Source organism: Primulina tabacum, chromosome 17 (assembly GCF_025594145.1).
Source record: "Primulina tabacum isolate GXHZ01 chromosome 17, ASM2559414v2, whole genome shotgun sequence".
Classification (NCBI taxonomy): Eukaryota; Viridiplantae; Streptophyta; class Magnoliopsida; order Lamiales; family Gesneriaceae; genus Primulina; species Primulina tabacum.
The window spans coordinates 5924428-6068606 of NC_134566.1; the positions used below are offsets into that span (position 1 = coordinate 5924428).

Consider the following 144179-nt stretch of genomic DNA (forward strand, 5'->3'; position numbering starts at 1 on the left):
ACAAAATCAGAAGTGAACTCGTTTCTAGGAGCGAGTTACAGCCCTTGATTGATAAGGTAAAGGCTGGAGAAGCTCTGGGGCCCTGGGACTTCTAGGATGATCTCCTTTAGTATAATCAGAGGGTGTTCTTACCTCCGGATTCGGCCTTGACAGGTACCATCATCTCTTATATTCATAGCTCGTGCCATGAAGGATATTTGAAGACTTTGCATCGCGTTCAGCGGGACTTCTACTGGCCACGCATGCGCAGCCAAATAAAATCAATTGTGGCGGAATGTGAAGTTTGCCAACGCAATAAGACTGAAAATTTGAAGCCGGCAGGGTTGTTACAGCCCCTCCCAGTTCCTCACCACGTATGGAAGGATATCTCTATGGATTTTATCGAGGGACTTCCCCTATCGCAAGGGAAGAATGTTCTCTTGGTCTTGGTTGACCGATTTTCAAAATATGCGCATTTTGTTGCCCTTTCACACCCTTATACAGCAGTATTGGTCGCTCGGATTTTTTTTGAGAATATTTTCAAGCTTCACGGGTTGCCCGAGTCTATTGTTTGCGATCGAGATGTCACATTTACTAGTGGATTTTGGAAGGAATTGTTCCGCTTGAGTGGCACCCAACTTTGTTTTACATCGGCCTACCATCCTCAATCGGATGGCCAAACAGAGGTGGTTAACCGTATTGTGGAGATGTATCTCCGTTGCTTCTCCGGTGACTTGCCTAAGAAATGGACCACATGGCTTGCGTGGGCTGAATTTTGCTATAACACCAGCTTCCATTCGTCCTTACGTTCTTCCCCATTTGAAGTTGTCTACGGCCGACCACCGCCGCGTCTTCTATCATTTTGCCCAGGGGTAGCGAAATTAGAGGCCGTCGACAAAGAATTACAGACCAGAGACGAAGTCCTGAAACACCTTCGTCAACGCCTACTGCACGCCCAGGACCTCATGAAGACTCAATATGACTCATCTCACCGAGATGTCCAATATGCAATAGGGGATATGGTTCTGGTACGCTTACAACAGTACCGCCAATCTAGTGTGGAAAAACGGATGAACAAGAAACTCTCCCCACGTTACTTTGGCCCATTCGAAGTTATTGAACGCATTGGTCAAGTGGCATACAAACTCAAGCTTCCTGACTCCTCCTTGATCCACCCAGTCTTCCATGTCTCTTCTCTGAAGCCATTTAAGGGCAACATTCCCCACGACACAGACCTGCCAGTACTCAACCAAGACGAACCACCGCAGCCACTGGCCATTCTGGATTCGAGATTCCGCCAGGGACGTCGGGAGCTGCTGATTCACTGGGCTGGCCTCTCACCCACCGAGGCTTCTTGGCAGGATGCTTCCACCTTGGCCGTGGAGTTTCCCTCATTTGTGATCGTGGACGATCACGTGTCTCCAGAGGGGTGTAATGTCACGACCAGCCCAGCCCCAGCAATTACCGAGCCCAAGCCCAACCCAACGCCTTCAAAAGATATTGTTTATCAAAGACACACTCATGGGAAGTACAAGGTGGTAGATTAGATAAGAGGATTCTAGAGTTATCTTGTTTTTTAATTCTTTAAATAAGAGATTATCTCATTTAGTTGGTTTGGATTAGATATGGTTGTTTATTAGTTACGAAGATATCCTCTAGGAAGATATCAAGTGGATTTGATTGGGATTCTTATCCTTTAGTTTGGCTTGTATATATATTCAGCAGAAGTGAGGAAATAAAATCATCAAAATTGAGTTTCTTCTACCAAAGTCAGAGATCGTGAGGTTCTCTCTTCAACGAGCCTCAATTCCCAACTATCAAAAATAGCGAGACGTGGGCGGAAATCTCAGAAACACGCTCACAATCTTGCGAGTGGTGAATTCTCTCTAAATCGCCCCATAACTAGATCCATTACCCGAGCACATAACAGTAAGCTTCCTCAAACCAAGCAAACAAATAGGGTGTGAGAACATTCTGACCTCTCTAAGACTAAGAGGGGCTGCCTTCCACTGGGAGAAGACTGGATTCCAACTTGAAAGAAAATCCAGTTACGAGTAAGTGGAGAAGAAAGATCTCCAGAGATTCTTATCACAAATCCATTTGTCCAAGACAATGACTTTGTTATTGACACTTACAAAGCACACATCGCCAAATTAAGTGTTATAATATACATAGCACTCAAACAACAGTCAAATGTTGGTTCACGTCAATTCTACACTAGCAATGATCAAGAAAACCATATGCATTGAAACAACCTACGTTACAAAGAACAAAGATGTACTCACCAGGAACAACTTTGGGGGAATAATCTTTGGCATCAGGGGCACAAGCATAGCGCTGCCCCTTGTACCAAACCATTCGCTGAGGATAGGGCGCGTAAGACCCTCCATCTGGTAAATTAATGTAAAACCCAATAACATCACCTTCTTTATATCCTTCGTCCCCATACTTCTCCCTTAAAGCCTTGTGCACTTTACTGCCATCAACATCTCTGTACCCGAAACTATTCCCATCGTATCCTACTGGTGCCTGCAAGTCGCCTTTATCTGTCGACCACCCCAACCTCGTATGCCCTGTCTCTCCCAAATGAACCACTTTGATTTCAAAATACCATGCACCTTCACTCACCCCCCGAGTAGCTCTCACCATTCTATACCCCTTAGTGCTTCCCGCATTTAGTCTATCTTCACTGAGTTCAACCTTTTCCGCCTTGTACAACTTTGAAAGACATATTTTCAAGTCTGGGCTGTCGTCGTTTTTGTCGGGAAATCTTGGGATTGGGGTGATTAAAACTTTACCCTCGGCCGAAAGCTCACCGCTTGCTGCCTTCTTGGAGTTATGACCATTGTTGGAAACGTGCTTGGTCTTTTTCTTCCCCTTCCTGGAAGTGGTGGTCCACACATCCTTGCTCTTCTTCTTCGGCTTCTTCACGGCATGTGCTGGCTTCCCGTTCGAAAAAAGCAACGGCGTATTCGTATCAGCGCTTGAGGGCATTACAGAAATTCCGGCATCCGAAGAATCGCCTTTCGGCAATTCGGAAAGCTGCTTTTGCTTCTTCGTAGTGTGGTCCTCTTCTTCTCCCTCCTCTTCTTCTTCTTCATCTTCCTCTTCGGCATCCGTTTCTGGGTGCAAAGTCGGAGTTCCATAATTGGAGGTCTCGTCAGAGGAGATCTCCTCGGAGGCTGCGTGTTCCAGCTCTTCCTTAGCACCATTCACGTTATCGACATCGGTTTCCCGCTCGGCCTTAGCGACTGAGACAGCGACGACGGTAGTATAGGTGTCGCCGCCGTTCACGGTGGGCGTCGGTGTTTGAACGGACTCCATGGTAGATATTAGAGGCATTGAAGGAAAATCAGATGAAATAAAATTTCTTTGGACCAAAATATGATATGGGCTTTAGATATGCAACAAGGCCCGAAAGAAACCATGAACTATTTACATTTTATTTCTAGTATTTTTTTTAATTTATAAACTTTTATTACTAGTTTATCTATACTATATATAAAAATTGAATCCTTAGTAGTTCTACTTTGTGACATCAATTAGTTTTCATAAAATTATTATTTTTATTTAGATAAGTAATATTTTTCATATAATTTACTCATAACTACAATATCTAATCTCCTTTAAAAATTCAAAAATTCACATATTATCTTTATAAATAACATTTAATATAATTATATCATTCTCATTCAAATAATAATTAAAAGCTATAACAAATTTTATGAATTGACTCGATCTATTAATGATCATGATCCATATACGTAATATTAATTGTTTTACACACTCATCGTGTGTGAGTCATTCGCTAGTCACTATCACTCTTCACACACATATACACACACACACTAAGGATCGGACACAGACATTGTGTGTAATATAATATGTGAATATAATTTTTGTATCCAAAATTAAATAACAAGCCTAAATTATTCTAGCCCAAATAAAAACTAAAACACGTCAGTTTAAGGCCCATTAGGTTGGAATATTCATTTGTTTTGAGAAGATGAGGTTTATGTTTGAGCACACTGATTGCGCATATTGAGGAAGTTGACCTATGATCCATGATCAATGATCGTGGAAGATGGGCCAAAGCAGTTGAAGGAATACAGACAAAAGCAGAAAGAATCATTAGAAGATGCCTCAACAATTTCATCAACAAAAATACAATAAAAAGCTCTCTTAAATTTAGCTTAATGATATCAAATAATTTCATTAGAATTTTCTTTGTTTCCTTCAAGTTTTAGCATATTCCTTCAGTTTTTCCAATTTTATTTGTAAAATCTTTATCCTAATTGAACCAACAACTCCACAACGCTTGATTGAAGAAGTCAGATTAATCACAAATTTAGCATGATCACGTGTCTGGCACGCCCTAGAAATTTTTCGTGTAAACATATTATTTTGGCACGCCCAGTAAGACCAAATGCCTTCAAAGCGTATTGAGAAATACGAAGGAATTCCTCAATCACAGGGGAAGGATCAGCGTTCATATGGAGAAGAGACTGATGCTGGTGGAAGATCAGTTCAACAACTCGTACACAAGTTTTAAGAAAAGGTTGTGAAAGAAGGAGTTGCATATTTCATTAGTCAGGAGGTTCCTATGAGCTTCATGATGCCTATGGAGAAAAATATACATGGTGACCTCAACGAAATGACTAATGCCTTTACTACTGTCATGATGGGCTTTATGGAAAAAATGAGGGAGTGGAGTAGATCTTCAAAAGAGGAAAATAAGTCATCAGAGGATGCCGAGTTTAAAGAAACTGAAGTCAATCAGTTCAAGAATCAAGGCCAAGGATCAGAAAGTTCACAAGTATGTGAAGCTTCTCGCTCGGAAGAATCATCGATTCTTGTGCCTCTAGGGGAAGATAAATATATTCTCACATACAAGAGAGATGATGAGTTGTGGACAAGGCACCAGAACCACAATAACGACAAGCAAACTATCAGTCAAGTTTTTGTTGTGATTTTTCCTAATATGCAACCTGGGATGTATGAAGATGGATGAATATGGGGAATGTCAGTGCTGGATTCATGGATTAACGCCCGAGGGGCAGCGTATACCCCATACATGTTAAGAAAGACTCAATTTTTAGATTATGAGACTCTGCGTGATGTCATTCGGGAGTTTTATGACAAGGGGTGAGGCCAATCAACCGACCTGAGTTCCACAAACCATACCCTGATGTGGTTGACCGGATAACTTTTATCCATGAGGATATAGCATTCCACACTTCACTTTGTACTTGGGGGATGACGACAGTCTAGTGTAGAACATGTGACAAGATTTACCATCCAATGCAGTGAATTAGCAAACTCGGATAATTTTGCCAACTATAAACTGTTGTTGTTCCCTAATTCCTTGACTAGCACCACCTTCACATGGTATGTAATATTACCCCGGAATTCCATTATGACGTGGCATGATATGGAACGTCAATTCCATACTCAATTTTTCAGAACAATGCTTGAAATTAGTATAGCAGAATTTTTCAAGGGTGATCCTAAAGTCGGGAGATTCTGCGAATGATTTCATATGTAAATTCAAGAAAATGAGGAGTAGGTGCAAAGTATTCATCCCTGAATAGGAATATGTAAAGATGGCACAACAAGGACTTTATTTCGAACTTAGAAATAAATTCCATGATTTTTATGAGCTTGCTGCCAAAGTGTCAGATCATGAGGAGTTGTTAAGTGAAGAGAATCATAAGAGGAAAACTATTGCAGGTTCTTACTTCCAACAGGTTGGAGGAGTAACTTTGAAACGTCTGCTCATTTTAAAATTCTACTGAACATTTTTTTTATAGAATGGTCGAAACCATGCCTACATAAATACATAAAATTCGAAACCTGTATTTTTTAAAATCAACCCACTGCTGAAAAGAGCAACCAACCTAAACAATTATCGTTTAAAAATATAAAATATCAAGCGTATTAAAATCTGTCAAAACCCTCAACAAAATAAAATCATCAACCATTTAAAAAAAGCTGTTTAAACGTATTCCCATAAAATCATATTCTTGCGGAAGAATACAAGGTCATCGGGTTCGCGTGCGTACATCTAGCTCTTCCTACTGAGTCTTCGGCACCTCCAACCTCCTGATCAAAATGCTCATCTGCATCATTCACACATAGTGAGTCTAAAGACTCAACACACCTGTAACGTTAATAGCGAGTACATATACATAACATGCAACAGTGAAAAATATTGTAATAAAAATACATTTCATGATCTTATAAAGTCGTATGCATAATCATGGTCTGTTAAAGTATAAACATTTCATAACATATCTCAACATATCGACATATACGTGTTCATTTTCTTAATTTGAATTCCGTTAATTAGTTGTGACTTTCGTATCATCGTGTCAGTCGATGGATCCATCTACGTGTAACCGTGGTACTCGGCGGCGGGGACAGTAGCGACATCATTACCTGTCCACTGAGCCCTGGCCTTACATGTCATCGTATTAGTCACAACCAACTCCCATCCTTCAAAACATGTCATCATATTCATCACTTATAAAAATTATGCATATACGTAAATTTTCCTTAAAATCAAGCATGCACGTATTTTCATAATTACGTAAAAAGGCTTGTGCTAGATAACATAAACGTTTAAAAACATGTCAAATTGTGCTCAGGACGCTGCCAAGGCTAAAAACTCGACCTGGGTGCAAAATGACAATTTTTGCCCCTAGACAAAATGACCATTTTACCCTTGTACATGAAAAATTCGACCCGAAGCTTACCAAACTCCTTAAAACACCCTGAAACATATTTAAGAATATTTCTTAGACGTAAACTCGAGCCCGTTTCAAAACATAAACAATTCGTTTTAAAACTTGGACCGGAGTCCTGGTTTTAATCCAAATCAACCCAAAACTTAACCAAAATTTCCCAAACATTAACCGTGACTTAAAACTACATGATCAGCCTCTAAACCACTCGTTTCAGACCACTTATGACCCACGAAACAAGCCCAAAGACGGTTGGAATTTTCTGCGCACTCTAGCCACAAACTAGCCGCGACTTTCGAACCAAACCATCGACCCTACACCTAACCGGCTTGGACCAGACTTGAAACAGCCCCTCCTAGCACGCCTTAGGACCCTCTTGGACCGAAATATCTCAAGCACACAGCCCCATGTATGCCACAACACACGCACACCCGAGGTATACCCAAAACGACCAACACGCGGCCATCTCCTTTCTTCGATCGATCGGATCCATGGCTGGTTCCAGCAGTGGTCGAGCCTCCCTAGGCCATGTCTCAGACCCACGATGGTCTGGTCCATGGCTTGGATCAGACCTTGCACTGCTGGCTCAGCCCCATCAACCGATCTACACGAAACTAACCCGAAGACTCAAGATATCAATCGACCCTCTCCTAAAACCCACAAAACTTCGACTCCAGCCTTATGTACCCCTCTTACTCGACGTGTACAGCCCCTTAGAAACATAAAATTGGCAGCCCCTTGCACAAATACATGAAACCATGAGTTGCACACAAGATATACGCATATACGCGTCAAAACCGTTGCAAAAATGATGCTATAAGAGGGACCATCAAAATTTCATGCAAAAACATAAATAATAGCATATAAAAATGGTGTAAATGATGAGAAAGGAGATACATGGTGTGCCTTAACGTTTTTGTGCTCAAAACTCGAAGATACGCGCATAGGACTAGCACCAGAGAAGCGGGGAAGAAGCTTTCTTGAAAGATATGGAGTATTCGAGACTTGCTGCTGAAAAATGAGAGGAGGCTGCTGTTGGGAGGGGGAGGGGATGGCTGCTAGGTTAGTTTAGGTTTGGGGTTTGCTTAATGGTGTTTTTAAATCAAGATTATATGCACTAATGGGCTTTTAATTAAATTTAAAATGGTTAAAAAGGATTTTGAGCCCATTAAACATTAAAACAAACCCATCAAGCTCAATAATACTCTCAAAAAATATTTTGTTTAGGTACATTTTTTATAATATTGTCCGAACCCTCAAAAAGTCATCCGAATCGTTAAAATTAGCGTATCGGCTAAAACTATAACCCGACGGGTAAAAATACCCAACCAAGGTCCATTTAAAAAAAAAACTTAAATACACCATATATTATATAATTAAAACTAATTATTTAATAAAAACAATTTTCATTAATTATCTCCGATCTCCGTTCCTCGTTCGAACGCGAAAACTATTAAAATCTCTTATGCTTGAAACTTTAATAACCCATGAATTAAAACACATATTTATTAAATAAACATGCATTTAATACATTAAAACAATTTAATAAAATACAAAAGAAAGTTAATAACTTGCATACATGTGGTTTACGTGGACCTTCAAATTTTCGGGACGTTACAAGCTTTGGCGGAGATAACAAACTCTAGATCTCATGGGGTTCCGTTGCTGAGGCACAAGAGTGAGGAATCCTCAAATAAAAATAATCATCCGTTCCAGATGTTGTATACATTTGATGCATCAAAGACAGATAATATTTTTGACTACTTAGTGATGATGAAATTTATAACTTTTCCTCTAGATCATAAGCTGCCAACTAAAAAAGAAGCGAAGAGAAGAGACTGTTGTAAGTATCACAACTCCTTCAATCACAATATTAGTGCTTGTTGGGCTTTTAAAAATATCTTAAAGGAAATGATCAATAAGAGAGTTATAAAATTCTTCGAGAAAATGATATAATGACTGTGGATGAAGATTCTTTTCTCCAAGTGGCCAATGTGCATGCAAATTACATCGATTTGAGTGTTTTGCTCATCTAAACAAGGAAGAATGTTGTGGGAGATAAATCTGTCAGACCAAGAGGTGTTATAAGGAAGTGTTGGGTGCCTAGTAAAATGATATTTGAAGTCAAAGACAGAGAATCAGAAAGTTTTCAGAGAAAGAAGCATGATTATAGTAGGAGGAATGCACTTGAATAATGAGGGAATGCAAGATATGATGGAAGATACATGGCCAAAAAGTAAGTGAACCAATACCTTGGTTAAACTTCTTCTAACAAACCTATGAATCATGGAATAAAGGTTGACCAACAAAAATTCAAAAGGGTTCATTGAAAAAACCCAACTCCAGTTAATCATCAAAAGAATGAGAGGAAGACTCATTTTGTTGTTCCTTCCATGACAGTCCCTCGTGATTAGTGGTGGTGTGTGGGACATCCAAAATTTCCGAAACCCCTTCCCTGGACACAAAAACGATGGTTGCTAATGTAGAGGGTTGCCGAACGCCAGATGGAAATGGAAGAGTGTTTAAAAGATATGAAGAATTTTGAGAGGAAAGCTTATGAGGATAATGAAGATGAGGAAGATGACTTGTTATCTGAGGAAGACAGTGGTATGGTCAAAAAAGCTATTTTCAAAGTGGGGCATATTTTTGTTTCATTTGATTGTGCCACTGGTTTTCTAATGCTACACGATTAATTTAAATGTAAAAATATGTGTGAATATGATGTTTCTATAGAGGATGGAACTTGAACATAAACCATTCAAAGTGAAATAGTGAAAGATCGTGCAATGGTTTTTGTCGATGAGGAGAAAATGGTGGTTATCAAGAGACCTACAACTGAGTTGACTAAATATATCAAACCACTTTGCATCACCACACATATTAATAGCAAGCCGATGTTTAGAGTATTTATGGATAAAGGGTCCACTTGGAATATTATACCTTACATGATGCTTCAAAACTTGGGGAAGAGCTTGGAAGACTTGATTCCTACATAAGTCTTCGTTAAACTTTTACTAGGAGAGTCTATGAAGATATTGGGAGTCTTGTCAGCGAATATCACTATGAGATCCAATCATCCTTTTCAGCTTTCTTTGTAATTAATTCTAATGATAGCTTCCACGCTTTGTTAAGAAGAGATTGAATTTATACCAATCAATGTGTGCCATTTTCCATGTACGAATTACTGTTGATGTGGATAAGAGATGATGTAGAAGAGGTGCAGGCTGATTCTCAGTCGTATCAATATAAATATAATGCCGTGAATGAGAAATATTATGATGGCGTCTTTGGTCATATTAAGTTTCATAACTTCAAGGTGAATGGACAAACAAAAATCGTGTACATGGACACCAAGAAGATTAAGGAAGCAATTGAGAAGGTTCTTGTAATGCCCGTGTAGAACCCGTAAATCAGTAGACGTATAAGCCATGCATAATTCTAGATTTTTAAATTTAATTGACTTCATTGCATGATTATTTTAAATGCATTTGTTTGAAGTTAATTATTTCATTATTTCAGTTCAGTAGATTGATTTTTAGCATTTCAGTATTTTCAGTGAGGCCGGACCGGAGTTGGAGTTTTGAGATAGAATTTAAGATTTGAGAAATATTTCCAGAAGTTAATTTAGCTAGCAAGTAAGTTCATTTAAGTTAAAAAAAAAAAAAAAGAAGTTTAAGGAATTATTTAAGTTAGTTGAGGATTTTAATTTAATTATTGGAGGTGATTAAGAAATGAACTCATTTAAGTTACTTAATTAAGGGGTTAGCTCACTAAATTATTTAAAGGATTAGTAAGGCTTTCAAGGATTATTAGTTGACTAGATAATCAACATTTCCCTTTATTTGATCATGCATTTTTCGGCCACCCTTAGTGCTAGAAGAATTCATTTTCCAACTCACCAACTTTGACCAATTCTTTGCATGTAATTAGTAGGATAATTCTAGGATTTTTGGGAGCACAATTTAATTAAATAAATGGACATATCCTAGACTAGAATCAAGCCAATATTCGGCCACCTTATCCCCAAGAAGACTTGATATCAAACAACAATTCAAATTCAAAAGGAGGGTGGACTTAGTCTTGATTCATTCCTTATATCTTGCACCCTTTCTCCTCACCTTCCTAACCATTTTTCCCCCTCTCTTTTCTTTCGAAATCTGAGTGAAATTTTAAGCTGAGAACCGTGGGAATCCAGTAGGAAAATAAGGGAGAGAAATCGAGTTCAAGAAAGGTAGACAAGAAGCGCTCCACCTCCTCCGTGCCGAGTCGTCGTTGTTTCGTTCGTTTTCTTTCAAAACGAAACCAGGCATGTCTAGATTTCTTTTAAACCTCAATCAAGTCATATTATCATTTATTTTTCAGTACATGATCATGTTTTAGCAAGCAAAAACCGAGATACATGTCAAAATATTTTGGGAAAACACATGCAGAATTTTCGGCTCTTCATGGCAAGCTTCACGTTTTTCTGAGTTTTGATGGTTTCAGGTATTGGATCGACTCCAGGCTCCCAAGGCGGCTTGTATACATGTAGTAGGATGCATTAGGACCATGTTGGTCCATTCAAACCAGCCCCATACTTGCTGGAAAACCGAAATGACAGCAAGTTCCCCATAGGTGCAGAAATGTGATTCGAAATTTCAGTTTTGTGTCAAGGGTTGTGGATCTGATCTTGGCTGCCCCAAGGGCCTTTAGCCATGGTTGGATCACTCCCCTAGCATGTCTAAGACGTGACTAAGTTGCCCTTTTGGTGGCTTGGTCCATGGTTCATCGGTTTTTAATAAAAACGTCGAAACAGCCCCTTTCCCCATTCGGCCCTTCCATTTTCAGCATATGGTTCGTTTCTTTTGTTGCTTGGTATGGATCTTGGTTGGCCTATGGCCCTTAGCCACGGTTCATATCATGCTCCTAGATGTCTAGATCGTGCCATGGTCAATCAAATGGCCACTGGAACGACGCAAGACATCGATCATAGCATAAACACCACACACGCATGCATGTTGCTCTCGGTTGGACCCTTCGGTTAAGATTTGGTGTGATGCGGATTGTGGCTGGCCTAGGGCCCTTAGCCATGGTTCAAATCATTCCTTGGGATGTTGGTAAGAGTCTCTGGTCGGTGGTTCACGCCCCAATGGCCGATAGCCTCGAAAACGACACAAGGAAAAACAAGTGCGCAGCTGCTGTATCTTTTGACAGCAAGTATGCTGCTGTTCAGAAGCGTCGTTTGAGTTCTTGGTTGGCTTTTAGCCCATGGCCTTGGACTGGACAGTGCCTCATTGAGTTAGGAAGGTCATGTTTTTGACCGTTCGTCATTTGGATCATTTTTGAGGTCGTACGAGAATTTACGGTGCAATGTGCCAAATTGACTCTCGAAAGAGCGTTTCGTGTTTTGGCCTCCATTTCACCTAGATTTCGACCCTATCATTTTAGGAACATTATTTTATGATTTTTCAGCGTATTTTAATCATGACTATACGTCTGTTCAGTGTCGGTTCAGGTTGGCTCGGAGTCATGATTAAATGCGAAGTCATTAGGCGTCATAGTCGCATCTTTTGAACGTAAATTGCATAGTTGGTCATGTTTAAGCTATTGCATATTTTTCATGGCACAGTTAGGTTGCAGCGAGCCTGGGAACGATCCAATCCAATCCAGTTGGTAAAATTACAGGAATTTTCATTACGCCAGTTAATTATTTTACGTGCATTAAATAGAAAATGATTATTTTTGAGATTTATGCGATATGGCTTGTGGTTCATTCACTATGTGGGAGTGTTATTTTATACGGTCGCCAGTGACCGATCAGTTCAGTATGGTACCACCCGGTCGCCAGTGACCGGCCAGCTCAGATCAGTTTCAGCCTCCCCGGTAGCCAGTTACCGATCAGTTCAGCTTAGTGCAGTGGCCACAGGCGTAAAACATAATCTCAACATAAAATTTTATCAGTTATTTCAGTACAGGCTCCAAGGAGCAAATATTTTTACAGTGACTTCCAGTTCAGTTATGCACGTATTATAATTGCTCAGTACAGATTATTTTCAGTATGCCTCAGGACAGGATATTTCATCTCATGCATATTTTAAATTCAGATTTTTACTCGTTACTTGCGATTTATGCATGCTGAGTCTTTAGGCTCACTAGACTTGATTGTTGTAGGTACTGATGAGGCCAGGGCCGAGGGCGGGGACCAGTGAGCCAGCTTGGGTCGGCAGTAGTGGCACCCGAGGACCTCAGTGCAGCAGTTGTTATGTTTTTCCGCAAACAATTTTTATCAGTTGTTGGATATTTTTAAATCGTTGTTGTTGGCAAAACTTTGATTTTCTTCCGCTGCAATATTTTGAAATATTGAACTTGATTCACCAGTGATTTTATGAATGAGGCCATTTAAGTTCTTTTAAAAAGAAAATTTTTAATTTTCCGCAAATTTCCAAGCAAGTAGTTCGAGGGCCTTCACAGTTGGTATCAGAGCGGTGGTTCTGTATAGGGTTTCACTACTACTGACCGCGAGAAGCTCACGAAGCCACGCCTTTGGTCTGTAAGTTTTTTTTCAGTTCAGCATTTTGTTCAGCATTTCAGTTATAGCATGAATTATTTTGTCAGCATGCTTCCAGATTTTCAGTATTTCAGAGTTCATTTAAAATAAATTATGGAATTATGCATGTTAGTTACGTATGGGTTATGTTGGAACAGTATGCCCCCTAGACGCATTTTAGAGCGCAACAGAGAGGTGGAGCCTCGCCGAGAGGACAGAGAGGAGCATAGACCGGAGGGAGACCTACCACCTCCTCCACCGCCCCCACCGGACATGAGTGCCCAGATGTTAGCTGGGATGGCACAGTTCTTCGCACAGTTTGCGGGGGGCAATGCCGCAGTCGTAGCCGCAGCCGCAGCCAGGCCGACAGGGCCCGAGGCAGTGTATGAGCGATTCATGAAGATGCGCCCGAAGGAATTCTCTGGGGCATCTGACCCCATGGTTGCCGGGGGATGGATCAAATCCCTCGAGGTTATCTTTGATTTTATGGAGCTGGGAGACGCGGACCGAGTCCGATGTGCCACCTACCTGTTCAATGGAGACGCCCGCTTATGGTGGGAAGGAGCTTCGGTAGCCCTTACATTGGCTACACTTTCTTGGACCCGTTTTACGGAGGTTTTCTACTCCAAGTATTTTGCTGAGGAGGTTCGCACCAGGCTGACCACCGAGTTCATGAGCCTGAGACAGGGGGATATGTCGGTTACGGAGTTTATCCGTAAGTTCGAGAGGGGCTGTCACTTTGTGCCCCTGATAGCGAATGATGCCAAAGCCAAGCTGATGCACTTCCTGGTGGGTTTACGGCCGATATTGCGCCGGGATGTTAGGGTATCTGACCCTGCTACTTATGAGGTTGCCGTCTCCAAGGCCCTAGCCGCAGAGCAGGATCTGCGGGATATCGAGAGGGATCGCCAGGGCAAGCGCCCAGTCCAGGCACCGCACCGCCCTCCTCCTCATCAGCATCAGCAGCAGAATAAGAGGCCTTTTCATGGACCGCCCAGGAACAGAGGCCAGCAGCAGCAGCAGCAGCAGCAGCGGGGACGCCTAGCCCCGAGGACTCAGGAGCACCCAGTCTGTCCCAGGTGCTCACGTCGCCATCCTGGAGCATGTATGGCTGGCTCAGGAAAGTGTTTTAAGTGTGGCAGTCCAGACCACATGTTGCTGCAATGCCCTCAGAGGAATCTGCCTACCCAAGGCAGAGTTTTTGCTCTCCATGCCGCGGAAGCCAACCCGGAGACTATGTTGTTGACAGGTACCTTTAAACTTTAAGTTATTCTTCGAATTTCAACATTTTGGGAATCGGGATTTAGATTTTGAACTTAGAACTGTTATAGGATTGCATGCTCTACTCAGATTTATTTTGGGGAAATTAAGCTAGAGGAACCTAGACCTTTGCGTGTCTATAAGTTTAGATCTTGTAGTGGGATTCAACTTAGAGCTCCGCTCTTTCAGGGAGAATTTTTATATCTGGTTCCGCTACCAAGGCCTTGATAGATTCAGGGGCCACTCACTCATTTATTTCGGAGATCTTTGCAAACTTTCTCAAGATCCAGACCATTGGGCTAGATACAGCCTTTTCAGTAGTGTTGCCGTCAGGCGAGGAGATGGCAGCGACCAATGTTATCCGAGATATAGACCTTGAGCTGCACGGTAATCTTGTTTATGCTGATCTGATTGTGTTACCGATGCCGGAATTTGACATCATCCTAGGGATGGACTGGCTATTGAGGAACAGAGTGTTGATAGACTTCCAGCGGAGATCCGTTCTTGTCCGACCGCCTGGAATGGAGCAGTTCTTATTTGAGCCGGACATGTACTTTTCCTTACCGCGCATTATTCCTTATGTTCAGGCTAGGAAGCTCATGCATAGAGGGTGTCGGGCATTTCTAGCAACCTTTTTATCTGTCCCCGAGGAACCCAGCCAGTCAGCCTCAGATGTTCCGATTGTTAGAGATTTCTTAGACGTTTTTCCCGAAGACGTCTCTGGTATGCCACCAGAGAGAGAGGTGGAGTTTTCCATTGAGCTTATGCCAGGTACGACTCCGATATCCAAAGCGCCATACCGACTAGCACCGACAGAGATGGCAGAGCTTAAGAAGCAGATCCAAGAACTTCTCGACAAGGAGTTCATTCGCCCGAGCTTTTCTCCTTGGGGCGCGCCAGTCTTATTCGTGAAAAAGAAGGATGGCTCGATGAGGCTTTGCATTGACTACCGGGAGTTGAACAGGGTTACAGTGAAGAATAAATACCCACTGCCGAGGATTGAGGATCTGTTTGACCAGTTGCAGGGAGCTTCGATTTTCTCCAAGATAGATCTGCGTTCCGGTTATCACCAGTTGAGGGTGAGAGATGCTGATGTCTCGAAGACAGCTTTCAGGACTCGTTATGGCCACTACGAGTTCCTAGTGATGCCGTTCGGTCTGACGAATGCGCCAGCGATCTTCATGGATCTAATGAATCGCGTATTTCAGCCGTACCTTGATCAGTTTGTGATAGTGTTCATAGATGACATTCTCGTTTACTCCAAGAGTCGGGAGGAGCACAGCAGGCATCTGACCACAGTGTTGCAGACATTGCAGAAACATAAACTATTCGCAAAGTTCAGTAAGTGCGAATTCTGGTTAGAGAAGGTGGCGTTCTTGGGCCACATTGTTTCTAGCAGTGGCATTGAGGTAGACCCGGCGAAAGTTGTAGCAGTCAGAGATTGGGTTGTGCCTCAGAATGCATCAGAGATCCGCAGTTTTCTTGGGCTAGCAGGATATTACAGAAAATTCATCCAAGGATTTTCCTCTATAGCCGTTCCACTCACAGCACTGACCAAGAAAAATGTAAAGTTTGTGTGGAGCGAGGAGTGTCAGAAGAGCTTCGATACTTTGAAGCAAGCTCTTATCTCAGCACCCGTTTTGGCTGTACCGTCAGGATCTGGCGAGTTTGTTCTTTATACCGATGCTTCGAAGCTTGGTTTAGGTGCAGTTTTGATGCAGCATGGTAGAGTGATAGCGTATGCTTCTCGACAGCTGAAAATCCACGAGAAGAATTACCCTACCCATGATCTGGAGTTAGCGGCCGTAGTTTTTGCTTTGAAGATTTGGAGGCACTATCTGTATGGAGAGAAGTGCCAGATCTTTACCGACCATAAGAGCCTCAAGTATTTCTTTACGCAGAAGGAGCTGAACATGCGTCAGAGACGTTGGTTGGAGCTTGTGAAAGACTACGATTGTGACATTAGCTACCACCCGGGTAAAGCTAATGTAGTTGCGGATGCTTTGAGCAGGAAAGTCGCAGTGATGGCTCATTTGACGATGCATAAACCTCTTCAGATCGAGATGCAGAGGTTTGATCTTGAGACTTACCCTCGAGGTAGAGTTCCTCATTTGTCTACCTTGACTATCCAGTCCTCTCTTTTTGACCGTATTCGCAGCGGTCAGGCAGCAGATGAGCAGTTGGCACAGTGGAAGAAGAGAGATGAAGCTAAGGGCAGTGTTTTGTATTCAGTCAGCGACGGTATTGTGAGATACCGAGATAGGATATGGGTTCCTAGCAGTGATTCCATCCGAGCAGACATCTTATCAGAGGCCCATACGTCCCCGTACTCCATTCACCCTGGGAGTACGAAGATGTACAAAGATCTGCAGCTATTGTATTGGTGGCCAGGAATGAAGAAGGACATCAGGCGTTTTGTATCCGAGTGCCTGACTTGCCAGTTAGTGAAGGCCGAGCATCAGAGACCAGCAGGTTTGCTCAAGCCTCTTCCTATTCCCGAGTGGAAGTGGGAGAACATTACCATGGACTTTGTGACCGGATTGCCGAGGTCAGCCAGAGGATCGAATGCTATCTGGGTGATTGTAGATCGTCTTACCAAATCAGCGCACTTCTTGCCTATTAAGATGACTTTCACCATGGTTCAGTATGCAGAGCTGTATATCCGAGAGATAGTCCGACTCCACGGTATTCCAGTTTCTATCGTATCCGACAGAGATCCCAGATTCACTTCCTTGTTTTGGAAGAGTTTGCATTCGACTTTGGGTACGAAGTTGCTGTTTAGCACAGCTTTCCATCCGCAGACAGATGGACAGTCGGAGCGAGTTATTCAGATCTTAGAGGATCTTCTCCGTGCTTGCGTCATTGATTTCTCTGGGAGTTGGGAGTCGAACTTACCATTGGTAGAGTTCACCTATAACAACAGTTTCCAGTCGTCCATAGGTATGGCTCCGTATGAAGCGCTGTATGGTCGCAAGTGTAGATCTCCTGTTCATTGGGATGAAGTAGGAGAGAGAGCAGAGTTGGGTCCAGAGATTGTTCAGCAGGCAGCTGATGTAGTAGTCAAGATCCGTGATAGGATGAGGACTGCCCAGAGCCGACAGAAGAGCTATGCCGATCAGCGGAGGAGAGAGTTAGAGTTTGCAGTGGGCGATCATGTCTTCGTGAAAGTGGCACCTATGAAGGGTGTCATGAGATTTGGCAAGAAAGGGAAGCTCAGTCCGAGATTCATTGGACCGTTTGAGATCCTCGATAGAGTTGGGACGCTAGCGTATCGTGTGGCTCTTCCGCCGAATCTGGCCGGAGTACACAATGTCTTTCACGTCTCCATGCTGAGGAAGTATATGGCAAATCCTTCGCATGTGCTGAATTTAGAGCCGTTGCAGCTTACTCCGAACTTATCTTATGAGGAGAGACCCGTGCAGATCCTAGACAGACAGGAGAAGAAACTTCGGAACAAGTTGGTTAAGCGAGTCAAAGTCAAATGGCTCAACCATTCAGAGGAGGAAGCTACGTGGGAGTCTGAGCCGGAGATGAGAAGTAGATACCCCGAGTTATTCGGTGAGTTCTAATTTCGAGGACGAAATTTATTTAAGGGGGGAAGGATTGTAGAACCCGTAAATCAGTAGACGTATAAGCCATGCATAATTCTAGATTTTTAAATTTAATTGACTTCATTGCATGATTATTTTAAATGCATTTGTTTGAAGTTAATTATTTCATTATTTCAGTTCAGTAGATTGATTTTTAGCATTTCAGTATTTTCAGTGAGGCCGGACCGGAGTTGGAGTTTTGAGATAGAATTTAAGATTTGAGAAATATTTCCAGAAGTTAATTTAGCTAGCAAGTAAGTTCATTTAAGTTTAAAAAAAAAAAAAAAAAAGAAGTTTAAGGAATTATTTAAGTTAGTTGAGGATTTTAATTTAATTATTGGAGGTGATTAAGAAATGAACTCATTTAAGTTACTTAATTAAGGGGTTAGCTCACTAAATTATTTAAAGGATTAGTAAGGCTTTCAAGGATTATTAGTTGACTAGATAATCAACATTTCCCTTTATTTGATCATGCATTTTTCGGCCACCCTTAGTGCTAGAAGAATTCATTTTCCAACTCACCAACTTTGACCAATTCTTTGCATGTAATTAGTAGGATAATTCTAGGATTTTTGGGAGCACAATTTAATTAAATAAATGGACATATCCTAGACTAGAATCAAGCCAATATTCGGCCACCTTATCCCCAAGAAGACTTGATATCAAACAACAATTCAAATTCAAAAGGAGGGTGGACTTAGTCTTGATTCATTCCTTATATCTTGCACCCTTTCTCCTCACCTTCCTAACCATTTTTCCCCCTCTCTTTTCTTTCGAAATCTGAGTGAAATTTTAAGCTGAGAACCGTGGGAATCCAGTAGGAAAATAAGGGAGAGAAATCGAGTTCAAGAAAGGTAGACAAGAAGCGCTCCACCTCCTCCGTGCCGAGTCGTCGTTGTTTCGTTCGTTTTCTTTCAAAACGAAACCAGGCATGTCTAGATTTCTTTTAAACCTCAATCAAGTCATATTATCATTTATTTTTCAGTACATGATCATGTTTTAGCAAGCAAAAACCGAGATACATGTCAAAATATTTTGGGAAAACACATGCAGAATTTTCGGCTCTTCATGGCAAGCTTCACGTTTTTCTGAGTTTTGATGGTTTCAGGTATTGGATCGACTCCAGGCTCCCAAGGCGGCTTGTATACATGTAGTAGGATGCATTAGGACCATGTTGGTCCATTCAAACCAGCCCCATACTTGCTGGAAAACCGAAATGACAGCAAGTTCCCCATAGGTGCAGAAATGTGATTCGAAATTTCAGTTTTGTGTCAAGGGTTGTGGATCTGATCTTGGCTGCCCCAAGGGCCTTTAGCCATGGTTGGATCACTCCCCTAGCATGTCTAAGACGTGACTAAGTTTGCCCTTTTGGTGGCTTGGTCCATGGTTCATCGGTTTTTAATAAAAACGTCGAAACAGCCCCTTTCCCCATTCGGCCCTTCCATTTTCAGCATATGGTTCGTTTCTTTTGTTGCTTGGTATGGATCTTGGTTGGCCTATGGCCCTTAGCCACGGTTCATATCATGCTCCTAGATGTCTAGATCGTGCCATGGTCAATCAAATGGCCACTGGAACGACGCAAGACATCGATCATAGCATAAACACCACACACGCATGCATGTTGCTCTCGGTTGGACCCTTCGGTTAAGATTTGGTGTGATGCGGATTGTGGCTGGCCTAGGGCCCTTAGCCATGGTTCAAATCATTCCTTGGGATGTTGGTAAGAGTCTCTGGTCGGTGGTTCACGCCCCAATGGCCGATAGCCTCGAAAACGACACAAGGAAAAACAAGTGCGCAGCTGCTGTATCTTTTGACAGCAAGTATGCTGCTGTTCAGAAGCGTCGTTTGAGTTCTTGGTTGGCTTTTAGCCCATGGCCTTGGACTGGACAGTGCCTCATTGAGTTAGGAAGGTCATGTTTTTGACCGTTCGTCATTTGGATCATTTTTGAGGTCGTACGAGAATTTACGGTGCAATGTGCCAAATTGACTCTCGAAAGAGCGTTTCGTGTTTTGGCCTCCATTTCACCTAGATTTCGACCCTATCATTTTAGGAACATTATTTTATGATTTTTCAGCGTATTTTAATCATGACTATACGTCTGTTCAGTGTCGGTTCAGGTTGGCTCGGAGTCATGATTAAATGCGAAGTCATTAGGCGTCATAGTCGCATCTTTTGAACGTAAATTGCATAGTTGGTCATGTTTAAGCTATTGCATATTTTTCATGGCACAGTTAGGTTGCAGCGAGCCTGGGAACGATCCAATCCAATCCAGTTGGTAAAATTACAGGAATTTTCATTACGCCAGTTAATTATTTTACGTGCATTAAATAGAAAATGATTATTTTTGAGATTTATGCGATATGGCTTGTGGTTCATTCACTATGTGGGAGTGTTATTTTATACGGTCGCCAGTGACCGATCAGTTCAGTATGGTACCACCCGGTCGCCAGTGACCGGCCAGCTCAGATCAGTTTCAGCCTCCCCGGTAGCCAGTTACCGATCAGTTCAGCTTAGTGCAGTGGCCACAGGCGTAAAACATAATCTCAACATAAAATTTTATCAGTTATTTCAGTACAGGCTCCAAGGAGCAAATATTTTTACAGTGACTTCCAGTTCAGTTATGCACGTATTATAATTGCTCAGTACAGATTATTTTCAGTATGCCTCAGGACAGGATATTTCATCTCATGCATATTTTAAATTCAGATTTTTACTCGTTACTTGCGATTTATGCATGCTGAGTCTTTAGGCTCACTAGACTTGATTGTTGTAGGTACTGATGAGGCCAGGGCCGAGGGCGGGGACCAGTGAGCCAGCTTGGGTCGGCAGTAGTGGCACCCGAGGACCTCAGTGCAGCAGTTGTTATGTTTTTCCGCAAACAATTTTTATCAGTTGTTGGATATTTTTAAATCGTTGTTGTTGGCAAAACTTTGATTTTCTTCCGCTGCAATATTTTGAAATATTGAACTTGATTCACCAGTGATTTTATGAATGAGGCCATTTAAGTTCTTTTAAAAAGAAAATTTTTAATTTTCCGCAAATTTCCAAGCAAGTAGTTCGAGGGCCTTCACAGCCCGAGATTTTGATTATGGTAATCTGAAATGATTTGTTGATAAATTGAGGTGATTATAGATGGAACAGATCAGACCGGGATAGACGAAAAGAAGACTGGATTATGTGCGAGGACTGAGCACCTCGCGCATATGCGCGACCCAGCCGAGCGCATATGCGCGAGGTAGGCCGAGAACCTCGCGCATATGCGCGACATGGACCGGCGCATATGCGTGAGGATGGCAGAGAATTGTTAAGAGCCTCGCGCATATGCGCCGAGCGAGGGCGCGCATATGCGCGAGCTACCGTGATGACACGCGCCGAGACATAGTGTCTCGCGCATATGCACCGAGGAGGGACGCGCATATGCGCGAGACGTGCTGAACAAAGGAAGAGCCACCTAGCCTTTCCATGCATGAGATATATATATCTTAAGCAACATTAGTCCTCAGCATTCAGAAAAGAGAAAAGAGGAAACGAGAAGCTTCAGAAAATCCTTACGCCTTTTATTTTAGAAATTTGAAGTTTGTGCAAAATCAGTCCGTTTGATTTTCGATCCGAGCTCAGTACCGTATTCCTTGCGTTAAAGACTTTACACGGACGTAAGTTTTATTGATTTCTATTATGGTTTGAAATTATGATATTTTCATAATCAGATATGATTAATATATGGTGTTCTTGACATAGTAGACATCGTATAATCGAAACCGAATTGAAGAACGGATACCGTACAGAATTGTTATGAATTATCACAATTTATTTGATTGAGATTTGATATCAGATTTGTATTGCTATCGATTATGAGATGTTGGGATTGATATCTGATTGATATTGTATCGCTGGATATACTGAGATTATGCAGTTATGCCGTTGAAACAGAATTTGATTGAGTTCTGATTATATTCAGTATTGAGTTGAGTGGTATACTGATATTGTACTCCTCGATATTGTTATTACCAGATTGAGTATGGACAGATCTGAATTCGAGACTTCGACTTCGTCAGACGGAGAAGAGAAATGTATAAATTAATGTTGATTCGGGATTGCACAACTCGAGTTTGATTTAACTTGAGTTTCCCAAAATCACATACTGAATTTTCATTGCCTCGATATGTTGCAATATTTGATATTGATATGCTTATTCTATTGATTTATAGGTAAGCCTATGTTATGTGAGGAGTCATGGGCAGATATGAGTAGTCCTTGGGCTGATGTGCCTGATATTTGGCGGAGATGCCAATTTGGCAGGATATGCCAAGTCTGTGGCGGATATGCCTAGACACCGGACGTTTGGCCATATCGATGTTGCCTAGGAGTGGAGCAACTTCTATTGTCGAGATTCGATATGGACAGGACCAAAGTCCGTAAATAAGAACGTACCGCCACCATGATCGGGAGAGTAGATGGGAGATTGTTGCGTCTTGTTCAGATCGGGATCCCTAGATTAGGAACGAGTTGAGTCAAAGAGTATGAGTCAGAGTTTTATTTACAGTTTTATATCGATTCATGTCTTTCAGATTTGATACATGTTATTGATATTTGTTCATGCCTTTATATCTGTTATATGATTGCATGTATACATGATTTATACTGAGAATGTATTTCTCACCGGAGTTATCCAGCTGTTGTTGTATCTGTATGTGTGCATGACAACAGGTGGGACAGGATCAGGATCAAGAAGAGGATGAGAGATTACGGTTAGCGTAGAGATCCGGGCTCAGAGGTAGAATAGGATTCATCACTTGATGTATAGTTGTTGAACCCTAGTTTGAGATAAAGAGATGTTGTACAAGACTTGTACTTTTATGTTGACATATATATCAGATTAAATACATTACGTTTCCGCACTTGCATTTTAGAAAAAAAAAAATTTTATGTCCCACACTACTTAATTGTTATATTGAATCTTAATAATGATTAAGAAAATGAATTAGCGTCCGGGTCCCCATAGCAGGTGGTATCAGAGCAGTAGGTTACCTTAGCCTGAAATAGGAGCTAGTGAGCGGGGTAGATGGAGTTTTCTTCCTTGCTTTTGATTGTTAGCATGTGTTACTGTCTTGAAATACATGTTTACCTGATTATCTAATTTGATTTGGTAATGTGTATTATGGAGAATGAATCAGAACCGATTTTTGATCAGCAGTAAGATGATCAGAGGAGGTCTGAAACATGTTTGTTATATTTGGTTGCTAACCTTTTTGGTAATCAGATATACCTCCTCGAAGAATCCCAGAACAGTTGGAAGATTTACTGGCCAAGGGTTACATCAGATCGAGTGTTTCTCCTTAAGGTGCTCCAGTATTGTTTGTTAGAAAGAAGAACGGGTCAATGAGACTTTGTATTGACTACGGGCAACTGAACAAGGCTACAGTAAAGAATAAATATCCTTTGCCTCGTATTGATGATTTATTTGATCAGTTGCAGGGTTCTTCTGTTTATTCCACGATCGATTTGAGATTTAAATATCATCAGCCGAGAGTCAGAGATTCTGATATTTCGAAGACAACGTTCAGAACCAGGTATGGACATTATGAGTTTATTATCATGCCGTTTGGGTTGATTAATGCTCCAGCTGTGTTTATGAGTCTGATGAACCGTATATTTCAGAGATATCTCGATGATTTCGTGATTATTTTTATTGATGATATTCTGATATATTCGAAGAAAATGAATTGATCATGCCGAACATCTGAGAATTGTGTTGAGAATTCTGAGGGCTGAGAAATTATATGCCAAACTGTCGAAATGTGAATTCTGGTTGAGACAGGTTGTATTTCTGGGGCATATTATATCTGGAGACGGTATTTCTTTTGATCCCAATAAGGTTGAAGCCGTGATCAGTTGGCCGAGACCGACATCTATAACAAAGATACGCAGTTTTATGGGTTTAACAGAATATTATCATCGATTTATTACAGATTTCTCGAGTATTGCTAAGCCTATTACGCAACTGACTTAGAAAAATGCTCCATTTGTTTGGTCAGAAGACTGTGAGTCCAGTTTTTTTGAGTTGAAGAAGAGACTGATCAGTGCTCCGATATTGACTATCCTGTCAGGTACGGGTAATTCTATTGTTTATTGCAATGCTTCTCACAGAGGGTTGGGTTGTGTTTTGATGCAGCAAGAATATGTTATTGCTTATGCCTCAAGACAACTGAAGCCACATGAGTCTCGCTACCCAATTCATAATCTTGAATTGGCAGCCATCGTATTTGAACTGAAGATATGGCGACACTATCTATACAGTGAGAATTTTGAAATCTATTCTGATCACAAGAGTCTAAAATATCTATTTTCACCATCAGAATTGAATATGAGACAACGAAGATGGTTTGACTTACTGAAAGATTTTGATTATGAAATCAAATACAATCCGGGAAAATCTAATACAGCAGCGGATGCACATAGTCGAAAGGTATATTCTTTATCTTTATCGACGTTTGGTGTTTCAAATATGATAGAAGATTGCTGTCTTTCTGGATTGATATTTGAGACAGATTGTCAACCGTTGAGACTATATACTATTCGAGTTAAACCAGAGCTGATTTTGAGAATTAAAGCGGCTCACAAAATTGATCAGAACGTTCAGAACTCGATATAGATGGTCAGAGTAGGACATTGATCCGAGTATCAGATTTGTGACAGTGTGTTTTATGTGAATAATCGTCTTGTTATGCCAGATATTTACGAATTGAAACGACATATATTGTCAAAAGCGCATAGCAGTCGATTTTGTATTCGTCCTGGTAGCAGGAAAATGCATAATGATTTGAAAAGACAATTTTGGTGGAAACATGTAAAAGCTGATATTGCTGAATTTATATCCAAATGTCTGAATTACCAACAGGTGATAGCCAAAAGAAAGAAACCTGGAGGTCTGTTACAGAGTTTATCCACTCCTGAATGAAAATGGGATCACATTTCCATGGACTTCGTGATGAAACTACCGAGATCCTTCCGAGATTGTAATGCGATTTGGGTTGTGATTGACAGATTGACCAAATCAACATGTTTTATTCTGGACAATATGATGTACAGACATGACCAGATGACAAAGATTTACGTCAGAGAGGTGGTCAGATTGCATAGAGTGCTGAAGTTGATTGTTTCAGACCGTGATCTTCGGTTTACTTCGTACTTTTAGCAGCGTTTACAGCAGGCTCTAGGTACGAAGTTACATCTGAGTACCGCATATCATCCTCAGATCGATGGACAGTCGGAGCAGACTATCCAGATATTGGAGGATAGGCTTAGGGTTGTAGTGCTTGATTTTAGCACTAGTTGGCAAGAATCTTTGCCACTTTGTGAGTTTTCATACAACAGCAGCTATCAGACGAGTATAGAGATGACACTGTTTGAAGCGTTGTATGGCAGTAAGTGTAGATCCCTTCTGTTTTGGGATGATATATCCGAGGTACCTGAGATTGGACCTGATATGATACGAGAGATATGATAGAGAGAGTGAAACTAATCCGTCTGGAGATGAGAACAGCTCAGAACGAAGACTATCCCGCTTGTGAAAGTTCAGTGGAGTCGACATGGCATCGAAGAAGCTACTTGGGAGACTGAATCAGATATGAGACAGATGTTTCCAGAGTTATTTTATTGATGTGAGTTTTCTGTCTAGCTTATATTCTTCATTCCTTATTGTATCTGATTTGTTATCTGAGTTGATTGCCTATGATTTCAGGGACGAAATCAGATCTTAGGGGAGGAGAAATGTAATGCCCGAGATTTTTGATTATGGTAATCTGAAATATATGTTGATAAATTGAGGTGATAATAGACGGAACGGATCAGACCGGGATAGGCGAAAAGAAGATTGGATTATGTGCGAGGACTGAGCACCTCGTGCATATGCGCGACCCAGCCGGGCGCATATGCGCGAGGTAGGCAGATAACCTCGCGCATATGCGCGACATGGACCGACGCATATGCGCGAGGATGGCAGAGAACTGTGAAGAGCCTCGCGCATATGCGCCGAGCGAGGGCGCGCATATGCGCGAGCTACCGTGATGGCACGCGCCGAGACATAGTGTCTCACGCATATGCACCGAGGAGGGACGCGCATATGCGCGAGACGTGCTGAACAAAGGAAGAGCCACCTAGCCTTTCCATGCATGAGATATATATATCTTAAGCAACATTAGTCCTCAGCATTCAGAAAAGAGAAAAGAGGAAACGAGAAGCTTCAGAAAATCCTTACGCCTTTTATTTTAGAAATTTGAAGTTTGTGCAAAATCAGTCCGTCTGATTTTCGATCCGAGCTCAGTACCGTATTCCTTGCGTTAGAGGCTTTACACGGACGTAAGTTTTATTGATTTCTATTATGGTTTGAAATTATGATATTTTCATAATCAGATATGATTAATATATGGTGTTCTTGACATAGTAGACATCGTATAATCGAAACCGAATTGAAGAACGGATACCGTACAGAATTGTTATGAATTATTACAATTTATTTGATTGAGATTTGATATCAGATTTGTATTGCTATCGATTATGAGATGTTGGGATTGATATCTGATTGATATTGTATCGCTGGATATACTGAGATTATGCAGTTATGCCGTTGAAACAGAATTTGATTGAGTTCTGATTATATTCAGTATTGAGTTGAGTGGTATACTGATATTGTATTCCTCGATATTGTTATTACCAGATTGAGTATGGACAGATCTGAATTCGAGACTTCGACTTCGTCAGACGGAGAAGAGAAATGTATAAATGTTGATTCGGGATTGCACAACTCGAGTTTGATTTAACTTGAGTTTCCCAAAATCACATACTGAATTTTCATTACCTCGATATGTTGCAATGTTTGATATTGATATGCTTATTCTATTGATTTATAGGTAAGCCTATGTTATGTGAGGAGTCATGGGCAGATATGAGTAGTCCTTGGGCTGATGTGCCTGATATTTGGCGGAGATGCCAATTTGGCAGGATATGCCAAGTCTGTGGCGGAGATGCCTAGACACCGGACGTTTGGCCATATCGATGTTGCCTAGGAGTGGAGCAACTTCTATTGTCGAGATTCGATATGGACAGGACCAAAGTCCGTAAATAAGAACGTACTGCCACCATGATCGGGAGAGTAGATGGGAGATTGTTGCGTCTTGTTCAGATCGGGATCCCTAGATTATGAACGAGTCGAGTCAGAGAGTATGAGTCAGAGTTTGATTTACAGTTTTATATCGATTCATGTCTTTCAGATTTGATACATGTTATTGATATTTGTTCATGCCTTCATATCTGTTATATGATTGCATGTATACATGATTTATACTGAGAATGTATTTCTCACCGGAGTTATCCGGCTGTTGTTGTGTCTGTATGTGTGCATGACAACAGGTGGGACAGGATCAGGATCAAGAAGAGGATGAGAGATTACGGTTAGCGTGGAGATCCAGGCTCAGAGGTAGAATAGGATTCATCACTTGATGTATAGTTGTTGAACCCTAGTTTGAGATAAAGAGATGTCGTACAAGACTTGTACTTTTATGTTGAAATGTATATCAGATTAAATACATTACGTTTCCGCACTTGCATTTTAGAAAAAAAAAAAAATTTATGTCCCACACTATTTAATTGTTATATTGAATCTTAATAATGATTAAGAAAATGAATTAGCGTCCGGGTTCTCACAGTTCTCAAACTCAGAGCCATGGTCTCTTCTAGACTGGTGGTTCGAATCATTATTGAGGGGGTCGATGATTAAATACAACAAGGAGGATATGAAGTTGCTACAACTTTCACATGGAAAACCAGATTGGAGCATCTGGTAAGTGAAGTACAATCTCAGAAGTTATGTGACATTGACGGGATAGAAATAATATGAGGAAGAATGTAAAGATAAGGAGGAAGTATAATTACACTTGGATGATTTAATTTTGTCTCCGGTTAAAACGAAATATTCACAGCCGAAGACCCATGATCGCTGGGAAGAAGTGAATTTGGGACTACAGAGTGTTCTAAAACTATTTACATTAGTATATCGTTAAATGAGGATGTGAAGAAAGAAATAGTAGAGTTATTGAAATAATTCAAAGATTGTTTTGCATTAGATTATGATGATGTGGCAGGCTTGGGGCGTAAATTGGTAGAACATCGATTGTCAATTAAACTGAATTCTCCAAATAGTAATATATGATGGTTTCAATGATGTGTGAAGATTGATGATTCAAAAATATGCCATAATTAGTGCAAAAATAATGTGAAATGTTGAATGAAGTAGGTTGTGCAACCACTTTGATCATTTTTATTCTTTTTTGTTTATAAACAATTGAAGATGTATGAAGAAAGTTTGTAAGAGTGTGGAGAATAGGCATGATGGGCCATTCCATCAAAGCTTACATGTAAATAATGTTGAAGCACTTGTGTTTGAATAAAAATTTCCACTCATAGAATTTGTTGTTGTTACTAAATCTTGGGGTGTATTTGAAGATTTGTTGGTTTTATTGGCTAAGTTAGTGGTAAAAGGAGCATTGGTTGATGCAAGCCGTGAAACATGAGTAAGTATTGTTAATAGTGTCGTGTGACCAATGGTTTGTTAAAACAATCACGTGGTTTTTTTATTGCAAATTGTGCTTTTGTCAATAGTCATGTATAACATTGGAAAATAGATATTTGACCGTTTTTTAAGGAAATTTTGGTAGAGTTTTACTATAAATATCACCTTGCCATATCTTCTAGCACATAGAAACTCATAAAAAAGCACAAGAATTGTATAACAAGTCATAAGTTGAAAAATCAACAAGAAGACAGGCCTAGTGGCTGAATTTATTCATTCATTACTCATCATGTGTTTTTTTTAAAAAATATCAAATAGGAACCCAACATAGTTATCTAAAACTAACCAACTAGCTTACTAGCCGGCAAGGACGCATTATCCAAAAATAGAACAAAGTTTGAGCCCAAAGAAATTCCTTCCAGTGCACATATCAGTTCAACATCTTGCAAGGTTGTATTCCAAGTTTCATAGTTTTCTTTTTGATTGGTCAACCATATTTCAAGGATTGAGCTTCTTCAATATCTTGTGGCTTTGAAGTTTGCGAGTCTTCAGTTTTTCCAAAAAGAATGAAATTTTGGCCTTAATCGAGGGATGATGACCAGAGGTCGATTCTCGAGCTTTGGAAGTTGTAGAGTTTGTCATTTATGCAAAAACTAAATGAAAAGAAGTAACCAAGAAAAAAAAATCGATACTCGAGTAATATGCAACATAACCATACTGAAGATGGATAACATATCAATGTATGATGTATGTGAATCACAAAATATGAATAACAGATCAATGTATGATGTATGTTGTAAGGTCCAAAAATGTTATAACGTAATCCAACTGCATGCAAATCTAGGAAAAATATAAAAATGCTTAATTAAATTATTTTAATTGCATTAAATGTATGACTAAAAGCATGCTTTTATGTTTAAGTAGAAAGTTTTATCTGATTGCTGTATATATGACTTTTAACATTTTTCTATGCTTGAACTAGAAACGAAGACCCGGGACTGGTTAAGGAAAATGTTTTTATTAAATAATTATTTTTAATTATTTAATATATGATGTAATTAATATGTGATTTTTGAAAATAAGGTGTTTGATGTTATTTTTACACGCTGGTTCATATTTTAAACCAGTAATCAATTTTTGGCAAAATTAAGAACTTTTTGAGGGATCATGTAATGTTTTTGAAAACTTATCAAAACAAAATATTTTACGTACACGTTATTGGGCTTGATGGGTCTGTTATAGTAGGATTTTGGACCAAGGTCACTACTTTCTAATATTTTAAAGTTTAGGCCCATTATCCCATCATTCCTTTCATTATTTTCACTCAAAACCCTAGGCTTTCTCCCCACCCCTCTCACGACAGTGCGCGCGCACACACACACACAAAACAGGTTTTTTGCCACGTTTTTTCAAGGAAATTATAAAGGAACGTTGTCCCGTCCCTCCAATGTTCGTCTCTCGTATCGTTTGTGCGAGTTTTCGAGCGTTTAGATGCAAAGACATGCCCAATACCCTCGTTTTCTCATCATTCACATCAATATATTTTTATTTATGTGTTTTTGCATGAAAAATGGCGGATCTACTGATATATGCATTTATGGATTGAATTTACATGGAAAACATCTCACTTTTCTTCTATGTATCTCAAATTTTTGGCATGTATTGAAGAGGCTGCCAGGTCTCGTTGGTTAAGGGTCGTTTTACAGCATGTTGAAATTGTTTTAGATGCAGGGATCAAATCTGGAACAGGTAGTGTAGAGGGTCGACCGCGATCTCATGGTTTGAAGGGGTTATGGGCTCGATCGAGTTTGGTGAGGGGGGCGGCTGTGATCATGTCTGTTCTAGGCCGTTGTTCAGGCTCTGTTGGGTCTAGGTTGGGGTCCTAGATGGTCAATGTAAGGATAGCTCAAAGGATTAGGGGCAGGTGCATGGCTAAGGCACGAGCAAGCCCTTATCGCGCAAGGGTTAGTTGAACCATGCACGTTTTCGTGCAATGGGCTGGAGCCAGAGGCTAGGTTGGTCTATGAGGATTTGGTCTTGGTCCTAAGTTGGTTGGTTTGGGTCTGGTATTGATGGTTTTTGGCTAGATATGAAATTTGAGGCTAATGCAACGCTAGGATTTTCGGCCCATAAGTGCAGAATTTTTGTAACGTCCCAGATTCGATGACTGTCTTTATTGTATCAAGACGAGTCCTTTTAGCGTGCTTATATCCTCACTTACATGCACCCTAGAAAACTTCTCAGGAGGTAACTTATCCAAAAATTGCCCCAAGTCAAGCACGCTTAACTTTGGAGTTCTTATGTGATGAGCTCCCGAAAAGAAGATGCACCTTCTTGATATGAGTAATACATATCAAATCTTTTAAGTCCTACTCAACTGTAAAGTCCCATACTTTAACAGCTTTGGAATCCCTCTCATTATAGTGTAAGATTGGTTCATTCACGTTCCCTTCGCCTAGGAGCCTGCCAAGAGCCGCTCATTGTCCGTGCAACCTCATGGCACTAGCGATCACCCCCCACCCTCTTCGGCCCTGGAACTCACATGCCCACCAGCTTTCGCTTGATTTGTTCCCGAACCACACCGTACTACGAGAGGTCGGCTCTGATACCAACTGTAACGCCCCAGATTCGACGACTGTCTCCACTGTATCAAAACGAGTCTTTTTGGCGTATTTATGTCCACACTCACACGCCCCCTAGTAAACTTCCCAGGGGGTCAACCATCCCAAAATTGCCCCAAGTCATGCATGCTTAACTTTGGAGTTCTTATGTGATGAGCTCCCAAAAAGAAGAAGCTCTTTCTTGATTTGAGTAGAACATATCAAATCTTTTAAGCCCTCCTGAACTGCACAGTCCCATACCTTAATAGCTTTGTAATCCCTCTCATTCCGGTGTAAGATGGGTTCATTCACGTTCTTTTCGCCTAGAAGCCTGCCAAGAGCCGCTCATTGTCCGTGCAACCTCATGGTACCGACGATCACACCCTGCCCTCTTCGGCCCCGGGCCTCACAATTTTCCAGCAGAGTTTCAGAGGTTTTAAAGGGTCTTCAGTGGTCTAGTTTAGGTTGTTTAAGGTCTGGTTAGGTACTATTAAGCCATGGTTAAAGTTTGGGAAGATTGGGTGAGTTTCTGGTTGATTGAGGTTAAAATCGGGATTTCGGTCCGAGTTTTTATAAGTAATAGATAAGATAAAATGTTTTGAAGGAGGTGATTTGATTGTGAATAATATGAATACGAATATAAAATGATACGATGACATGTAAGGCCAAGGCTCAGTTAACGTGTGAGAGAGTTGCTGATGTCCGTGCTGCCTGGTACTATGGTAATACGTAAGATTGATCAATCGACAAAAAACTGATACAAAAGTCATAATTAATGATCTGAATTCGTCTAAGGGGAAAACATATATGTTTATGATGTCAGCAAATGACTATGTTTATGTTTATGAAAGATCATGAAAGTTATGATAATTACAATACATTTCACTGTTGCATATTATGTATATGTATATTTTGTTATCGTGATTATGGTGTGTTGAGTCTTTAGACTCACTAGGTGTGTTTGATGCAGGTGAGCATGAGTTTGAGGAGACAGGAGGTGATGATGACTGATCCGATTGAGTTGGTAGAGCACGAGAATCCGAGGACCTTGCGTTATTTTTGGTAATATGATATTTGAGGATATGTTTAAACTGCATTTTAAACAGTTTATGATTTCATTGTGTTTATGGTTTGGAAGATTGTAGCGTCTTACTTGATACTTTTGTTTTTACAGAGTAGACACGTAGGGTGGTTCATTTCTATGATTTTAACTGCAGTGATTTATTCGGTTGTCGAATTTATTTTTAATAGCATGTTTTGAATTTTTATACATATGGGCGTATGTATATGCTTCGGCCGTGGCTAGATTTAAAAAAAAAATTAGTAGACTTTTAGGGTCGTTTCAGTTGGTATCGGAGCAAGGTTTCCTGTAAAGGGTTGTGCCACTGCCAGCTTCAGAAGTTTATTCATCAAGCCTTAAATCTGTAAGTTTAACTGTTTTAAATGTTTTAATTTTATCACCTGCACGTTTATATGATTTATACGTTTGAATACATATTTATATGTTTATATGATTTGTTGTTAAATGTTTAAAGGATAGATTGGATTGCATGTGGGTTACATTTAAAATCGGACTGTGTTCAGGTATTATGCCTCCCAGACGAGCACCCTGTGATGGTACAAAGGATGGTGATCTTGAAGGTAACAGGGTTTTTCCACCGCCACCACTAGGAGGTCCTGCTACCAGGGTTCTTGAGGGCATAGCTTAGCTGATGGAGCGGGCTCAACAGGCCCCGAGGCTACAGAAGGACGCCTATGATTAGTTTAGGAGGCTGAATCCTAAGGAGTTTTCTGGCACCACCGACCCGTTTGTTCCTGAGGGTTGGATCAGGTCAATTGAGCTACACTTTCGATATCTGAACATGAGGGATGTTGATAGAGTCCGATGTGCCCCTTATATGTTGCGAGACGATGCGTCTCTTTTGTGGGAAGGAGCAGAGCATGGGGTTAATCTAGCTACCCTCACTTGGAATCATTTCAAGGATATGTTCTATGACAAGTATTTCACTATATACGTCAGGGGACGTCGGAATAGAGATTTTATGAGTCTCCGACAGGGGGACACGTCTGTTGCTGATTTCATCAGAAAGTTTGATAGGGGTTGACACTTCGTGCCCCTCATTGCTTCATATGCTGCTGAGAAACTGAGGCATTTTATGGATGGTCTCAAACCCACTATTCGTAGGGACATGATGTTGATGAGGCCAACAGATTACGAGGCTTGCTTGTGCCTATCAGGCTGAGCAATATTTGAGAGACATTGACTTCGAGTTGCAGCGCAAGAGACAATAGACTCAGCAGAGTTCTCAATCCAATAAGAAGCACTTTTCAGGACCTTCCAGGGCTCCGGGGCAACAGAGGCCCCAAGGTCAGTTCAAGAAGCCGGGACAGCAGAATCCAACTCAGAATTCAGGTGCCTCAAAGCCTGAGGAGAGGCAACCGTAAAAGCAATGCAACAGTCTCCACTATGGTAAATGCATGTGGAGAATGTTCAAGTGCTTCATCTGCAAGGAGGAGGGCCAAAAAGATGCGGATTGCCTGAGGAATAAAGAGCCTACTACCGGTAGAGCATATGTGATGCACGCTGAGGAGGTTGAGGCAGATCCAGACATGCTTTGATTACTGGTAACCTATTTACTTAACATTATTATATTGTTCTGATTGCGAGAAATGTTAAATTGGTTAGTAGAACTACTTTGAGAATAAAGAACTTAGAAGAAACTAGGTTGCTTGACCTAAATTAGATGGATTTAAGGGACACCATTGTACTTTGAGAACATTCGGGCATGGAATGTAAACCTTATAATGTATAGGATGGAATTGGACCAACTTAAAAATTATGAAGTGGCTATTACACAAAAACCAAAAATATTATGGACCTATTTGCTAATTTTCGAAATTTTGAGGGCCCAATGATAAATTCGAGAAAAAGCAAGGACTGAATTACGATTTTCAAAAATTCATGTTGGGAAAATTGGGTAATTTTGAGACTATTCAAGGATCATTCGAGGTAATTTTTGAGAATTTTGGGTTATTAATGATATAAGTTTATGAATTTATTAGGCGTAAATGGTTTTAATGTTATATTTGTCATAGGAAGGATATTTATCTCAGGTGTAGCTACCTATGCACTGCTAGATTCAGGGTCTACACACTCATTCATATCCGAGACATTTGTTAAGCGGCTAAAAATTATAGCAGAGGACTTGGATTTGGGCTTTAGAGTTCCTATCCCTTCTGGTGATCAGATGGTTACTACAAAAATAGTGAAGAATCAGGAGCTTCGTTTACAGAAAAATTCCGAACAAGCATATCTGATTGTACTTCCGATGCCTAAGATTGACATCATTCTTAGCATGGACTGGCTGTCTCTGAATGGAGCTTCGATAGATTTCCGGCAGAGGTCAGTGTCTGTTCGACCACCCAACGAGAAATCATTTGTTTTTTGAGGCAGCGAGGAACAAGTAGATGACACATGTTATTTCCTGTATCTGTGCCAGGAAACTTATGAAGAGACGCTGCCAAGCTTTTCTAGCGAGCCTTGTGTCAGTATCTGAGCCAGTCAGTCAAAGGCTAGAGGATGTCGAGGTTGTAAGAGAATTTCCTAGGGTTTTTCCTAAGGACGTTTCTGGCATCCCACCAGATAGAGAGGTGGAGTTTTCCATCGAGATGATACCGGGGACAATGCCAATTTTCAAGGCACCCTATCGTCTAACTCCTGCGAAGATGAAAGAACTGAAGGAGCAGATTCAGGAGTTGTCGGACAAGGGTTTTATTTGCCCAAGTTTTTCTCCATGGGGAGCACCGCTATTATTTGTGAAGAAGAAAGATCTCAGTATACGAATTTGCATTGATTATAGGGAGATGAACAGAGTCACCACCAAGAATAAGTATCTGAAGGACCGACTGTGCTAGTGCCTTCAAAGACACTTCGAACACTATAGTCTCCAATGAGCTGCAATAGCTCGTGTTCTAAGAATATTAACACCGATAAATTAAATCGAGTTTGGTTTAAAACCAAGCGGATGAAACTTGAAGTAATCCTTTGTGAAGAAGACTTTTAAATTAGAAAACATTTTAACTCGTGTAAATCGAATAACTGAAATAGACTATATTAGTTTTTGCATTCTTCGGTTCAGTTATGGTGACAACTGAACTGACGAATACTCTAACTGATCCAAACACTTTGAAAACAGCAGTTAATCAGTTAAATACACAAGATATGTTTATTGATGTTCGAAGACTTCAATTGTTCCTACGTCACCCTTTCTACCTCCACAGGTAGGATCCACTAGAAGACTTTGATTTATACAACACCTTGTAAAAACCAACTCAGCTAGGACTTAAACTACTGCCTAAACTGAACTCCTATCTACGACTGAAGGCAGCACATTCCAGCTAACACTTCTTTAACGTCTATATGTCAAAGACTACATACACAAGTTTAACATCTTTGTGCAATACTGTATTTTGAGTGATTGTGGGGGCTCGTGCTCCTGATTAATCTTTAATGACAAAACAACCAGGATTTATTAATGTAAACAGCGAAAGCGATTAAAAATTTTCCTTTTTGGGCCAATAGAAATTTCGACATGACCTTCCCGTAAGTAGGACATCCCAAAAATTTCCAAACCACACAAACAACATTTATATACTCGAAATAAAGTCATAACATCAATTCACAACCCTATAGCCGCACTGGCCAGGACTAAACATATATAGAGCCGGCAAGGCTCGATCACACAACTATCATTACAAAACATCGTAAAAATAACAGTACAGCTACACGGAGCATCTCCCCGAGAAAAGTATAACTCCATAATATAGTATATATATATCTGGGAACTCTCAACCATTACTCGACGATTGGGCACCACTACCTGACGCTCCACCAGACGCGTCAAATCCTCCTGGATAACCTGCTATGGCATCAAAAACAACCACAGCATAAAAAGAAACGAGGGGTCGGGCCCCAGTACGACGAACCAGTAATATTACGACAAATATAACTGACATGAAATAAAATCAAGTAAAATGCAATGAACTGCAATGCAATGCGTGTCGGTAACAACAAAATAATGGATACCAAAGCGGAGTCCAAATGAAACGCATCAGCAACAAGAACAGTGGCCACCCGTGCCAAGACTGCAGCAACGTAATATCATACCGCCACTCATCCATGCACGTAGCATCGAGGGTACGGGAGCGACCCGCTCAGCCCTCATGCAAGTCACCAGGAGTGCTAATCCTACCCACCCACTCCATCGATGACGCAACAACTCGATAGATCAATATCAATAGCAATCAAAGGAGTCAAGGCTCGAAATGCTATGCCACAATAGTATCAACTCAAATAAATGCGTGAATGCAATCACGTATTCACAGAAACACATAAGGCACGCTACAACTCATTACAAAGTACTTAACGTCATTTCACATCATATAGACGTCATAATAAAACAGTTCATGCGTACCTCAACTGACTTTAATTTACCACAAAATATCTTAAATCCTCAAGAAAGTCCGGTAAATGCCAACACAGACAAATCACCTGAATATTAATTTAAATTGTCTTATCATCATATAAAAATTCCAGAACCATTGATTCACTAAAAATCCAATTTCAACAATTTAGGCATTTTAAATTTCTAAATTCTCAATATTCGACTAAAATACCTAAAATCAATTATTTCTATTTTATCGTCGCAAAATATTCTTTTTAGCTTTAAATTACGCTAAACTAATATTTAAGCGACTGCGATAAATTCTAGGTTCACCACACTAGACCTCCAACTTGCACAATTCTGGAACCAACAATAATAACCCAATAATTAATCAATAATGATACATTATTTGAGTCGAAATTGAATTAAATTCACGTGGGCAACAATTCGCACCGAGGTAGCTTGTAATCCGAACAACAGTGGCTAAAATCAAGCCTACACCGAAGCTCACCGGCAACAGGCGGCAAACTCGCCGGAGAAGATGACCTGGATTACGCAGAAAAACGGAGCCGGCGGGTTGTTCTCGAAAATTTGCAAAAGTGGTATTAAAAAGAAGCTTACGACATAAGGAACAAAACCCCTCAATCAATTTTTAGTTTTGAGCGACGAAATACGACGATTTCAACGGTGAAGCCGGCGGCGTTTTTAGACGGGTTTTCGGAAATCACGATTTCACCTAGCAAGAGTGGTATCAATGGATAGCTCTCGTCGAGAGGATTCCGAATATATATTTACTATAATTTTTCGGCGACCGGAGCGGCTAAAATCGAAGGTCAAAGCTTCGAAATTGAAGAAGAATGAAAAACGAAGCTGGCGGAAGTTACGGGAGAGAGAAATGAAGATGATTAACATTTCATCTTTTTTTTATTTATTTAACTTAATACTAAATGGGCTGGGCTTTGGAACATGGGTTGGGCTCTCACATTCTCCCCTACTAATAAAAGATTTCGTCCTTGAAATCTAGTATACACAATATTTATACAAAAGTGGTTTATAAACATTTACCACTGATAGTACATAGGGAAATCAGAATACATGAAATAATTTATTACATTTTCAAACAAATGAGGTCAATCCTGACGCATTTTAGCCTCTAATTCTCATGTAGCTTCTTCTCTCCCATGTCTACTCCACTGCACCATAACCAGTGGAATCGTCTTATTCCTAAGTTGCTTTTCTTTACGATCAAGAATTTGCACTGGATGCTCAACATAGCTAAGGGAACTATCCAACTCCACCTCATCAGTCCTCAAGACATGAGAAGGATCCGGCTCGTACTTTCGTAACATAGATACATGAAACACATCATGTATCGCAGACAAACTCTGTGGTAAGTCCAAACGATAAGCCAAAGTGCCAATCCTCTCAACAATCGCATATGGACCAATATAACGCGGAGCTAGCTTCCCTTTGCGCCCAAATCTCATAGTACCACGAAACGGTGATACTTTCAAGAAAACCTGATCGCCAACCTGAAATTCTAAAGGCCTACGCCTTTTATTAGCATAGCTAGCTTGACGATCCTGTGCTGCTTTCATTCTTTTTCTAATCATTTCAACCTTCTCTTTCATTTCTTGTATAAATTCTGGCATTGACATCTGTTTTTCTCCTACATCTTCCCAGCATATCGGAGATCTACATTTTCTACCGTACAAGGCTTCAAATGGTGCCATTCTGATGGTTGCTTGGAAGCTGTTATTGTAAGAGAACTCAACAAGTGACAATGATTCCTGCCAACCACCCCTGAAATCCATCACGACTACTCGCAACATGTCCTCGAGTGTCTGAATGGTCCTCTCAGACTGACCATCTGTCTGTGGGTGATATGCAGTACTCATCGCCAACTTTGAACCCAATGCTGATTGCAAACTACCCCAAAACTTCGAAGAAAACCTGGGATCACGATCTGATACTATGGTTACAGGCACACCATGCAATCTCACCACATGATCGATGTTCATTTTTGCCATTTTCTTATAAGTACAAGTACGATCATAAGGAATAAAATGGGCTGATTTAGACAATCTATCAACAATCACCCAAATCGCATCACAACCACGATTAGAACGAGGTAGGTGTGTCACAAAATCCATAGCAATGTGCTCCCAATTCCACTGTGGCACTTCAAGACTATGTAACATACCACCAGGTCTCATTCTCTCAGCTTTAACCTGTTGGCACGTCAAACATCTAGCCACAAAGTCAGAAATCTCTTTCTTCATACCTTCCCACCAGTAATGGGATTTCAAGATATGATACATCTTTCTGATTCCAGGATGAACACTGTGTCGACTACAATGAGCTTCTCGAAGTATAGCTTCTTTTAAGTCTATCAAATTTGGAACCACAAGTCTACCATTATAGCGTAGACATCCATCAGAAGCAACACTGAACTTGTCTGATTGACCTGTCTGAGTCAATTCTTTCAATCTATGAACATGTGGATCAGTTCTCTGTGCTGCTTTGATTTTAGAAACAATCTGTGGTTCAACTTGTATAGATGAAACTATAAAGTAGTCGCCCTTAGACTGATAAGTCCATCCTGAAGTTCCCAAATGCTCATGAACCTTTGAAATGGTCAAAGATGCCAACATTTTAGGCTGAACCTTTCTGCTCAAAGCATCTTCAACTTGATTCATTCGCCCTGGTTGGTACTGAATCTCACAATCAAAGTCCTTAAGTAATTCCAACCATCGACGCTGTCTCATATTCAAGTCGGACTGTGTGAAAAGATACTTCAGACTCTTGTGATCAGAATAAATCACAAACTGTTCTCCGTACAGATAATGACGCCATATCTTCAATGCAAACACAATGGCAGCTAACTCCAAATCATGAACTGGATATCGAGTCTCATGTGGCTTCAACTGACGAGATGCATACGCAATCAATCGTCCATTTTGCATCAAAACACAACCCAGTCCATTTAGGGAAGCATCTGTACAGACAACAAATCTACCTGAGCCTGAAGGCAAAGCTAGCACCGGAGATGTGGTCAATTTTTCTTTCAGAGTCCGAAAACTAGACTCACATTCTGCAGTCCATAAAAAACGTCGATCTTTCTGTGTCAACTGGGTCATAGGCCTAGCTATTCTAGAAAATCCCTCAATGAAACGCCTGTAGTACCCAGCTAATCCCAAAAAGCTTCGAATCTCAGACACATTGGTTGGTTTAGGCCAACTGATAACAACTTCAACTTTATTAGGATCAACAGATACTCCTTGTGCAGATATAACATGGCCTAAAAATAAAACTCTGTCCAACCAAAACTCACACTTAGAAAATTTGGCATACAATTGCGCTTCTCTGAGTGTTTGGAGAACTAATTTCAAATATTCTTCGTGTTGTTTCTTTGATCTGGAATAAATCAAGATGTCATCAATAAAGACGATAAAAAATTTATCTATGAATTCCCGGAACACACGATTCATTAAATCCATAAAAACCGCTGGAGCATTAGTCAAACCAAACGGCACGACTAGGAATTCATAGTGTCCATAACGTGTCCGAAATGCTGTCTTAGGAACATCTTCCTCTCGGACTCTAAGCTGATGGTATCCGGAACGAAGATCAATCTTGGAATACACAGAACTACCCTGCAACTGATCAAACAAGTCGTCAATACGCGGCAAAGGATACTTATTCTTCACAGTAGCCCGGTTTAACTGCCGATAATCGACGCACATTCTCATTGTTCCGTCTTTCTTCTTTACAAACAATATTGGAGCTCCCCAGGGCGACATACTGGGTCTGATATAGCCTTTCTCCAGTAAATCCTGTAGCTGTTCCTTGAGTTCTTTCAACTCTGTTGGAGCTAAACGATATAGTGCTCTAGAAATAGGATTTGTCCTTGGCATTAATTCAATGCTAAGATCTATTTTCCTTTGAGGCGGAAAGCCTGGAATCTCATCAGGAAATACATCTGGAAAATCCTTGACAACGGGAATGTCTGAAACTTTCAATCGTTCTTCCCGTGTTGCATCAAGAGCATAGATCAAAAATCCTTCATTGCCGATTGACAACAACCCGAACATTTCCATTGCAGATACTAATGGAATTCGAGACTGTGAATCATAACCATAAAAATTCCATTTGCTGCCATAATATGGTCTAAATCTGACAACTCCATGGAAACAATCCACAGTGGCTCGATAATTCGTCAACACATCCATACCCAGAATACAGTCAAAATCAGTCATGGCTAATTTGATTAGATTTGTTATCATAATATTACTCTCAAATCTAATCACACAGTTCAAAACTATCTCACGGGACATCAAATATACACCAGAAGGAGTAGCAACTGACACAGTATCCAACAAAAGAATAGTAGCAATCTCATGCTCATCAACAAATGCAGCAGATAAAAAATGAATGAGATGCTCCTGTCTATCAATATGCGTGCAGGATAATCAAAAACATAACAAATACCTGCAATCACTCCTCCTGGTGCATCCTGAGCCTGTTCCTCAGTCAAAGCATGGACTTGGGCTTGTTGTGGCCCTAGAAATGGCTGCTGAATAGGACCTCTGGGAGGTGGGTAACTGGATTGCTGAAATGATGGAGTAGGAGCATATGGTCTAAAGACTGGTCCACGGGGAACTTGACCAAGCTGCTGTGGCTGGAACTGCTGTCTCCCTGCATTAGGACATACCCTGGCGTAATGTCCAACCTGACCACAATTATGACAAGTCCCCTGAACTCCTACACATTGGGAACTAAAATGTCGACCACCACATCGATCACAATGCATAGTGCTAGACGACCCAACAGAACCTCCCCCTCGTGCACTGCCTGAACTGGAAGAGTTGGATTGAGACTTCTTCTTGAATTGCTTTCCTTTTACTTTGTACCTCTGCTGTTTGGGTTGTTGGTATGACTATACAGGCTGATATGGAGGTAAATCCACTGGCATTGACATACTACTTCCAGATCCCTGAGAAACAGATGATGGACCTGGTTGTGGGTCTCCTCTGAGCAAACTTGCTTCAATTTTCTTCGCCTTTTCCACTGCTTGAATATACGTATTAGGCGATCCAGTCATTACCAAAGTATGAACAGTCCGCTGCAACCCGTGCAGAAAACATGATAGTTTAGCCTGATAATTCCTGGCAACATGTGGAACATAGGGCAAAAGAGCAGAAAACTGTGAAGCATATTCCACCACTGATTTGTTTCCCTGCACCAACTGATTGAACTCTTCTTCTTTAGCAGCATAATATGATGGTGGTGCATATTCTTGGGTAAAGTGAGCACGAAAAGCATCCCAAGTAATAATTTCACCAGAGTCCTTCATTGCTTCCTCTGTGGCTTCCCACCAGAGTTGTGCTCGGTCTTTAAGTTGGTAGATGGCAAGCTTCAATTTAATATCTTGGGAATACTCCAACAAATTAAATAGATGATTTATAATTTTCAGCCAGCCTGCTGCTTTTTCTCCGCTCTCGTTGCCAAAGAATTTTGGAGGACGTAATTCTTGAAACTGAGAAATTATTAACTGCATTCCTCCAACTTTCTGTGTCAGCTATTCCACTTCTTGCTCAATCGCTACATGTCTAGCTCCAGGTCTTTCAGGTCGAGGAGGTTCTTGGTTCACTTCTTCTTCAACATTTTGAGCGACTTGTCCTCGAGGTCGACCACGTCTACCTCTAATGATATCTGCAAGTCCTCGAACATTTTGCGCCTCAGATTCTTTCGCTATTTTTTTTCCTTTTCTACCTCTTCCTCCAGGTGCCATTCTGCAAGACACGAGGATTAAATCCACAGGCAGATAATAGGTAAAAGAAAGTTATAGGCAATTTCGAAACTACATACCATGCCTAATCAGCTAGTCATTCTAACGCATGTAAATTCAAGCAAATCACACCAAATAATTCAAATAAGAGCAAATAGTCAAACACATGCACAATCATGTTATTTGTGTCTAGACTCAAGTGCCCTAGACTCTAATTCGAGCATATCCCAGTTACGCTCTGATACCAACTGTGGGGGCCCGTGCTCCTGATTAATCTTTAATGACAAAACAACCAGGATTTATTAATGTAAACAGCGAAAGCGATTAAAAATTTTCCTTTTTGGGCCAATAGAAATTTCGACATGACCTTCCCGTAAGTAGGACATCCCAAAAATTTCCAAACCACACAAATAACATTTATATACTCGAAATAAAGTCATAACATCAATTCACAACCCTATAGCCGCACTGGCCAGGACTAAACATATATAGAGCCGGCAAGGCTCGATCACACAACTATCAATACAAAACATCGTAAAAATAACAGTACAGCTACACGGGGCATCTCCCCGGTAAATGTATATTTCCATAATATAGTATATATATATCTGGGAACTCTCAACCATGACTCGACGATTGGGCACCACTACCTGACGCTCCACCAGACGCGTCAAATCCTCCTGGATAACCTGCTATGGCATCAAAAACAACCACAGCATAAAAAGAAACGAGGGGTCGGGCCCCAGTACGACGAACCAGTAATATTACGACAAATATAACTGACATGAAATAAAATCAAGTAAAATGCAATGAAATGCAATGCAATGCGTGTCGGTAACAAAAAAATAATGGATACCAAAGCGGAGTCCAAATGAAACGCATCAGCAACAAGAACAGTGGCCACCCGTGCCAGGACTGCAGCAACGTAATATCATGCCGCCGCTCATCCATGCACGTAGCATCGAGGGTACGGGAGCGACCCGCTCAGCCCTCATGCAAGTCACCAGGAGTGCTAATCCTACCCACCCACTCCATCGATGACGCAACAACTCGATAGATCAATATCAATAGCAATCAAAGGAGTCAAGGCTCGAAATGCTATGCCACAATAGTATCAACTCAAATAAATGCGTGAATGCAATCACGTATTCACAGAAACACATAAGGCACGCTACAACTCATTACAAAGTACTTAACGTCATTTCACATCATATAGACGTCATAATAAAACAGTTCATGCGTACCTCAACTGACTTTAATTTACCACAAAATATCTTAAATCCTCAAGAAAGTCCGGTAAATGCCAACTCAGACAAATCACCTGAATATTAATTTAAATTGTCTTATCATCATATAAAAATTCCAGAACCATTGATTCACTAAAAATCCAATTTCAACAATTTAGGCATTTTAAATTTCTAAATTTTCAATATTCGACTAAAATACCTAAAATCAATTATTTCTATTTTATCGTCGCAAAATATTCTTTTTAGCTTTAAATGACGCTAAACTAATATTTAAGCGACTGCGATAAATTCTAGGTTCACCACACTAGACCTCCAACTTGCACAATTCTGGAACCAACAACAATAACCCAATAATTAATCAATAATGATACATTATTTGAGTCGAAATTGAATTAAATTCACGTGGGCAACAATTCGCACCGAGGTAGCTTGTAATCCGAACAACAGTGGCTAAAATCAAGCCTACACCGAAGCTCACCGGCAACAGGCGGCAAACTCGCCGGAGAAGATGACCTGGATTACGCAGAAAAACGGAGCCGACGGGTTGTTCTCGAAAATTTGCAAAAGTGGTATTAAAAGGAAGCTTACGACATAAGGAACAAAACCCCTCAATCAATTTTTAGTTTTGAGCGACGGAATACGACGATTTCAACGGTGAAGCCGGCGGCGTTTTTAGACGGGTTTTCGGAAATCACGATTTCACCTAGCAAGAGTGGTATCAATGGATAGCTCTCGTCGAGAGGATTCCGAATATATATTTACTGTAATTTTTCGGCAACCGGAGCGGCTAAAATCGAAGGTCAAAGCTTCGAAATTGAAGAATAATGAAAAACGAAGCTGGCGGAAGTTACGGGAGAGAGAAATGAAGATGATTAACATTTCATCTTTTTTTTTTTATTTAACTTAATACTAAATGGGCTTGGCTTTGGAACATGGGTTGGGCTCTCACAGTGATTGTGAGTGTGTGCATGTGTGAGAACTGAACAAAGGATGTTCTCATACACTAAGGGAAAATAGGTTCTATACTAAGTTGATATATCTTGAAGAATTCTCTCACAACTGGGCGTAATGCTTCTTGAAAGCTGATGTGCTGATAAGTGTGCCATTTCTTTTCTTTTCACTCTCTGTCACTTATTTTCTCTATGTTGAATCTTCACTGATCTTCTCTTTACATAGGCAAGAGAAACTGATCATACAGTGAGACTCATTTATTGTATCTATTGCATTTGAATCATCTTCTTGGACTCTGTGTCTTGTCTTTTCGACTTCCTTGCTGAAGCACTTTGTCTTTAGTGCTCTGATGCAACGTCCATAATTGTCTTTTGACTGGACAATAGCTTGTACCTTTACGCACGGCTGGAATCTACTGAAAGAGTGTGTCTTCATCTACAACTGAAAAGTTCCGACTGATGCCTCGAACTGGTAAGCTAAATTGATCTTCAGTTGGGCTGGTGAAATCAGTTGACTTGTCAGTTGAACTGATCTCACTCTCGTTCAGTTGGACTGATCAGCTGGGTTTCTTCATCAGTTGAACACTCTTTCGGCTGGCCAAGTTTCTGAGGTTCTCCTGCTGAATCACCTATCAACTGGACAATCAGCTGGACTGCTCAATCGAAGTAACAGTTAGACTGATTCGGTTTGTGCAATCAGTGGAATCTTCAAATGCGATAAAAACAACTCGACTGATCCAAGATTCTGCACACTAAGGTAGATTATTAGTTAAACAAATTAACAACTTTTGTTATTATCAAAATCAAGATTGCGGACTTGAAAAGTTCTAACAATCTCTCCCTTTTTGATGATTACAAAACTTGAGCAGTTAAGCGCAATATATTCAGTTTGAGGTTTAGTACATTCAAACATCGTTAAAAGCTCCCCCTCAATAACTGAATTAAAGAAGTTTTGAAAAAATATTTAGAAAAGAAAAGCTCTCCCTCTAAAACTGAATTGAAAAACTTTAAGACAAAGGTAGGAGAATACTTTCAGTTGATGAAATAGGGAGAAATTTCTTAACAAGACTGAAAGAAAATCCCCTTCAAAAATTGAACGAAAACCCGTATTAGAAAAATATTTATCTAATCATTCGTTCAAGGTTATAATCATTCAAGCAGTGTAGACAAGAGATCTGGAAATATCCATTCAGTCAAACAACACAAAGCTGAACAAACAAGATGTTTATTTAAATAAATTTCCTTGAATTTACATCTGAGCACATGCATCAGTTGAAAAGGAAAAATTTGCTACAACAATAGCATTATTTAAACAACATCAGATATCAGTTGGTTTATGTGACAGAACTGGATATACAATCAGCTGGTTGCTTGATTGCTAGAAATGCTGCAACGGTTATGAGTTCCATTTGCTAGAGAAATGTGTTAAACTGCTTTGAGCTTGACCCCTGTGCTTAACCAACTGGTCGAGCAGACTCTGACTAGGCTCACATGAAATTCAGCTGGTGATTTAATCGACCAACATCCCAACATGGATGAGTTTCGTCTGAAGAACAGCTGACGTGGTAGGCTTGCAACTGAAGTCTTGTTCAGCAATTTAGCTGTGCATCTTTGCAGATGATTCTCAGTTCCCCTGCAAGATGATTAAAACCCCAAAGCTCGGAGTCTAGTGAATTGGCTACAATGTTAATTGCAGACCAATCCTCTCAACTCTTTGCTAAAGAGCGACATATAAATATTTTCAAATAGTTTTGAAAATTGTATAAAACACTTTTAAATAGATTTTAACACTATTTTAAAGTAACAAATTTTAAAACACAGTTTTCTTCAAATGTTCTTCTTAAAACAACACGCTCTGATACCAATTGAAGGACCGAGTGTGCTAGTGCCTTTGAAGACACATCGAACACTATAGTCTCCAATGAGCTGCAATAGCTCGTGTTCTAAGAATATTAACACCGATAAATTAAATCGAGTTTGGTTTAAAACCAAAAGGAAGAAACTCGAAGTAATCCTTCGTGAAGAATACTGTTAAATTAGAAAACATTTTAACTAGTGTAAACCGAATAACTGAAATAGACTAGATTATTTTTTGCATTCTTCGGTTCAGTTATGGTGACAACAGAACTGAAGAATACTATAACTGATCCAAACACTTTGAAAACAGCAGGTAATCAGTTAAATACACAAGATATGATTATGGATGTTCGGAGACTTCAACTGCTCCTACGTCACTCTTTGTACCTCCACAGGTAGGATCCACTAGAAGATTTTGATTTATACAACACCTTGTACAAACCCACTCAGCTAGGACTTACACTACTGCCTAAACTGAACTCCTATCTACGACTGAAGGCAGCACATTCCAGCCAACACTTCTTTAACGTCTATGTGTCAAAGACTGTATACACAAGTTTAACGTCTTTGTGCAAAACTGTATTTTGAGTGATTGTGAGAGTGTGTGCGTGTGTGAGAACTGAACAAAGGATGTTCTCACACACTAAGGGAAAATAGATTCTATACTAAGCTGATATATCTTGAAGAATTCCCTCACAACTGGGCGTAATGCTTCTTGAAAGCTGATGTGCTGATAAGCGTGCCCTTTATTCTTTTCACTCTCTGTCACTTATTTTCTCTATGTTGAATCTTCACTGATCTTCTCTTTATATAGGCGAGAGAAACTCATCGTATAGTCAGATTCATTTATTGTATCCATTGCATTTGAATCGGCTTCTTGGACTCTGTGTCTTGTCTTTTCGACTGCCCTTCCGAAGAGCTTTGTCTTTAGTGCTATGATGCAACGTCCATAATTGTTCTTTGACTGGACAATAGCTTGTACCTTTACGCACAACTGGAATTCACTGAAAGAGTTTGTCTTCATCTCCAACTGAAAAGTCCTGACTGATGCTTTGAACTGGTTAGCAGAACTGATCTTCAGTTGGGTAGGTGAAATCAGTTGACTCGTCAGTTGAACTGATCTCTCTCTCGTTCAGTTGGACTGATCAGCTGGGTTTCTTCATCAGTTGAACACTCCTTTGGCTGGCCAGGTTTCTGAGGTTCTCCTGCTGAATCACCTATCAACTGGACAAACAGCTGGACTGCTCAATTGCTGTAACAGTTAGACTGATTCGGTTTGTGCAATCAGTTGAGTCTTCAGATGCGATAAAAACAACTAGACTGATCCAAGCTTCTGCACACTAAGGTAGATTATTAGTTAAACAAATTAACAAGTTCTGTTATTATCAAAATCAAGATTGCGGACTTGAAAAGTTCCAACAGTATCCCTTGCTTAGAATCAAAGACTTGTTTGATCAGTTGTAGGGAGCTTCGATTTTCTCAAAGATAGATCTTCATTCAAGATACCATCAGTTGAAGGTGAGAGAGTCAGATGCTCACAAGACGGCTTTCAGGACTCGATATGAACACTATGAGTTTATGGTGATGTCATTCGGGTTGACTAATGCACCGGCGATCATCATGGATCTCAAGAATCGAGTATTTCAGCCGTATTTGGATAAGTTCATCATAGTCTTCATAGATGATATTCTGATGTATTCGAAGACCAGGGAGGAGTACAGTCGGCACTTGAGAACGGCTCTTCAGATATTAGAAGACAAAAAGCTTTTTTCCAAGTTCAGCAAGTGCAAGTTTTGGCTCGAGAGAGTGGCATTTTTTAGGCCACATTATTTCTAGAGATGGAGTTGAGGTAGACCCCAGCAAACTCGAGGCAGTTAGGGATTGGCGAGTTTCAGAGATCCGTAGTTTCTTGGGCCTAGCTGGCTACTACCGGAAGTTTTTTAAGGGCTTTTCTACTAAATCGGTGCCCATGACCGCCTTGAAGAAGGAAAATGCAAAGTTTGTGTGAGGATCAAAGTGCTAGGAGAGCTTTGAGAAGCTAAAGCAATCTTTGACTTCCGCATTAGTTCTAGCAATGCCATCAGGGCAAGGAGAGTTCGTTCTTTATACAGATGCTTCGAATCTCGGTTTGGGCGCAGTTATTATGAAAAATGATCGATTAATTGCTTATGCATCCAAAAAGTTGAAGTTGCATGAGAAGAACTATCCAACTCATGACCTCGAGCTTGCAGCAGTGGTATTCGCTCTGAAGATCTGGTGGCACTACTTATGTAGGGAGAAGTGCAATATTTTCACTGATCATAAAAACTTGAAGTACTTCTTCACCCAAAAAGATTTGAATATGAGACAACGAAGATGGTTAGAGCTGGTTAAGGATTATGACTATGACATTAGCTACCACCGAGGAAAGGCTAATATGGTCGCAGATGCATTGAGTAGGAATAATGCAGTGATTACTCACTTGTCTATTCAGAGACAATTTCAGACAGAGATTCAGAGATTCGAGCTTGCGATTTATGCCAGGGGCGATGCTCCTAGTATTTCTACCTTGACAGTTCAGTCAACTCTGAGAGACATGATTCGAGCAGGTCAGCCTTCTGATGAGCAGATGCAGAAGTGGAGACTGAGGGATTAGTCCAAAGGTCTGAAGTTGTTTTATCTTGAGGATGGTATTGTTCGTTATCGTGATTGACTGTGGGTTCCTAGTGGAGATTCTCTGAGGGAAGATGTAATGAAAGAAGCTCACAGTACTCCGTACTCGATTTACCTAGGGAGTACACAGATGTATAAGGATTTGCAGTCCTTGTATTGGTGGCCAGGCATGAAACGAGATATTTTGCGTTTTGTGTCTGAGTGTTTGACATGCCAGCAGATTAAGTCAGAACATCAGAGGATTGCAGAGAAGCTTAAGCCTCTCTCTATTCCAAAGTGAAAATGGGAGAATGTCACTATGGATTTTGTGGTAGGGCTATCGAGGACGGTTGGATGATTTAATGCCATTTGGGTGATAGTCGATCAACTTACCAAGTCAGCACACTTCCTGTCTATTAAGAAGACTTTCACCATGACTCAGTACACAGAGCTGTACATCAGAAAGATAGTCAGGTTGCATGGGATTCTAGTGTCTATTGTTTCAGACAGAGATCCCAGGTTTACATATTCTTTCTGGAAGAGTCTGCATCAAGCTATGGGTACCAAATTGTTGCTCAGTAAAATTTTCATCCTCAGACCGACAGTCAATCTGAGAGAGTGATTCAGATTTTAGAGGATCTTCTCCAAGCTTGTGTGATCGACTTCCAAGGCAGTTGGGAACCGAAATTACCCCTTTTGGAGTTCACGTACAACAACAGCTTTCAGGCATCTATAGGTATGGCTCCATACGAGGCACTTTATGGGAGAAAATGTCGATCACCTATTTATTAAGATGAGGCAGGAGAGAGAGCATAGTTGGTCCAGATATCATGAGACAGATTGCAGAGCTAGTAGTCAAGATTCGGGATAGAATGAAGATTGCTCAGAGCCGTCAAAAAAGTTATGCGGATAAGCGACACAGAGATCTAGAGTTTGCAGTAGGTGACCACATATTTGTGAAAGTTGCACCTATGAAGGGTGTAATTAAATTTGCCAAGAAAGGAAAACTCAGTGCTAGGTTCATAGGACCATTAGAGATTTAGAGTTTCACTGCCACCGAATCTGGCTGGAGTACATAATGTGTTTCACATCTAGAAGCTGCGAAAGTACATGTTGAATCCCTCACATGTGCTAAATTACGAGCCACTGCAGTTGACATCGAACTTGTCTTTCGAAGAAAGGCCTACTCTGATTCTGGATAGAAAAAAAAGGAGACTTTGGAACAAAGTTATTCAAATGGACAAGGTTAAGTGGCTGAATCATTCGGAGAAAGAAGCTACTTGGGAGACTGAGAATGAGACTGAGATGAGGAGTCGCTACCCGGAGTTATTCGGTGAGTTTTAAATTTCGAGAACGAAATTCTAATTAGGGGAGGAGGTATTGTAAGATCCAAAAATGCTATGACGTAATCCAACTGCATGCAAATCTAAGAAAAATAAAAAATACTTAGTTAAATATTTTAATTGCATTAAATTTATGACTAAAAGCATGTTTTTATGTTTAAGTAGAAAGTTTTATCTGATTGTTGAATATATGGCTTTTAACGTGTTTCGATTCTCGATCGAGAAACAAAGACCGGGACTGGTTAAGGAAAATGCTTTTTTTAAATAATTATTTTTAATTATTTAATATATGATGTAATTAATATGTGATTTTCGAAAATAGGGTGTTTTAGGATATTTTTACATGCCGAGTCATTATTTAAAACCGATAATCGATTTTTGGCAAAATTAAGGACTTTTTGAGGGATCAGGTAATATTTTTGAAAATTTATCAAAACGAAATATTTTATGTACACGTTATTGGGCTTGATGGGCCTTTTATAGTAGGATTTTGGGCCAATGTCACTACCTTTTAATATTTTAAAGTTTAAGCCCATTATCCCATCATTCTTTTTATTATTTTCACTCAAAACCTTAGGCTTTCTCCCCAACACTCTCAGGGCAGCACACAGTAGTTTTTTTGCCACGGTTTTTCAAGGGAATTCTTAAGGAATGTTGTCCCGTCCCTCCACTGTTCGTCTCTCGTATCATTTGTGCAAATTTTCGAGCGTTTAGACGCAAAGACATGCCCTATACACTCGTTTTCTCATAATTCATATCAATATATGTTTATTTGTGTGTTTGTGCATAAAAATGGCGGATCTACTGATATATGCATGTATGGAACGAATTTACATGGAAAACATATCGTTTCTTCTATGTATCTCACGTTTTTGGCATGTATTGTAGGGGTTGCTAGGTCTTGTTGTTTAAGAGTCGTTTTACAAATGGTTGAAGGTGTTTTTGATACAGGGATCAAATCTTGAACAGGTAGTGTAGAGGGCTGACTACGATCTCATTGTTTGGAAGAGTTATGGGCTCGATCGGGTTTGGTGAGGGGGGAGACTATGCTCAGGTCTGTTCTAGGCCATGGTTCAGGCTCTGGTGGGTTTGAGTCGGGGTCCTAGATGGTCGGTGCAGGGCTGGCTCGAAGGATTAGTGGCAGGTGCATGGCTAGGGCGCGAGCAACCCCTTATCGCACAAGGGTTAGTTGAACCATGCATGTCCTCGTGCATGGGGTTGTAGCCAGATGCTAGGTTGGTACAGGAGGGTTTAGTCTTGGACTTAGGTTGGTTGGTTTGGGTCTAATCTCTATGGTTTTGGGCTAGAGTCGAAATTTGAGGCTAATGAAATGCTAGGGTTTTCGGCCCATAAGTGCAGAGTTTTCTAGCAGAGTTTCAGAGGTTTTCAAAGGTCTTAAGTAGTCTGGTTTAGGTATGTTAATGTTTGGTTAGGTATTATTAAGCCATGGTAAAAGTTTGGGAAATATTGGGTGAGTTTCGGGTTGATTGTGGTTAAAACCGGGACTCCGGTCTGAGTTTTAAAATTAATTATGAAACTTAGACAAAGGGCTTAAGTTTATGTCTAAGAAATGATTAAGAATGTGTTTTAAGGTGTTTTGGTAAGCCTGGATGGAATCGGGTCGAAATTCTAAGGTCCAAATGGAAAATGGTCGAGTTAGGGTTTGTTGGAACATTTCATGTTCGCAATCTTTACTTAATTTTGATGTTAAAAAAACTTGTTATTTTGTTACTAATGATCTACCTTAGTGTGCAGAAGCTAGGATCAGTAACGAGCTGTCTATATCACAAACTGAAGACGTCAAACTAAAACCGCTAGCTGAATCAGTTCAATTGATATTTCAAGAGCAGTTCTACTCACTGTCCAGCTGATAGGTAGTTCAGCAAAAGAACCTCAGAAGCCCGGCTAGCTGATGGAGTGTTCAACTGATGAAGAACCCAGCTGACCAGTTCAACTGAACAAGAGTGAAATCAGTTCATCTGATGAGTCAACTGATTTCACTAGCCCAACTGAAGATCAGTTCAGTTGACCAGTTCGAAGCATCAGTTAGAATCATTCAGTTACAGATCTAGACAAACTTAGTCAAGTGGATTCCAGCTATGCAAAAAGGTACAAAAGAAATTGTCCAGTCAAAGGACAATAATGAACGTTGCATTAGAGCATTAAAGACAAATGTTCCAGAAGGGCAGTCGAAAAGTCGAGACACAAAGTCCAATGAGCCAGTTCAAAATACAACGGATACAATAAATGAGTCTCACTGTACGTTCAAAGCTTCGAGCCTATATATAGAAGATCAGTGAATACTCAACATAATCACTATACACACACAAGACGCAGCAACAAGAAAATATACAAGTGTGTGAAAAACAAAGGGCACACATATTTCTCATCAGCTTTCTAGAATCATTCAGCCCAGTTGCGAGGGATTCATTCATAGATATCTGTTTAGCTTAGAAGCATATCTCCCTCAGTGTGTGAGAACACCTTTGTTCAGTTTTCACACATATGCACACACACCACCACCCAAAACAAATTCTTGCACAAAGACATTAAACTTGTGTATGTATTCTTTGACACACAGACGTTAAAGAAGTGTTGGATGGAAGGTGCTGCCTTCAATATAGACTAGGAGTTTAGTTAGACAGTGGGTAAGTCCGAAGCTGGGTGGATTTGTACAAGTTGTTGTATAATTCAAAGTCTTCTAGTGGATCCTACTCGAGGAGGTAGAAGGGGTGACGTAGAAGCAGTTGAAGTCTCCGAACATCCATAAACATATCTTGTGTTCTTAACTGATTAACTGTTGCTTTTAAACTGCTTTGATCAGCAAGATTATCCGTCAGTTCATGTGTTACCATAACTGAACTGATGTATGTGAAAACTGATTTCCTTCATTTCAGTTATTCAGTTCACATAAGTTAAAATGCTTTCAAATATAACAGCTTTCTTCACGAAGGATTACTTCGGGTATCTTTCGCTTGGTTATTAACCAAACCCGATTTAATTCATCGGTGTTAACATTTTTAGAACACGAGATATTACAGCTCATTGGAGAATATCGTGTTTGGCACGATCCTTCAGGGTTTCAGGGGCAAAATGGTCATTTTACACCTGAATTATGTTAACAGTCCTGAGTGTCCTGATAACTAAAAGTTTATGTGTTGGAACATTTCATGTTTGCAATCTTGATTTTGATGTTAACAAAACTTGTTATTGTATTTCTAACATATTTACTCATGTGTGAAATTGCAAACACAAGAAGCAAATTGAAACTGAATTTCTGACGAGCTTCGGTTTTTTGATGATATCTCCCAGCTGGATGATTCAAATGACAATTCTCCAACTTGACTTAACAGAAAAAAATTTTGGAACAAGTCGTATTTCACGTCAGTTGGGCAAAATCGGATGTTATCAAGGTCGAACTTATCGCTGAATTACCGAACTGATTGCACGAAAACAGCAATAAGTTGGGTTTTAGTAGTTGCGGTATTTTGGTTATATCTCTCTGCTCGGTTATCAAAATGAAGCGATTTAGTATGCATTGGAAAGATAAGACATGATCCACAAATCATCTTTAGAAGTCAAAGTCTGAATCGAAGCTTAAGATACTGATAATTGACGATGCAACTACTGGTTCTGCACAAACTGAAATCAGCTAGGCTGATTTCATCATACCAGTTGAAACTGAATCAGACCAACTGAACTGAACCAGCTGCTGGCCAACTGAAACAGTTGAACTGGACCAGACCAACTGCAACTGAACCAGTTGACCAGTTGACAAGAGTTGACCACTCGGGAAAATTTTCAGCAAGGCGAATTTGACTGTTGCAATTTCAGAAACAGTACAGAAACTTTCCAAACGGTCATATTCTTGTATCTAACATATATATCATTGTTGGAGCCTATAAATACAACATCTTGAAGATAAAACAAGAGATTTTGAAGGGGATTTAAAGCATGGGCAGTTAGCATGAAAAAATCAGCTAGTTGAGAGCACAAGCCCTTGTGTGAGGATATATTTGAGATGTACACTGTAAATGATAAATTTCTCACACACAATCACTCACACATATACAATAGAGTTGAAATTAAAATATTAGTTGAGTGAGTCTTCACACAAAGAAGTAAAACAACGTGTTTGTAGTCTTTTCATATGAGACATTAAACAATATGCTGATTGTGAGGTGCTGCCTGCAATATTGAGTGCTAGGAGTTTCAATTAGGAAAGAGATAAGTCCTAAGTTGAAATAGGTTTGTACAAGGTGTTGTATAAATCAAAGTCTTCTAGTGGATCATTCCCAAGGGGAAGAAGGGGTGACGTAGGAGCATTTGAAGCCTCCGAACATCCATAAACAAATTCGTGTCTATTTGTTTATTGCATTTACTTATCATTTCCATCATTTTAAAGATGTATTTTTGAAGCATTTTATGTGTTCTTCAAATATCATATATTGGATACCAAGTGTTTGATAAAATGCTTCAACTAAAATATTTTTACTCATTCAACTAGCATATATTTTAAATGGTTTACAAATGTTTAATCAATTTCTACGAAGGATTATTTCGAGTGTCTTCCACTTGGTTTGAAAACCTAACTCGATTTAATTCATCGGTGTTCAATATTTCAAGAACCGAGCTAATGTAGCTCAACGATTATCCCCCTAACCAATCCTCTCAAGTGGTATTAGAGCAATTGAATCTTGTTTCTGAATATTTCTCATCTACAAAATCTGATTACCATGTCTTCCTTCAACAAAATTCTAATGTTCTCGAGAAAAGAGTTTGATGACTGGAAATTTAGAATGCATGCTCATCTAACTACACATGATGATGACATGTGGTACATTATCACTGACGAACCCATGAAAATAATGAAAGCCAATACTGTAGTGGCAATAACTGATGGTGCACTCCATCGTATTGAAAAGCCCAGAAAAGAATGGACTGCAGAAGATAAGAGGAAAGCCAACCTAGACAATTTGGCTAAAGATATTCTGTATAAAACCTTGGATAAGGTGACATTCAGTAAGATCAAGATCTGGAAAACAACAAAGGAAATTTGGGAGAAATTAATCCAGCTGTGCGAAGACAATGAATAGATTAAAGATAACAAACTATCTGTTGTTGTTTAGAAGTTTGACAATATCAAAATGAAAACTGAAGAATCTATGAATGAATATGATGAGAGAGTCGGCGACATCATAAATGAACTGAATGCACTTGGAAAAGTGTGTTCAAACAAAGATGTTGCGCTAAAGGTGGTACGAGGTCTTTCCAAGGAATGAGATGTTAAAACCATGGCCATGAGAGAATAAAAGGACCTGAATAAGGTCGAACTTCATGATTTATTTGCTGATTTAAAAGCCTACGAGTTTGAGATGCAAACAAGAGAAAGAGAACCTTCTACACCAGCAGTTACTACTGCCCTAAGTGCTCACAAAATGGAACCAACAGGTTCAATTGAGAAATCTGCTGATCAACTAAGTAAGGACGCAATGTCATTATTTTTAAGGAAATTTGGAAAATTCATGAGGACAAATCACGGTTCTTACCAACGAAACTATCAGAAGAGCAATTCCAAGGAAGAACCAAACTCTTGCTTCAACTGTGGGAAGCAAGACCATTTTATTGCTGACTGTACAAAACCAAAGAAGGACAACAGACATTAAACTGATAAAGGAAAGAAATCAGTTGAAAACAAGAGAAGAGATAGGAATGATAAAAGATCATTCAAGAAGAAGCATGAAGTTCTTCTTGGTGAAGAAAGAAAACCTAAATGGGCATAAATTGACAGTGAAAAGTCAGATTCTGAAAGCTCAGTCAGTTCAAGTGTTGATGAAGAAGAAGTTAAATGCTTGATGGTAAATGAGGCAGAACTGGCGTCAACAAGCGAACAAGTATTTGACTTCAGCTCTACTGACTTTACACAAGAAGAACTCATAGACACTTTGCATGACATGGTGAATGAGTATCACAAGCTTGCTTGCTCATTCGAAAAAGCTAAAACTGAGCAAACACATCACATAGACAACAAAACTGAAACTGACGAGTCAGTTGAAATGTTGAGTCTAAGAAGGGAGATTGCCAAACAAAAAGCTGAAATGAGCGAAAGTCAATCTTTGATTCATTAGTTGAGAAACGAAATTTCAAAACAAACTGATTTGATTCAAGCTTGGAATAAATCATCGGTCACGTTGACTACTACAACAAAAACGCTAAAAGACAACGGATTTTATCCGTTGTCGTAGGTCATTTAAAACTATTGTAACTGAAAGTGTTGTTGAAAGTGCATTCAACGACAACGGTTTTAAACCGTTATCTTTTAGTACCAACGACAACATTTTCGCAACGGTTTTAAACCTTAGTCTTTTAGTACCAACAACAATAGTTTTGCAACGGTTTTAAACCGCTGTACTTTAATACCAACCACAACAGTTTTGCAATGGTTTTAAACTCTTTTCATTTAATAACAACGGCAACAGTTTCGCAACGTTTAAAGACCGTTGTCTTTTAGCACGATTGACAACAGTTTTGCAACGGTTTTAGCCCGTTGTCATTATATATCAACGACAATAGTTTCGCCACGTTTGGAACCGTTGTTTTTTAACACAATCGACAACAGTTTTGCAACACCTAAAAACCGTAGTGTTTTGTTGAATCTACAATAATTAAAACTGTTGTCTTTAAATTTTCTTTACTAGAATTCAAAATTGTTATCTTTAATGATTTTTTTCATTAGGTAAAAATTATTGTATTAAAATGTTTTTTATTTACAATATACATAATAATAATTAAACCAAAATAACAATCGAAAATAAAATATTTACCACGTTCAATCCGTGGCTATGTTATGTTCAAATTCCATCATCCAAAATATGCCAACGATTAACAAAAATTTTACAAATTTGAATTTAGCACTGCAATTGACCTTGATACATGTTCTTCATCAACGTGGCAATGTGGCAGTAGAGTCCCACAATATCAAAATTTTCCAAACAGAAAATACGGATATACTGCAATCTTTTGTCATCATCGGCCTCGATTTCCTCAAACCTCATCAACATTTTTGCATCAAAAACTTCTCATGCCATTTCATCCCTGGAAATAATCCACAAATAGAAAGCCCATTAAAACCCCATGTAAGAGACGAGATTGCAAGCAAAGACATGCACTGGAAACACAGCTAACACAAATGGTGCATAGAGACGATAATACATTTTTTTCCCATAATAAATATATCCCACACATTGGAATTTGAAAGCTAAGTGAATTTTGACCTTCTATACAACATATCAAATTAGTTAATGATATCAAACTAAATCCAGATATTGCGGACTATGTAACGTACTGTACTTTTAAACTGTTTTAAAATTTGCGAAAAAATAAAAATTTTCTTAAACGAGTAATAAACTTTCAAATTCCATTAAAATAACCTGCTTGTCTAAAACATTTGAAATAAAAAAACACTACAACCAAGTTTGTCAAAAGTAATAATTGTTTAAACATCATAAACCACTTCATGAAAATCAGAGTATTTGAAACAACATGCATAAAAGTATTCATAAAAACATGGGCGGTCCTCGGGTTTAGCCTCCTACGCAGTCCAAGCCGGCTCATTGGTCCCCACCCCTCGTCTCATCAAATTCATCCTCACCTACATCGATCAAGTCTAGTGAGTCTAAAGACTCAACATATATAAACTGGAAATAACAAGTAATACGTAATAAAACCACATGCATCTTTAAAATAGAGCGTACATACTTGAAACTTGAACGTAGCAACATAAACATTCTTGAAACTTGAACGCAATAGCATAAACGTAGACGTGCCATCATCATAAAACTTTTCATCAACATGCTTGCATCGTACATACTTGAACATGCATAAACTTCATCATTTTGCGTAGAGATATGTTTCAAAGCAAGTGACCCATACATAAATGCACCTGATCAGACTAAACCACAGTACTGGGCTGGCAGGGAAAGTACACTGCCACATACATGAGATCTCCGATCATGCTTTATCGGGTGGATTGGTCCCTGGTCATGCTTTACCGCTTTCCAATCCTGATTTAAACCCGGTAATGCTTTACCGGCGTGGAGAGGTCCTCGGCCACGTTCACCGACTTCCAAACCCGTTCATAATTTGGTCACAAGATATTTAGCATGCCTCAAAAACATAAAAATATTTTCTTTTGCACGTTGAACATACTTACTTGGCGTTGCGGGATTCGTTGGATCTCGATTGGGGCCACTGCTGCATATACTAATATGAGTTCAAACACTTATCTTTCATAACTTAAACGTATTACTCATGCTCACACCCAAAAATGACAATTTTCCTTATGATGTTCTAAATCTCTCGGGACTTGACCTCGTTTCATCATACTAAATCACGACATCAAACTCCAAAACAATCCCTATTTTTTTTTAAAAGGAAGAAGCGGACCCTGTGTAAGGGTCTGGGTTGGGGTCCGTGTAGGTGTTGGAAATTCACAACTCGAAGGAAAAAGGGCACGGACCCTGTGTCAGGGTCCGGCCAAGGGTCCGTGTACATGCTGGAACTGTAAACCAACGGAGAAACACTACACTTATGGCTTATTCCTCAAAACTCGATCATACTGACCGTGAACCTACGCCACGAGACCCATCCTAGGATTCTACGACATTAACACAAACCCATACAAACGCCACAAAAAACGACGCACTCCAAACAACCCAACACAACCCATAAACATGAAATTTTTACACGAAAACGCATCCTACGACTTTTAATGCAATCAATTGCCTATCGAAGCGAACCGACAAACCAAAAACTATCCCAAAATCATACTCAAAATACTTAAACACAGCAGAGATCACCCGTCGATCTCCAACGAAGCCTGCAACAATAAAACTTCAAGAACACATCAAGAACGCATTTTCAAAAAATCTTAGTTTGAGCAGTCCCACGAAAACCATCATAACTCGCTCATTTCTTATCCAAATATTTCGAATTTACTGTCAAATCGAATGTATCAAAAATTTCTACGATTTATATGTTGAAAGGTTTTCCAAAAAATCGACTAAAAAATCGCAATATTTTAAATGACAGCAAATTTTGAGTTTGGAGATCCAAAAATCATTTCAAAAGCGATCCAACCATTTTTGCTCAAACGTTTGCATAACGTACACATGTTTGTCATACAATAAACAAAAAAATTATTACTATGACAAGATCGATGCAAAAACGAAAGAATATACATGCCTTTTGATATTTAAAACTCACGATACGGCGATACCGAAGTGAAAACGGTGAGAGGGTTGATCCGAGACGATCGTGGAACGATTTTCTTGAAGAAAACCCAACGAAAATCTGCTGAAAAATTGAAGGGGGAGGGGCGGATGCTCTCTTGTTCTAAGAACCCTACTTTACTCTCAAGAATTTAAAACAAGGCAAATGAAAATGTGTGTGTGTGTCGTGCATAAGTGTGTGTAAAAGTGTGTGTGCATGAGTTTGAAAGTAATTAGGGGAAATTATGTGCTTAATTAACAACTAATTAAAATACTAACCTTACTCTAACTTTAAATAAAATCTCTTAATAAAAAAAATAAAAATGTACAAATGGCAAACCTTAAAAATTTAAAAATCATAAATCCACCTATTATTAAATTAAGCTATAAAATTGCTAAAAACTAAATAAAACATTTAAAATGCCTCAATCCTAATTTAAAATAAAGTACTATATTTTAAAATCGCCAAAATCGTCATCGGTCTCTTTTCCAAGATCCCGCATCGAGTAATCGCATGAAACATGAAATTCAAGAAAACATTTTAACGTGCATCACATAAACAAGAATAATTTAAAATAATGAAATTTCACACATTATGCATCACTAAAATCATTTTAAACTTAAATGAATAATTTAACAATTAAATAATGCATGTGTTTTACGTGTACTAATTTTGGGTTCTACATGTCTTCCCCCACTTAAATAAATTTCGTCCTCGAAACTAAATCTTACCAAACAGTTTCGGGTAGCGATTCCTCATATCTACCTCAGTCTCTCGAGTGGCCTCCTCCACTGATTGGTTTAGCCAACGGACTTTGACCAGCTTGTTCATCTTGTTCCGAAGTCTACGCTCCTGTCTGTCTAGAATTTGGACAAGTCTTTCCTCATACGACAGATCTGGAGCGAGCTGTAACGGCTCATTGCTCAAAACATGAGAAGGATTAGCTAGGTACTTCCTCATCATCGAGACGTGGAACACATTGTGTACAGCGGCCAGATTCGGCGGTAGGGCTACACGATAAGCTAGTGTCTCAACTCTATCAAGAATTTCGAACGGCCCAATAAATCTCGGACTAAGCTTGCCTCTATTCCCAAATCTCATAACACCATTCATGGGTTCTATCTTTACGAAAACGTGATCACCTACGGCAAACTCTAGATCCTTTCTCCTCTTGTCAGCATAACTCTTTTGACGACTCTGTGTGGTCTTCATCCTGTCTCGGATCCTGAACACCAATTATACAGTCTGTTGAACAATCTCTGGACCAAGTTCTGATCTCTCACCGACTTCATCCCAATGAATCGGCGATCTGAACTTCTTCCCGTACAGTGCCTCGTAGGGAGCCATACTTATTGATGGTTGAAAACTGTTGTTGTATGTAAACTCCACTAGAGGTAGCTTTGATTCCCAATTCCCATGGAAATCGATCACACAAGCTATCAAAAAATCCTCCAAAATCTGAATAACACGCTCAGACTGGCCATCTGTCTGAGGGTGGAAAGCTGTACTGAATAGCAACTTCGTCCCCATTGCTGCATGTAAACTCTCCCAAAAGGATGATGTAAACCTCGGGTCCCTGTCAGACATAACATAAACTGGGATCCCATACAATCAGACTATCTCCCTGATATAGAGTTCCACATACTACGTCATGGAGAAAGTTGTCTTGACTGGCAGGAAGTGTGCCAACTTAGTAAATCGATCCACTATAACCCAAATGGCATTGGATCCTCTGATTGACCTCGGCAAACCAACAACGAAGTCCACGGTGTTATTCTCCCACTTCCACTCGGGGATAGGGAGCAGCTTAAGCATTCATGCTGGCCTCTGATGCTCTGATTTCACTTGCTGACAAGTCAGACATTCAGATACGAATCGGTGGATGTCTTGCTTCATCCCTGGCCACCAATACAAAATCTGCAAATCCTTGTACATTTTGGTACCTCCTAGATAGATGAAATACGGAGATGTATGTGCCTCTGTCAGATTATCCTCTCTGATCGAATCAACACTAGGCAACTACATCCTTCCTCTGTATCTCACAATACCGTCGGACAGTGCGTAGAGTACACTGTAATGCCCGAGAATTTTATGATTGTAATCTGAAATGAATTATTGATTAATTGATGTGAATTTAGACGGAAAGGATTAGACCGGGAAAGACATAAAGAAGACTTGAATTATGTGCGAGGAATGAGTCTCGCGCATATGCGCGACCAAGCCAGACGCATATGCGCGGAGTAGACAGAGAACCTCGCGCATATGCGTGACCAGGACCCTCGCATATGCGCGAGATTGGCAGAGAACCTCGCGCATATGCGCAGCGATGGTGTGCGCATATGCGCGAGCTGTCGAGAAAACACGCGCCGAGGCAGAATGTCTCGCGCATATGCGCCGAGGAGGGTCGCGCATATGCGCGAGACGTGCAGTTCAAAGATAAAGCCACGTTTTGCTGCGACATGCAATATATATATATATGTATATTCCTCTTCCCTTCGGAATTGCAGCAAAAAGGAACGAGAATTCTTCCGGGAAAAGCTTCAAGTCTTTGATTCCAGAATTTGATTTGTGTTAGATCCGACCGTCTGATTTCAATCCGACTTTAGTACCATGTTTCTATCGACGAGAGCTTCAACTGGACGTAAGTTTTCTTATGTTTTGATATGATTTGAAAATTTGATATTGCAGAAATCATGATATGACTGTTATTATCTGTTCTTGAGATATTAGACATCGTATAATCAAAATCGGTTTGAAGAACGGATACCGTATGAATTTATTATGATTTTCAGAATTGATTTGATTGAGATTATACAGATTTGATATCAGATTGAGTTTATTGATCGATTATGAGTTGTTGAGATTGATATCTGTTGATTTGTATTGCTGGGTATATTGAGATTGTGCAGTTATGCCGTTGAAACAGAATTTGATTGAGTTCTGATTATACCCAGTATTGATTTAGTTGAATATTGATATTGTACTCCTCAATATTGTCATTGCCAGATTGAGTATTGACAGATTCGAATTCGAGACTTCGACTTCGTCAGATCGACAGAGAAAGGTATAAATCAATGTTGAACCGGGAGGATACGACTCGAGTTTGATTTGACTTAAGTTTCCCAAAAACCACATACTTTACTTTATTGCATTGATATTTGCAATTCATGAGGTTGATATGCTTAGTCTATTGATTTATAGCAAAGCATGTGTCGAGTCATGGGCGGATGTGCCTAGTCATTGGCGGAGGTGCCAAGTCTTTGGCGGATGTGCCAAGACACTGGATATTTGGTTTATATCGATGTTGCGTAGGAGTGGATCAGCTTCTATTGCGGAGATTTGGTATATTGTGCCAATGTCCAGGAACCGGGATCCCTAGATTAGAGATGAGTCGAGTCTGAGATGATAAGTCAGAGTTTGATTTACAGTTTTATATCGATTCATGTCTTTCAGATTTGATACATGTTGTTGATATCTGTTTAATGCTTTTATATCGGTTTATATGATTGCATGTATACATTGTTTATACTGGGATTATATTCTCACCGGAGTTATCCGGCTGTTGTTGTGTTTGTATGTGTGCATGACAACAGGTGGGACAGGATCAGGGTCACGAAGAGGATGAGAGATTCAAGTTTCGTGTGGAGATCCGGACTTAGGAGTAAATTTAATTTTCAGAACTTGATGTAATTGTTAAACACTAGTGGATCTGAATATCTGTTGTACAAGACTTGTACTTTATGTTGATATTTATATCAGACTGATTTCATTATGTTCCGCACTTATTATTTTAAAAAAAAATTTAGACTCAGACTAATTAAATGATCCTAATAATGATTAAGAAGACGAATTAGGTTCGGGTCCCCACATACACTGCCCTTAACTTCATCATTCAGTCTCAATTTCTGTAACTGCTCATCTGAAGGCTGACCTTTATGGATTCGGTCTAGCAAAGAAGACTGGACTGTCGGATTAGACAGCTTAAGAGCTTTGTCCTTAGGATAAATTTCTAACCCAAATCTCTGAATCTCTAACTGAATAGATCTCTGTACTGACAACTATGCTACGACTGCAACCGTTCTGCTCAAGGCATCTGCCACAAAATTAGCTTTCCGTGGATGGTAGCTAATCTCACAATCATAGTCTTTCACTAACTCTAACCACCGTCTCTGTCTCATATTCAGCTCTTTATGCGTGAAGAAATAATTGAGACTCTTATGATCAGTAAATATCTGGCATTTCTCGCCGTACAAGTAATGTCTCCAAATCTTCAATGCAAAGACAACGGCAGCTAACACGAGATCATGAGTCGGGTAGTTTTTCTCATGCACCTTCAACTGTCTGGAGGCATAAGCTATAACCCGACCATGCTGGATCAACACTGCGCCTAAACCAAGCTTAGATGCATCGGTGTACAACACAAAATTACCTTGCCCTAATGGCATGGCTAAGACTGGCGCTGAAATAAGAGCTTGCTTAAAATTATCAAAGCTCTTCTGACATTCAACACTTCATACGAATTTAGCATTCTTCTTGGTCAATGAGGTGAGTGGCACTGCTATCGAAAAAAATCCTTGAATAAATTTCCTATAGTAGCCTGCTAGGCCTAGGAAACTGCGGATCTTTGAAGCATTCTTCGGTTCAACTCATTCCTTAATTGCTGCTACCTTAGCTGGATCCACTTCGATACCACTGCTAGATATTATATGATCCAAAAACGCTACCTTCTCCAACCAGAATTCACACTTACTAAATTTTGCAAACAACTTGCGACTTTGCAAGACCTGCAAAACTGTACCCAAATGCTGACGGTGTTCCTCATGGATCTTCGAGTATATGAGAATGTCGTCAATGAACACTATGATGAACTGATCTAGGTAGGGCTGGAATACTCGAATCATGAGGTCCATAAATATCGTCGAAGCATTCGTCAGTCCAAATGGCATCACTAAGAACTCGTAATGCTCATACCTGGTTCTGAAGGCTTTCTTATGAACATCTGCATCTTTTACTTTCAGCTGATGATACCCTGATCGAAGATTTATCTTAGAGAACATTGTAGCTTCCTGTAACTGATCGAATAAGTCCTTTATCCTTGGAAGTGGGTATTTATTCTTGATCGTTACATTGTTCAGTTCTTGGTAATTGATACACAGCCTCATGCTCCCATCTTTTTTTCTTTACGAAGAGCACAGATGCGCCCCATTGTGAGAAACTAGGGCGGATGAATTCTTTATATAGGGAGTTCCTGAATCTGGTGCTTGATCTCTAACATCTCAGCTGGAGCTAAACGGTACGATGCTTTAGAGATTGGCACAGTGCCTGGCAAAAGATCAATGGCAAACTCCACCTCTCTCTCTGGTGGAAGGCTTGTGACGTCCTCAGGAAAAACGTCAGGAAAATTTCTGACTACTGGTACATTAGATATAGAAGGAGTGGGTACGTTAGGTGCGGAAATAATACTAGCCAAGAAAGCCTGACATCTCTTGAGAATAAGTCTCCGTGCCTGCATGCAAGAGATCATGCGAGGGAAACATCTCCATCTATCTGGCTCAAAGAGAAATTGCTCCATGCCCAACGGTCTTACCAACACTTACCTTTTCTGAAAATCAATAAGAACTCTGTTCTTCGTCAGCCAGTCCATTCCCAAAATGATATCAAATTCTGGCATCGGCAACACAATCAGATCGGCATACACTAGGTGGCCCTGTAGTTCAAGATCGATGTCTCTGACCACGCTAGTAGCTGATAACTCTTCCCCTGACGGGACTGTCACTGAGAAGCTCACGTCGAGTCCAATAGACTTGACGTCCAAATGATTAGCAAATGTCTCCGAAATAAAAGAGTGAGTGGCCCCGGAATCTATCAAGGCCTTCGTTGCTATTCTCTTTATGAAAATATTTCCTGAGAGACGTTAGCACAACACACAAAACTTATATCCCAAAATACTAATCTTAACCTCAAGCATAGCAGAAAATCTCTACACAAATCACCCAAAAATACTAACTAACACACTAATAATCCAAAATAAAGATTCGAAACATACATGATAAAATTTAATACTGTGCTGAATTAAATTAGTTACTAGTCAACAAGGTCGTGTCAGGGTTCGCCTCCTCTGCCTACATGGCGAACACTATACCCTGGGTCGGCTGCCCTTACTGCGGGCAGTCCTTCAACATATGATCGCTGGATCCGAATTTAAAGCACTTGCCCGATCCCCATAAACACTGTCCCGGATGCTTGCGGTGGCACTTCGGGCGTATTGGGTACTCACCGAGCTTCTGTAGAGCCTTTTGCTGAGGAATAGGACCTTTGCCTTTTGGCGGTCCTTAAATGGCCTCTTCCCCTGCTGACCCTGAAAGGGCCTCTTAAACTGGGGTCGCTGCTGATGAGGTGCCTGATAGGGCCTCTTGCCCTCTCTATAACTCTCAATGTCTCTTTGGTCATGCTCTGCCGCCAAGGCTTTAGATACTGCAACGGCATAAATAGTCGGACCAGCAACCCTCACATCACGGACAAGATCGGCCGCAACCCATCAATAAAATTCCTTAACTTCTCCCCGACATCATTAGCTATCAGGGGCACAAAGTGACACCCCATCTTAAACTTCCTGACAAACTCTGCAACACTGCTGTCTCCCTGTCGCAAAGTCATGAACTCCTTGATCAGGTGGGAGCGTACTTGTAGAGCCCAAAATCAGTACACGTATAACCAATGCATTTATTTAATAGTTAAATTATTTATTTAAGCTTAAAATGATTTATAGCGATGCGTGACCTATTTAAATTATATTATTTTAAATTATTTATGTTTTTGTGATGCATGTTAAAATATTTTCTCGATTTTCATGTTTCAGGCGATTATTCGATGCGAGATCGAGGAAAAGAGACCGACGACGATTTTGGCAATTTTAAAACGCGGTATTTTATTTAAAGTTAGGATTAGGGCATTTTAAACAATTTATTTGGTTGAAGCATTTAAAAGCCTAGTTTATTATTAGGTGATTCTAAAATTTCAGAATTTTAAAAGGTGTAACTATTGTGTATGTTATTTCAATTTTTAAGATGCTAGTATTTTGTGAGGAGCTAGTATTTTAGTTATCATATTAAGTGATTATTAGTATTTTTAACTAGCATACTAATTATCATTTAAGCAATATTTTAAACCCCTAATTTAACTAAACTCACACACACACACCGAGACACACACACACATACATGTTTTAACATACACAACACACACACACACATATTGCAATTCAGATTTTTATTTTGAGAGCAAGAAGTAAACCTTGGGTTCTTGTCTCTAGAGCAGACGCCCCTCCCTCTGAGTTCTACCAGTAATTTTCGTCACTTTCGTTGCAAGAAAATCGTGCCAAGTTCGTTCCGGATCGTCTTTCGCATTCTTCCCGTTTCGGTGTCGTCGATCGGTAACGTTAAAGATTTAAAGGCATGTATATTCTATTTTTCCTGCGTCGATCTCGTCATATTATGCGTTGTGTTGTTTATTATGCGTAAAAATCCATGTGTGAGGTGCAAAGTTTGAGCAGAAAATTGTTGGATCGATTTTTGAAACGTTTTTAGATCTAAAACTCGTAATTTGCTGTCATTTGAATTACTGCGATTTTTTAGTCGCTTTTCTGGAAAACTTTCAACATACAAAACATGGAACTTATCGATAACTTCGATTTGACAGCAAATTCGAAATATTTAGATAAGAAATGAGTGAGTTATGATTGTTTTCGTGGGACTGCTCAAACTACGTTTTCTAAAAATATATGCTATTGACGTGTTCTTGAAGTTTTATTGTTGCAGGATTCGTTGGGGATCGACGGGTGATCGCTGCTACGTATACGTATATTGTTATTGATGTTGGAATGGTTGTTGACGTTTCGTTTCGTGTCGTTAGGCACTTGGGATAAAGAGTAGTCGTAATAATCGTTTTGTTGTCAAAAGTCATGTTCACGGGTTTATTGTGTTATTTGTGACGCGTGGTTGTTTTGGGGAAATTGTATAGGCCTGAGTCAGTGTAATAGTATCCTAGGATGGGTCTTGAGGTGTCTATTTATGGTCAAGATGATCGAGTTAGAGAGATTAAGTCACAAGCACAGAAATTTTCGTTAGTTTATTCCTCCCGTAGGTACACGGACCCTGGCACGGGGTCCGTGCCTTTGTTCCCTTCGAAGTGTCATTTTCCAAAGCCTACACGGACCTGTAGACGGACCCTTACACGGGGTACGTGCCTGATTTATTTCAGTAGAGTGAAGATACAGTACCTACACGGACCCGGACCCGGAGGGGTTCACGGGGTCCGTGTACTCCATTTTTGGGAAAAAGTTTTAGTGATTGTTTTGGGGTTTTATGTCAAGGTTTAGTACGATAATTAAACGAGGTCAAGTCCGGAGTAATCTAAAATGTCATAAGCTATTTGTTTGATTCGGTGGTGAGCACGAACACCTTCGTCTAAGTTATGCAAGTTAAGTGTTGAAATTCACGTTAGTATGTGCAGCAGTGGCCATCCAACGAATCCCTCAACGCCAAGTAAGTATGTTCGACGTGCAAAGAAAATACTTTTAAGTTTTGAGGTATGCTAAATGTCTTGTGACCAAATTATGTATGGGATTGGAAAGCGGTAAAGTATGACCAGGGACCAATCCACCCCGTTAAATTATGAACTGGTTATGATCAGGATTGGAAAGCGGTAAAGTATGACCAGAGACCAATCCACCCGTTAAATTATGAACGGAGATCTCATGTATGTGGCAGTGGATCTTCTCTGTCGGCCTAGTACTGTGGTTTAGTCTGATCAGGAGTATTTATGTATGGTTCACTTTCTTTGAAACATGCCTCTACGCAAAATGATGAAGTTTATATATGTTCAAGTATGTACGATGTAAGCATGTTTAAGAAAAGTTTTATATTGATGGCACTTCTATGTATGTAAGTACGTATGCTCAATCTTATTTATGCAAGTTCAAGTTCCAGTTTGTACGTTCTATTTTAAAGCTGCATGTGATCTTATTACGTAGTACTCGTTACTTCCAGTTTATACATGTTGAGTCTTTAGACTCACTAGACTTGATCGATGGAGGTGAGGATGAGTTTGAGGAGAAGAGAGGTGGGGACCAGTGAGCTGGCTTGGACTGAGCGGGAGGCTAAACCCGAGGACCACCATATTTTAAGTTCTTATGAAATGTTCAAAATACTCTGTTTCACGTTTTGATTACAATGTTTAAACAAGTATTTTTCTTTAGCAAATTTTATTGGCGACCTCTTTTAACGCAAATATGTTTGGATGAACAATTGATTTATGAACGAAAATTGAAAGTCCATTTGTTATCTAATAAAATTTTTGTTTTTCCGCAAATTTCAAGTAGTTCAAAAGTACGGTACGTTACAGTTGGTATCAGAATGGTGTTCTTGTAAAGGGTTATGCCTACTGCCAGTTGCGAGAAGCTCATGAAGCCACACCTCAAGTCTGTAAGTTTTAAGGTTTTGAATTATTCCATGTATTAAGTATTAAGTCATGATTTCAGCATGTCCAGGTTTCAAGTTCAAATTACGTGCATCTTATGCTATTGATATTATGTTAATGCATGCACATTGGGTTTACGTGTTGGGTAAATTGTTGGAACAGTATGCCTCATAGACGCATGATTAACCGGGAAGCAAGGGATGAGGACAGAGAGGCTCGAGAGGAGGGGAGAGACGCTCCTCCTCCTCCACCGCCAGATATGCAGGCACAGATGCTTGTAGGAGTGACTCAGTTCTTCGCACACTTTGCGGGGAACCAAGTGATAGTGGATGCGGAGGCTAGGCTCGGACCAAAGGCGGTGTATGAAAGTTTAGGAGGATGAATCATAAGGAGTTCTCGGGGACTACTGACCCGATGATAGCTGAAGGATGGAGTAAGTTCATCGAGGTAATTTTCGCATTTATGGATTTGCAAGATGCAGATAGGGTCAGATGTGCCACTTTTCTTCTGATAGGGGACGCCAGACTTTGGTGGGATAGTGCGTCGGTGTCAGTGAACTTGCAGACACTGACGTGGAATGGGTTTAAGGAGGTATTCTACTCCAAGTACTTCACTGAGGAAGTACGATCCAGATTGACAAGGGAGTTCATGACGCTGCGACAGGGAGACAGCAGCGTGGCAGACCTCGTCAGGAAGTTCGAAAGGGGGTGTCACTTTGTGCCCCTGATATCTAATGATGCCCAGGGGAAGCTGAGGCATTTTATGGATGGGTTGCAGCCGATCTTGCGCCGTGACGTCAGGGCTGCTGTCCTACTACCTATGCCGTTGCCGTATCTAGAGCCTTGGCGGTAGAGCAGGACCAAAGGGATATCGAGAGTGATAGGCAGGGCAAGAGGCCCTATTGATAAGTGCATAAAATGCACTTATATTATTCTTATACTTCATACAGATTGTTATTCTTTTGGGCGGAATTACGCGCTTGTTGTTTTTGGTGTGATTGAAGGTAGCTAGGTAGAAAAGATGTGAGCCAAGCATGCGCAACTAGGACAGAAAGATCGGCGCACATGCGCATCCCAAAGCCGCGCACATGCGCGACCCATACAGTGAGCCTCGCGCATATGTCGACTCATGGCGCGCATATGCGCGAGAGATAAGAGGCGATATCAAGAGAGTAGCGCGCATATGCGCCGCTCATGGCGCGCACATGCGCGCAAGAAGAACACCGGCACCAGAAGCACCTGCGCATATGTGCGAGTCTGTGTCGCGCATATGCGCGCGCCGCAAAGTTCAGAAATAAATAGGCTTCGGCGTGTTCTTTTTAGGGGATCCGAAATATTTTTAGCACAGCCGTCACACCACTCGAGAGAAAGGAGAAAAAGTGAGAGCGCACGGATCACGGGACGCGAAGAACGGAGATAGAAGACGGTGAATCCGGACAAAGAGAAGCACTTTCATCTCTCTCCAACACCTTCTTAATTCGGTTTCTTACTTTTACGTTTTTAATGATTACAAACAGGTTTTGTGGTGATTTAAATTCGAGCATGAACTAATTTTATTTTCTAGAGATTGATGTAGTCGTGGTTGAACCTATGTGAACGACGATTTGAATTTTCATTGAATTTATTCATTGTGTTTATTTGTGATTTCTTGTTTTTAATGCTTTTGAATTACTGGCCATAATTCGATTGATTACATAATTGAAATCTAACACTCGACAGAGGGGATTGAAATTAGGATAGAAGAAATCACATCGTTAGATATTTATAACGTGCAAAAGACTTATAACTCTGACGAATCCATAAAAGAACCTTGTTTACTTTTATTACGTGTTACGTGATTTTGAATAGACATATTAAAATCAGTAATAGGTAGTACATTTCTATTTAACACTCGACAGAGGGAATAGAAAATATTGTGAGTTCTTGGTTAATAAACATGGTGCAATTTAATTAAATGTTAGTCAATGTTAATTTAGCATAGGGGAGACTCAACGAAATCATATCTCTAGATTTATTTCCTCAGTGAATTTTCTGCTACGTGCTAGAATTACAGGAATTGTTATTTAATTTGAATTGATTTTAAACCAACTATTTGATTCGTTTAAATAAAGTTGAGCTATGTCAATTGTGATAATTAATATACAGTTTTAAATATTTACTCTTCGTGGGATCGATATCTGTACTCTAACCAGTACTAAAACTTGACACCGTATACTTGCGGTAGTGAAAATACTCAACAAGTTTTTGGCGCCGTTGCCGGGGAGTAAACTATTTAATTGCATATTGATATCATTACTAATTAGTCTTTACTTTAATTTAGACTTTATTTTATTTTATTTTATTTACTTTGTTAATCTATAATCTTTTTGTTTTGCAGTGCATGCGAAGATTTCAAAATCCCGACTTGCTAATTTTTTATCCGGAAATCGAAAGAACTGCCAGGAGATTAAGGAAAGCAAGGAGAGACGAAATTAAAGCGATGGCTGAAAACAGAGATAATCAGAATGAGCTCCCGAGAGAGGTGCCAATCCGGGAACATTTCCGCCCAGTCATAAACGCTCACTACTCTGGAATAGCTCGTGGAACTATTGCTGCTAATAATTTCGAGCTAAAGCCCGCACTCATCAACATGGTTCAACAGAACCAATTTGGAGGAGCAGCCACCGCAGATCCCCATCTACACCTCAGAACTTTTCTGGAGATCATGGATACGGTAAAAATTAACGGTGTTTCTGACGAAATTATTCGATTGCGCCTTTTTCCGTTTTCTCTCAGGGATCATGCTAGGAGCTGGCTCCAATCTCTATTGCTGGGAAGTGTTACTACTTGGGCAGATTTGGTTACGAAGTTCCTGTCAAAATATTTCCCTCCTGCTAAATCTGCTCAGCTGAAAATAGATATCACCAACTTCAGGCAGAGAGAATTTGAAGTATTGTATGAGGCATGGGAGCGATACAAAGAATTACTCAGGAAGTGCCCGAATCATGGCTATGCAGATTGGGTGCATATTGAGTTATTTTACAATGGTTTAGATGGGCCAACCAGAGGGAATGTGGATGCAGCCGCCGGAGGTACTATTTTTTCTAAAACACCTAATGAGGCCTATGATTTGCTTGAACAGATGATCATCAACAGTTATCAGTGGCCGAGTGAAAGATCTGGATCAAGGAAACCTGCTGGAGTGTATGCTGTAGACCCAATCACATCACTTACTGCACAGGTTTTGGCATTGACCGCACAGATTGCAGCTATGAACAAGCCAGGCCAATCTACGTCTGATGTAGCATTGGTGACTGCTGAGGAAGAGCCAGTTGTGGAGGAAGCTCAGTACATCAACAATCACGGCTTTGGAGGTTATCGAGGTAATCCTCCCCCTAATACTTATCATCCAGGTTTGAGGAATCACGAGAATTTCTCCTATGCAAACAACAAGAACGTGTTGAATCCCCCATCGGGGTTCAATACACAAAAAGGGGAAGGAAAGCCATCTTTTGAAGATCTGGTTGGTACATTTGTGACTGAGTCTGGGAAGAGGATGGCGAGAATTGAGTCTCGTCTTGATAATATGGAGACACACATGGGCAATATGGGTGCCACGATGAAGTCCTTGGAAACACAGATTGGGCAACTAGCCAATGCCTTAAAAGATCAGAATCGAGGACAGTTTCCCAGCAATACCGAGGTGAATCCTAGGGAACAGTGCAAAGCTGTCACACTGAGGAGTGGCAAGGAAATTGGGATCCCAGAGCCTACTGAAGAGAGTGTAGAGATTACAGTTGAGGAAGATGAGGAAAAGAGTGCAAGTGTTGGGGAACAGAAAGTGGAGGAACCTAAGAAAGTGATTGAGCAGCGACCCTTACCAAAGGTGAATCTTCCATACCCACAGAGGTTCGAGAAGAAAGGACTAGATGATCAGTTTGCGAAGTTCCTGGAAATTTTCAAGAAAATACACATCAACATCCCATTTGCTGATGCATTGGAGCAAATGCCCAATTATGCTAAGTTCATCAAGGATGTGATGTCCAAAAAGAGGAAACTTCAAGAGTTTGAGACCGTAAAGCTGACCGAAGAGTGCAGTGCAATACTTCAAAGGAAATTACCACAGAAACTCAAAGATCTAGGGAGTTTTACTATTCCTTGTGTTATTGGTGGCTCTAGAGTAAATAGAGCTTTATGTGATTTGGGTGCTAGTATAAATTTAATGCCTTTTTCTATTTACAGGACATTGGAACTTGGCGAGGTGAAACCTAGCACTATTACTTTGCAGCTGGCGGACAGATCACTTACCTATCCACGAGGGATAGTAGAGGATGTGCTGGTAAAGGTAGATAAATTCATATTTCCTGCTGATTTTGTCATCTTAGATATGGAAGAAGACCAGGAGACGCCACTTATCTTTGGACGGCCATTCCTAGCTACTAGAAAAGCCTTGATTGATGTGCACAAGGGCGAGCTCACATTGAGAGTAGGTGGAGATGAAGTCGTGTTCAACATCTATAACACCATCATGGGACCAAATGAGGTAAGTACTTGTAATAGCATTGATATAATTGATTCATGTGTATCTCATGTTGGTGCAGGTAGGATGACAAAGGACTCTTTGGAGAGATGCTTGTTGGAATCAGCTTCTACACTGGATGAAGATGACTGGGATGTGCGAGAGGAGTTACTTGCTCTCAATACGCTACCTAAAGAAAAGAATAATGCCCAACTTGAAGAGTTACTTGAGGATGCAAGTAAAGAGGTACCAAAAGCATCCCCTGTATTGAAGGATTTACCGAGTCACTTGTGCTATGCATTCCTAGACGAGGGTCGTCACATCCGGTAATTATATCTTTTGCTCTTACTAATGATGAGAAAGATAGGTTGTTGAGGGTGTTGAGAGAATTTAAATCTGCGTTGGGATGGACAATTGCTGACAGAAAGGGGATTAGCCCTACTGTTTGTATGCATAAAATATTGATGCAGGAGTCCTATACCCCTTATGTTGATCATCAGAGGAGGCTTAATCCAGCCATGAAAGAAGTTGTGAGGGCTGAGGTATTAAAATTGTTAAATGCTGGTGTTATTTATGCTATATCTGACAGTTCTTGGGTTTCACCAGTACAAGTAGTGCCTAAAAAGGGAGGTATAACTGTAGTTAAAAATGAGAATAACGAATTGATTTCAACTCGTCCAGTGACTGGTTGGCGAGTGTGTATAGACTACAGGAAATTGAATGATGCGACTAGGAAAGATCACTTCCCTCTTACCTTTATTGACCAGATGCTTGATAGAGTAGGTGGTTAACATTATTATTGCTTTCTAGATGGTTATTCAGGTTACAATCAGAGTGTCATTGCACCGGAGGATCAAGAGAAGACTACCTTCACTTGCCCCTACGGTACATTTGCCTTCAGGAGAATGCCATTTGGTCTCTGCAATGCACTTGCTACTTTTCAGCGGTGTATGATGGCCATATTTTCTGACATGGTCGAGGAAATAATGGAAGTTTTTATGGATGATATCTCTGTGTTTGGTTCATCTTTTGATCATTGTTTGCAGAATCTAACGCTTGTTTTGCAGAGATGTCAAGCAAAGAATCTAGTGCTGAATTGGGAGAAATGCCACTTCATGGTCTCAGAAGGTATTGTGCTTGGGCATAAAATTTCAGCTAGAGGGATAGAAGTGGACAGAGCTAAAGTTGTGACAATTGAAAAACTCTCCCCGCCGAAAAATGTGAAAGGAATTAGAAGCTTCTTGGGACATGCCGGGTTCTATCGTCGTTATATTAAAGATTTCTCTAAAATTACTAGACCTTTATGTAATTTATTAGAGAAAGATTCTACATTTATTTTTGACGATGATTGTTTGCAGGCGTTTAACAGGATCAAGGCAGCACTGATCTCTGCACCCATCATGATAGTGCCTGATTGGAAGGAGCCCTTTGAGCTCATGTGCGATGCTAGCAACTATGCTGTGGGAGCAGCATTGGGACAAAGGCGAGACAAGATGTTTAAAGCCATCTACTATGCAAGTCGTACACTCGATGCAGCCCAACAGAATTACACCACTATTGAGAAAGAGATGCTAGCAGTGGTGTTTGCATTCGACAAATTCAGAACATATCTCATTGGCACCAAGGTAACTGTTTTCACTGACCATGCAGCTCTTCGCTAGTTGTTTGCCAAAAAGGATGCCAAGCCCAGGTTGATACGATGGATACTCCTACTTCAAGAATTTGACTTTGAAGTCAAAGACATGAAAGGTTGTGAGAACCAGGTGGCTGATCACCTGTCACGACTAGAGCTGGAAGAAAGAACTGAAGGTGGAGCTATCAACGAGTCGTTCCCAGATTAACAACTTTTCAAGGTAAGTGTTACACATCCGTGGTTTGCAGATATAGCTAATTTCCTTGCTGCAGGAGAATTACCTTCAGATTTAACGTATCATCAGAAGAAGAAATTTCTTCATGATGCCAAGTTTTATCTGTGGGACGATCCTTTCTTGTTCAAGAGATGCGCTGATCAGATAATCAGACGATGTGTAGCAGAGGAAGAAGCGGGTACGATTCTAGAGCAGTGTCATTCCTCACCCTACGATGGACACTTTGGAGCATCTAGAACAGCAGCTAAGGTACTATAGTCAGGTTTCTATTGGCCTAATTTATTTAAAGACAGTTATACTTTAGTCAAGTCATGTGATAAATGCCAAAGAGTTGGCAATATTTCTAGGCGACATGAATTGCCACTAACAAATATTTTGGAGGTGGAACTTTTTGATGTCTGGGGTATTGATTTTATGGGTCCATTCCCATCATCTTTTTGTCAATCTTATATTTTACTTGCTGTTGATTATGTGTCAAAATGGGTGGAAGCAATCGCAACCATTAATAATGATGCTCGAGTTGTTGTTAAGTTTGTCCACAGGAACATCTTCACAAGATTCGGAACGCCTAGAGCCATTATCAGTGATGAAGGTACGCATTTCTGCAACAAAATTTTTAACTCACTATTGGCCAAATATGACGTGAAGCACAGGGTGACACTGGCATACCACCCGCAAGCTAATGGGAAAGCAGAGGTATCCAACCGGGAGATCAAGCAAATATTAGAAAAGATAGTGAAGACAAACCGGAAGGATTGGGCGATCAAGCTAGATGACGCGTTATGGGCGTACAGGACTGCATACAAGACACCTATCGGGATGTCTCCTTATAGGTTGGTTTTTGGGAAAGCTTGCCATCTACCTTTGGAACTGGAGCACAAAGCATTTTGAGCTGTCAAAAAGCTAAATTTTGATATGGGAGCATCTAGCGAGCAACGACTGCTGCAGCTGAATGAGATGGAGGAATTCAGGAATGATGCATACGAAAATGCAAAGATATACAAAGAAAGGACCAAGAGATGGCACGACAAGCAGATTCTTCGACGAGATTTCAAACCAGGGCAACAGGTGTTATTATTCAATTCTCAACTGAGGTTGTTTCCTGGTAAGTTAAAATCACGATGGTCTGGACCGTTCACAGTAGAAACAGTGTATCCACATGGTGCAATTGAGTTAAAGTGCACCAATGGGTAGACATTTAAAGCCAATGGTCAAAGGGTCAAGCATTACTTTGGAAATGAAGTGCGACACATGGACAACATCCCACTTGGAGAACCAAAGTAGATAGGAGAAAGTCAGGCTGATGACGTTAAACCAAGCGCTGTGTGGGAGGCAACTCATATTTATTTATTTTTGCATTCGTTTTGCCTTTATTATTTTATTTCAATTCTTTAGTTTATTAATTTTAATCATCTCTATTCAAGTATTAATTTGAATCGTTTTATTTTTTTGCAGATTATTTATTCATTAAAAATAAAAATAAAAAAAAATTTCGAGAATTGCTTAGACAGTGTGCTCCGCGCACATGCGCAACATATTACCGCGCACATGCGCGAAACTTACAGAGAGGTCGGCGCATATGCGCCAATACTTGCGCGCATATGCGCCACATTCTAGCATGCCGGCCAGTAGCAGACGCGCATATGCGCGCGACTCAGTTTAAGGAAAAAAAAAGGGGGATCGCGACTTCAGAATTCAGAAACCCACTCTCCCTCACACATCACAACACCTCCCTCCTTCAACACTCCACGCCGTCGCCGCTCTTCCTCAGAAACCCACACCGCCGCCTCCCACTACCGAAAGCCGACCACCGCCTTCACAACAGCAAATTTTCCACCAACACTCCGATTTCTGGTAACTCTCTCGTGAAGTTAAAGGCTTTATTCCGAAATTTTCTCAAATCTTGAGAATAGTTGAGAATTGGTGTTCGATTTTTAGAGGAACTTCTGTTATTGTGACGTGGGTACTTCCTTTTGTTCTAAATCAGTTTGTGATTGGGGCATATATCGTATTGCTAACCGGATTAAGTGGTTTGGTGAAATTATAATCGTTACCTATATTGGGGTGTGATTACCAGATTTTCCTTTTGGCTATTCAATTGTTAAATTTAGTCGGTGTTGATTGTGATATTGGATTATTGAGTTGATATGGCGCCGAAAAAGAGGTCAAAAAAGGGTGCCTCTTCCTCTTCAAGCTTCGATTCTCACCGATTCCGGAATGAGGAGGCCCAACAGGTGTATGAGAGCTCGATGACTCGGTCTATCATCCCAGATAGGGGATTTAATTTATCAACAATACGTGGTATTATTAAGCGTGAACTGGAAAGAAGACAATGGGTTGAATTTTCTCAACCTCCTCTAGATGCTGTGATTTCTGTTGTGCGAGAGTTCTATGCCAATCTACGGATACGGCATGACGAGTCAAAAGTACTGGTGCGAGGTAAATTGGTATCATTTGATTCTCAGACGATAAATATGATCTATCAGATGCCAAGCCTCGAAGAAGACGAGTGTAGTGAATTCTTAGAAGATGGGGTTGATTATTCAGAGGTCATTCAGACCGTGTGTCAGGCAGGCGCCGTATGGAAAATGAGCTCGAGTGGTCCAATCTCGCTGAAGAAATCCGAGATGAACCCTAATGCAAGTGCGTGGACATCGTTCGTGTTGGCTCGGATTCTCCCATCCTCGCATTACCATGATGTAACCAAAGACAAAGTTGCGCTTGTCTTTGCTATTTTGATGGGCAAATCTGTTAACTTGGGAAGAATAATATATGGATCGATCATGAGAGCCGGCACATGATTAGCCACGGTCGCCCTTCCATGCCCTCACATTGTTACCGAACTATGCAGACAGGCCGGCGTCTCCTGGTCGCCTGATGAGCCAGTGCTTAAGCCGAATGCTCCCATCATTGCTTCCTATAGGCCCCCCGATGATCCAGATGACGAGGACCTGCCACAGGCATAGCTTCCACCACCACCACCACGTGAGGGAGCCCGACAGCGCAGGGGAGACCGACTTCACAGACTTGAGACAGAGATGGGCGAGCAGAGGAGGTTACTAGTTGAGCAGTGCCAGGTGCTGGATTCGCTTCAGCACCGCACGGACCATTTCATGGGATACATGATGGACTTCACATCCGTTCTTGCTATGCGGTTCCCGCCTATAGGTCCAGAGGATCCTATGTTTCCCCAGCCACCTGCCTGGCCACCACAGTATCCAGGACCTCTTCCACAAGCCCCACCCCAGCACATGGATAAGGATGTCGATGATGTTGACGGCGAGCACTGACGCTCGTCGTGTGAGGTATGCGTGTCTCATTTCTTTCTTGTTTATACATTGAGGACAATGCATATTTTAAGTTTGGGGGGGTGATTTGATTATTTGATCTGAGTTGATTTGTTTCTTTGATGTTATTTTTTTATGTTTATTTAATTTAAAAAAAAAATATTTAATTCAGTCTTTATTTTTATTGTCGTAGTCGTTAATTGTTTTTTTTAGAATTGTGAAATTAAGGTAATAACCAAACAATGATGAGAGTTGACCCGAAATTCATGTTGTTCCTTGATTACGAATCTGAATGCATGTCATCCTTACTTAACCGTTTATACATTAATTCACGATTGCTATGATTGTTGATACACCCGATGTCGAGAGAGTGTTCATGTGTTTTGTGAGTTGAAATGAATGAATGGACTCCAAAACCTGCATTTCGAGTACTTGTTGTTGAGTTACATGTTCACTAACACAAAAATGATTCAGGCAGTCTTTGATTTATGTTGGGCCTGTTTTTCCTTGAATAATTTGCCAATTGTTAGCCCTTTGAGCCTAAATGAGAATGAGATGTGGAAATTCTTTCTGTTTGAATACCCGAAAGCATGATCATTCTGTGTCTGTTGATTGGTAAATTGAAAGTAGTCTAGAACTTGGTTTGGCACTCTTCGAGGAGAGATACGGGTATTGTGCGACTTAGGGATGATTTAGGCGATTTTTGGAACGTTTGAGCCTTTCAAGCCAACCCATAACATCATATTATGCCCTAGTGCCCCATGTTTGAGCTTAATGAAAATCGGATGGAGTGTGCCAAGGCACACAAAAGCCCCCATTCGTATCAATTCTAAATTCCTACGTCAACTACCAACTTTTGAGCATATACACTAGTACCGACCGAAATCTGAGAGAAAATGAACCTGTGTATCACTATAAAAGTGCGCGCAAAAGAACACCGGCACCAGAAGCACCCGCGCATATGCGCGAGTCTGTGTCGCGCATATGCGCGCGGCGCAAAGTTCAGAAATAAATAGGCTTCGGCGTGTTCTTTTTAGGGGATTCGAAATATTTTTAGCACAGCCGTCACACCACTCGAGAGAAAGGAGAAAAAGTGAGAGCGCACGGATCACGGGACGCGAAGAATGGAGATAGAAGACGGTGAATCCGGACACGGAGAAGCACTTTCATCTCTCGCCAACACCTTCTTAATTCGGTTTCTTACTTTTACGTTTTTAATGATTACAAACAGGTTTTGTGGTGATTTAAATTCGAGCATGAACTAATTTTATTTTCTAGAGATTGATGTAGTCGTGGTTGAACCTATGTGAACGACGATTTGAATTTTCATTGAATTATTTCATCGTGTTTATTTGTGATTTCTTGTTTTTAATGCTTTTGAATTACTGGTTATAATTCGATTGATTACATAATTGAAATCTAACACTCGACAGAGGGGATTGAAATTAGGATAGAATAAATCACATCGTTAGATATTTATAACGTGCAAAAGACGTATAACTCTGACGAATCCATAAAAGAACCTTGTTTACTTTTATTACGTGTTACGTGATTTTGAATAGACATATTAAAATCAGTAATAGGTAGTACATTTCTATTTAACACTCGACAGAGGGAATAGAAAATATTGTGAGTTCTTGGTTAATAAACATGGTGCAATTTAATTAAATGTTAGTCAATGTTAATTTAGCATAGGAGAGACTCGACGAAATCATATCTCTAGATTTATTTCCTCAGTGAATTTTCTGCTGCGTGCTAGAATTACAGGAATTGTTATTTAATTTGAATTGATTTTAAACCAACTATTTGATTCGTTTAAATAAAGTTGAGCTATGTCAATTGTGGTAATTAATATACAGTTTTAAATATTTACTCTTCGTGGGATCGATATCTGTACTCTAACCAAGACTAAAACTTGACACCGTATACTTGCGGTAGTGAAAATACTCAACACCTATCAGGCACCACAGCAGCAGCAAAAACAACGACCTTAGTTCAAGAGGCCATTCCAGGGGCAGCCAGGGAAAAAGCCATTTCAAGGACCGCTGAAAGGCAAGAATCCTGTTCCTCAGCCGAAGGCTCCTCAGTGGCTGGTTGAGTACCAGTGTGCCCGAAATGCCACCGCCAACATCCGGGACAGTGTTTATATGGATAAGGCAAGTGCTTTAAATGTGGAGCCAGCGATCACATGTTAAAGGAGTGCCCACAGTGGAGGTAGCCAACCCAGGGAAGAGTGTTCGCCATTCATGCTCAGGAGACGAACCCAGACACGACCCTATTGACCGGTAAACTTATTTAATTAATCACCGTATTAATTGCCATTCATGTGTTGTATTCTATTTGGGGTTTATTTGTGTGCTAGTAATATTTTTGGGTGACATGGGATATAAATTTCTTCTATGCTTGAGGTTAAGGGTAGAATTTTGGGATATATGTTTGTGCGTGCTAACGTCTCTCAGGAAACATTTAAATAAAGAGAGTATCCATGAAGGCACTAATAGACTCAGAGCCACTCACTTTTTTATTTCGGAGACGTTCGCTAGTCACCTAGACGTCAAGTCTATTGGACTCGACGTGAGCTATTCAGTGACAGTCCCATCAGGGGAAGAATTGTCAGCTACTAGTGTGGTAAGAGACATCGATCTCGAAATACAGGGCCACCAAGTATACGCCGATCTGATCGTGTTGCCGATGCTAGAGTTTGATATCATTTTGGGAATGGACTGGCTGACGAAGAACATAGTTCTTATTGATTTCCAAAAAAGGTCAGTGTTAGTAAGACCTTTGAGTATGGAGTAGTTCCTCTTTGAGCCAGCTAGATGGAGGAGTTTCCCTCGCATGATCTCTTGTATGCAGGCGCGGAGACTTATGCATAAGGGTTGTCAGGCTTTCTTGGCCAGAATTGTGTCTAGACCTGACGTACCCACTCCATCAATAGCTGATGTACCAGTGGTAAGAGATTTTCCTGACGTATTTCCAGAGGACGTCACAGGCCATCCACCAGATAGAGAGGTGGAGTTTTCAATTGACCTTGTGCTAGGCACCGTGCCAATCTCTAAGGCACCGTACTGTCTAGCTCCAGCTGAGATGTTAGAGCTCAAGCAGCAGATTCAGGAGCTCCTAGACAATGAATTCATCCGCCCTAGTTTCTCATCATGGGGCGCGCCAGTGCTCTTTGTGAAGAAGAAAGACGGGAGCATGAGGCTGTGTATCGATTACCGAGAACTGAACAAGGTAACGATCAAGAATAAATACCCACTTCCAAGGATCAAAGACTTGTTCAATCAGTTACAGGGAGCTACAGTGTTCTCTAAGATAGATATTCGATCGGGATATCCACCAGATGAAGGTGAAAGATGCAGATGTTCATAAGACAGCCTTCTGAACCAGATATGGGCATTACGAGTTCTTAGTGATGCTCTTTGGACTGACGAATGCTCCAGCGATTTTCATGGAACTCATGAATCGAGTATTTCAGCCCTACCTAGATCAATTCGTCATAATATTCATTGATGATATTCTCATTTACTCGAAGAGTCACGAGGATCATGTTCAGCATCTGAGTACAGTTTTGCCGGTTTTGCAGAGTCGCAAGTTGTTTGCGAAATTCTGTAAGTGTGAATTTTGGTTGGAGAAGGTAGCGTTTTTGGGTCATATAATATCTAACAGTGGCATTGAGGTTGATCTAGCTAAGGTGGCAGCAGTTAAGAATTGGGTTGAGCCGAAGAATGCGTCAGAGATTCGCAGATTCCTAGGTCTAGCAGGCTACTACAAGAAATTTATTCAAGGGTTTTCTTCGATAGCAGTGCCACTCACTTCACTGACAAAGAAGAATGTTAAATTCGTGTGGGGTGATGAATGTCAGAAGTGCTTTGATACTTTGAAGCAAGCTCTTATTTCAGCACCAGTGTTAGCCATGCCAACAGGTCAAGGCAATTTTGTGCTATACACTGATGCCTCTAAGCTCAGTTTAGGCGCAATTTTGATGCAGCATGGTCGGGTGATAGCTTATGCTTCCAGGCAGTTGAAGGTGCATGAGAAGAACTACCCGACTCATGATCTTGAGTTAGCCGCTGTCGTCTTTGCGTTGAAGATATATACATTATTTGTACGGCGAGAAATGCCAGATATTCACTGATCACAAGAGTCTCAAGTATTTCTTCACGCAGAAAGAGTTGAATATGAGACAGAGACGGTGGTTAGAGTTAGGGAAAGACTACGATTGTGAAATTAGCTCCCATCCGGGGAAAGCTAATGTTGTAGCAGATGTCTTGAGCCATAAAGTTGCAGTTGTAGCACAGTTGGCAGTGCAGAGATCTCTTCAATGAGAGATTCGGAGATTCGGGTTAGAGGTTTATCATAAGGGCAGGGCTCCTAAACTGTCTAATCTGACAGTCTAGTCTTCCTTGCTAGACCAAATCCATGCAGGTCAGCCTTTAGATGAGCAGTTACAAAAATGGAGACTAAAGGATGAGACCAAGGAAAGTGTACTCTACTCAGTGTCTGATGGTATTGTGAGATACAGAGGTAGAATGTGGGTGCCTAGTGTTGATTCGATCAGAGAGGATATTCTGACAGAGGCACATGCATCTCCATATTCTATCTACCCAGGAGGTACCAAGATGTACAAGGATTTACATATTTATTATTGGGGACCAGGTATGAAGCAAGACATCCGTCGATTTGTGTCTGAATGTCTCACTTGTCAGCAGGTGAAGACAGAGCATCAGAGGTCAGCAGGAATGCTCAATCCACTCCCTATCCCCGAGTGAAAATGGGAAAATATCACCATGGACTTTGTTGTTGGATTGCCGAGGACAGTCAGGGGATCAAATGCTATTTGGGTTATAGTGGACCAACTAACTAAGTCGGCACACTTCTTGCCAATAAAGATGACTTTCTCCATGACGTAGTTTGCAGAGCTCTATATCAAAGAGATAGTCCGATTTCACGGAATCCTAGTTTCTATTGTGTCCGACAGGGAACCGAGGTTTACATCGTCCTTTTGGAAGAGTTTGCATGCAACCATGGGGACGATGTTGCTATTCAATACAACTTTCCACCCTCAGATAGATGGCCAGTCTGAGCGAGTGATTCAGATTTTGGAGGATCTATTGCGAGCCTGTATGATCGATTTCCATGGGACTTGGGAATCTAAGCTACCTCTATTGGAGTTTACCTACAACAACAGTTTTCAATCATCCATAGGTATGGCTCCCTACGAGGCATTGTACGGAAGAAAGTGAAGATCATCGATTCACTGGGATGAAGTCGGTGAAAGAGCAGAACTTGGTCCAGAGATTGTGCAGAAGACTACAGATGTGGTGGTCAAGATCCGAGACAGGATGACGACCGCCCAGAGTCGTCAAAAGAGTTATGCTGACAAGAGAAAGAGAGATCTAGAGTTTGCCGTAGGTGATCAAGTTTTCGTAAAGATAGCACCCATGAAGGGCGTTATGATATTTGAGAAGAGAGGCAAACTTAGTCCGAGGTTTATTGGAGCATTCTAGATTCTTGACAGAGTTGGGACACTAGCTTATCGTGTTGCCCTCCCGCCGAATCTGGCCGGGGTACACAATGTGTTCCACGTCTCGATGCTGAGGAAGTACCTAGCAAATCCTTCACACATTTTGAGTTACGAGCCGTTGCACCTTACTCCCGATCTGTCATATGAGGAAAGACCAGTCCAAATCCTAGACAGACAGGAGCGGAGACTTCGGAACAAGATGACCAAGTTGGTCAAAGTCTGGTGGCTGAATCAAGCAGTGGAAGAGCCACTTTGGAGACAGAGGCAGATATGAGAAGCCGCTACCCGGAGTTGTTTGGTAAGATTTTATTTTGAGGACGAAATTTATATAAGTGGGGGAGGAATTGTAGAGCCCAAAATCAGTACAGGTATAACCCATGCATTTATTTAATAGTTAAATTATTTATTTAAGCTTAAAATGATTTATAGCAATGCTTGACCTATTTAAATTGCATTATTTTAAATTATTTATGTTTTTGTGATGCACGATAAAATTTTTTCTCGAGTTTCATGTTTTAGGCGATTATTCGATGCGGGATCGAGGAAAAGAGACCGTCGACGATTTTGACAATTTTAAAACGCGGTATTTTATTTTAAGTTAGGAATAGGGCATTTTAAACGATTTATTTGGTTGTAGCATTTTAAAAGCCTAGTTTGATTATTAGGTATTTCTAAAATTTCAGAATTTTAAAAGGTGTACCTATTGTGTATGTTATTTCAATTTTTAAGATGCTAGTATTTTGTGAGGAGCTAGTATTTTAATTAGCATATTAAGTGATTATTAGTATTTTTAACTAGCATGCTAATTATCATTTAAGCAATATTTTAATCCTCTAATTTAACTAAACTCACACACACACACATACATGTTTTAACATACACAACACACACACACACATATTGCAATTCAGATTTTTATTTTGAGAGCAAAAAGTAAACCTAGGGTTCTTGTCTCTAGAGCAGACGCCCCTCCCTCTGAGTTTTACCAGTAATTTTCGTCACTTTCGTTGCAAGAAAATCGTGCCAAGTTTGTTCCGGATCGTCTCTCGCATTCTTCCCGTTTCGGTGTCGTCGATCGGTAACGTTAAAGATTTAAAGGCATGTATATTCTATTTTTCCTACGTCGATCTCGTCATATTATGCGTTGTGTTGTTTATTATGCGTAAAAATCCATGTGTGAGGTGCAAAGTTTGAGCAAAAAATTGTTGGATCGATTTTTGAAACGTTTTTAGATCTAAAACTCTTAATTTGGTGTCTTTTGAATTACTGCGATTTTTCAGTCGCTTTTCTGGAAAACGTTCAACGTACAAAACGTAGAACTTTTTGATATATTCGATTTGACAGCAAATTTTAAATATTTGAATAAGAAATGAGTGAGTAATGATCGTTTTTGTGGGACTGCTTTTCTGATAATATATGCTATTGACGTGTTCTTGAAGTTTTATTGTTGCAAGCTTCGTTGGGCATTGACAGGTGATCGCTGCTGCGCATAGGTATATTGTTAATGATGTTGGGATGGTTGTTGATGTTTCGGTTCGTGTCGTTAGGCATTTGGAATAAAGAGTAGTCGTAATAATCGTTTTGTTTTCAAAAGTCGTGTTCACGGGTTTATTGTGTTACTTGTGGCGCGTGGTTGTTTTTGGGGAAATTTTATAGGCTTGAGTCATTGTTATAGTATCCTAGGATGGGTCTCGAGGTGTCGATTCATGGTCGGGATGATTCGAGTTAGGGATATTAAGTCACAAGCACAGAAATTTTCGTTAGTTTATTCCTCCCGCAGGTACACGGACGCTGGCACGGGGTCCGTGCCTTTGTTCCCTTCGAAGTGTCATTTTCCAGAGCCTACACACACTTGTAGACGGACCCTTACACGGGGTCCGTGCCTGAGTTATTTCAGTAGAGTGAAGATACAGTACCTACCCGGACCCGAAGGGGTGCACGGGGTCCGTGTACTCCATTTTTTGGAAAAAGTTTTAGTGATTGTTTTAGGGTTTATGTCATGGTTTAGTATGATAATTAAACGAGGTCAAGTCCCGAGTAATCTAGAATGTCATAAGCTATTTATTTGATTCGGTGGTGAGCACGAACACCTTCGTCTAAGTTATGCAAGTTAAGTGATGAAATTCACGTTAGTATGTGCAGCAGTGGCCCCAAGAGAGATCCAACGAATCCCTCAACGTCAAGTAAGTATTTTCGACGTGCAAAGAAAATACTTTTAAGTTTTTGAGGTATGCTAAATGTCTTGTGACCAAATTATATATGAGATTGGAAAGCGGTAAAGTATGACCAGGGAACAATCCACCCAGTTAAATTATGAACGGGTTTAGATCAGGATTGGAAAGCGGTAAAGTATGAGCAAGGACCAATGCACCCGTTAAATTATGAACGGGGATCTCATGTATGTGGCAATGGATCTTCCCTGTCGTCCCAGTAGTGTGGTTTAGTCTGATCAGACGTATTTATGTATGAGTCACTTTCTTTGAAACATGCCTCTACGCAAAATGATGAAGTTTATGTATGTTCAAGTATGTACGATGTAAGCATGTTTAAGAAAAGTTTTATGTTGATGACACGTCTATGTATGTAAGTACGTATGCTCAATCTTATTTATTCAAGTTCAAGTTCCAGTATGTACGTTCTATTTTAAAGCTGCATGTGATCTTATTGCGTAGTACTCTTTACTTCCAGTTTATACATGTTGAGTCTTTAGACTAACTAGACTTGATCGATGCAGATGAGGATGAGTTTGAGGAGACGTGAGGTGGGGACCAGTGAGCTGGCTTGGACTGAGCGGGAGGCTAAACCCGAGGACCGCCATATTTTAAGTTCTTATGAAATGTTCAAATTACTCTGATTTCACGTTTTGATTACATTGTTTAAACAAATATTCTTCTTTAGCAAATTTTATTGGCGACCTATTTTAATGCAAATATGTTTGGATGAACAATTGATTTATGAACGAAAATTGAAACTCCATTTGGTATCTAAGAAAATTTTTATTTTTTCGCAAATTTCAAGTAGTTCAAAAGTACGGTACGTTACAGTACTTTCTCAGTGAAGTACTTGGAGTAAAAGACCTCCTTAAAGCCATCCCAAGAAAGGGTCTGCAAATTCACTGATACGGACGCGCTCTCCCACCACAGTCTGGCGTCCCCTGTCAGTAGAAATGTGGCACACTTTACCCTATCTGCACCTTGCAGCTCCATAAATGCAAAAATTATCTCGATGGACTTAATCCATCCCTCGGCTATCATCGGGTCAGTGGTCCCCGAAATCTCCTTTTGGTCCATCCTCCTGAACCTCTCATACACAGCCTCTGGTCTGGGCCTCGCCCCTGTAACCACTGCAGCCTGGTTCCCCACAAACTGTGAAGAACTGAGTCATCCCTGCAAGCATCTGAGGCTGCATATCTGGGGGTGGACGAGGAGGAGTGGCCCTCTCCCCATCCTGAGGCTCTCTATCCTCATCACCTGATCCTCGCACAATCCTACGTCTGGGAGGCATACTATCATTTACCCAACACGTAAACCCAACATGCATGAACATAATATCCATATCATAGGATGCATGTAGTCTGAATTTGAATATGCACATGATGAAATCATGACTTGATGCTTACTACATGAAATAATTTAAAACCTTAAAACTTACACTTGAGGTGTGACTTCGTGAGCTTCTCGCAACTGGCAGTAGGCATAACCCTTTACAAGAACACCGCTTTGATACCAACTGTAATGTAACTTACTTTTAAACTGTTTTAAAATTTGCGGAAAAATAAAATTTTCTTAAACGAGTAATAAACTTTCAAATTCCATAAAATAACCTGCTCATCTAAAACATTTGAAATAAAAAACACTACAACCAAGTTTGCCAAAAGTAATAATTTTTAAACATCATAGAAAGGAGCTGATCACAAGAGTCAGCAATCACAATTCCCCCAATATCATAATACTGATCAGTATACCCAGAACACATAATATCAGTCAAATCACAATTCCCCCAATATCATAATCTCAAATGATATCCGAATTCATTAAAACTGACGTCCTGTTGTAGCTTTCGTCGCTAGGAACTCAGTACTGAAATCAGATTACAAATCAGACGGACGGATTTCTCGTAAATCATCAATTGAAACCAAGGTGAAGTTTTAAGATATTTCTGAGGATTTCTTCGATTCTTCCTCGTAAAAATGCTGAGTAATACAATATATATACCTCCCAATGCATGGCAAGAAAACATGGCTCGTTGCATGTTCTGCACGTTTCACCGCGGGTGCGCTCGCTTTGCACCGCGGGTGCGCTCGCTTTGCACCGCGGGTGCGCTAAGCGTACTGTATCACATCCAACAATTCAGAAGACACAACCGCGGGGGCGGTGCATTTTTTACCGCGGGTGCGGTGACTCTACCGTACCAACACCGCAGGTGCGGTCACTTTTATGGCGTGGGTGCACTGGTCTTTCTTCTCCAACACTATACTTTGCAACTAAACTCAAATTGCACGTCGCTTCTCCATGTCTGTTCTTCCATTCCCTTATTCATAATACATGATAACTAAAAAGTATTAAGCTAAAATCTCGGGCTTTACATTACATCAATTCACAAACCAATAACATTTATGTTCTAGGAAGCTAGAACTAATGTGAAACTAATATTCACAAGCTCTGTTTCGTCAAGCTCTATTTCGTCAACCTACCTGGAATTGTTACCAAATATATAGTTCAAGATCATGAGCATAATGTTCAAATGATTTAGACTATTTACTATCATGACCTGAATATGTGCTCAGGGGCATTATTTTACTGAAGAAAGTAGAAAAATGATTGATTTGGGTCGTTGTAACACTAAGCACTTCATCAATACTTTGCATACCTATTCGTAAATATAATCTTGTATGCATTCCGCCCACTCGGATCGCACTTCATCAGTTTTTTCCTTAGAGTACTCAGTTTTCATGAACTGTGACAAAAACAGTGATAATATTAGTAAAAAACAATCAATAAAGACATTGAAAAATGAGAAATACACAATTATTTGTGAATATTGAGAACATGTCGAATATTACAATTGAACATAGTGAGTTCTTCTCACTGGTAGCATTTTTTTCAATCATTTCTCTCATAAATCTCATAACATAAAAACCAAATTGTTTCGAATCTGGTTGTCGAGGATCCTATGTTAAAAAAAATTGTTAGTGATTGATACACAAATTGAAATAAACGTTAATTAATGACAAGTACACTTGCATACCTTTACTACTTCCCATATATCTTGTTTTTTCCCTTTCCTTTCCTTGTTTGAATTAAACAATCTTACAATCCTTCATAAATCAATAACAGTCAACATATGAGTGTTTTATTCAATAAAGTAATTTGACATAAAAACAAAATATTAACTTACATTGTAACGCCCCAGATTTGACGACTGTCCTCAATGTACCAAGATAGGTCTTTCCAGCCTGCTTATGCCCTCACTCATACGAACCTTAGGAAACTTCCCAGGAGGTCACCCATCCCAGTATTGCCCCAAGTCAAGCACGCTTAATTTTGGAGTTCTTATGTAATGAGCTACCGAAAAGAAGATGCACTTTCTTGATATGAGTAGTACATATCAAATCTTTTAAGCCCTCTTCAACTGTACAGTCCATTACATTGAACAGTCTTAGAATCCCTCTCATTCCGGTGTGGGATCGGTTCATTCATGTTCCCTCCACCTAGAAGCCTGCCAGGAGTCGCTCATTGTCCGTGCAACCTCATGGCACCGACGATCACTCCCCACCCTCTTCGGCCCCGGGCCTCACATACATATCTTCCACGTATTTCTAGTCATCGTAACGGTTTCAATGACCAAGTTAATCCAACAAATAAACTATCTCCTTGTAAAGATCGATGACAGTGAGAATCCAATGGTAACTATGCACAGAACACATAATTAGTGCATAAAATTCAATAAACTGTCGAGAAAATAAATTAAATTTGATATTGTAATTTTGACTCACCCAACATTATGTGGCACCAAAACTAGTTGATTTCTTGATGCACTACTAAGTCTTTTAGCCAAAACACTTGCTCTTTCATTCAAGTGTTCGATTTTACCATTTTTGTCAAGTTTGGTCACATATGGCATGTATGGGATAGTGTGTGGATTCACAAATCTAAACTTGTCGGTCATGTTATCTTTTTTCATCTTTTTATAAAGATGCCTACAATTTCCAACAAAATAATGTGAATATCCTAAATTAATTAAGTTTATACAGCTTAAATGGTAAACAAACAAAAGAAGAAGACTTACCATATGTACACGATTATACAATTGTCAGTTATTGGATCCAAATTATTGAAAGGAATGATGTCTTCAAGGTGCACAAGTAGTTCGTAATCCTCGTCAAATAAATCATGATCAAAAAGCAGTAATAGATTTTGTTCATCGTCTAGAGCACGTTTATAATAACAATACAATAGATGTAAAGATCTTGGCACACTTGAACACAAACCAAGGTTATTTCTGTGGTCGACATTTTTCTTCCTGTGAAGCTTCTAAACATTGCAAATGTACACATATTAGCTGCAATATTGAATTCTTTATGATAATTAAAATTTAAATATAATATGACATTTACCTCATCTTGCATTACTACCAAGTGTGCTGGCCAAACTACATGTGTTCCTATAGTATCACCAACAGTATCACATTCATTTGGAATCGGAAATGACAAATGTGATAATTTGTCCACAGCATTATCAATGGATACGTGAATGTAACTCATGGGTAATGGAACACCATGAAGTAATTTATCAGCCACATTGACATGGACAAGTGTACCATAGGCAACAATATTGGTCCTAGATTCCAATGCCAATGCAACTGGCTTACCCTAGAAGACAAATAACCATGCTCTAAATTGATACAAATAATAGTCATGGACAATTGCAATAATCAGCTACCTTTTTCATTGCTCAAATATAATACAACCAGAATTTAGCCAGATTCAATCCTAATAAAATACTGCAAAGTAATATAACCACAATTAAATATTTAACTGCAAAAAATCAGCATTTCTCAAAACTTTCACGTCATCATCATTCGAAGTTGCATAGTTCGAGACACTCTTTTTGATTTTATCGTCACTTGTGGGATGCAACTTTACTGAGAAAACACCTTTTTCTTCAATCTCAAAGTTGCATGCACCTTTCTTGAACATTTCTAAAAGTCTCTGTATGCTTGCATCTTGATCTGATATGCGTGCATTTTGTTCTGCTATGCGTGCATCTTGTTCTGAGATTGATATCTTCGCCTCCATCAACTCCTTTTTTTGATTAAGGATTATATGGTCATCAACAAGAGGACTCCTCCATATTCTACCAATATTAAAGTAGATCCTTGGAGTGATATGACCTCCAACACCTCTCACACGACCAGCATGTTCATGTGAATCCAGTGCTTTCGTAAGGATATCGTTTTTTCCTTCTTCAAATTGCAACGTACCCTCGAGTTTTTGTTGCACATAATAAATCATCATGTCATGCACAAAAGAACAAGATAATTTCTAAAAACAGTTATAATGAATAAAAATTATTCATTTTCATGCATAGTTTGCTTACAATATTTTCTATTGCCGATTTCGACTCATCGCCTTCATATTGACTCTTCTTATTGACCCGTCAATTCTTCCACATAATTGCTTGATTTGTCTCATCATCGTCACGTAACTCATTTGCCTACAAATTCATTGCATCAATTTTTGCATACACGTAACTACTCTTCTGCCGACAAACAATATGTATGATATTTATATTTAAGAAAATTTATTAAAATCATACTAACTATTTCGTCGGCGAAATGTGCATATCCTTTGCGAGACATACGATGGGGTATATGTTTTGCTTTCTTCTCTTCTTTTGTTCATCACTTACTTTCTAGTTAATTGAACATTGCCCACATATATCAAATTTCAACAGAAATAATTTGTTACGGTCTACTTAATTGAAAATAACAAATTAAGAATCTTACCATGAAGTCATCAGACAAGTGACTGATTACAAATGAACTCCAATCATTTCGTGTAATACCAAACCCAGTAGGTGGTTCTTTCAAATCCTCAGTTTTATCCCGCTTGCTAAGAATGAACTTTTGAGTGAGAAAAGTTTTATACTGTCGCCACTTGTTATTTGCAGAGTTCAGACATCCCTTCTTCCAACTTTGATCAATATTGTACGTCAGCTGTAGAAGTCATATTAACCCATAACATTAAACATATCATAACTATACGAAAACTAATTAAAATAGTCAAAACATTATAACTTACATTAACCGATTCCCATATTAATTCTTTGACATCATTTGGAACCTTCTTCCAAGTCTGATAATTTATCTTTACCTTTTCTCGAACAAGAACTCCAATATAACTTTGCATCTCACATGAAAATTCTCCTACTGACTGTCCCAATTTATTGAACCTTACATCCTTTCTAATTCCATGAACCCTTTGCCTAACAAGCCTATCCAAACGTGTACGACCTCTAAATAATCTTGTTGTTTCGGTCTCTGTAGATTCTAAAACTGTTTTTCCCCCACAACTATTGTCATTGGCAGAATATGCAGTATTCTGTTTAAACTTCTCATTCTTTGACATCCTGCAAGCATTTACAATTTGTTAGGAAATCACAAAAATGCACTATGCAACGCATGTCATAAAAAATTAATATTCATTTCTTTATTTTTCTTTCTACATGAAACTGTAATATGCAGAACAGTAAGGGAACGTAACCTATTATGCTGGTTAAAGTCAGTTAGGATTGCACTTAATTATTGTCAACCCAATACCCATCACAATCTTCACGAATGCATGGCGGTTCATTTTCATCTATTCCATTAAAATCCATTGACATAAACCCTCGTGTAAAACATTGATAGTGGGTTACAACATTTTCCAATTCATCACCATTCATGTATTCAATGTAATCTCTGGTGGGGCTTGAAAGTACAACATGCCATGCATGATCTTGAGGATCTTCAATGTAAAACACTTGCTTTGCTTGACTGCCCAAGATAAAAGAGTCAGACTTGAATCCAATTCTCTTCAGGTTTACCATAGTGAAACCAAGATCATCAACTTTAATACCGTTAATATTTTCAACCCAATTACATTTAAACATTGGAATTTGAAACATTTGGTAATCAAGTTCCCATATTTCTTTAATAACTCCATAAAAAATCATGTCTATCACAACTGGATTTTTATCCTTTGCACTAGCAACTTGCATTGTCGTTGTGACTAAGCTTGCTCCGGAATTTTGCACAACTCGTGTATCATCTCACTCTTTTGTATGATAAGTGACCCCATCAATCAAATAACTAGAGTACTTTAACACTTGTTTGCTAGGTCCGCGCGCTACCCACTTCAATCTTTCTGAAATTTCACGAGTGGATTGCCAACTGCACTTGCAACGTATATTTCACAAAGTGCTAAAATTTATCCATATGTTTTAAAAAACGCCATAATACTGATATTTAGACATCTTACACTATCATGGAACCAGTTAATAAAGGTTCGGTTATGCTCATATTGTAACCACCTCTTGGACTTAGCCTTATGAGGAAATTTTGCATCAAAAAATGTGATGTGTTCCCTGATGATTTGATTAAGGATAAGTTAACCAATTGAATGTAAAAAAAATAGCAAGAAAGTATTACTAATTCAAAGAAATTACTCGATATAAGGCTCAACGTCAACATCATTTTCCAATGGATAACGATGTTCTTTATTCAACTCATCATCACTAGTGTAGTGCATTACTGAACCAGACAGAGGCTTAGTGAGTTGTACTCTCAGATGCATTGATGGGATACCAATTGTATCTACACTAGACAAGTAGTCTGAGCAAAATTCTACAGCCTCTTCAGCAATATAACATTCGAATATACACCCTTCAGGCCGATTGCAATTTTGCACATAGCCTTTCAATACCTTCATGAATCTTTCAAATGGATACATATACCTAAACCAAACCAGTACACACAATTTTTTCTCGTGCACAAGATGAAAGGTCAAATGAATCATTATATCAAACAAAGATGTGGGGAAATATTTCTCTAGAATATCATCACAATCTCTCTTTGCATCTCATCCAACTTTGAGACATCTACACATTGAAGAACCCACACAACCGAGTGATAGTATCTCTAACATGTTTAGGCAGGACACCACTTATGGCCACTGGAAGCAATTGTTGCATCAAAGTGTGATAGTCGTGAGACTTAAGGCCAACAAGTTTCAAGTCTTTCAGCGACACGAGGTTTTTAATATTAGATGAGTAACCCGTAGGGACCTTTATTCCAAACAGAGAATTGCAAAATTTTCTTTTCTCTGACTTGCTTAGTGTATAATAGGCTGCTGGCAAATACGTTCTTTTCTCCCCCATCTTTTGTATCAAATCACTCCTCAAATTCATCTCCATGAGGTCTAGTCTTGCTGCAACTCCATCCTTTGTTTTTCCTGGAATGTCAAGTAACGTACCGATGAGACTTTCACAAACATTTTTTACAATATGCATCACATCAAGAACATGTCGAACATGTAGATGTTTCCAATACTCAAGTTCAAAAAATATAGATTTCTTTTTCCAGCATGATTTTTTATCACCTACCTTCAACTGAAGCTTCCCACTCATTTTTCCCAGACGATAATTAATTCTTTCAACTCTTTCTAAAACTTCATACCCAGTTATGAAACTTAAAATTAATAGTTTATATATGTTAAAACCTGTATTTTCAATTTTAAGTTTCATTAAAATTATAAAATTATGTTATTTTTGTAATGCCCGAGATTTGCATTCTATTAATCTGAGATTATTGATTTTGAACTGATGTGTTTAAAGATGGACCATTCCGAGACCAGATTGGTTGAAGCATGTGATTTATGTATATTTTGTACAGAACTGTTGGCGCCCGAGCGGTAGAAAAGGGCCGCCCGAGCGCCAATGTTCAACAAGAACATGTTTCGGACAGAATGTCTGGCGCCCGAGCGGTAGTTTGTGACCGCCCGAGCGCCAGTGCATATCAAGGCAAGTGATCGGGCAGAACATTCCGCGCCCGGGCGGTAATCCTCGACCTCCCGAGCGCCGCCTGAATGGTGTGAAAATAAGACACGTTTCTTGAAAATGTAAGTAGGATATATATATACATATATATGTCATTCTTCAGAAAAGAAGAAAGGAAAGGAACGAGAAAAGCTTCAGGAAAGTAGAAGAAAATCCTTACACCTTTATATTTCGATCCGTCCGTCTGATTTTCAATCCGACTTCAGTACCGTGTTCCTATCGACGAGAGCTTCAACTGGACGTAAGTTTTCTTCTGTTTTGATATGTTTTGAAATTATGATATTGTTAGAATCGGATATGATTCATATATGGTGTTCTCGACATGTTAGACATCGTGTAATCGAAACCGGATTGAAGAACAGATAGAGTATGGAATTATTATTATTTTTAGAGTTGATTTGAATGAGATTGATATCAGATTTGTGTTGTATCGATTATGAGTTGTGGTAATTGATATCTGTTGATATTGTATTGACGGGGATATTCAGATTGTTCCGTTATGCCGTTGATTTAGAGTTAGATTCAAATTGATCAGATTCAGTATTGATTTGAGCAGTATATTGATATTGTACTTCTTGATATTGTCATTGCCAGATTGAGTATTGACAGACTTCGAATTCCAGACTTGAACGTTGTCAGAACTGAAACTAAAGAAAGGTATAAGTCAATGTCGAACCGGGAGAATGACTCGAGTGTGAAATACTTGAGTTTCCCTAAACCACATACTTATTGTTATTGTGTGCATTGATTGGATTGATTTGCTTGTTCTATTGATTTATAGAAAGCATGTATTAGACAGTTGGTCTTGTGACAGACGGGCCTGATGGTGATGGAATCGTCACTGACCCATTGCACATTGTCACCGAATAGTTATTGGCGGAGATTGCCAACGTCTGTGACGGATAGGTCAAGACACTCGATGTTTGGTTTATATCGATGTTTGATTAGAGGTGGATTTACTTCTTTTACTTAAATTCGATATAGTATGCCAACATCTGAAAACCGGGATCCCTAGACTAGGAATGAGTCTAGTCTGAGATATAGAGTCAGGAGTTGATTAACAGATTTATATTGAATTATGTTTTCAGATTTTGATACATATTACTGATATCTGTTTCATGCTTTATATTGATTATATGATTGCATGTATCGTTGATTTATACTGGGATGTATTTCTCACCGGAGTTATCCGGCTGTTGTTGTGTCTTAATGTGTGCATGACAACAGGTGAGACATGATCAGGGTCGAGGAGATGAAGAGAGATCGTGAGTAGAGTGGAGACTACAGACTTGGATTCTATATAGGGTTTGAACACTTGATATGTAGTTGTTAAACCTTAGTTTTAAATGACTGTATACGGTACAAGACTTGTACTTTGTTTTAGATATATATTCGAATGAATTCCCTTACGTTCCGCATTTGACACTTGTATGTTAAAAAAAAAATTTAGACCTTGTTTATTATAATGAATTTAATTATTCCCACAGACGATTAAGAAATGAATTAGCGTCCGGGTCCCCACAATTTTAGTATTGTTTGTTTATATTTAAATATCTTACTAAATCATTTTATTTTTAGGTTTTATACATGTTGGTAAAATAATGATAACTAAAGCTGCAAAATTTGCATTGAGGTGATTCAAACATGTTTGGAATCCTTGAAGAAGTATCTACAACTTTGCAAAAGACATGAATGCCTAAGAAATTCAATAAGATGATCAAATTGTGCAAAAATCAAAAGGATGACAGATTTACTTTTACTATGACCAGCTTATAGTAAAAAAATCATAAATATTTCAATATATAACCAAATAAGGTGAACCAAATGGCCAAATTCATCTACAGACAATTCCCTACACGTTTGTTGTTTTGAGCAAAGTCTAATTCAAAGATTAAATTAATGGAACATAGCATTTAAAGAAGCACCATGGAATTGAAGTTGGAGGAGACAAAAACTACTATTACAACTACATGGCATTTATAAAATTTTTGACCCTTTCTCTCATTTGGCCTATAAATAGAGGCCTTGTGCTAGCTTGATGATCATCATATCCCATTGTAAAATAAAGTGTGTGTGTGTATAAAAGTTCTAAAGTTCCAATATATTATTTATTTTCCCAACTATGAGTGATGATTTTAGTGTTGATCAAAAGTAAGCTCATGTGTGGGGACCCGGGCTCTAACTCAATTCTTTTTGGGATTAATTGGATATTTGCTAGAAAATGTGGGTCAAAATTTTGCTTTTAACATTAAATCAAATGTATATAAATCAAACACAATAACTTTCTCTCCTTTATTTCAACAAACATAAATACATGTCTTGTTTCATTTCAAAGGTATACAAACTAGTGTTCAATACTAACTACACACCACACGTAGTACATGTCTAGTAAGAAACCACTAGTAGTCTTCTTCTATGCCCGTAATCTCCACGCTATCTCCATCTCTCATCTCTGTCGCGACCCAGATCCTGTCCCACCTGTTGTTATGCACACATACAGACACAACAACAGCCGGAAACTCCGGTGAGAACAAATCCCAGTATAAAACATGTATATATGCATATACACAATATAAATCATGAACATACTATCATGTATGTAATCAACAACAATACATCTTATAGACTATAAAACATAATCAGAATAAGTCAAGCAATGTAATTCATATCTAATTCTAGGGATCCCGGTGTGAATAAGATGTAACAGGTCTCCCACCTACTCTCCCAATCGGGGTGGCGTTACATCTTATTCCTAAACTTCGGTCCTGTCTGTATCGAATTCTACAATCGGAGTGAATCTTCCCCTATGCTTCGATATCACCGAACGTTTAGAAAATTAGCGTATCTACCAATGACTCTCCTATCTCAGTACATATATATAAATCAATATAAAGTACAAACATAACAAGTATGTGATTTTGGGAAACTCAAATTGAATCTCATTTGAGTTGAATATTCCCAAATTCACATGAATTATACCTCTCTTGTCGTTCATTCTTTGTCGATGTCGAAGTCTCGATGTCAAAGTTGCCAATACAAATCTGAAATGGCATAGTCAATGTGCATTCTATCAATCTCTAGTACACAACAATATACATAGGAACCAATATTTCATTTCAATTCATTTCGACGGCATAATGGCGGATTCTCGATATACCGATAACTCAAATATCAATACATATCAACGAGTCATAATCCTCAGCTCATAACCAACATAATATACTCAATAGCATCTCAAAATCTGCAGAAACTCAGAATATATCTATGCTGGAAATTGAGAACAATCATATACGATATTATTTCTTCGATACGTTTTCAATTATATAATCCTCCTAATATCAAGAACACATAATATAACTCAAATCATGATTTCCCCAACACACAAGTATCACCCAAGCAGAGCCTAATCAACTTACATCCTCTTGAAGCTTGTGATAAGGAAATCAAGAATCTTAGCTCGGATTGAAAATCGGGTAACCGGTTTGTGCACAATCAGGATTCCAAGCTATGAAGAAGCTTTGAAGAATTGTGTTATGGAGAAACTCTCGGTCCTTGACTGATGGAAGTGCTAAAGAGAAGCTTACACATATACTTAGTAAGACATGTGTCAACATAAGAATCAAAGGTGGATTTCTCGCACAGAGCACCGCGGGTGCGCTCCTTCTTGACCGCGGGTGCGGTCAGCTCACGGCATCCCCATCCAATTTTTCAAAATCGACGACCGCAGGTGCGGTCCTGTTTTCACCGCGGGTGCGTTCACCCTACTGTAAATCTTCCACATTTCAGGAGCCACAACCGCGGGTGCGGTAGAATACTAAGCGCAGGTGCGGTCTCTCTTTATCAATGTATTCAAGTTTTGCACGTCGTTTCTCCCCGTCTGTTCTTCCATCCAAATCTAATAGTGTTGAACTTAAGGAATTTCTTATCGGCAATTAACCCAAAATCATCGAAAAATCAATGCATTAGCCCAAACATCGTTTCCCAAAAAATCGAAATTAACCCTCCGAATATCAAAAAATGCAAAATAGCCCCCTAAAGTTCAAAAAGTGCACTTTGGTCCTTAAATTATCGGTTATTACAATTGGTCCTTAAAATTCCGTAAATCAAATAATTAAATTCTTATTCCCAACCAGATAGAACATGCATCCTAAATATTTCTAAGTTATAAATCCACAATTAAATCCATATACAAGCATAAAGTCCACGCAACTGTACGGTAAATTAAAATCTTAAACAAAAAGGTTACCGGTAATCAGAGTCGACTCTGGCTCTGCATCGACCTCCTTGGCATGCATCACATAGGCTCGGCTAGTAGTGGGGCCCATGTTCTTTGGGAAGTCTGCTGCTTTGTGGCCCTCATGTCCACAAACGAAACATCTGAAAGTCCCCCATAAGCACCTGCCGACATGGAACTTGCTTCACTGCGGGCATGGCTGCCTGTCATCTGGCTTAGGCGTCCCTGGCCCCTGAGGAGGTCTCTGTTTCTGGGCCTCTTACACTGAACCTGGAACTTCTTCTACCCCTGCTGCCTCGGCGGCCCTGAAAACTACTTATTCTGTGGCTGGGAACTGAACTGTGTCTGATGCCGTTTCCTCTGCATCTCAAAGTCTATATCCTGCAGAGCCTGCTCCACATGAAAAGTGCAGGCAGTGGCCTCATCATAACCTGCCGGCCTCATCAGCATGACATCCCGGTTGAGGGTGGGTCTCAATCCATCCAAAAAGTGCCGCAGCTTCTGATCGGCATCCCTCGCTATCATGGGCACAAAATGACATCCCCTGTCGAACTTGCAGATGAACTCCACCACAGATGAGTCCCCTTGGCGGAGACTCATAAACTCTTTCGTCATGCGGCCTTTGACGTAGCTGGAAAGTATTTCCCATAGAATAACTCCTTGAACCTGGCCCAGATAAGGGTAGCCAAGTCCACAGCATGAGTGGCTCCCCCCTACCACAGGGACGCATCATCTTTCAACATATAGATGGCGCACCTCGTCTGATCGCCATCCCTCATCTGCAAATACTCAAAGTGCAGCGCTAGAGATCGAATCCATCCCTCAGCTAAGAACGGATCAGTAGTACCCCCGAACTCCTTCTGGTTGAGCAGACGGAACTGCTCAAAAACATCTACCTGAGGCCTAGGAGCCTGCTGTACCTGCTCTAGTAGCCTAGCCATAACCTCCAAAACTCGGGTAGCTGGGTCCCCTGGCAGTGGTGGTGGTGGTGGAGGTCCCCTGCCACCTCTAGGAATCTCATCCTGTCTATCTGTACTGGGAGCACGACTGGGATGCATATCTGAATACAATACAATTTATAAATGTAACCCATCATTCAATTAATCTAGTTTTTAAAACAGTAAACCCTTAAATCATAAAAGCAGTTAAACATATACCGTAGATCATCATAAAGCATAAATCATGAAAACATGCAGGTGATAACAGTAAATCGTTTTAAACATTTAAAACATAAAAGCTTACCGACTTGAGGTTTTTAAAACTGAGTTGCAGAAGCTAGCGGCAGCACAACCCTATACAGGACCCTTGCTCTGATACCAACTGTAGCGTCTAATGATTTAAAAGTACGAATATATTTTTTTTTAAGCTCAAATTTTTAAATTAAGCATTTAAATAAATTGCAAGAATGCAGTCCTACTTAAAAATATCATTTAAAAATAATCATAAGTCATTACCAATAAAAATATAACGAAGCAAAAACAAGCAAAAATCCTAACATTAAACAGTAAAATAAAACAGCGTATAAAATGCTCATATCCTCTCAATAACATAAAATTGTAAATATGTGGAAAATCATGAGGTCCTCGTGTCGTGTCGCCCACCAGGTCTGCCGACTCAGAGTTCAGCTACTCCAGTACCCTCGACATCAAACTCACCTGCAACACACACGCCTAGTGAGTCTAAAGATTCAACACACATGTACCATAAATAACAAATACATATACATAGCACACAATAGTGAAAAATATCATACTCAACATATCTTTCATGAACTTTAAAAGCGTAATGTAAACGTGTCATATGAAATCATGACGTGTCAAAACAGTTCATCGTTAATCATCATTCATCATTCATCATTTCCAATGGTAAATTCAATTCATTAGAAGTGACTGTCGTACATCATCATTTACGATGGATTCATCAAACATAGAACCGAGGTACCCGGTGGCTGTCGGACATCAGTGACTGGATTACCCATCCACTGTGCCTAGGCCTCATCATTATCATTTACATATACGTCTTATGCATTTACATATATTTCGATAGCCACAACTAATTCTCATCATTCAAAACATCATCATTTTCATCACTTATGAAAATAATGCACGTATGCAATTTTCTTTAATTCTAAGCATGCAACGTATATTTTTATAAAATATTAAAAATAATGATCATGATGCATAAACATTTAAAATATGGTAAAATTGTGCTCAGGACGGTTTCAGGACCAAAATCTCACCCCGGGTGCAAAATGACCATTTTGCCTCTGGAAACCCAAAATTACTGTTTTACCCCTGGACCTCTAAATTTTGACCCGAAGCTTACCAAACTCCTTAAATGTCTCAAAAAATATTTATAAGCATTCCTAGACGTAAACTCGAGCACAATTCATGAGTTAACCGATTCATTTTAAAACTTGGACCGGGGTCCCGGTTTTAACCCGAATCTAACCGAAACTCAACCAAATTTTTCCCAAACTTTTTACCATGCCTTAAGAACACCTAGAGGTCCTAAAACCCAAAAATCCAGCCCCTAGCCTAACGGAAACCAGCCCTCAAAATTGCTGGACAATTCCGCTATTCTCCCTTCTCAAACCCTCAAGGCTCCACCCGACCACTAGCACTCCTCGGCTCGCACCAGCTCACACCAGCCACGAACCAAGCCCTCTAGGACCTATACCAGAGCCTAAGGGACCTACTTAACCCACGCAACCAGCCCCAAGCACACTGCCAACTACTAAAAGCCGAAAACCACTCAAGCGCTCCTACCGCAGCCAACCCGACTCCCCTTGCTCGATCGATCTTTACACAAACTCCAGCATAATTCGATTCATCCCAGACCACAACTCAGACCCAATAGGGTTTGTTCCAGAGTTGCAGATGACCCTCACACAGTCGGAGCAACAGAAAACCCGATCGAGCCCCCACACAAGCCGCAAATCCCACCGGCCCTCAACAAATTTAACGAACTCAATCAAACCTCAACTCCAGCATCTAAACCTCATCATACACGACCTGTGCAGGCCCCTTGCATCACAAAATTGACAGCCCCTTGCACATAAGTACGAAAACGTGATACTCGAACAAAAGGAATGCAATAATCACATGTAAACCGAGATTTTCTTCATGCAATAGGCTAGATCGGAATTTTCATGCATAAATACATTCTCCAGCATATAAAACGTGTATGATGCGTTAAAAAATGATACAAAGCACTCCTTGATGTTATAGACGTGAGGAGATCGAAGAACGAGTGCCGGAAGAATTTTTCTTGCAAGAATTCGCTAAGGCCAAAACTTCCTTAGTGTTGTTGCTGTAAAAACAGAGGTGCACAATTCTGAATGGAGAGTGTAGGCTGGTGGCGGAGAGGTGAGTAGGTTTAGGGTTCATTAGGTGTTAATTAAATAGGTAACAAATAAGTTAATGGGCCCTAAATTGCTAAATAAAAGTTTAAAAAGAGTTTTAAGCCCAATAAGTTTAAAGTAGGCCCATTAAGTCCAAACACCTTTCCGAAAAATTTTTCATGTTGGCAAGTTTTTGAAAATATTAGCTGAACCCTCAAAAAGTCATCCGATCCGATAAAATTTACGTACGGCTGAAAAATATGCTCTTGCAGGTAAAAATACACAAAAAGACCCAATTCTTGAAAAATAAATTTAAAAAAGCTTATATTAATTAATAAAAAATTAATCATGTAATAAAATTAATTTTTTGAAAATTCACCGGTCTTCATTCCTCGTTCGAGCGCGAAATGCAGTTATAAGCCCTAATGCATGAACTTTTTTAAATTTCATGAACTAAATTCTATCATTCAATAATTATGCATAAAATGCATAAAAATAATTAAACACATAAATAATAAAAATCCTAGATTGCATGCACTCAGGTTATGTGAACCAAATTTCCTGGACCTTACAGAACGTCTCCGAGATAAAAGAGTGAATGGCCTCGGAATCTATCAAGGCCTTCGTAGCGACTCTATTTATGAAGATATTTACTCAGAGACATTAGCACAACACACAAAAACTTATATCCCAAATACAAATCTTAACCTCATGCATAGTTGGAAATTTTCTATCCCAATTCACCAAAAATACGAAACAGCACTCTAATAATCCCAAATCAAATTTGAAACAAGCATAGAAAAAATAATACGGTGGTGAATTAAATAGGTTACCAGTAAGAAGAGTCATGTCTGGGTTCACCTCCTCAGCCTGCATGGCGAACACTCTCCTATGGGACGGCTGCCTCCACTGTGGGCAGTCCTTCAGCATATGATCGCTGGCTCCACACTTAAAACATTTTCTTGATCCCCATAAACACTGTCCCGCATGCTGGCGGTGGCACTTCATTTATATCGGGTACTCACCAGTCCTCTGAGGAGCCTTCTGTTGAGAAATATGACTCTTTCCTTTCAGTGGTCCCTGAAATGGCCTCTTCCCCTGTTGTCCCTGGAAAGGCCTCTTAAACTGAGGCTGTTGCTGCTGCTGCTGAGGTGCCTGATAGGACCTCTTGCCTTGCCTGTCGTTCTCGATGTCCCTCTGGTCTTGTTCTGTTGTCAGGGCTCTCGACACGACAACAACATAAGTAGTAAGACCAGCAACTCTCACATCACGGCTCAAGATCGGCCGTAACCCATCAATAAAATGCCTTAGCTTTTCTCGGTTATCATTCGCAATGAGGGGCACAAAGTGACACCCACTCTCAAATTTCCTGAGAAATTCTACCACGCTGTTGTCTCCCTGTAGCAACTTCATTAACTCCCTAGTCAGGCGGGAGCATACTTCCTAAGTGAAGTACTTGGAGTAGAAGACCTCTTTGAAACCAATCCAAGTCAGTGTTTGGCAGTTTACTAACAAAGATGCGCTCTCCCACCACAGTCTGGCGTCTCCTGTCAGCAGGAAAATGGCACACCTGACCATGTCTGCATCCTGCAGCTCCATGAAAGAAAAATTACCTCGATGGAATTATATCATCCCTCAGCTATCATCGGGTCAGTAGTCCCTGAGATCTTTTTTGGTCCATCCTCCTGAACCTCTCATATACTGCCTCCGGCCTGGGCCTCGCCCCTGTATCTACTCCAGCATTGTTCCCCGCAAAATGTGCGAAGAACAAAGTCATACCTGCAAGCATCTGTGCCTGCATATCTGGAGGTGGTCGAGGAGGAGTGGCCCTTTCCTCATCCTGAGCCTCTCTGTCCTCATCGCTTGCTCCACGCACAATCCTACACTAGGAGACATACTGTTCCCAAAGTTACCCAACACGTAAACCAACATGCATGAACATAATATATATATATATCATAAGATGCACGTAAACTGAATTTTAATAAACATGTACATGCTGAAATCATGAATTTGATGCTTACTACATGAAAGAATTTTAAAACTTTAAAACTTACAGACTTGAGGTGTCACTTCGTGAGCTTCTCGCAACTGACAGTAGGCATAACCTTTACAAGAACACAGCTCAGATACAAACTGTCACGTACCGTATTTGAACTACTAAATTTGCGGAAAAATAAAAATTTTCTTAAATAAATAATAATCTTTCAAATTGTGATAAAATATAAAATGCTCGTCTAAAATCTTTGAAATAAAAACGATTACAAACAAAGTTTTCAAAAAAGGTACAAGTTTAAACATCGTGAAATAGTTTCATAAAATCAGAGTAACTAAATTAACATGCTTGAAAATTCTTAGAAACATAGACGGTCCTCGGGTTTAGTCTCCGTGCAGTCTGAGCCGACTCACTGGTCCCCACCTCTCGCCTCCTCAAACTCGTGCTCACCTGCATCCATCAAGTCTAGTGATTCTAAATACTCGGCATGTATAATCTGAGAATAACAAATAATACGTAATAAAACCACATGCATTTTAAAGTAGAGCGTACATACTTAAACTTGAACGTACTTACATAAACATAGACGTGTCATCATATCGTAAACATTTTCATAAACGTACTTGCATCATACATATGTGAACATACATAATCATCATCATTTTGCGTAGAGATATATTTCGATGCAAGTGACCCATACGTAATGCACCTGATTAGACTAAACCATAATACTAGACTGACATGGATGTCCACTACCACATTCATAAGATCCCCGGTCATGCTTCACCGGGTGGATTGGACCCTGTTCATACTTTACCGGGGTGCAGGGGTCCCCAGACACGTTCTCTGGCTTCCAAACCCGTTCATAGTTGGTCACAAGACTTTTAGCATACCTCAAAAATAAAACATTTTCTTTATGCACGTCGAACACACTTAAACACATCAAAGGCTTTGTTGAAATGCTCTAGACATGCTGCCCTAACCACAACAGCAAAGATTCAGGAGATCTCAATGATCCTATAAGTCATATGTTGAATTTGCTATCGAATCGAATCGAAATAACAGAGGGTGACAGGTACTACAAATTTACACGTTCTCTCTCATTTCTTATCGGAAATTTTCAAATTTGCTATCGAATAGAAGATAACACATAGTACTACAAATCATATGTTGAAAACATTTTCAGAAAACCATCCTATAAGTCACTGAATTCAAAATAACAGAGGGTGACGGGTTTTGACCACAAAAATTTCACAGCTTGTGCGATTTTACGATAAAAATCATATCTCCCTCATTTCTGATCAGAAAATTACAATTTGCTATCAAATCGAAGATAACACAGAGTACTACAAATAATATGTTGAAAATATTTCCAGAATACCAACCTATAAGCCACAAAATTGAAAATAACAGAGGGTGACGTGTTTTGTGTTACAGAAATTTCACAGCTTGAGCAGTCCCACGAAAATAATTACAACTCACTCGTTTCTTGTCCAAAAATTACGAATTTACTGTCAAATCGAATGTGTCAAAAGGAACTATATTTTTTATGCTGAAAGTTTTTCCAGAAAGTCGACCAAAAATTCACAGTAATCAAAAAGACAGCAAACTCAGTTTTTGAGATCTAAAAATCGTTTCAAAATCAATCCAACCGTTTTTTGCTCAAACTTTGCATCACATGAATTTTTGCACACCATAAACATCAAAACAAACACTATGACAAGAGCGATGCAAAAACGAAAGAATATACATGCCTTTAATCTTTAAAACTCACGATATGGCGATACCAAAGCGAAGAGATGCGAGGGTCGATCCGGGACGATTGTTGGATGATTGCTTGAAGAAAATGGACATGAATTCGGTGAAATAATTCGAAGGCAAGGGTGGCTGCTGGAGAGCACCAAGAGCCCTAGATTTTCCTCTCAAAAAATGAAATGAAATGTGTATGTGTGTTTTGTGTGTGCTGAACGTGTGTGTGTGTGTAAATGTGTGTGTGCGTTAGTTTGTTGTAACATGTGTTTGTGTGTGTGTGTTAGTAGGGAGAGGATTGGGGGGTTTAATTAGGAAAAATAAATTGCTTAATTACTAATTAACATGTTAATAAAAATGTAATTCCCAAACTAACTTTATAAAAATTTTCCTAATTAAAATAAAATGCACAAGTGACAAATTTTTAAAAGTTTAAAATCTTAAAATCACCTAATAATTAAATTATGCTTTAAAATGCTTAAATCTTTTAAAATACTAATTTTCTTTACTTGAAATAAAATATTACATTTTCGTAAATTGCCTAAATCGTCACCGGTCTCTTTTTTCGATCTCGCATCAAATATTCGTTTGAAATATAAAACTCAAGAAAATATTTTAATGTGCATGAAATAAACATATAATATTTTAAAATAATGTTAATTATAAATTATGTATCGCTAAAATCATTTTAAAAATTAAATAAATAATTTTAACCATTAAATAAATACATGGGTTCACGTGCACTGGTTTTGGGCTCTACCACAACTCTAAGCCAGTTCAAAAGAGATATCGAGTGAACAAGCAGTTGAAAAAGGTTAACAATCATATTGTTTCATCCACACACCACACACTTAATATATGATTTCTGACTTTATAGTTGTCGTGTTCCAGATTATTTTCCCGGACCTGTGTGTATTAGGCATATCTCTCTCATTTCTTGTCAGAAAATTACGAATTTGCTATCGAATCGAAGATAACACATAATACTACAAGTCATATGTTGAAAACATTTTCAGAAAACCAACCTATAAGTCGCAGAATTCAAAATAACATAGGGTGACGAGTTTTGACCAAAAAAATTTCACAGCTTGTGAGATTTTACGATAAAAATCATATCTCCCTCGTTTCAAATCAGAAAATTACAAATTTGCTATCAAATCGAAGATAACACAGAGTACTACAAATAATATGTTGAAAATATTTCCAGAATACCAACCTATAAGTCACATAATTGAAAATAACAGAGGGTGACGGGTTTTGTGATACAGAAATTTCACAGCTTGAGCAGTCCCACGAAAATAATTGCAACTCACTCGTTTCTTTTCCAAAAATTACGAATTTACTGTCAAATCGAATGTGTCAAAAGGTACTATATTTTATATGCTGAAAGTTTTTTCAGAAAGTCGACCAAAAATTCACAGTAATCAAAATGACAGCAAACTCGGTTTTTGAGATCTAAAATCGTTTCAAAATCAATCCATCCATTTTTTGCTCAAACTTTGCACCACATGAATTTTTGCACAACATAAACATCAAAACAAATACTGTGACAAGATCGATGCAAAAACGAAAGAATATTCATGCCTTTAATTTTTAAAACTCACGATATGGCGATACCAAAGCGAAGAGATGCGAGGACCGATTCGGGACGATTGTATGACGATTGCTTAAAGAAAATGGACATGAATTCGGTGAAATAATTCGAAGAGAAGGGTGGCTACTGGAGAGCACCAAGAGCCCTAGATTTTCCTCTCAAAAAATGCAATGAAATGTGTATGTGTGTTTTGCGTGTGCTGAACGTGTGTGTGTGTGTAAATGTGTCTGTGCGTTAGTTTGTTGTAACATGCGTGTGTGTTAGTGGGGAGGAGATTGGGGGGTTTAATTAGGAAAAATAAATTGCTTAATTACTAATTAACATGTTATTAAAAATGTAATTCCCAAACTAGCTTTATAAAATTTTTCCTAATTAAGATAAAATGCACAAATGACAAATATTTAAAAGTTTAAAATCTTAAAATCACTTAATAATTAAATTAGGCTTTAAAATGCTTAAAATTCATAAATCTTTTAAAATACTAATTTTCTTTACTTGAAATAAAATACTACATTTCCCTAAATTGCCTAAATCGTCACCGGTCTCTTTTCTCGATCCCGCATCAAATATTCGTCTGAAATATAAAACTCAAGAAAACATTTTAATGTGCATCAAATAAACATATAATATTTTAAAATAATTCTAATAATAAATTATGCATCGCTAAAATCATTTTAAAAATTAAATAAATAATTCTACCCATTAAATAAATGCATGGGTTCACGTGCATTGGTTTTGGGCTCTACCACAACTGTAAGCCAGTTCAAAAGAGGTATCGATTGAACAAGCAGTTGAAAAGAGTTAACAATCATACTGTTTCATCCACACACCACACACCTAATACACACAGGTCCGGGAAAATAATCTGGAACACAACAACTTGAAAGTCAGTTAGACTTATTCAAGTCTGGGTTCCTAAAGGGCTAATCAGTGTAGGACCCAAATAGATATAGTTACCAAGATTATATATTGTATGTGATTTCAGGTGACAGGTACAACAAAAGAATCAATTTGGTACTTGGATGCTCGCAAAATATGACAGGGGATGCTGAATTACTATCCCAACTGATCAAATACGCTGGTCCAAACATCAGTTTTGGAGAATACTCTAAAGGTAGAAATGTTGGTAAGGGTAAATTTATCCATGGTAACATCATTATTAAAGATGTCTTACTGGTTGATAATTTGAAGTATAACTTGATTAGGATCAGTCAGTTATGCGACAATAATTTCTCAGTACAGATCAACAAACACACGTGCACAGTTATGAGCTCAACTGATGAGATCATTATAAATGCAATATTAGTGGCAATTCTTACAAAGTCAGTTGGACTAATCAACAGAATGCATCAATATGTGTTGTAGCTTCAAAATTTTCTAAAAACTAGTTGTGGCATAAAAGTTTGAACCACTTAAACTTTAAGTCTGTTGCTCATCTGAGTGACCATGATCTTAAAACAGGTATGCCTAAAATAGATTTTCAAAGACAAAATTTGTTCAACATGTGAGTTCGGTAAACATGTAAGATCTTCATTTAAAAACAAGGGTAGTAGATCTTCCTCCAGATGCTTAGAAATGCTGCATATAGATATTTTTGGTCCAATACTAGTCATGAGTTTAGGGGGAATGAAATACACCTTGGTAATCGTTGATGATTTTTCAAGATTTATTTGGGTTATTTTTCTTAAATCAAAAGACCAAACTGCTGCACAACTGATTAAACTTTTCAAAAGATTATTAAATGAAAAATCATTTGCTATTGACAGAATAAGGTCTGATCGAGGGACTGAATTCATGATGAATCGGGATCGTTTGAGCACCAAAACATATGATGCTTACACGAATTTCTCAATGAGCTGGAATAGCTCGTGTTCTAAGAATGTTTACACCGATGAATTAAATCGAGTTTGATATAAAATCAAGAGAAAAACACTCGAAGTAATCCTTCTTTAAGAAACACTGATATATTTTATATCTTGTGTAACAGAATAACCGAAAATTATACGGGCTTAGTTCTGGCTTATATCAGTTCAGTTATGGACAGAACTGAACTTATATCAACTGAACTGATCAAATCAGTTAAGAACAAAAACAAGCAGTTAAACAGAAATAACACAAGATATGTTTATGGATGTTCGGAGACTTCAATTGCTCCTACGTCAACCCTTCTACCTCTTCGAGTAGGTACCACTAGAAGACTTTGATTAATTACAACAAGTGTAATAACCCACCCAGCTTAGGACTTACACACTACCTAATTGAACTCCTAGTCTAGACTGAAGAGAGCACTATCCAGCCAACACTTGTTTAACGTCTGTGTGTCAAAGACTACAGACACATATTTTACGTCTTTGTGCAAGACAAAATTTGAGTGCTGGTGTGTGTGTGTGTGTGTGTGAGAATTGATCTCTGAATACTACCCGAAAGTATTCTCACACACTAAGGGAAATATGTTTCTAAAACAAAGTTGATAACACGTTGAAGTATTCCTTCTGGGATGATTAATTCTTCAAAGATGATCTATATTTTATCTTTTTCACTTGTCAACTCTCATCATCGTCTTCACTGAGCTTCGACTTCTATTTATAGGCGTTTGGATGAACGTACAGTGAAATTCAGTGAATGAATCCATTGCAGTTTGAATTTTTTCCCCCAAATAGATATGTGGAATATTTGGCTTTAAGCGCTGCTGCAAAGTCTCTTATTGTACCTTGATCGTACAAATGGATTTTGTACCTTTGTGCACAGCTGGATTAATCTTGTCGTATCTGCAAATTGGTTCACTCTTAACTGATGTTCTGAACTAGTCAGTTATACTGGTTTTGAACTGGTGAGGTGTAATCATTTGACTCGTCAGCTGAACTGATTTCACTTATTCAGTTGAACTGGTTAGTTGGGCTCTTCATCAGTTGAACACTTCATAAGCTGGCCGGGCTTCTGAATGTCTTCTGCTGAACCACCTATCAACTAGACAATTAGTTGAATTGGTATCTATAATTCAGTTGTACTGGTTCAGTTCGATCAATCAGTTGGCACTTTCAGTTTGCATCTCGATACTTTCAGTTTAAGCTTGGTAATTGATCATTTCAAAGCCTGATCAGTTTCAATTTTTGCGCACTTAGGTAAACTCATTTGAAACAAATGAACAAGTTTTGTTAACATAAAGTTTTTGTTAACATCAAAATTAAGATTGCGAATATGAAATGTTCCAAAAATTCGTCAATCAAAATATTTCATTATTTTTAGAAAATACTGGGATTAATCATGAGTAGCAGCAAGAACCCCTCAGCAAAATGGCGTAAATGAGAGAAGAAATAAAACTCTTAAAGAAGCTGCTATAACAATACTTGCTGATTCTGGTATTTCTCAAAGATTTTGAGTAGAAGCAGTAAACACTGCATGTTACACTCAGAACAGATTAATGATTAACAAAAATAATTTAAAAATGCCATATGAGATCTCGCATGGACATAAAAGTGCGGTGTCATATTTCAGAATATTCGGCTACATATGTTTTATTCACAATAATGGCAAAAACTAATTGAAACCTTTTGATGCAAAATCTGCAGAGGGAATATTTCTGAGTTATTCATCAGTTAGTGAAGTTTATAGAGTCTTTAATAAATGTACTTTGAATGTAGAAGAATCCATTCATGTTGTATTTGATGAATCAGGACTAACTGATAAGCCAACTGATCTAGTTGAGCTAGTTGATCGCTTTACAGATATACGTTAAGAGGATGATAGTGCAGAAGAAGTTCATATCAATCGAAATCTCCTTCAAACCCCAGAACCAGAGATACTGGATCAATAAGTTGAACAAGATATTGTTCCCGATCATCATTTGGTGGAGCAAAATGATGAAATTCAAATACCAACTGAAGCAACAACAACTGAAATTGAAGAAAACATTCAGTTACAAATTGAACCAGTTGCTGAAATTGATCCAACCAATGCTGAATACAGATGGAAGAAATCACATCCACCAGAATTGGTAATAGGCAATCCATCTGATCCGATAAGAACTCGGAATCAAATGATTAATTTATTTATTCATTCAGCTTTCGTTTCCCAACTAGAACCAAAGAAAACTGATGAAGCTCTTGCGAATCATATCTGGATAAATGCTATGCAAGAAAAGCTTAATCAGTTTACTCTTGTGACGAGACATATGCACCAGCTGCAAGACTGGAAGCAGTCAGAATGTTCCTTGCTTATGCCTCATTCAACGACTTCAAAGTCTATCAAATGGATGTCAAGAGTGCATTCCTAAATGGTCAGTTGCAGGAAGAAGTGTATGTTGAACAACCACCAGGTTTTGTTAATCACTCTCTTCCTGATCATGTTTATCATTTAAACAAAGCCCTATATAGTCTTAAACAAGCTCCAAGAGCTTGGTATGAAACACTTTCAAAATTTCTAACTGACCATGATTTTACTGTTAGATTAGTTGATAAGACTTTGTTCAAATTTTCAAAGAATGATCATATTTTACTTATGCCAATATATGTTGCTGATATTATATTTGGGTCAACTAAACCCAATTATATGAGATATTTGCCAAGTTTATGCAGGAAAAAATTGAGATGAATATGATGGGTGAACTGACGTTCTTTCTTGGTCTGCAAGTGAGGCAACTTGAAATTGATACTTTTATCAGTCAGACCAAATACACGGAAGAACTGCTTAAGAAATTTGGCATGGAGACGTGTTCAGCTGCAAATACTCCCATGAGCTCATCTATTAAATTAGATAAAGATGAAAGGGGAATATCAGTTGACGGCACTCTACAGAGGCTTAATAAGTTCTTAATTATACATAACTGCTAGTCGTCCTGATATTGTATTTGGTTTTTGCATGTGTGCCAGATTTCAGGCAAATCCAAAGCAATCGCATTTCTCAGTTGACAAACGCATATTGAAATATCTTAAAGGCACACAAAACGTGTGGTTATGGTATGATAAAGATTTTTCTTTCAATTTAGTTTGCTATTCAGATGCAGATTATGCAAGATGTAAGCTTGATTGTAAAAGCACCAGTGGATCATGTCAGTTTCTAGGAAACAAATTGATTTCATGGTCAGCAAGAGGCAAAATTCCATAGCAACTTCAACAACTAAAGAAGAATATCTAGTTGTTGCGCTCAACTGCTCTGGATTCAGCAACAATTGAAAGATTATGGAGTTATTGCAGAAAAATCACCGATTTTTTGTGATAATACAAGCACGATTGCAATTACATACAATCTAGTTCTTCATTCCAGAACCAAACATATTGATGTCAGACATCACTTCATCAGAGACCATGCTCTAAAGAAAGCTATAAGGTTGGAGTACATTTCAACTGAACAATTAACAGCTGAAATCTTCACCAAACCATGCCCGAGACTAAGTTTTCTTAATTTCGTAACATTCTTAGTTTAATTGATTTGTCTTAACATTAGTTACATTATTATGTCATCTTGTGGTGAACTGTTTCTCGGTTATTATCAGTTAGGATGCAGAAGTAATTAAAATAATAAAGAATAGACAAACATTAACTGAAATAAACATTTACTGACTAGAACGACTAGCTATTACATTGTTTATTTCAATCTCTATTGCATCTAGCCAGGAGGTCATCCATGTCGATAACCTGCCAATGGCAGACTTCGTAAATTCATGGGAAAAAGCAATGGTTTTCAAAGTCTTCTGCTCCCTGAGAAGCATCAGGTGGAAGACACCTTCATCTGTTAAGATGTCTGAAGCCTCAGTGACACCAAGACGCCACATATATTTAGTTTCAGTTGCCACTCGCTCTCTACTGACAACCAGTTCTTCCTCTCGGGAGGATTACAGCTCCTGAATTTTTGTCCAGGTTGACATTGTCTTTTCAAAGACAAGATCTTCAATCTTCAGCTTTCGAACAGCTTCAATGGATAGCTTAAACTCCTCAGCCAAATATGGTTGTTGTGAACTACCTGCTGCTTCCATTTGCTGTTGTGTTAATTTTTACTATTTGCTTAAATGTTAACTGATATTGTGACTAACCATTAGCTTCGAGTCATATGAAGAGACACATTTTTTTATCTCCGACGATTTAGCTTCCAAGGATAAGAATTCTCTTACGCAGCGTTTGGTTGGGCGGATTAGGTGTGATAGATTATTTTATCACACCTAATCCTGCATTTGGTACGATTTTTATTTAACCAGCTCAATCCTTCCTATGAGTGATTAGGTGGTATTACGTGTGATAAAATAATACCTCCTTCCTCCGTAGGATTATTAATCCCTCCTCTATCCCTACTCTCTTTCCAATTTTACCCTTCTTCCTTCACCGCTATTGAACCACCTCGGCTGCCGGACCGCCGCCGAACCCGCCGCCGTCGGACCGCCGCCGCCGCCGGACCGCACCGCACACCCGTCGCCGGACCTTCGCCGGAACTCGATCGCCGTCGTCGGACCGACACCGTCGTCGCCACGTCGGCTGCTGGATCCGTCGCCGGATCACCGTCGGACTGCCGCCGCCGGAGTGGAAGAATAAAAAAAAAGAGGAAGGTTAATTTTGTCCTTTCATCAAAAATTTTAAAATTATCCTACACTTAAAAATCTTACCAAACATACTACCATATATTACATATCTACGACAATCATTTTCTTTATCATTTACATACTAATCATTAGTTTATTTTAACCTGCTACCAAACGCAGCCTTATATTTATGCGATATGTATAAGGCAAATTTTTTGACTTAACGTTTTATTATTATTTTATGTCAGTCAGTATTGTTAGTCAACTGGTTTTTCAGTTAGCTCCCAAAGAGAAAATGGAGGTAAAACTAATGAGTAGCAATGAACAAAAATAGAAACTTTATTGATAATATCACTCTACTATTACACGAGTTAATTTCATTTCTACTACATTTAGCCAATCAGATAATCAAAGAGACATCTCCTCAGAAATTTTTCTAAAATCATCTGTGGAAACAATTTTGTACAGTACCCTATACTCTTTGCTGAGAATCAAGTAGTAGAGACCTTCATCAGTCGCAAGGTCGAAAGTATGAATGACATCCAGACGACGCTTATATTTGATTTAGGTTGCCTTCTGATCATCACTGGAAACTAATTTATCTCTTTGGATAGTCTGTAATTCATGAATTTTTGTCTAGGTGGACATTACTTCGTCAAAGACAAAGTCCTTAATATCCAACTTCCATGTTTTCTCGACTGAAAGACTTCCCGAAGGATTGGATTTATTGGAACTGCTTGCTTTGTCCATTTGATATTGATTTATATTATCTGTAAAAAGTTTCGTGTCTGATAAATTTGATCTTATTTATAGACAGGCTCTAAATGAAGAAACTAAAGAAGATGAAGAGGCATCAGTCAAACAAATGCAATTAATTCATCGAGGATGAGATTCTCTTACTCTATTTACTTATATACATTTATTTAGGGGGAATATCGATATTAAATTGGTTAATTGATAAGACAATAGTCAGTTAGTCTTCAACTGAACTGATTCAGTTCTCAACTGATCACTCAGTTGTTAACCTAACAGATCTTATCCATAAGTTGACTAATTAGCGATTAAAATTCCATATTAAAATGATGGGACTAATAAGATTATGCATTTAATTAAGTTTTTCATTAAATAATAATTTAATACATGGCCTCATGTAGTCCAAGCACTTTCTATTCACGATTACACATGACGTACACACTATTTTACATCAATTCATTTTGGACTGACATGTGTCCAAAAATTCGAACAGTCACCAACATAAGAAATGAACCTGCTTCATTTCAATTTCTTTACGATCATTTCATTCTTTGAGCAAATAAAAAACACAGAGCTTTTCTTCCTCGCAGATATCCAAACTTTCAACAATGGCAAGCCAAATCCCTGCATGTATCCTTAATGCTATGGCTATTGACTTCGAATCAGTCCTCTCTGTTAAGGTCGAAGATGTTCGAAGTGTCTTTCTCAAGTTTGAAGCAGCTGGACTAAAGAAATTTCTGGGTTATCAACTCAAGAAATTTATCACAAGGAGATTCAGGATTTTTATGCTAATAGCTTCATTTCTACAGACGGTAAAATCACAACAACCGTCAACAGCAAGTTGCTGATCATCGAATAAGACTCCTTCAGAAATCTCTTCCAATTGCCTTATGATTGCTTAGCTCACTTTTCTGAAGTGAAGGCTTCCGATATTGAGGAGATGCATATGTTGCTATCTGCTGATGTACGGAAAATCAAGGTTTTCGATCCAAAGAAGGAACTGAAGCCAGATATTCAATTACTGACTGATATTGTGGCCAAGAGTGTACTCGCCAAGGCAGGCTCGTTTGCTGCCCGCACCTTTGAAAAATTTCAGGTGATGACTGCCATCATGGCTGGACGGAGACTGAACTGGTTAGCTATCATTTTCACCATATTCAAGAACATTCTTTAGTCGTCCAAACAGTCCAAAGGTTTTGATGTGCCACTAATCTACCTTCTGAAGAACTAAAGGTTTGGAGGATGACTCAGCTGAAAAGTCATCCAAATTCAAGGTCTTCACTGCCAAGAATGTTCAGCAACAAAAAACCAAGTTGTACATGTCTTCTGAGCAATTTGATAAACTCAAGAAGGAGATTGGGACGTGGGAAGCTCCCAAATCAATCAAGAAGACCAAGGACTTGGCTCAGAAAAAGGCAATCAAGAGGAAACTGATTGCCAGTCAAACTGAGTCGGAGGAGTGTCCATCTCCCAAAATTATAAAGAAGCCAAGGTCCCAAAGGACCAAACCAACTGCTGTTGTGGAAGCTATCCCATCTGAGAGATTAAAGCCAATTGGAGCTTAATAGCCTATCAATGCTATACCAATCAAGACTGTTCCAGTTGCATCTCCAACTGAACATCAACAACCTCCTCCAACTGCTCCCGGAACGAAGACTATCACTGAATCTAGTGAGAAACTTAAAAAAGTTGGAATGAAGGCACCACTGATTACCATCACCGGTCCAATTACACTACATTTTGCAAGACCAAAAGGAGTGGTGATACGTGAGAGAGTGGATTCTATAGTTTTAGGGCTGATAACTACTCATGCCCTTTCTGACCCAAAAGGTAAAGGCAAGATGATTGAAGAGCCTTGCCCAACGAACCCGATTCAGACACATATTGACCTGATATGAGAATAATTCAATGGGTTCACTGAATCCAAGATGAAAACATACAATGAATGGGTCAGATTGAGGACTGAAGAGATTGCCAAGCGATTTCAGAAGAAATCGGTTTTGGACAAATTCATCGCTTTGGAAACAATAGTCCTTAAAGTAGTTAAAGCTGCCTCAATCACTAAAGCGCTGGAGAGGAGGACTTACTTCTTTGATCTGATGCGTACCAAAAAGCTGGCTCAAGTCATAGCTCAGTTACGCAAGAATTATGATCCTACATGTCCAACTTCCTTCAATGACAAAGCAGTTTTTGATCAGTTGGCCACATATATATTATCACTGCAGATGAAGATCAAAGATTGGGAAATGGGACAAGAATAGGTGATTCCAGCTACTTCCCAAAGTCAATCTTCCAAAGAGCAGGACGAACCTTCAACGCATCAGCCATAGCCATCCCAAGAAGCAGTTAATGAACAGTCTGAGCGAGCAACTGATCTTTCTTCCAAGGATGCTTAGCCTCCATATTCGGCTCTTCCATATCCTCTAGCAGGTCTTCAACTTTACACCGATGTTGCTTTGTCACTAGCCAACATTGATGAAGTAATACAATCAGTTGACGCTGACATCAAGCTGAATGCTACAACTGATGAACTAGTTGAAGAACTTATCTATACTGAACAAACAGTCTCGGAGGCTGTAATTCCACAAGTCGTAGAACCAGTTCAGTTGCCTTCCAGAACTGAAAAAGTGGTTCAAAATGAAGCTGATATGGCTCAGTTGCACTCAGAACCAGCTGAAGAAATGCCAACTGAAATATCAGCTGACAAACCAACTAAAGAGCCTACCAGCTCTACTGCTGCTCAAACTTCCACCCAATCTCAAGAACCTCAACAGGAGGTAGTTGAAGAAATTATTCAAGAAATGGTTACAGCTATGGCTGAATCACCAAATAGAGCCTTGGTCATTTTCAATGAAGAAGACATGGACCAAGAACCAGAATCGTCTGAAGCCTTGTCTCCTCAAATACCAATGGCTACTGATACTATGATAGAAGATATTCAGTCCAGTCTGCACTCTTTAATTTCAGCTATCTCCGATATGAAGTCAACCCAATTCATGCAAACTTTGATGATTGATTCAACAAAGAAGAATACCATAAAGAGTCTGTACCAAGTTCCAGCCCCTAACCTTGAACCCCTGCAGCGCACCACACGATTCAAGACAGCAGCCTGCGCGTGGTTGCTTCTCTTCACGGTCCCATCTTTTGCTCGAGCCAAACCCTAGCCAACCCACCTAGGCACCCTCCTGACCATCCCTGACCCTTGGACCTAACCCCTAACTCGCTCAAGCTCGCCTGGAATCCAACCCATCACCTGCGCACATGCTTTCCACTACGCCCAAGACTCCTAGCTAGCATGGACTCTTCTAGCTGAGCCACCACTGAGCCCACACGACCCTAACCATCCCTGGACCATGCCCAGACTCAACCCAGCCCAGCCCCGCTGCAGCCCTCTACCGAAGCCCCTGCTGTGCGCCGCGCATGGGGGAGAGTCCCACTTCACGTGGACTCTTCCCCAGCCCCTAGCTCGAACCCTAGCCACCCTAGGATCCGACCCAGACCTAGACCATGACCCTTAGGACCCAGCCTCCACACCTGGTCGAGCCCCATTACCCCATGCAACAGTAGCCGAAACACACACAAGCCTTGCACTCACGATCCCTTTTCAAAATAAATCCCACGGTTTTCCATCTTATTTCTTATTAATTTATCATGTTTTGGTCAAGTTTTTATTCATTTTTATCATGTATTGGCAGCGTACACGTTGGATTCAAAAGCGTTTTTAATAAAAGCGTAAAAACAACGTATTTTCGAAAATAAACGTTCTACCGTAAAAATATTCAAACACCTAGTTTTTTTTCATGCATAAACAATTAAATCAAGCATATTATGATTTGTATGATGTTAAAATAGTTTAGAAAACGTGCCTTTGCGTTTATAACGCTCGATTATTCGATCTTCGGCGAGGGTGCGACGTTGGACGACCGGACGACGAAGAACACAAGCTTCTTTCCTTCCCAAATTTCATATTTTGAGTGTGTGCAAGGTGTTCTCGGCTGTTTTGGAGGCTGAATTTTCAACTTTTGAAAACCTAAAACACTTATTTATAATTTAATTAACATATTAATGGGCTTTGGTTTTGGGCTTGCAAGCTTAAAAATAATTGAGCCTTCTTTAAATAATTAAAATGGGCCCAATAACACTTAATTAATTAAAATATAAAAGTTTATAAAATTAGTTTCTCAAAAATAATATTTTTGATCTTTTAAAACTCATTGTTTGCCCAAAACCGACTTCTCGGGAAAAATCGAGCTCGACTCGTAAAATAATTCGAACTCCAAAATTTTTAGGAAAATTAAATCATTTTTAAATCATATTAGGAAGCCTTGCCATTATTTAAATAAAAATACATATTCTTGTCTTGGTCGTCACCGGTATCCTTTTCCCTGCCTATTATCGAATATTCGGGTAAAATCCTTAATTTCATGTAAACATGTCATATAATCATTTAATCATGCAATTATACATTTAATCATATAATAAACATCATGCTAACATTTAAAATCAGTTAAATAAAACAATTAAGCAATTAAAATAATTTTGCATGCATGTGGTTTACGTATGTTGATTTTTTTTTCGGACGTTACAATTCTCCCCCCTCCCCCCCTTAAATTGAATTTCGTCCTCGAAATTTTCTTTGACTTGACGATTGCAAAGCTTAGATTCTCTTATCCATCTCAAACTTAACATCTAACTTAAATCTTATTCTTCGATTCGGTCCTCAAAATCTTGAAAATTACAATTCTAACCCAAAAATTTCCCAAAGTTTAGATTCAGTTCTAGTATCCCAAAAATCTACGCTTCCGCTGCGCACTCTGATAAAATACTAAATCTTATGGTGTCCTTATGTCTCTTTGATCCCAATTAAATTTGCCTTCTAAATCTTCATTTGCAATTTGCAACTGAAAAAGACTCATAATGACTTAGCGCTATGCTATTATAACCTCGAATTTTAGCTTTTCTTACAATTCCCAATATTAAAATATGGATGACCATATTTATTGTATATTACTTTCCTTACTTTATACCCAAATGTTCATCAACTTATCAAAATAGATGGTTGTTTTACTTTTAAAATGGTTCCAAAATATTTTATGATTCGGCCGAATGGTATGTGTGGTTTGCAAAATATTGGGGTGTCAATTCTGAAAAGTGGCGTGCAATATGTGTGTAGGGTTTTGGGTGATTAACAAATTAAATACTAATTAAATTACTAACTAGGCTTAGGCCTATTAAGCCAATAAATTAGGCCCATTAGTCTTATTAAATAGGATTTAATTAAATTATTAAAATGGTTTGATAAAATAAGTTTGTGAATTTAATAGCCGGGTTACTAAAAAGTTCGTATTTTTGTTGAAAAACTAACACCGATAAAATTTACGTCCCGGCGTATAAAATCACCTCAAAACCCCATATTTTCAAAAATAAGAAAAAGCATCACCCTTAATTAAAAAAATTAAAAACAATTATTTAATAAAAACATTTTCTATTTTTCTGCCTTCGGTCTCCATTCCTCGATCGCAACTCGAATAACCTTTAAAAATACATTTTAATGTAACCGTGTAGAAAATATATTTTAAACATGTCAATATGCACCACATAATTAATTCATGCAATTAAAACATTTAATTAAATACAAGAGAATTTAATAACTTGTATGCATGTGGTTCGCGTGGACTTTAAAATTTTCGGGGCGTTACACTTCACCAAGTTACTAAGGATATCACTTCCTTATTTCTCCAATTGGATCAATTGAAAAAGGAAAGATTGACAGTTCCAGCACTTTTCCAGACTCAAGACAAGTTATTAAATTCTCTTGTATTTAATTAAATGTTTTGTGGTTCGCGTGGACTTTAAAATTTTCGGGGCGTTACACTTCACCAAGTTACTAAGGATATCACTTCCTTATTTCTCCAATTGGATCAATTGAAAAAGGAAAGATTGACAGTTCTAGCACTTTTCCAGACTCAAGACATGCTATCAATAGAATGGATTTTATACAAACCAGCATAACCAAGAGATTGAATATGATGCAGGAACAGATGCTGAATGCTATATCTATAGTCACTACAGAGGTTCGTACTTTATCCAGCAAGGTTGATGGGTTTGACAAAAAGGAGGAAGAACAACAGCAACTATCTAAGAAAAGATCAAGTCAACCGACTGATCAAGGACCAGCTGATAAAAGAGCAAAGAAATAAAGAAATTTGGATCAGTTAGAAGACGGCATCTTTATTCAGTTGAGAGTTTTGGCAGATTTTTCAGTCAGTTATTCTTTATTCTTTGTACAAATCTGTACACTGAAAGAAGATTCTTTTATTCAGAAATTCTTTTATTCTTTCATTTTTTATACGAATCTGTACATTGAAAGAGTTATCAATAAAATATTATTTTATCTACTAAGAGCTCAGTTTGATCAGTTCATATATTCTAAGTTTTTTCAAACACCAAAAAGGGGGAAATTGTTGGAAACGAAATTTTGGAGTTTGACAAATTAAGCGTGAAAAGATTGAACAACTGATCAAGAAAACTGAAGGTAACTGAACTGAAGATTCGTAAACTGATACCCGCCTAAACTGAAGATTAATGCGTATATAATTCTATGCAACTGAACTGAGCAAAACTAACTGAAATGTGTTGTCAACTGAACGATCAGTTGAGACTGGTCAGTTACACTACAATCAGTTGAGAATGATCAGTTAATCCTATCAGCTAAAGAAGTCAACTGATGTTATCAGCTTTACACATCATCAGTTAAGCACGTAGCCAACAACAGACAGTTTGTACAGAAGCAGTGGGAACACCGCATTTCAGAAAAGATACAGTGTACGACTGTCAGAAGAATGATGACATGGCTATACAACGGATATAAAGATTCAAATGCATTAATTGTTACCGTTGGAATCAAAGCCAATAAATAGGTGAGAAGATCAGCTGAGAAAGATAACAACAAAACGGAAAGAATAATGCAAACGCATATGAGGTAACTAAGTCATTCGACTATAAAGATTTTTAGTCAGAATTCATAGAAATATCCATAGCATTCAGGCTATGTTTTAAAAAGCATATTCTTTCAAAGCTCAGTTTTAAAAAGCTCAAACTTCATAGAAATATCCATAGCATTCAGGCTATCATCTGAGCTAAAGTACTAGCACCTTACACTGTTTTATTCGATCTTTGTAAGATCAGTTGTGCTTAGAAATTATATCAGTTGAGTACCGATACAAATTATATTAATACTAAGAGTTTCAGTTTTGGCATTGTTAAGACCAAATTGAAGTGGGTTTGTACATATCATTGTATAGATCAAAGTTTTTTTGTGAATATCTTATCTTCGAGATAGAAGGGGTGACGTAGGAGTTATTGAAATCTCCAAACATCCACAAATATTGTATTCTTTCTTATCAGTTATTTTATATCTGTCTTTCAGTTATATCCACACTTTTATTGACAACAAGATTCCTGAATTTAGTTTATCACTAAACTTATTCTACCTTCGAAAAGTTGTGAAAATTGTCAAATGTTTATTCAACCCCCTCTTCTAAATACTTTATCACACGCAACTGATCCTAAAATTTTTTTTTGATTCAAATCCTTCATATAGAAAAATGTTTTTCATTCATATTTATCATCAAATAACAGTATATGACAAGATTGATATGTCAAGAACTGTTTACAACATGCCTTTGTATATAAAGGCTTGAATAAACGAATACCGAGACGACGGAATATGGAGGATGAACAGGGAACGATTGCTAAACGTTAAATCTCCAAAATATGCAGGTAGGCATGGAGAAGGGGTGGTGGCTGCTTGAAAGCCAAGAACCCTTGAATTCTTCTGCGTGTTTGTGTGGTGTGTATGTGTGCGTGAGTTTTAACCCTTTTTTAAAAAAAAACTTTGCAAATTAATTAAATACTAACTTAAAAAAATTAATTAAGACATAAAATAATTAATAAAATATTAAACATCATGCTCAAAAATTAAATCTCTTAATTTTGTAAATTTGCAAATAAGATGCTTTAAAATCTTTTAATTCATTTAACAATTTAAATTTGAAATGCTAAAATTCAGAAATCATTTAAATCAACTAATTATCTGGCTTAAAATAAAAATATAGTATTTAATTTCAGCACATTAATCATCTCCGATATCTTATCCCCGATCAAATATCGAATATTCGCTCGAAAAACACAACTTGAGAAATATAATTAAATCTCATAAAATAAATATATAAATATTTAAAATAAATTAATTATATTGAATTAATCATTTAATCCATTTAAATCATCTAAATTAATTAAATTATTAAATTATGCATGCGACTTACATATACTGGTTCTTGGCACTACAGATTTTCCAATCATTGAATTCTTCTTCTGAATTAATGGAAATCTTCCTGAAGGATTCCATATATATTTCATTGGATGTTTCAGAAAGAGATAAACCCTCTCTAATACAACTTGGTATGATCGATGAAGTGTTCAGAAAAGAGAGGAGGTTGAATAAATACTTCAACCTTCAAATTTTTCTTTTTCTGAAAAGTGTGTTTCTGAAATATTTTGAGAAATCATAAGCTGGTCTCTTTATTTGAAAGTGCAGCAGATTACTTTGAAAAGTTCAGAATTAGTTCACAACACTTTAATGAAACTAAAAACAGTATAAGACAATGTGATACAAGACTTGTTTCTGAAAGATCGAAGGACAAAACACTTCTACATCTCCCCTTCTTCTGTTTCCAGAAGATATGAATAGAAGACTTTGATTGAAACACACTTTTACAAACTCATTTCAGCAAATCTTACCTTTTCCTATTGAAACTCCTAGTATTACAATCCAAAATTTAAGAGATTTACTTATGAGAAAGACTTTTTCCATATATTGCAAACGTTTCACACTTCACATTAATTGGAACAATGAAAAGTGTGAATAAGAATAACAAAAATGATCTTCTGAATCTGATAAATCTTTAAGCATGTGATGGTTTTGCTGAGACTTTGAAAAGTTTGAGTTGTTTTAAGAGATTATTCATAGTAAATCCAGAGTTCGAGAGCTATTTTGTGAATCATTTATATAGTTGATCTTTTAACGTTCAATTAAGAATGACTCTTTTACTCGTTGAGAGTACTTGAATCCAAGAATATACTTTGTTAAAAAGTGTAATAAATGATTTTGTTAGATTATTTAATGACATTAAAAGAAGTGCACTTTTGTATAGAACGACCACATTAATTAAGGATATCATCTGATGGATAGTACACAAAACATATATCATCAATCGCTTATTAAGGGTTACACGATTTGATGTTAGTTTGGCATGTTACCATAAGAGAATAGCACTTCAGGTTATGAAATGTGGTAATCTAGATTTTTTGATATCTGATTTTGAATTATTACCGGAATTTCTCTATAGTGAGTGTTTTAGTTTTTCTTAACCATAAAATAGAAAGAACCTTACCATTCTAGTTCCCCTTAAACAGTATCTCAGCTAAAATTTTGATTTTTAAGCAGTACATCATCACAACTAAAGATGTCCTAACAAAAGACAAACATACATTTATATGGTATAAAATAATTGGCACTGTAATGCCATTGAAAAAAAAATTATGCATTATGTTCTTGAACCCATGTATTTTTGTGGGGAAGAAGGTATTTACCGATTGATTGCCAATGTGCATGGGGTTGCAAGGTAAGTGCCTTTGCCAGAATTTATAATTGACACGATGCGCTCGACGAAACTCTGCAAGTCTGAACACGAAACCAAGGCACTGACATAGTTGATGCAGATAATTTACAGTTTTTAGTATTGAATAAGAAGCATCGAATGCAGTAAACGTAGCTAGGACTTTTTTATTTAAATTGAGAAGTTTTCAAATGTGTTGGTACGGTTAGGGCTTCAATGTTTGGGAGAAGATTTCAAATTTGGGATTGGCGTGTGTTAGAAAGCAAATTGAACTTAAATTGTGGCACATATAAGACATCATGAAGTGCAAGTTCACTAGTTAATTAGACAGAGCCAACATGGGTAATGTTGATTGAGAAATTATTTGGAAGGATCACTTTGGAATTGATTTGCCTAATCATGGTAAAGAAAGACATGGAGAAACATATGTGATGTGTAGCTCTTGTATCTATTACCCAATCTAGGCGCTGTATGGCAGGAAAATAATCGAATAAGGAAAAAATACAGTTGAAACAGGACACTGATAAATCTTGTTGTTGTCGTTCCAAAGTGGATTTACTCATCATCTGAATTTTCAAGCTCAAAAGTTCAACAAGCTGATTACATTCTCCATGCTTGAGAGAATCAACAGAGACATTTGAATTAAGATCTGAAGGAGCATAAGTTTGACATGTTTGTGCCTTCCCAAAGGACGATTTTGTCTCAAACTTAGGATGTCCAGGGGGAAAACCATGTAATTTGTAACACTTATCGACTGTATGTTTAGTGTACGTAGTTGCAATAAGAGCAAACTTAATCACCTTTTCCTCTGGAATTCAAAAATTTCTTGGTAGTACCCACAACAGTGGATGCACTCAACACAAAAGGAAGTATCAATGTTTGACTTGGTAGTTCCAGTAGTAATAGACCTTTGCCTCTCCTCCTGAACCACGAGGGAAAACACCTTAGCAATACCAGGAAGAGGATCAACCAACAATATTTGTGCACGTATCTGTGCATAAGACTCATTTAGCCCCATTAGGAACTGCATAACACATTCCTGACTATGATAATTCACCCAATCTTTCATCGATCCACAGTGGCAAATGGAAGCAGACTGATAGTCTTTCAATTCATCCCAAAGCATTCGTAATTTTGTGTAGCAGGAACTGACACTCAAAGATCCTTGATTAAGAGCACTAATTAACTTCTTAATTTGATAAATCATTTAGGTATTGATCTGTTGGAAGAGATCACGCAGAGCGAGCCAGACCTCATGGCAAGTCAACATGTACATCAAGCTATCAACAATTTCACGAACAACAGCATTTAAAATCCAAGAAGTTACCATATTGTTACATCAATTCCAAGCACTGTACAGCAGATCATCGAGTGAAGGACGAGCTATAGTATTATCCATAAAACCTAGCTTATTTTTAGCAGTCAATGCCATGAACATAGCTCTGCTCCAAGTTTTGTAATTTGAGCTAGAATGCGGGTGAGATACGAGAATAAGACCTGGATGATCACCATTCTGCAGGAAGTATGTATTGCTCGAGTCCTCGGCAAATGCGCGATTGACAGAAACTTGATTTGCATTATTGTTAGCTGCTTGACCGCCGCCTTTCACCATCTTCAAAAAAAAAACAAACAAATTGAGAGGTGGGACAGGTGATGCGAAAACGAGCTGAAGGTCGATCGGGAAATAATCGATCATAGTTTTCTTCTTAGCTCTGATACCATATTAGAAGAACAAAGTTGCATCGATTGAAAAAGAATGCCGAGCTAAAGCTCCAAACTAAAGAATACAAAACGAGAGAAAAAAATGACACACAAAAACTAACTTTGACTAAGTGATGTTGAAACGTCTGCCCTTTTTATTGCTTTAAAAGTACTATAAATTTTTTTTTCTATCCCTTTTTTTTTCCCGACCATCACATAAAAATATTTTTATAAAATATTTTCTCCTTTGAAATATACATCACCCAACTAGCCTTTTAAAAATCAAGTGAAATAGTCATAAAAATTGAAATCGTCTATTGTTTTACCAAACCTAGAAAAGCAATAATTTGAAAAGTACATCTCATACTAAACCTCTCAAAAATCTCTCAAAGCATAAATAAATAGTCTTAAAATCTTTTGCATAAATCATAAGTCATAATCGTAAATTCGAAAATATAGAAGCGTTGGTCCTCGGGTTGTGTGCACCTTCAGTCCATTCAAATCACCCGTCAAGACCTCCCTCAAACTCATCTGCATCCATCACACCTAGTGAGTCTAAAGACTCAACACACTATCATCTTTATAGCAAGTAATACGTAATACAGTCAACATATAACAGTGAAAAATATTTGTACTTAAAATATCGTTTTCATGAAATGCATAAACTTCAAACATGAACATTTTCGTAAACCTTTTATGATGCATGAACTTTAAATAGAAACATTTTCAAAATGATGCATCTACTTTAAGAATAAACATTTTCATGACATGCATAACATAAACCTTAACCTTTTTCTTTTTCCTCTACATGACATGACATAAAACATTTTTCATGATTATAAACATTTTTCATTTTCCTTTTTGTTGAATTCAGATCGTTAATTGTGACTTTCCTGACACGACATGAACATGAAAAATCGATGGATCCATCTACATGAAACCACAGTACTGGGCGGCGGGGACATCAGCAACACTCTCACCGGTCAACTGAGCCTTGGCCTATCATTATTCGAATAGAATACGATCGTCGGGGCTTCCTCTGGGGCCTTCTCCCGTAAATGGGCTCCCTCTGGGGCCTTCTCCCCTCACCATATTCCCATTCTTACCTCAAACCTCATATTCGTAATAATGGAAACACGATCGTCGGGTTCCCACTGGGACCAATACCCTCACTACATCTCCAACATTAACGAATTAGTCACAATTACTTCACTTCCTTCAACATTTAACATTCTCATCACTTTACAAAAATCATGCATAACATAACATTTTGTTCTTGAAACCAAGCATGCAACATGTCTTTTAAATGTCAATCTTAAATCATAAAAATTCATGGACATTTAAATAAATCATAATTAATCATGAACATCTCATAAACATTAAAAAATAGTCATAATATCATAAAATAGCATTTAGGGCACTGCCATGACGTTTACTAATTTTTCCGGTGTAAAAAGACCGTTTTACCCCTGGACTTGACATTTTACGATTTTGACTTTTTTTTTTATTTCTTGACTCTAACATGTCCTAAATAATTATTTAGGCTTAAATTAAAATTTCCATAATTTTATTAAGCTTAAAAGCTAGACTTCTCAATTAATCTTTAATTAATCGTTTTGATGGTGTTTTAATCCCGAAAAATCCCAAACTTTAATATAAAATTCCTGAATTCAAAATTTAGTCTTTTTATATTATTTTAACCCTTATGGACCACGATTTGACCCCTGTGAGCCATTTTCCAATTTTTCTTTATTTAAAAACCCTAATTGACACTTAAACTTCGACCCCGAGCCAACTTTCGATTTCCACGAGTTACCCCCAAACCATGCTGATACAAAACTTGACCAACCACCTAAATTAACCTAATGGACAATAACTTCATCAAGACACCAACCCAAACCCCAAAAACGAGCCATCCCAAGACCCACCTATTCAGGCCGAGACTCCTAGTGGTGTAGGATTATTTGATTTTCTTCCCAAGCCTTGAACCAACAAGCCCAGCCCTTACGCCACCCCCTGCGCACCCTCATAGGACTCTAGTGCATCGCCTTGACCTGGCCCTTGAGCCCCAAACCGAGCCCCCAAGCCCCTGGAAGTCTCAGCTCCCTACGCGTGCTGCGCGTTTTCTCGGGTAGAGTATTAGCATGGCTAGGACTCTTTCCCTAGCCCTTGGTTCGTGTCCTAGCTTGGTTAGGACTCTCGCCCAAACCCTTGACAGCCCTGGACCAAATCAATACCATGCCAGCCTCTCCCTCGTGAACCCAATCACCCCCAAACCCCTTGACAGCAAGTTATACGGTTCCTGCTAAGTTTGCTTCTGCCGATAATTTGTGGTGTTTAGGCTGAGTGTGTGACCCTAAAACTTGTATAAACCTTACCTGGCCACAACCTAAAATCATGGCAGCCCCTAAATACGAACAAGGCATGAATTTATGCATAAAATCAATAGTTCATAACATGCACATGAGTAAATCCAAAAATTCTGAAAATATTTCATGTTCTTCCTGCATAAAATAATTCAAACATTAATATGATATGATGGATGAGAAAAAGGAGATGTATGGCGTGCCTTTGCGTTATATACGCACGAAAATTCGTTGACGACGAAGAACGAGACGCAAACCTTGGCTTGATCTCCACTTGAACCCCTTCGAAATTCTCCTAGGATGATATGATGTGTGCCGTGTGTGTGTAGGGTGGGGTGGGGAGAGTTTCCAGATTATAAAATAGGGTGGCCGTGAGGTTGTGTGCAAAGTATAGGGTTTTAGGTGTTTTATTACAATATATATACTAATTAAATTACTAACTAGGCTTTAGGCCTATTAAGCCTTTAAATTAAGCCCATTAGTTTTAATTAGGATTTAATAAAATAATAACAAAGTTTTTGTTAAATAAATTTGTGAATTTATTAGCCGGGTTTGCCAAAAAAGCTCGCATTTTTGTTGAAAAACCAACACCGATAAAATTTACGTCCCGGCGTATAAAATCACCTCAAAACCCCCTTATTTTAAAAAATACTAAAAAGCATCAACCATAATTTAAATAATTAAAAATAATTATTTTATAAAAACATTTTACATTATCAGCCCTCGAGCCTCGTTTCTCGATCGTCACTTGAATATTCCTTAAAAAATACAATTTTATGCACGATGAAAATAAAATCATATTTAACACGTAAGCATGTATGTCACAAACTCAAATAGCAATTAAAATCAGTTAATTACTCATTTTTCCATTATTTCCTAGATTCGCATGCAGTTGGATTACGTCGTCTTAATTTTGGACCTTACAATTCCTCTCCCCTTTAAATAAAATTTCGTCCTCGAAATTAGAGCTTACCGAATAGTTCTAGATAGTGACCCTTCAAGTTCGTCTCGGTTTCCCAAGTAGCTTCATCTTCCGAGTGATTTAGCCACTTGACCTTGACAATTGGAATGACTTTGTTTCGCAATCGTCTTTCTTGCCTTGCTAAGATCTTGACAGGCCTCTCTTTATATGTCATATTTGGAGTTAACTTAAGAGGTTCATAATTAAGCACATGTGACGGATTGGACATGTACTTCCACAGCATCGAAATGTGGAACACATTGTGAACTCCTGCAAGCGCTGGTGGCAATGCCACTCTATAAGCTAGTGTCTCAATCCTCTCCAAAATCTCAAACGGACCTATAAATCTTGGACTAAGCTTGCCCTTCTTGCCAAAGCGCATAACACCCTTCATAGGTGCTATTTTCACAACACATGGTCGCCTACTGCAAACTCTAAGTCCCTTGGCCTTTTGTCCGCATAACTCTTTTGTCGGCTTTGTGCAGTCTTCATTCTCTCACGAATTTTGACTACAAGCGCGGCAGTCTCTTCAATCACATCCGGACCAATATCTCTTCTTTCCCCAACCTCGTCCTAATGAATAGGAGATCTACATTTCCATCCATAAAGTGCCTCAAAAGGAGCCATTCCGATTGATGATTTGAAACTGTTATTGTAAGTGAACTCCACTAGAGGTAACTTTGGTTCCCAACTGCCTTGGAAATCAATAACGCAAGCTCGCAGTAGATCTTTCAAAATCTGTATAACTCTTTCTGACTGACCATCGGTTTGAGGATGGAATGTTGTACTGAATAATAACTTGGTCCCCATCGCTGCATGCAGACTTTTCCAAAAAGAAGACGTGAATCTCGGATCTCTGTCAGAAACAATAGATACGAGAATCCCATGCAGCCGAACTATCTCTCGAATATATAACTCTGCATACTGAGTCATGGTGAATGTCGCCTTAATAGGTAGAAAATGCGCTGATTTCGTAAGATGATCAACTATCACCCAAATGGCATTGAATCCTTAAACTGTCTTTGGCAATCCCACAACACAGTCCATGATGACGTTTTCCCATTTCCACTCGGGAATAGGGAGTGGCTTCAATTTTCCCGCTGGTCTTTGATGCTCTGCTTTGACTTGCTAACAAGTCAAACACTCGGACACATATCTCATAATATCCCTCTTCTTGCCTGGCCACCAATATAACAACTGCAAATCTTTATACATTTTTGTGCTGCCCGGATGAATGGAATATGGTTTGTCATGGGCTTCCTTCATAATCAGATCTCTCAAAGAATCGTCACTAGGAACCCATAGACGGTCACGATAACGAACTAAACCATCCACCACTGAATATAAATTCCGGCCCTTGGCTTCATCTCTTGCTCTCCACTTTTGCACCTGCTCATCAGTAGACTACCCATCACGAATTCTGTCTCTCAAAGTCGACTGCACTGATAGTGTGGCAAGATTAGGGGCATTGCCCCTAGCATACACTGTAAGCTCAAACCGCTGTATCTTGGACTGCAACGGTCTTTGGAGTGATAATTGAGTAATCACTGCTGCTTTTATGCTCAACGCGTCTGCCACTACATTAGCTTTTCTCGGATGGTAGCTAATGTCACAATCATAGTCCTTCACTAACTCAAGCCATCTGCGCTGTCTCATATTCAACTCCTTTTGGGTGAAGAAGTATTTCAAACTTTTATGATCGGTGAATATCTTGCACTTCTCCCCATAAAGGTAGTGTCTCCAGATTTTTAGTGCAAATACCACTGCTGCAAGCTCAAGATCATGAGTAGGGTAGTTTTTCTCGTGAATTTTCAGATGTCTCGACGCATAGGCTATAACCCGGTCATTTTGCATCAGAACTGCGCCCAAACCAAGCTTAGAAGCGTCGGTATGAAGAACATACTCCCCTTGCCCTGACGGCATAGATAACACTGACGCTGTAATCAAGGCTTGCTTCAGCTTATCGAAACTATCTTGACACTCGGATCCCCAAATAAACTTCGCATTCTTCTTAGTCAAAGATGTCAAAGGCACTGCAATAGATGAGAATCCCTTGATGAATTTGCGATAATAGCCAGCTAGTCCCAAGAAACTGCGAATCTCAGTAACACTCTTCGGTACTGGCCACTCTTTCACTGCCTCAACTTTACTTGGATCGACCTCCACTCCACTACTAGAAATGATGTGGCCTAAGAATGCCACTCTATCAAGCCAAAACTCGCACTTGCTGAATTTCGTATAAAGCTTTCTATCTTATTGCAGTGCTGTCCTCAAATGGCGACTATGCTCTTCTCTGCTCTTGGAATAGATCAATATGTCATCAATGAAGACTATAATAAACTGATCCAGGTACGGCTGAAATACGTGATTCATGAGATCCATGAAGATCGCTGGCGCATTGGTCAACCCGAATGGCATGACCATAAACTCATAGTGCCCATATCTCGTGCGAAATGCCGTCTTGTGGACATCTGACTCTTTACTTTCAATTGATGGTATCCAGATCGCAGATCAATCTTAGAAAATACCGATGCTCCTTGCCACTGATCAAATAAATCTTCAATTCTTGGTAGTGGATACTTATTTTTGATATTGACCCTATTAAGCTCTCGATAATCAATGCAAAGGCGCATGATACCATCTTTTTTTGTTCACAAATAATAACGGAACGCCACATGGAGAGTAACTAGGGCGAATGAAACCTTTGTCTAGCAATTCTTGGATTTGATCTTTTAGCTCTTTCCTTTCGGAAGGTGCTAGACGATAAGGTGCCTTTGATATAGGAACTGTGCCCGGCATTAGATCAATAGAGAATTCCACTTCACGATCGGGCGGAATACCAGAAACATCCTCGGGAAAGACGCTAGGAAAATCTCTCACAATATCAACATCTTCTAAGTTCTGACTGATGGATTCATGTGTAGTAGTGACACATGCTAGATAAGCTTGGCATCCACGCTTAATAAGCTTCCTCGCACATAAACAAGAGATAATGTACGGTATTTGCTTGTTTCTTGCCGCCTCGAAGAAAAAAGATTTACCACTAGGTGGCCTAATAGATACCGATCGCTTACGAAAGTCAATCGAAGCTCCATTCGCTGATAACCAATCCATCCCAAGTATAATATCGAATTCCGGCATAGGAAGCACAATAAGATCTGCCCGAACAACATCTTTGAATAAACGAAGCTCCAGATTCTTAACAATCTTAGACGTGAGCATTTGATCTCCGGATGGAATAGAAACTTTGAAACCCAAACCCATATCTTGATGAGTAATTTTCAGTCTTTTGATGAAGGTTTCAGATATAAAAAAATGTGTAGCTCCTGAATCTAGCAATGCATAGGTAGCTACACCTAGAATGATGATCCTCCCTGCGGTGAAAATTGTATTATAAATCTTTTCGCGTTGAATCTTAAGGATTTACTATCATTAATTCACAAAGCTATATGAAGATTTCGTGTTGAACTTGAACATTTCTTGGAAAATTTGCACTTCAGTCCTCCATATTTTTGAATTTTGCATTATAGTCCCTTATATTTTTGAACATTTGCATTTTATTCCTTCAAGGTTTCGAAAATTATGATCATGGTCCTTAAGAATTCTGAAATTACCTTTTGGTCCCTTAATTATCGAGAATTACCTTTTTAGACCCCATGTTTTCGAAAATTGCACAATTATCCCCCAATAATTCGAATCCCTTAGTTATGATTTTCTTTAATTTTGGCCCTAAACTTTTTATTTGGAGTCATTTCATCCTTCACATAAAATAAGGCACAAAATTCATATCATTTTCTATGGTTTCTAAAATCATAACTTAAATCCAACTAGGTAGAACATGCAAACTAATTTCTACTAGGTTAGATCTTGTTCCCAAATTAATTCTAATAGCCAATTTAACATTTCATGCAATAATAAGCAATACAAAAATGTTAAATGACTAGGTTACCCATGATGAGTGTAGTGTCTGCCTCCTCCTCAGCTTCTTCGGCATTCATAACATAAGCTCGTGCCGTAGTACCTGCTTTCTTCTTTGGGCATTCGTTAGCTTTGTGTCCAGGCTCCTTGCAGTAGAAGCATTTAAATGATCCCCATTCACATTTGCCAAGATGTGGAAGGTTGCACTGTTTGCATGGTTGCTTCTCAACAGGCTTTAGTGCTCCAGGATTTTGTGGCTTTGGTGGTGCTGGCTTCTTGACTGGACCCTGGGGCTTTTGAGGCCCTGGAGGTCTAGGAGGACCCGTATATGGCTTCTTATTAGGCTGATTATTATTCTGATTTAGTTGCCTCTTGCGCTGTAGCTCATAGTCAATGTTCTTCAAGGATTGCTCAGCCTGGTATGCATAGGTTACTGCTGTAGCGTGATCCACAGGACGCTTCATCATAACCTTATCCCAAATGGTAGATCGAAGGCCATCCATAAAATGTCTGAGCTTTTCTTCCGCATTCCTGGCAATAAGGGGTACAAAGTGACAACCCCTATCAAATTTCTTTACAAACTCAGCAACAGTAGCATCTCCCTGACAGAGGGCCATAAATTCCCTCTTTATTCGGCTCCTAGCATCCGGAGTGAAATATTTCTCATAGAATTTTGTCTTGAATTGGGCCCAAGTGAGTGTAGCAAGGTCTACACCATGCTCGGCTCCTTCCCACCTCAAAGAAGTGTCATCTCTAAACAGATAAGTGGTACTTTCACACGATCTGCATCTCCCATATCCAGGTATCGAAAGTGTACCTCAAGTGAACAGATCCAACTTTCAGCAGCAAAGGGATCGGTAGTGCCAGAAAATTCCTTCGGCCCTAGCCTCCGGAACTGGTCATATATATCATGATGTGGCCTAGGTGGCTGCTGTAGCTGCTACTGCTGCATCTGTTGTAACTACTGTTGTAGCTGCTGTTGCTGTAACCGTTGATGTTGTATCTGCTGCTCGAAGAGACGAGCCATCCCCTCAAGAGCACGGGTAACAGCATCTGGTGGTGGTGGTGGTGGAGGTCCATTCCTTTGACTATTCCCTCGACGATTAACATTGTTTTCTTCCCGATTCTCAATAACGGGAGCACGTTTAAGAGGCATTTTATCTGAACATTTTCCAAATTCTAACGTAACCAACATGAATTTAAATCTAAGTTCTCTAATCATGCAACATATCCTCTCTCATTTAGCAATTTAAGCATGCAAAGCATAAATACTTAAAAAGCTAGTAAATATGCATCATGAACATAATATTCATATCATTATGCAGGTAACATCATACTGAATCATATGAAGCATGTAAAACTTACAAACTTGAGGCTTGACGACTGATCTTTCTGGCTCTGATGGTAGCACAACCCTTTACAGGACCTTTGCTCTGATACCAACTGAAACGTCTGCCCTTTTTATTGCTTTAAAAGTACTAGAAATTTTTTTTTCTATCCCTTTTTTTTCCCGGCCAACACATAAAAATATTTTTATAAAATATTTTCTCCTTTGAAATATACATCACCCAACTAACCTTTTAAAAATCAAGTGAAATAGTCATAGAAATTGAAATCGTCTACTGTTTTACCAAACCTAGAAAAACAATAATTTGAAAAGTACAGCCCATACTAAACCTCTCAAAAATCTCTCAAAGCATAAATAAATAGTCTTAAAATCTTTAGCATAAATCATAAGTCATAATCGTAAATGCGGAAAAATAGAAGCACTGGTCCTCGGGTTGTGTGCGCCTTCAGTCAAGTCAAATCACCCGTCAAGACCTCCCTCAAACTCACCTGCATCCATCACACCTAGTGAGTCTAAAAACTCAACACACCATCATCTTTATAGCAAGTAATACGTAATACAGTTAAAATATAACAGTGAAAAATATTTGTACTTAAAATATCGTTTTCATAAATATGCATAAACTTCAAACATGAACATTTTCGTAAACCTTTTATGATACATGAACTTTAAATAGAAACATTTTCAAAATAATGCATCAACTTTAAGCATAAACATTTTCATGACATGCATAACATAAACCTTAATCTTTTTCTTTTTCCTCTACATGACATGACATAAAACATTTTTCATTATTATAAACATTTTTTCTTTTCCTTTTTTTTGAATTCAGATTGTTAATTATGACTTTCCTGACATGACATGAATATGAAAAATCGATGGATCCATCTAAATGAAACCACAGTACTAGCGGAAGAGACATCAGCAACACTCTCACCGGTCAACTGAGCCTTGGCCTATCATGATTCGAATAGAAATACGATCGTCAGGTCTCCCTCTGAGGCCTTCTCCCATAAATGGGCTCCCTCTGGGGCCTTCTCCCCTCACGATATTCCCATTCTTACCTCAAACCTCATAACCTCATAACCTTATATTCGTAATAATGGAAACACGATCGTCGGGCTCCCACTGGGACCGTCACCCTCACGACATCTCCAACATTAACAAATTAGTCACAATTACTTCACTTCCTTCAACATTTAACATTCTCATCACTTTATAAAAATCATGCATAACATAACATTTTGTTTTTGAAACCAAGCATGCAACATGTCTTTTAAATGTCAACCTTAAATCATAAAAATTCATGGACATTTAAATAAATCATAATTAATCATGAACATCTCATAAACATTAAAAAATAGTCATAATATCATAAAAGCATTTAGGGCACTGCCATGACGTTTACTAATTTTTCCGATGTAAAAAGACCGTTTTACCATTGGACTTAACATTTTACGATTTTGACTTTTTTCTTGATTTCTTGACTCTAACATGTCCCAAATAATTATTTAGGCTTAAATTAAAATTCCCATAATTTTATTTAGCTTAAAAGCAAGACTTTTCAATTAATCTTTAATTAATCGTTTTGACGGTGTTTTAATCCCGAAAAATCCCAAACTTTAATATAAAATTCATGAATTCATAATTTAGTCTTTTATATTATTTTAGCCCTTATGGACCACAAATCGACCCCCGTGAGACGTTTCCCAATTTTTCTTTATTTAAAAACCCTAATTGACACTTAAACTTCGACCCCGAGCCAACTTTCGATTTCCACGAGTTACCCCTGAACCATGCTGATCCAAAACTTGACCAACCTCCTAAATTAACCTACTTGACCCTAACTTCATCAAGACACCAACCCAAACCCCAAAAACAAGACACCCCAAGACTCACCTATTCTGGCCGAGACTCCTAGTGGTGTAGGATTCTTTGATTTGCTTCCCAACCCTTGAACCAACGAGCCCAGCCCTTGCGCTACCCCCCGTGCACCCTCCTAGGACTCTAGTGCATCACCTTGACCCGGCCCTTGAGCCCCGGACTGAGCCCCCAAGCCCTTGGAAGTCTCAGCTCCCTACGCGTGCTGCGCGTTTTCTCGGGTAGAGTCCTAGCATGGCTAGGACTCCTTCCCTAGCCCTTGTGATACGAATCTGACCGAGCGTGGCGTGCAAATGATTTGAAGGAGATTTAGAGAGCGTCGTTGTTTCGGACCTTCAAGCTCAATAATGATTAATCAAGCATATCCAAGCAAGTGGTGGAGTTCAACAAAGAATATAATGAAGGAATCCCGAACAACTAAGCATATGAGTGCAAAATAGCCCGAGAGAAGCAGAAGCAGCAGCACGCGCTAGCGCAGATGTGCAGAAGCAGCAGCACGCGCTAGCGCAGATGTGCAGAAGCAGCAGAGCGCGCTAGCGCGGATCAGCAGAACTGCGCGCGCGCCCGCGCCAGAAGCGGCGCAGCCGCGTGAGTGCATGCGCGCCAAAACCGGCGCGGCCGCGCGCCCAGCGCGCCATCGCACGTGATTCGGCGCTTCCGCGCGCCCCGTGCTGGTGCAATGCAGTATGCCACGCGCCACCGCGCGCCCTGCCGTGTAGAATTTGTTCACAACTTTCTTTATGACTTTTTACACTACTTTTTGTATGTTTTATTGGTTATGTAATGATTGTAATATACATGAATGAAATAATTCAGATTGATAAATAATATCTTGAGGTGTTTCTCTCAAATTTGCAAGGCATTTTTGCTTTGTTCTTCACAAATCAAACTTATCAAAGATTGTATCTTTGTGGCATTTGTCGATTGTTTTTCTCACGGATTGTCAAAACAAGTTCTTTGAAGTTTCGTTTGAAATTCGATTGTTATTATCGTTGATATTTGTTGCTAAGTGTTAATCGCTTAGAGGTGAATATCACAAATCTTTGCCTGTTTCAAAAGATTGGGACATCACAATCGATCCTTGTTCGATATTGAATTGAGGGCGCGATTCTAATAATCGTGTTTGCTTTCATTCGTACGAGGATTCGTATCATTTGGTATCAGAGCTTTTGGTTCTCTTTGATTCAAGTAAGTTATCGTTGCTATTTTCAGATCTGTTTAAAATTTCGTTCGATCTCAGATCTGTTGTATACTTTCGTTTCTATTGTCAAATCTTTCTATATAAAAAAAGATATAAGAAAAGAAAAACTTAAATTTCGTTTTGTTATCAGATCTGTGTTATTCCTTCGTTTCTGTTTTCAGATCTGTGTTATCCTTTGTTATGTTTTCAAATCTGTGTTATTCTAGTGTTCTTGGCTTTGTGCAATCCAAGTGAGACAGTTGCAAGTGTCAACGAGTTGAATCTTGTTAGTTTGATATACAAGTACAAAACTTGAGCACATCTTAGAGAGAACTATCAAATTCGAGTGAAAACACTTGAGTAGGAGCGTTATTTCTTTGGAGTGACCGGTGAGTATTTTGTAGTGAGAAAAAAGAGAAAAAAAAAGGGAGAGTCGAGTGAATTTCCATTGGAGTGACCAGTGAGGATTCGTGGTGAGGAAACTTATCTCTTATTGTTTTATACTAACCTTTTCTTGCAGGTATAATGATTGACGATCGTCAATTTCAATCAATGTTAGGAGGGTTGGATAAAATGTGGGAGAAGGAGTTTAAGCCTCTACGAAAAAAATATAGGAGGTGTGAAGAAGAGGAGATGTATGATAGGCATATTGATGGGAATAGACGATGTAGTAGATTTGGGAGAAATAGAGTGTCGCATTTGGATAGGGATGATGATATGCGATGTGAGGAAGATAGAGGATTTGGCATAAGAGGTGAACGTGGTTTGCATGGGGAGTCGTTGATATCCACGTGGAGGACAAGCTTAGAAAACAAACTCATTGCTAGGCCAAAGAATGAGTCGAGAGTTGAAGCTAGCAAATATTAATATCAAGGTACAAGTAAAAACTCAAATTCTAGTACTTGTGATATTATATGTTGTTGGTGTTTAGAAATTGGTCATGATATCAATCAATGTCCACGTGATAAGGTGGCCATAGTAGAATCATCTGTTGAACCTGAATATGAAGTTGAGGTTGGGGAGATTGAGGATGATAATACTACGCTGGTTCTTGACATGAGTGTTGAGCAGTATGTGGTGGAAGGTGAATTGATAGATGATGGTACTTCACTGGTTGATGATACGAGTACTGTTAACCAAAACCTTGTGGACAGTGAATCATTGAGTGGTGAAGAAGTTTCTATTTTGTCTACCATGGGAGAGGAGAGTAGGCAAGGAAAATTTATTATACATAAATTCGTTGAGCAACGAAATACTTCATTTGTTCAATTAAATCCAATTGTTGTTCTTGAGAATCAATTGACATTCCTTGAATTGAGCGAAAAAGAAAATAAATTGGCCGAAAGAAAGAGAGAACAAAAGAGTGAGATGGCCATAGAAAAGAAAGAAGAGAGAAAAGAAAAAGAAAGAGAGGCCAAAGGAGAAGAAAAAGAAAAGAAAAATAAATTAAAGGCCCAAAAGAGTCAAACGAGTGAGGTTGAGAGTTATTTATTATTGCATAAACCATTTCATGTACCTTTGTACAAAGTGGTTTATTGTTATGGTGATGATATAGCCGGTTCAATCCCGAGCATTGCTATTTCTTATTTGCAGGTTCTTGGGGTTGTCATGCCAAGGAGACAAGTGAGTCTTACTAAAGGGAGAACCCAAGGGTCCGAGCCTCAAGAATACAAGTACCATCGCGATGAGGTAAGGTTAGTTGCCAACACAACAACCATGAGGTATGACTTTCGGCCTTATCTTAATTCTTTGATGTATCATTTTCCAAAGCTTGGAGGATGTGTTGCAAATATGGTGGTTAAGAGGCCAGGTGTAAATTTATTCTTATTCATTGATTGTTATGGATGTGATACTACGGATGAATTGCATGTACCTACTCTGAATTTTGAATGTCTCACGATTTACAAAGTTGATGGGGTTTGTTTACTACAAGGGTTTATATACATTAGACTTAGATTTTGTGATAAGATAAGATATTACATTGATAGTACATGTGACGTGTCCTATTTCCATGATTTATATTTGATTGGTGATGGTTGTGAAGATTACATGGATAGTATATTTAGGGTGTTCTATTTGCATGATTTATGCTTGTTTGATGGTTTTGAGAGGTGCAAGGATGAACATGATTATTTCTTTGTTCATGATGAATACCTATTTAAAGAAAATAAATTTTTCATCCTACATCCATTGCATGAGTTGTTGCTTGATATGGAGGCACGTGATATTTGTTTAATTGGTAGCCATGAAGTAACTAGAGCCATAGATATGATGTATGAATTTTTACTATGGTTGCATATGAGGAGGTATATTGAGTGGAATTGTGAAACATGCATTGAACGTAAGAATTTTTATGATCATAATGAATACAATTTTAAAGAGGATAAATTGTTTATTGTAAATTCATTGCATGAGTTACGTTCTGGTGATGCATATAGTGGTGTCTTTATCTTTGATAAAATGCGTGATTATATTTGTTGGTTGCATATGATGAGGTATGTTAAGAGGTGTAGTGAAGTTTGCATTGGATATGGGGAAAGGGCATCTAAGTTTGATTCTTATGTATTGCATCAATTATATCTTATTCCTAGTGGAATACGGTCGTACACGTGTATGAATTTCACTTGTGTGTTAACTAGGTCTAAGAAGGGGAGAAACCTTATTTTTTTGATACTTAATGGTATTTTATCATTTGGTGTCATTTATTATTTGGTATGTGGTAAAGTTGATGAGTTTATAGGAAAGACAATAGTGTTGTTGGGAATTCCAGTGCTGAAGGAGCGAGCAACCAATAGCACCTACAAACTTGAACCTGAAGGTAAGCATGTTGGTAATATAAATTTTGTTATTACTAACTTGCTTCGTTTTTGCGTAGGTAGACAAGATTTGAGGACAAATCTTTTTGAAGAAAGGGAGTATAATACGAATCTGACCGAGCGTGGCGTGCAAATGATTGGAAGGAGATTTAGAGAGCGTCGTTGTTTCGGACCTTCAAGCTCAATAATGATTAATCAAGCATATCCAAGCAAGTGGTGGAGTTCAACAAAGAATATAATGAAGGAATCCCGAACAACTAAGCATATGAGTGCAAAATGGCCCGAGATAAGCAGTGCAGCAGCACGCGCTAGCGCAGATGTGCAGAAGCAGCAGAGCGCGCTAGCGCGGATCAGCAGAACTGCGCGGGCGTCCGCGCCAAAAGCGGCGCTGCCGCGCGCGCGCGTGCACCCCAGAACAGGCGTGGCCGCGCGCCCAGCGTGCCATCGCGCGTGATTCGGCGCTGCCGCGCGCCCCAGGCTGGTGCAATGCAATATGCCGCGCGCCATCATGCGAGTTCACGCGCCACCGCGCGCCCTGCCCTGTCGAATTTGTTCACAACTTTCTTTATGACTTTTTACACTAATTTTTGCATGTTTTATTGGTTATATAATGATTGTAATAGACATGAACGAAATAATTCAGATTGATAAAAAATATCTTGAGGAGTTTCTCTCAAATTTGCAAGGCATTTTTGCTTTGTTCTTCACAAATCAAACTTTTCAAAGATTGTATCTTTGTGGCGTTTGTCGATTGTTTTTCGCACGGATTGTCAAAACAAGTTTTTTGAAGGTTCGTTTGAAATTCGATTGTTATTATCGTTGATATTTTTTGCTAAGTGTTAATCGCTTAGAGGTGAACATCACAAATCTTTGCTTGTTTCAAAAGATCGGGACAACACAATCGATCCTTGTTCGATATTGAATTGAGGGCGCGATTCTAATAATCATGTTTGATTTCATTCGTACGAGGATTCGTATCACCTTGGTTCGAGTCCTAGCTTGGCTAGGAATCTCGTCCTAACCCTTGACAGCCCTGGCCGAGCCCTGGCCCAAACCAAGACCATGCCAGCCTCTCCCTCGTGAACCCGATGACCGCCAAACCCCTTGACAGCAAGTTATACGGTTCCTGCTAAGGTTTGCTTCTGCCGATAGTTTGTGGTGTTTAGGCTGAGTGTGTGTGACCCTAAAACCTGTATAAACCTTACCTGGCCACAACCTAACATCATGGCAGCCCCTAAATACGAACAAGGCATGAATTTATGCATAAAATCAATAGTTCATAACATGCACATGAGTAAATCCGAAAATTCTGAAAATATTTCATGTTCTTCCGGCATATAATAATTCAAACATTAATATGATATGATGGATGAGAAAAAGGAGATGTGTGGCGTGCCTTTGCGTTATATACGCACGAAAATTCGTTGATGACGAAGAACGGGACGCAAACCTTGGCTTGATCTCCACTTGAACCGCTTCGAAATTCTCCTAGGATGATATGATGTGTGCCATGTGTGTGTAGGGTCGGGTGGGGAGAGTTTCCAGATTATAAAATAGGGTGGCCGTGAGGTTGTGTGCAAAGTATAGGGTTTTAGGTGTTTTAATACAATATATATACTAATTAAATTACTAACTAGGCTTTAGGCCTATTAAGCCTTTAAATTAAGCCCATTAGTTTTAATTAGGATTTAATAAAATAATAACAAAGTTTTTGTTAAATAAATTTGTGAATTTATTAGCCGGGTTTGCCAAAAAAAGTTCGCATTTTTGTTGAAAAATCAACGCCGATAAAATTTACGTCCCGGCGTATAAAATCACCAAAAAACCCCCTTATTTTAAAAAATACTAAAAAGCATCAACCATAATTTAAATAATTAAAAATAATTATTTAATAAAAACATTTTACATTATCAGCCCTCAGTCGCCGTTCCTCGATCGTCACTTGAATATTCCTTAAAAAATACAATTTTATGCACGATGAAAATAAAATCATATTTAACAGGTAAGCATGTATGTCACAAACTCAAATAGCAATTAAAATCAGTTAATTACTCATTTTTCCATTATTTCCTAGATTCGCATGCAGTTGTATTACGTCGTCTTAATTTTGGACCTTACAGATGTCAATCTATTTATATAAGATGTGAGTGAATGTTGTGCTGACCCATAATGGTGCCTCCTTGTACTTCTCGAATAATATATTTAAGCTAAAGGAATTGAAAAAAAAACTATTTATATGCCATTTTATTTTCTTCAATCTAAAAAGATTTTTCAAAAAATAACAATGTAACGCACTAAAACTTGTTACATAAATGATATCTTAAGTTTAATTTGAAGACTGAAATGTTAAAATTTTTTTTTTCAGCTCATCAATTATGTCAAGGCATGTGCATGTCACCGTATAATTCTCTCTTTCATAAATTCTCTATAAATTTCAGCCTATCAATAAACATAAGACGTTGGCACGCCACTGTGTGTTCTTTTTCTTTCAAATTCTAATTGATCCGACATACCGTGCATAAAAATTAAATACCACTGTGCTCTCCCTCAACCTCGGCCCGACAGTCCTCGCTAGCCAGCGCCGCCTCAATCTTCCTTAT

General features: G+C 39.1%; 3 protein-coding genes, 1 long non-coding RNA gene and 1 other non-coding gene across 6 annotated transcripts in view; 1 reads left to right on the top strand and 4 right to left on the bottom strand.

Moving 5' to 3' along the window:
- LOC142530855 (protein TRAUCO-like) overlaps positions 1–3366 on the bottom strand; it is an 11722-nt gene extending 8356 nt beyond the window's left edge. Inside the window, exon 1 of one of the 2 annotated variants that reach the window (XM_075636728.1) lies at positions 2265–3366. In XM_075636728.1, coding sequence (XP_075492843.1) covers positions 2265–3321 — 1057 coding nt within the window. In that variant the 5' untranslated portion in view covers positions 3322–3366. The remainder of the gene's footprint in view (positions 1–2264) is intronic. The other variant, XM_075636727.1, reaches the window with a different exon arrangement.
- Positions 3367–31918: 28552 nt separating this feature from the next.
- Positions 31919–35181, top strand: LOC142530442 (uncharacterized). The gene is made up of 5 exons (XM_075636276.1): positions 31919–31988; positions 32851–32907; positions 34330–34669; positions 34767–34854; positions 34966–35181. The coding sequence occupies exons 1-5, from the start codon at positions 31919–31921 to the stop codon at positions 35179–35181; spliced, it is 771 nt and encodes a 256-aa protein (XP_075492391.1).
- Positions 35182–57334: 22153 nt separating this feature from the next.
- On the bottom strand, positions 57335–89627 carry LOC142532069 (uncharacterized). The gene is made up of 3 exons (XR_012816472.1): positions 89518–89627; positions 89325–89411; positions 57335–57624 (listed from the first exon to the last, which is right to left on the bottom strand). It is a non-coding gene; the product is annotated as an uncharacterized LOC142532069 (long non-coding RNA).
- Positions 72160–72266, bottom strand: LOC142532104 (small nucleolar RNA R71). The gene has a single exon (XR_012816496.1). It is a non-coding gene; the product is annotated as a small nucleolar RNA R71 (small nucleolar RNA).
- A 36577-nt stretch (positions 89628–126204) lies between the features above and the next one.
- Positions 126205–126615, bottom strand: LOC142530443 (uncharacterized). The gene has a single exon (XM_075636277.1). It carries the CDS (start codon positions 126613–126615, stop codon positions 126205–126207), a length of 411 nt encoding a protein of 136 aa, XP_075492392.1.
- Between the last annotated feature and the right edge of the window lie 17564 nt (positions 126616–144179).

Coding starts and splice junctions, on each gene's coding strand:
- LOC142530442 (XM_075636276.1), top strand. CDS start 31,919: ATGACATGTAAGGCCAAGGCTCAGTTAACGTGTGAGAGAGTTGCTGAT. Junction 32,908..34,329: donor AAAGGATGGTGATCTTGAAG/GTAACAGGGTTT, acceptor TGAATTTATTAG/GCGTAAATGGTTTTAATGTT. Junction 34,670..34,766: donor TCGATAGATTTCCGGCAGAG/GTCAGTGTCTGT, acceptor TATCTGTGCCAG/GAAACTTATGAAGAGACGCT.
- LOC142530443 (XM_075636277.1), bottom strand. CDS start 126,615: ATGATTTATCAAATTAAGAAGTTAATTAGTGCTCTTAATCAAGGATCT.